Source organism: Microcaecilia unicolor, chromosome 5 (assembly GCF_901765095.1).
Source record: "Microcaecilia unicolor chromosome 5, aMicUni1.1, whole genome shotgun sequence".
Classification (NCBI taxonomy): Eukaryota; Metazoa; Chordata; class Amphibia; order Gymnophiona; family Siphonopidae; genus Microcaecilia; species Microcaecilia unicolor.
In genome coordinates this window covers 268,443,041-268,587,219 of record NC_044035.1, presented here as the reverse complement: position 1 = coordinate 268,587,219, position 144,179 = coordinate 268,443,041, and the positions used below count along the sequence as shown (strand labels likewise).

Here is a 144,179-nt window from a genome sequence, read left to right as displayed (position 1 = left end):
TGCTTTTCTCCATCTAGGTGAATGTCTGTGTGTATATTTGTGTACACGTTATACTTTCTGTGTGTCTTCTTCTACATGTGCATATCTTTGGGTGATTGTATAAGTACCTACTTGGGTATGTAAACTTATGTTATACAAGGTCAGGTCTCTTTGGAACGCCCACAAAACACCCATAAAAATGCCCCTTTTAAACTACGCACATTTATTTTGAACTGCGCGCTTTGCAATTTAGGCACAGTTCTTTATATAATATGCTTAGTGATTTCTGTGCATAAATTGTAATTATTGCCAATTAGTGCACATTATTGCTTGTTAAGTGCTGTTAAAAATGCTGATTACCTTGTTGCGCCAATTAAGTTACGCACATATCTCCACACGGAATATAGGCACCATATATAGAATCCGAGGGTAAGCGCTATTCTATAAAGGGCATGTGTACTTTATAGAATAGCACTTAGGGCATAACTTTAGGCACCGACAATTATGCCTGCTAAAAGCTGGCGTAAATGCTGGCATCTTAATTAGGCACAGTTTGGCCAAATTCTGTATTTATGTAATCATATGCGCCAAATTTCTAACATACTGTGCAGGCAAAAAGGGGCATGGTTATGGGCGGGTAAATGAGTGTTCTAAAATTTTTGCGCCTAGTTATAGAATATGGCCCAGTGCACCTAAGTCTACATGCCAAGATTTACGCCATGTTTTCATCAGTGTAAATGGATGTACATAGATTTAGACATTGAAATATCAACTAAGCGTATTCTATAACCAGCAAATAAATTTAGGCGCTGATTATAGAATACGCTTAGTCAGCACCAATTTTTTAGGCCCCCCCCCCCCCCCACCAGATTCTATATAGTGCACTTAGATTTAGATGCTGAAATCGGCATGGATTCTATAACTGCGCATAACTTAATTTGGCTTAACAAGCTAATGAGCATTGATAACAATTAACAAGCAATAATGAGCACTAATTGGCACTGATTACAATTTAGGAACACAAGTTGCTAAGCATATTTTGTAACAATGTGCGCTGAACTTCTAACACATGGAGGCAAAAAGGGGCATGGTTGTAGGCAGGGAATTGGGCATTTCATGAGTGTTCCAAAATGTAGGTGCCTAGTTATAGAATATGGCCCAGTGTGCCTAAAATTATGCACTGAGATTTACACCAGGTTTTTGTTGGTGTAAACGGATGCATGCAGATACCAGTGCTGAAATATCAACCGCATATTCTATAATCGGCGCCTAAATCTAGGTGCCGATTATAGAATATGCTTAGTTGGCACTGATTTCAGGGCCGATTTTTTAGACACCATATATAGAATCTCCCCCAAATGCAAAAAGTTATATTGACAACTTACCTGTATAATTTTGTTGATTTTATGTCATCCTGTGTATTCAACTGTGAAGCTGAAAATGCTGAGATAACTTTACATAGATCATTATTTTATATAAAGTTATTCCTGTGACATAATTTTTCCATATAAAGTTGTGCATTCACAGTTGAACACACAAGTTTATATGGATAGCGGCCAAATATTTTCATTATCTGCATGGCTTTTCACGCAGCCTCTGGCCTACCACAAATTCACTCCATTTTGGCCAGATGAATTTTAGACATATAGGAGTTCAATTTAGAAACATCTACCCATGTTAGTGGAGGGATTTACATATGCAGATTAGCTACTCATGCAAACAACTATTTCAGGAAGTTGTTATTTACACATGTGGATAGTTGGGATGCAGAGATTTCAAGGGGTCATGGTTTGGGTGAATGAAAACTTTATAGGGGCATTTTGCATTTCACAATGGGAATATACATATATGTAAAACATTTCTCCATTAGTTTTTGCAGCACCAGCAAGACACCCAGGGGTCCTTTTACTAAGCTGCTGTAAAAAGTGGCCTGTGGTAGAACGAGCTCATCTTTTGGGCACACGGTGGGCCAGTTTTTACCATGTCTGAGAAAAAGGGCTTTTTTTCAATGGGCCAGGAAAAAATTGAAACCAGTGTGCGCCTATTTACGGCCTGAGCCCTTAATGCCACCCATTTATCTAGTGGTAAGGGCTCATGCACTACATGCACTGTGACCGGTCAGCACACACCAACTGCTGATTAACACTAGAAACGCCATGTGTGGTAGGAAATAAAATTAATAATTTGTCCAGGTGTTTTGGGCATGCGCCAAATCCAAAATTACCACTAGGGGTGCATGCTAGCCTGGTGGTTGTCTCATTTTGGTGCGCCTACCACACCTTTGTAAAACAGCCCCACAAAAACGTAATAAAAGTGCTCATTTCAGCCAGGGTTTTAAATGAGGGATTCAGGAAATAGATTCCTTAATCCTCTGTTTCTTAATTTTGCCTCAAAGTAAAAATCTTTTTGTGACTTCCCTGCTTAATTGCCGCCATGTATACATAGGACCCGATATTTATCTGGTGGTGATCAGCTGCTGGCATTAAACCTAGAAATTCAGTGTTGGGCCATGACCGGGCACCAGCAGTGAATTTCTAGGTCTCTGGAGACAGCTAATGCATGACTGATTAAGTATGATATTCAGCACTTAACTGGCTATGCGTTGCCACATAAAGATAGGACTGACTTTTATGCAGTCCTATTTATGCAGTTAACCAGGCCAGTTAAGTGCCAATCCACCCCCGGAACCTCCCCCCCCCCCCCCCCCTCCCCGCCAAATAACCAGTTTTCAGTTTAGTGCTGTCCGGTTATTTTCAGTGGTACTAACCAGTTCAGTGCAGGGGCGTAGCTACGTGGTGCCACAGGGGCCTGGGCCCCCGCAAATTTCATCCGGGCCCCAGGTTTGGCTGTCGGGGGTCCCCAACCCTCACCAGCTGAAGCCTTCTTCAGTGCCGGTCTCTGGCGCAGCCACGTTCTCTGCCTGCCCCTGCTCTTCTTTCTTCTTGCTCCTCCTGTGCACGCTGACGCTGAGCGTCAGCGTGCACAGGAGGAGCAAGAAGAAAGAAGAGCAGGGGGCAGGCAGAGAACGCAGCTGCACTGAAGAAGGCTTCGGCTAGCGGGGGTTGGGGACCCCCACCAGCAAAGGTATTTGTTTGTGAGAGAGTGAAGCGAGGCGGTGGGTGGGAAAGGAGGTGAGGCATGGTGAGGCGGTGGGGAGGCGAGGGGGGGTGGCAGGGCAGCACTCAAAATGTGCCCCCAACCTCAGGTTCTGGCCCCCTTCCACCGTGAGGTCTGGCTAGGCCCCTGGTTCAATGCCATAAAAATTAGGGGTTAGCCCCAAATAGACAATTTAACTAGCCAGGAGCCATTTCTGGCTGGTTAAATTGCTTTGAATATTGACCTTATAGAGTTTTGTAAAATCAGACAACAATAATTTTAAGTGCCAGCACCTATATATGCAAGTAGTGAAATTACTACTTCCATTTATTTATTTGTTACATTTGTATCCCACATTTTCCCACCTATTTGCAGGCTCAATGTGGCTTACATAATACTGTAAGGCATTCGCCAAGTTCGGTAGGGGACAAGTATAAAAGATGTTATGGTGGGATAGGGAAGATAAGATTCAGTCACGTGGGGTTAAAGGTAGGAGGGTTTGGTAATGTCCAATATGATCTTTGATAGTGAGGTGTTGCAGGGTTGAGGCATTTAAGTTGGGTTACTCAGGTATGCCTTTCCGAATAGGTGAGTCTTTAATGATTTCCAGAATTTTAGGTGATCATAGGTTGTTTTCACAGCTTGGGGCAATGCGTTCCACAGACATGTGCTTATGTAAGAGAAGTTGGACACATGGGTTGTCTTCTATTTTAGACCTTTGCAATTAGGGTAGTGGAGATTCAGGTAAGTCCATGATGAACTGGTACTATTTCTGATTGGGAGATTAATCAGGTCAATCATGTAATCTGGGACTTCACCGTTTATAAGTGTTAGAGCACTCAGGGACCCTTTTACAAAGGCACTTAAGGGCCTACGCGTGTCCAGCACATGCCAAATCGGCATTACCACCCAGCTACCGCATGCCCCGAGCGGTAATTCTGAATTTGACGTGCACTGAAAACATGCGGTAGAAAATATTTTCTATTTTCTATCGCATGGGGCCCTTACCCGGCGGTAAACAGCAGTGGGTGTGTGCTATATGGCTACCGCCTGGGTAGCATGTGAGACTTTTCCGATAAGTCAGTGGGTGGTGGTAAGGTCTCAGGCCGAAAATGGTTTTTATTTTGCCGCACGTCCATTTTCCAGCCCCTTAAAAAAAGGCCCTTTTTCCAGGACATGGTAAAAACTGGCCCGGTGCACGCCCAAAAGATGCACTCGCACTGCCGCAGTCCACTTTTTGCCGTGGCTTAGTAAAAGGGCCCATTATTCATGAAAGCTGCTGTGTGATGCTGTTCTTTTTTCTTCACATGTAGTTTTCTGATGTAACTGCTCGTGATGGACATGCCAGTGAATAGATTTGTGTTTTTCAATGTCTCCATTCATATTATACAAAAGGCTCCATATTCAAACACATTTTGTAAAATACATTGCACATGTGAATGTCCTGACCTGAACGTCCCATTTCCCAAGTGGAGCCCTTTGGGAAAATGGGGCTTAAAGTGACTTATACAGCTAAAATGAATCTGTATATGCACTCACTGCTGACTCTCATACGTGTGTCTGAAATCACAATAAAAAAATTGTTGGTGAACAATGATCAATATCTCTTGTGTGAGTGCTGTTGAGACAAGCTTTTGGCTTTGAACTAGGAGTGTGCTGTGCAGCTTCTAGGATTAATTTTCCCTATTCTTTTGGGAATTCCTTTCTTCTTGTTCCTAATGCCTACTGCCTGCACTTAGGTAAATCAGTGAAGAAAACTATCTACTTTCTTGCAAGTAAACATCTGCAATGCTTTCTGTATGTCATCTTCATTTTCTAGAATACTCGCTTGCATTTTCTTTGCATTTTTGTATTAGCTTATTTCTCAAAAGAACTCTAGGTTAGCTTAATAAATACAAACTATGGAGCTCTTCTACTGTTTGTGCTCCACCAAGAATTTGCAAGATAGTGTGCAATATAAATAAATAAATAAAATAAAATAAAGCCCTTAGTGCATGGTTAGCACATGAGAACAATTAGTGATTTTTTAAAAATGTTGTGGGAGGCGCTGTGTAATCGCTGGCTAGCATGTTATGATTAGCATATGCTAACAGGAAAACACAGAGTTAACATGGGAGCAAGTAGCACTTCCTAAACCGGAGGCACTAGGTGCTTCCATGTTCATTTTTGCAGGTACTACGCACTAATGGGAACGTTAGCACTCGACCTGCAAATATTAATCTTTATCCCACCCCAAAACAGTGAACATAAGAATAGCCATACTGTGTCCGTCCCAAGGTCTATCTAGCCCAGTATTCTGTTTGCAACAGTGGCCAAGCCAGGTCACAAGTACCTGGCAGAAACCCAAATAGTAGGAACATTCCCTGTTATCAATCCTGGCACAAGAAGAAGCTTCCCCCAGGTCCATCTCAATAACAGACTATGGACCTTTCCTCCAGGAACTTGTCCAAACCGTTTTTAAACCCAGATACACTAACCGATGTTACTACATCCTCTGGCAATTAGTTCCAGAGTTTAACTATTCTTTGAGTGAAAAAATATTTCCTCCTATTTGTTGTAAAAGTATTTCCATGCAATTGCATTGAGTGTCCCCTGGTCTTTGTACTTTTTGAAAGAGTGAAAAATCGATTCACTTTATCTGTTCTATGCCACTCAGGATTTTATAGACCTCAATCATATCCCTCCTCAGCCATGTCTTTTCCAAGCTGAAGAGCTTTAACCTCTTAAACCTTTTCTCAAATGAGGAGAGTTCCATACCCTTTGTCATTTTGGTCACTCTTCTTTGAACCTTTTCTAATTCAACTATATCTTTTTTGAGATACGGTGACCAGAATTGAACACAATACTCAAGGTGAGATTGCACGATGGAGTAATACAGAGGCATTATTATTCTTGGTCTTATTTATCATCATTTTCCTATGAATTCCTAGCATCCTATTTGCTTTTTTGGCTGCCACCGCAAACTGGGCAGAACATTTCAGTGTACTATCTACAATGAAACCTAGATCTTTTCTTGGGAGCTGACTCCTAAGGTGGACCCTAGCATCAGGCAATATCATTCGGATTATTCTTCCCAATGTGCATCTCTTTGTGTTAAGGTCTCAGGCTCTAGGAAAACTGTCACAGACTCAGGAACAATGTGAGCTCTTGGGCTCCTGTCGACGAACGGCAGCAGCAGGCAAAACCCTCTAGCCAGGACTGGACTAAACAAGCAGGAATGGAGCAGACTAGAAGTGCAATAAGCACACATGCAGAAACAGATTAGAAGTGCACAGAGCACACAGGCTGTACTAAGATACAAACCAGGACTGGACTGAACAAGCAGGACTGGAGCAGACTAGAAGTGCAATGAGCACACAGGCAGAAACAGACCAGAAGTTCACAGAGCACACAGGCTGCACTGAGACATAAACCAGAACTGGACTAGGCAGGGAACACAGGGACAGAACTAAGTAAAGCCAGAAGAGAAAACACTCAAACAAGTTGGAAGGCCGACCTGGTACCAATGCACACAGAGCTCTCACATGCGGGCTGCAAGGCCAACGGGAACCCAAACACAACAGCAGAAGGAAGAAGAAACTAGGCAGAGCTCTATGCGAGGCAGACTAAGCAGAGCTCAAGGCTGGGCCACATGGTCACACAAACACACAACAGAAACAGGGCAGAAGTGCACACTGACCAACCTGGAGACCTTTGGCTTTGCAAAGGCCCTGAATAAATGTCCTCACCTTCCTTATGATGTTATGGTTGCATTTTCAATACTAGGGCCCATAAAAAGGAACAGGTTATTTTGAGTTAGTCTTCACTGGACCAAACTTGCTTTTCTTGTGCCATCACTTAAAAGGTGAAGAATAAAGGATTTTTTAAAAAAACATTTTTATCACACATTATCCCAAGCAAAGTCGGGTTCCATGTAGCTTACATTTGAAAAGACAGTGAGACAGAATAATAGAATTCAGTTATAACCTGGGAACAAATAGATGGGTATGTCTGAAACATTTAACAAAGTTGAGATTAGCATATATACCCAACTGGTCATTTAAAAGTTTGTCCTTTAATGATACCACATGTTAAGAAATTATAGCCATAAGTATAGGCAGTTATTCAAAGATTATCACATGCACACACCAGAACAGACATCCATCACATTGCAAAAGTAAACAAGAACTTCTACAGAGTACATCCAAAATTTAATTTTTATTTCTTTATTTCTATCTTCCAAAATTCCAGGCAGCAGATGTACAGATCAGCAGGTCCGGAAGCACACAAAACAAGTAAAGTCAGAAAAAAACACAGTTTATGCCTAATTGTTCAACCACTCTTAGGATTAATCTTTGAGTTTAAAAAGCAAACCATGTGTATGCAAGGTCTGGATAAACAAATTAAAACAAAGTTTAAAGCAAATGCCAATATGTAATATGTGGTAGCAATAATGAAATGATGGAATATTCACATAGCAGGCAGCCTGAGCCAACAAATTTATTTTCCACTGCACAGAAACAGATTCAAACTTGATCAGATCGTTCGGCAATGCCGCGCGGCCGAGAAGAGGACTTCGGCTGGCGGGGGTTGGGTTCCCTCGCCAGCAAAGGTAAGTGGTGGGAGAGAGTTGGCGGCAGAAAGGGGGGGTCGAGAGGGTGGCGGCGGCAGGGGGGGTGAAAGTTGGTGGCACCGGGGGGGGGAACTAAAATGTGCCCCCTCACCTCGGGCTCTGGACCTCCCTCCCGTCGAAGTCTGGCTACGCCCCTGCCGCAGAGTATGGTTCCAAACGTTTTTATTTTTCCTTTTGGTCGGGTGGGGGGGGGGGGTGAGAGATACGAGAAAGGAAGTGAACAGAGATCAAGGAGGTTTAATAGACAGGAGACAAAAGTGAGCCTTCTAGTCCAGTGTAAGAGCTGAAATCAGTAGGCAGAGCTTGCCGTGGTTTTAGTACACCCAAAACAATATCAAATGCTATTGAAAACAATAACAAAAGATTATAAGAGATAAGAGACTGCCTATGCATGGTCTATATCATGAAATAGCACTTGAACATCACTAAAACAGCTTCAAAAATTATTGTTGCTGGTAGAAACAGCAATTATGAATTCTGTGCTCATTTTTCTTCATTGTGCTTCTATACAATACAGATGACTAAATTTCAGTGAGGATATCCTATTTCCTCATGGGTTCATCTTAACTGTTGTTATGCCTTGGGCTTGGTGTTATAAAGATGATCGAATATATTGAAATGAAATGAAACCTGGCAGCATTTTCCTGTGCCTAGATCAAAAGAAAAAGATGGCATGTGGGAACTTGTTCCTTTTGTTTTGTGGTTCATAAAATTATCTACCTCAAAGCCCCGGGATACATGACAGACCTCATAGACCTACCAACCAGAAACACAACAAGATCAACACGCACGTACCTAAACCTCCACTACTCAAGCTGCAAAGGACTCAAATACAAATCAACATATGCATCCAGCTTCTCCTATATAAGCACGCAACTATGGAACGCACTACCAAACGCCATGAAAACAACGTTTGACCTATCAAACTTCCGGAAATCACTAAAAACTAACTTGTTCAAAAAGGCATACCCTAACGATCCAACCTAAATGCCTGAACCCTGCAACACAACAAAACTAATACTCAAACTGAACATAATTTAACTCTTTCTCCTTTCAATTCCCTAAAGTGTTTGTCACACATGAACTTTTCCTATGCCACAATCTCACTCTGTATTTGTCATAATGGAATTGGCGATCACCTTCACGGTACTATGTAAGCCACATTGAGCCTGCAAATAGGTGGGAAAATATGAGATACATATGCAACAAATAAATAAATAATGTAAAATTAAACTCTTCTTTCATTGGGGCACATGGAAACACATTTTTCATCTGTTTTTGCAGAAGTTAACCTTTTAGATACACAAATGAATTATTCTGTTTTGAACATGTTTCAGGAGCAAGTGGTTTTGTAATTCAAAATAAAAATAAATATTTTGTTTAAACATAACTAAATGGGCTATAAACCCCTAATGCAGTCCATTGGTTTTCATATATTTTGTTCTTGTGATGACTTATAGTGTGCCAAAACTGGAAATTCAATGAGACAGAATAATAGAATTCATTAACATCCAAAACTAGGGCCCTGTTGTAAGCCACGCTGTCGACGTGCTAACTTTTTAGCACATTATAAGTCATCACAAGAACAAAATATATGAAAACCAATGGGACCCATTGGAATTATAATGGGTGTCTACCATTAGCGTGTTCTAATTTTTAGCATGTGCTAAAATGTTAGTGTGCCTACAGTGCAGCTTAGTAAACAGGACCCTTAGTTTTTGCCTTTGGGTTTAACATACAATACCATGTGCATGTAAGGTCTACATAAACAAATTTAAACAATCTATGTTTAAGGCATATGCCCTAAATATGTAATACTTGGTATCAAGTGATGGACTATTCACATAGCAGGCAGCGAACAGATGTATTTTTTTATTTTTTTAACTTTGTATGAACTTGGCAGCTAATACTGTGCTGCTTGCTATTTTTGTATTTTGGCGGTGCCACCACCACAGTTTTTGAGGATTTGCAGACTATCACTGGAGAGCACATCGTGCTTCTTAAGGTCAGATATGACTGCAGTGAAGTGAGCTGCTTTCTTCTGTGACCGACATGTGGCCTGTAGCAGTAATTTAATTTTCTTACATGCTGAAGAAAGTTGTGTTTGTGCATGTTCAAGTGTTAGAAAAGTACATAAAAGGAAAAGAAGGGCACTTTGGTTTTCAAATGTAACAGCTGAAAAGGTAAGGGAAAAAAGGTTAGCCTTCAGAAATCACAATTCATCACAGAAAGAAGAAGGCAGGCAAAAATACTTAGAAAAGCTAAAAGATGCTGGAAAAGCTGTCAGGAAAGCAAGGATGCAAATGGAAGAAAAGATGGCCAATATAGTAAAACTGGAGCAGAAGACATTTTTTAAATATGTAAATGATAGGAGGAAGTATGCACCCTAGTTCATAAAATTATCCATGGAGATGCCCCAGCCTACATGTCAGACCTAATAGACCTGCCACCCAGGAATGCAAAAAAAATCCTCTCGAATATTCCTTAATCTTCATTTTCCCAACTGCAAAGGTCTGAAATACAAATTAATGCACGCCTCTACCTTCTCCTATTTGAGCACGCAACTCTGGAACGCGTTACCATGCAATCTGAAAGCGACCAACGAACTGGCCAACTTCCGTAAATTACTAAAGACTCATCTCTTTGAAAAGATATACCACAAAGATCAAAACCTGTAAAAATCTCCAAATATACCCAGAAACTTCGTAACGCATCTAATGTCTTATAATGTCTTCTGCTATACAACTATCTGTATTCCTAATGTATGTTAATGTGTTCTGTAATACCACTATCTAACATTTCATGACCATGTAACCCAAAATCCTCTGTAAAACCAAATGTATATCCTCTTCTCATTTCCAGTATCCATGATGTACTGTAAGTGACATTGAGCCTGCAAAGAGGTGGGAAAACGTGGGATACAAATGCAACAAATAAATAAATAAAGTACCAAAATGGCATTGTGAGGCTCAAGGGTGAAGAGGAGGAATATGGAGAAGCTGATGATAAAGCTGTAAAATCAGTGGTGGCAAGTCAGCATAAATTGTCACCTGATTCCTTTTTCCAGGTTCAGGTCATATCTTGTCCTGCACACACATACATTGAAGTACTGTGGCAAATTTGTCTGAGGAGCACTGCAGATTTTCTATCTTATCCAGCAGTTTCTGGTATTTTTGCTCTGTTTCTATAACTCTTTTACTCATATTCATAATTTGATCCTCATTTTCCTCCAGGTGCACCTCTGTCTTCTCTATACACAATGCCACAGAGTTGTTATTTGGTCATACAGTACCTCTAAGTGTGTCAGGATCTTCTGTTTGATGGCTCCAAATTCAGGTTTTTTTTTATTCAGAATTTTTGAAATTACAATTCCAAGTAAAAATAAAGACATTGGTAGGCAAAACAAAGCAAAAGAAATAAAGTCTTACCATATCATTCCAACAAATCCACATCAAGGGGAAAAGTGGTGAATCAAAAACCAAAGAAGTATAACTATACAGAAATCTTCATATTTCTGCTTCAAACAAAACTATCTTCCCATATTAATCAAGCAGGTGTCGCGTGCTTGAGGACCTTGGCATACTGTCAGGCTTCTTCCCCGGGAGCACTGGTTTCGTGAGTCCTTGGGCCACTACCGTGGAGCGGCAGTGGCAGGCAAGATCACCTTCAAGGTAGAGATGAGACAAGACTGGACCGGAACACCGGACTGGAGTTCTACACAGGAATACACGGAACTGGAACGCACCGGACGGGTGCGCACTGGAGTGGAGCCCGCTGGACTGGAACACACTGGAGTGGCCCCACTGGACTGGAACATACAGGAGTGAAACCCGCTGGACTGGAACACACTGGAGCAGAACCCACGGGACCGAAACCCGCTGGACTGGAACACACTGGACCTAGGCTTCACCTACGCTTAACCACCTTTCCCCGAGGGTTGAGCCCTCAGGTTCGGGCGGCCGGCAGGACTTACAGGAAAAACCGGAACTGGAACTTGCAAGCAGGAACAGCAGGAATGAGGATCCAGGAGTGCCCCCAGGCGAAGGCAAGGCAGACAGGCAGAGAATGTCCGGGTTCCGGCAGTAGGCAGGTTTAAAGCAATGGTCAGGTCAAGGAACAAGACTAAGGCTGGAGCTTCAGTATCAAGGAGTACTGGCAACAGACTGAACAAGGGCTGAAGCTCCAGAAGCAAAAGAAACACACAAGGAAAACCAGCAGGCTAAACACAAGAAGACTAGTAAACTGTACACAAGCTAATAGGAAAGCTATGCCCAAGCAAACCAGTCATACACAAGAAACATACTCTAAGCAAACACAGGAAAGCTGTACACAGGCTGACAAAGCAAAGCTGTGCCCAAGCTAACAAGTCATACACTAGGAACATACACAGAGCAATCTCAGGAGAACTAGTAAAGCTGTACCAGGCTAACAAGCAAAGCTGTGCCCAAGCTAACAAGTCATACACTGGAAACATACACAGAGCAAACTCAGGAGAACTAGTAAAGCTGTACACAAGCTAACAAACAAAGCTGTGCCCAAGCTAACAAGTCATACACTAGGAACATACACAGAGAACTAGCAAAGCTGTACACAAGCTAACAAGCAAAGCTGTGCCCAAGCTAGCTAGTCAAACATAGAAACTCACACAGAGCAAACACTGTAGCAGTGTACAGAGCACTCTACATACCAGGGCCCTTAGACGAAATGCAAAGGCAAGGGCTGCAGACTCTAAGTGATTAATAAAGCCTTTCAACACCAGAGGCACAGCTGCAGCAATCTCCTTGCCTCCAAACAGAGGCTTGACACACAGAGAAGTCAGCCCACAGGAAGGAACAGCGGGAGCCATCTTGGATACTGGCATAGAGGAGTCGGCAGCCATCTTGGAAGAGGCAGCATAGCCCACACAGGTGAGGTTCAGTAGGGCAATCAGCACACAGAGCCAGACAGAAACTAAGACAGAGACAGACACAGAGACAAGCAGAAGCCAGCACAGCCACTGACTCCCAGAAACAGGGTAAGAATGAGGGTGGTCACGGCCACAGACGTGACAGCAGGACACAAAGGGGGAAATTATCAAGAGGTGTTAGGGCAGTAACCCATACTGTTAGTACCTTAATGTGACTTAAAGGGCTCTAACACTGGGTTTCTTGCCCTAACACAGTGCTAAATGTTACCCTGTAGTATATAATAAATGAGGTGTAAAACATGCAAATGCATATAAAGCAGCTCATTACTATGCAAACTCTATAAACTGATTCTGTGAACACCAAATACATGCTGCAAGTTGCATCATGGCCCTTAAATGATGGCTGCATATTAAAGGGGCCACAGTGTGGTCCACCCCACTCCAATCACTACCCCCACTTTCCAAAGAACAGCTCTCCATCCCGAAGAACCTACTAGCCCTGTACCTGGTGGTTTAGTTGGTGCTAGGACAGAAGCGATCCCTAGTTGCTCCTATCTTGCTGATGCCAGCTTTCAAAATGGTGCCCTTCATAGTAGTCTTGTGCTACTACCACTAGAAGTCAGGTTTCTGTATAATGGGATAGACAGTTCCTGCTCTAGGACCCACTAGACTACTAGGTACAGGGCCGGAAGGTCCCCAGGGATGGAGGGGGGTCCTGTGGGGAGTGAAATCGGGGGATAGGTGGACGGCAGTTTAGCCCCTTTAAGGTAATGTCCAGGAGCATTGGGCCTCTGCTTTGAGGAACAATGCTATTGAGCTGCTGGAATAACAATGCTTGCAAGGTAGCTTGCAAGCAGAGTTATTCATTTACCACAGGAGTCAGCAACCTGCGGTATTAAGGTAAATCAAGGTACAGTAAAAGCTCTCCTTTTATAACCACACTTTGATAACTTCCTCCATTAACCATTATGATCTTTCAAAAATTTCTCCAGCTGCAAAGGATCCCCAAAGACATAAGTCACATTCTGAAATGCAAATAAAAATTTACATGGACATTTAAGAAAAAAGAGGACCCTGGAGCCAGCACTTGGGGCTTCAAAGAAAGAAAATGACTTCTAAGCTGTGTAGCCCTAGCTACATCCAGAAACATTATCTTTGCTCCTTTTCTAAAGTAACCTTTCAAAACTGTTAATTTATATTTTGCATAAAGAAAAGTAACCAGGAGGGTAGCTCTTGAAAAAAAACAACTGTATCCTGAAAATCCTCTAGAAACTTGAAGTGGAGCAGACTTTGATCCTGGAGAACTGGATTCAATTCCCACTGCAGTTCCTTGAGACTCTGAGCAAGTCACTTAACCCTCCATTGCTCCAGGTACAAATAAGTACCTGTATATACTATGTAAACAACTTTGAATGTAGTTGCAAAAAACAAAGAAAGACAGCATATCAATTCCCTTCCCATTCCCTGCTCGTCATCAATTAGTGCCAATTTCTTATTCTATAGAGAATAACAATTAGAAATAGGCAAAACATCTGCATTAGGCAATCCTGATACTTTAAAATATTTCCTTAATAGAATCTCTAGTATCAGTAAATATATGCAGAGAAAATTTAAGAAGTGCAGGCTCCTCATTCTACAAGAAATCTTCATAGCCTCCAATTTAAATGTAGAAAGTGAGGAAGCTTGGAGAGGAGGAACCTGTGCCTCTAAAGAAGATGAACAGTACATTGCACATTGTGCTTCTATACCACTTCTACCACCAGGTTCTAAGTGGTTTACATCTTGTCTTGTTACGATAAAATCTTATCTGAAGGACACGACTCATTTTTTTTACAGATACTGCAGACCCTGGACATTAGATCTTTGCCAGATTGCTTTCTGGTTACTCTGGATGTTTGCTTGTTTGCTCAAGAGAAGGCGCTAGAGGTCATTTTCAATGAAGCAGAACAGCGCCTCTGGCCACATTTAGTCCCGTCAGATTTTTTGTAGTGCTTCAGGGCCCCTTTTACCAAGCAGCAGCAAAAGGGGGCCTGCGCTGGTGTTGGTGCATGTTTTTCATGCGCTGAGGGTCCCTTTTACTGCAGCTGACAAAAGGGAAGTCTCACTTTCCTATAGGAAATGGCTGTGTGGCAAGTAAAGCACTTGCCGTGCGGCCATTTCAGTGGGAGCCTTCATTGCCACTCATTGAGGTGTCGGTAAGGGCTCCCACACTAACCCGGCGGTAACCGGGCAGCGCATGGCACTGCCCGATTACTGCCGGGTATACGCCAGTGCTACATAAATAAATTTTTGTAGCTCTGGAAATGACAACAGGCTAGGGGTGGGAAGTAACGTCGGGCTGCTATGGTAGCCCGGTGGTACTTCCTGTATAGTAAGCGGTAAGCCTGTGTTGGACTTACCACCGCTTAGTAAAAGGAGCTCTGAGTGAGGTAGCCATGAAATTTAATTTTTTCATTTTTGACATTATTATCTACAAATGTCTAGAGCAGCGATGGGGGCATCTTTTGCTCCTACTGTGGCAAATTTATTTATGGCAGCTTTTGAAGAGCATTGGGTACACACATCAGTCTATGCCCCATACATTCATTGTTGAGTATGTTTTATTGATGATATTTTTTACATATGGACAGCCTCTCTGGATGAGTTGCAACAATTTGTCACCCAACCATTAAGTTTGAAGCTTTGAGTGATAGAAACAAAATTGCCTTTTTGGATGTTCATGTGGAAAAATCATATGAGGGCTTTTCAACTACAATTTACTCAAAGCCTACTGACCGGAACTCTATGTTGCATTTTTCTAGCATGCACCCTCCTCATATGAAAAAGAATATTCCATTTGCTCAATTTGTTAGATACAGGCAGATCTGCTCTTCAGAAGTGGAGTTTGAAACTAAAACTCGGGATCTGAGGCAGAAGTTTATTCAGCGAGGCTACCCTAAAGAGTTAATAAGGAGGGCGGCTAAGAAAGCGCTGTATAATCTATGTGATGCTCTATTACAATACAAAGCAGTCCAACAGAAGGATGATATTATACCATTTGTTACAAAATTTAATGCTACTACTAAAATGTTGAATAGAGCAGTTAGGAAGCATTTTGAGCTGCTGAAGGTGCATGATATCTTTGACAGTGTGAGAATCTTGTTTTCCTACCAGCGTGGCTGTAATTTAGATGACTTGTTCAGTCCAAATGATGTCTGGACTCAAAAATGAGCCATTCAGCCAGGACAAGGTAAACATACCAAGTGTGATTATTGCTCAGTGTGCCACATTATGTTGGAGACAACAGAATTTGTACATTTAAGAACTGAAAGACAATGTATCTTGAGATCAACTACTAATTGTGAATCAGTGGCGGTAGTTTACTTGATATGATGCCCATGTGACTTTTTGTATATCAGACAAACTTCGAGGAGTTTAAAAATTAGGTTGATGGAGCACCGGTCATGTATGAAACTGTGTAAACATGTAAATGTGAAGCCCCACTGGTGGCACATTGTGAGCAAAAATGTCACAAATTTGATGAGCTACAATGTATTATATTAGAACTTGTTATGTTTGATAGTGAGCCCTTGGACCTAGGCCAAGGCCTAAGTCAGACTGAGCCCACACTAGCAAAGAGACTAAAAGGCTATGAGGCCCAGCATGCCCAGGGAAACTAGAGAGCATGACCAGGAAGGAAGGTAAAACACGGCTGCAAGGCCGAACTGGAACCCTCATGTAACAGAGTCCAAGCGCACGGACCACAAGGCCAAACTGGAACTCAAACAATCAAGAAGAGAGGAGAAAGGAACAGAACAAGGTCCCTTAAGAAAATTCTAGGCTGAGGGTAAACCCGCAGCAGCCAGGCAATGTATGCTGCGCTGACCACAGCCAGAAACGAAAGGACAAAAAGGCAAGTACATGTAGGCTTAAACAGCAACTGAAGGGTTAAAGGCAAATCCACACAGAGTGACAGCACACACTATGCCTGAAAGCACAGACAAACAGAAGAGCAAGTTCTCACAGACTCAAACAGCAGATTCAGTACATAAAGTGCTAAAGGCAAACTCACACAGATAGACAGCACACACTGTGCCTAAAAGCACAGACAAATGGAAGAGCAAGCTCTCACAGACTCAAACAGCAGATTCAGTAAATAAAGGGTTAAAAGCAAACCTACACAGAGACACAGCACACACTGTGCCTGAAAGCACAGACCAAAGGAAGATCAGTGAAGGCAAGCTGACAGCTAAAGGAATTGACGTCAGAGCATCCAATACAAGCAGGGGTAGGCTTAAATAGGGTCCGGCATCTGACATCATCGGCCTCAGGTGCCGGTCCAATCCCTGATATGGCCAATCAGGGCCGAGTCACTCTCGCTACCATGCTCGACCCAGTAAGATCATGACACAACTGCAGCGTTCTGCTCATAGGGGAGATTTTGGGTGTCTGTTATGCCAATCTGAGCAACGCTGGATTTTTTTCTTTAATTCTGTCGAACCTCATGGATTGAATGTGAGAGTTGAATGGTCCGCTGTTTTTTGAATAGGTCTGGAATGTGATTGGCTATCCTTTGATCAAGGAGGTGGAGCTCTATGATTTAAATAGCACTGGCATTTTCTGCCGGTTAAAGCCTGCTGGATCTTAGTGAACAGTGGTCATGACACAGGACATTTACCCCTGACGCAGCTTTAGCAAAACGGGGATTCCCTATTGAGGACTCAGTGGTTGCAGATAAGAAGATATTCAATATGAAGACAGCGTGAGATAAGTTGAAATTATTCACCTGCTTGGGATTAGTGACTGTGAATTCTTTTTCTTATCTGTGGATATACATGTGTTTTTTACTCTGTTTGGGAATTGAAGAGATTGGTGTACACTATAGTAAGTGGAGTTTTTTTTCTGACCTGTGATGGTGTGCTGGTGGCTTGAGTGGTAATGCTGAGGTCTATTTTTCTCCACTCTTTTGGTGTGTGCAGGTTAATTGGTTACCTTTCCAGAGTTAATCCACATGTTAATTGTTTAGCTTTTTGGTGTAGATTTAATTGTTAACATTTTTTTGCTCGTGTGAACTTGAGGTACTGTGAAGTAATACAAAACACCTACAAATGCCACTCAGGACCTACAGAGCAATTCTACCATACCATAATAGCAGTAATTTCCATGAGTCACACAACAAGGACCTACCTAGGAAAAGACAGCAGCACAAACACTGCAGTAGGCCCTAGAACATCAATAAACCTATTGGAGAACTAAACAAGCCAGATTAGTACAGATCGATCTTGCACAGTCAATACTAACAGAAAACCATGTCTCTTTCACACATGCATGCAGAACATAGATAGATCCTCACATAGTATAGATAAAGTAACCACAAATTAAAAATGGAAATATACAGACAAAAATTTAAAGTGAACCCCCAAGAGCCAACACCAGAGACAGAGAAAGTGATGCATGTCCCCTGTACTGTACAAAATAAAAATTTCAAAAACTGTCATAATCCAATCACTACATCACAAATTAACAAATACAAGTAAAACAACAAATGAAAAATATAACATTTATTGGACTAAATTCATTTTTCAATTAGCTTTCAGAGGCCAAATCCTCCTTCCTCAGATCAGGACATTATACTACTGTTATGGTATCCTGTTCTGACCTGAGTAAGAAGGGTTTTGGTCTTCAAACATTAGTCAAAAATGTATTAAAATTAGTCCAATAAAAATATATCACCTTATTTCAATGATCTGTGTATAGTTACTAACGTTTCTTAACACAGTTACACACTACTTTATCCTAAAGTAAAAAAAAAATTTGTTTTCCTACCTTTGTTGTCTTGTCATTTACTTTTTCTAATTGTATTGGTTCTGCTTTACTCATCTCTTAGGACCTCTTTTATCAAGCCATGCTAGTGCTTCCTGCGTGGCAATGATAAAAGAGGCCCTTCACTTTCTTGCCAGGATTTCCTGTCTTGTCATTTTTCTCTCTATTGTTTTGCCTTTCAGCTTTCTTCAATTTATTTTTCTGTATCCTCTTTCTTTCCCCTTTCATCCAGCTTCTGCTCTCTTTCTCCCCCTTCTATTCAACATCTACACTCTCCCCCTTCCATTCAGCATCTGCTCTCTGCCCTTTTTCTCTTCCCTTTCTGTCCAGCATCAGCTCTCTGCCCTCTTTCCCTCTTCCGTCCAGCATCAGCTCTCTGCCCTCTTTCCCCCTTCCATCCAGCATCAGCTCTCTGTCTTCTTTCCCTCTCCCTTCCATCCAGAATCTGCTGTCTGCCCTCTTTCCCTCTTCCATCCAGCATCAGTTCTTTGCCCTTTTCCCCCTTCCACCCAGCATCTTCTCTCGGCCTCTTTTTCCCCACCCTTTCCATCCAGCAAATGCTTTATTCTCTCTTTCTCCGCCCTTCCATCCAGCAAATGCTCTCTGCCCTCTTTCTCTCCCCCCTTCCATCTAGGGCCAGCTCAAGGTATGGACCAGGTGAAGCACTGACTCAGGGTGCCAAAAGTCTGCCTTATCTGCTCCCCTGCAGCAGCCAGATCTCCATTAGTGAATCTGGCAACCCCTCTCTCTCAGGCCACTATCCCTTTGGTCTACCTTTAAATGCAGTTGTTTCCTCCTGAGCACCGGCAGCATTCCATCTAATGCTACTTGTGCCAGTTCCAGCATCTTCCCTCTGGCGCGCCCTTGTGGAAACAGGAAGCTAGATCAAAGTGGAGCGGGATGCGACAGAAAGAAGACACTGGGGCTGGTGCAGAAAGCTTAAGGTAAGGGAAAGGAAGGGGGATGGGATTTGATATACCGCCTTTCTGTGGTTATAGTCAAAAGCAGTTTACATATTATATACAGGTACTAATTTTGTACGTAGGGCAATGGGGGGCTAAATGACTTGCCCAGAGTCACAAGGAGTACAATGCTGCCAGTGCTTGGGAGGGGACAACCACACGTAAAGGTAGACTGGGGGGAGGGTGGCCTGAGTGAGAGGGGAGAGGGTGCATGCTGATGGAGAGGGGGTGAGGGTGGAAATCAAACTAAACCAAACATTGGTCCATGGTGCCAAACTGAAAGTTGGCTCAGGGCGCCAGTCCCTTGAGCTGGCCCTGCTTCCATCTAGCATATGCTCTCTGCACTCTTTCTCTCTCCCTCTCCATCCAGCATCTGTCTTCTTTCTCTCCCCCTTTCCATCCAATGTCTCTCCTCTCTCTTTTCTTTTTCTATTACTATTTCCCTCCTGTCTGTCTCCTACCTTTCATACAACATTTTTCCCCTCTTTCTCCTCTTCTTCCCTTTCCAATTAGCAACTCCTCTTTCTCTCCCCTCCCCCATCAATATCTACCTTCCCTTATCTTCCTGCCCCCAACATCCCAGCCACCACTGCTGCTTCTACAAACCAGCATCAGCAAAAGAGCATAATCCATTTGCAGAGCCGCAGCCTCTATACGCATGCCTTCCAGTTCTACAACAGAAGAGGAAAGTGATGTTGGACGGGATGGAATCAGCAGCTTTGCACCTAACGTCTGTTGCCCCATGAGTGAATTATGCTCCCTGCCACTGCTGCTGCTAGTTGGAGAAGCAGCAGCAATGGCGGTAGTGACAGTGGGAGGGAGGTAGGGTAGGTTCTGCTGTATGGCAGCTTGAAAAGAGGTATGTGGTCATGCAGCTTAGTGGGAACAGTGGGCACAGTGATGGAGAACGGTGGCACATGTTCAGAAGGCCTTTCTAGGCTTTGAGCTTTAGGAGTACTAATCCCTCCATGGTGCTGTTGGATGACTTCACTCATGCATGACTGACTCAGCCTGCTTGTTGATGGAGAACAAAAGCATTTCAGATGGTGTCTAGAACACCATCAATCACTTTTGTTGTCTGTCAGCTCTTCTATAAGCCCCAACTGGCCTTGTGAATATCAATTAATGCCTTAATGGACTGTAGATCATTGGTTCTATAACCTTAATGCAAGTCGATAGAAATGAAATGATTCCCTTTTCATCTTTATGAAATGGAATAACCAAAGTCCTTTTCTAGCCATTGAGGTGTTTCCTTTGATGAATCATAAATTGTTGTTACATGAATGAGGATTAGTTCTCATTTTCTGCTGTTGCTGGTTCTATTGTCTGCATCACCTGATTTCAGTTTTTACATGTCCTTTCTTTTAATCTGTCAGAAATATTTTGACATTTTGTATTACTTGGGCAAGTTGTTTTATTGTGTCTTTTCTTCATTTAATATTCTACCTATCCTACAACATTAAAAGAAAATTCTGAAAATTATAGTACACATGTGAGGGACAGAATTTAAGAAACAGTGCATAATAGGATGAAAGGAGGAAAAAAAATAACTAAATGTTGAACACTGCAGTCCATAGGTGTGAAGTAAAGAATATTGGTTACTTAATAAGAATATAAAGCTTCCATTGAACAGTGCAATCCAGAGGAAAAGAAATGCCTAGCTAAGGGGATCGTTTATTAATGTGATCTCACGTTTTTAGCACGCGCTAATATTGGGCACACGCTAAACGTTAGAGATGCCCATAGGAATGCAAGGGCATCTCTAATGTTTAGAGCGTGCCAAAAAACGTGAGTGTGCCTTAGTAAAAGACCCCCTAAGTGACTTGGAAGCAGACTTAAGGGCCTTATGGGATGGGGAGGCTTTCCTGTGCTCTACAGTTTATGTTTCAACATTTTTTATTAAAGTTAATAGTGCAAACAACATATAACATGTATTAAGTACAAGCATGAATAAAAGACTGGTTTACACCAAGCGAATGCCTTTTAACAGAAGGCGTAAATTTTTGGGGTTTTTCCCTCCCCCCTCCCCACCCTCCTCCCACTACCCAGCCCACCCTTTGTTGTTGCTTACATGATAAGTGTTCCCGTGCCCTCCCCTCAGTCCTTCCCCCCATCCTTTACTAATATCGATGTTCAGAAGTGACTATACCTAGAGATGACATCAATAGCTCACTTACATATAAATGCAAAGATAAGCGAGTGCTCCGTGAGCCATTTATAGCCCTCTAGTCTCAACCTTTCGCAAATTCCTTCCCAGCTTCACCTCTTTGTACTCTTTCAATGTTTAATGAACAGGATAACACAGTCCAACATTGTAAATTGTACCTATAGAAGATGCAGGAGCAAGTATGAGGTCAGTGCACCTCTACTAAATACCTACCATCAACACGGTAATTATGACTTGTGTGTTGTTCCCACTCTCCAACTCCCCCCCCCCATCAGCCTACCTATTATCTATTCCCTTACTCCCCCCCCCCCCCCCCCCCCCATGCTCTACAGTTTAAATGATGGCTTAGCTTATTGCTCAGGCTGTGATTTATTTATTTATTTATTTATTGTGAAAGAAAGGTAACAGGTTTTCATATAGTAACATAGTAAATGCCGGCAGATAAAGACTTGCATGGTCCATATAGTCTGTCCAACAAGGTGGCCAGAGTTGTATCTGGTATTCTATACAGGCTACATTTCATGATTTAACACTGACATACTTAGAGATTCATTTTCAAAACAGAAAAATGGCTCTATGTGGCAGATGGATAGTTTAAAGTTTATTAAACTTGCTATACCGCCCAAACGGACTCACAGAACTGGGTGGTTTACATACAATGGATGCTTTTTGTCCAAAACATCCAAATTCCTATTTCCAAAACCCATTTTTAAGACATTTTCCTGTGTAGTTCATCTACAGCGCATCCAAATCACAAATGGATGTGTTAGGGGCGGGAGTTGGGCATTCCCAAAACTTGGACATTTTTCTGCCATTACAGAACAAAGCAAAAACTTCCAGGGCTAAGAAAGAAAATAGAATGTTAGGAATTATTAGGAAAGGAATGGAAAACAAAAATGAGAATGTTATAATGCCTTTGTATCGCTCTATGGTGTGACCACACCTTGAATACTGTGTGCAGTTCTGGCTTTCGCATCTCAAAAAAAGATATAGCAGAATTAGAAAAGGCATAGAGAAGGGCATCGAAAATGATAAAGCGAATGGGATGACTTCCCTATGAGGAAAGGCTAAAGCGACTAGGGCTCTTCAGCTTGGAGAAAAGACAGCTGAGGGGAGATATGGTCCATGAAATACTGAGTGGAGAGGAACAGGTACACATGAATTGCTTGTGTACTCTTTCCAAAAATACTAGGACTAAGGGGCAGGCAATGAAGCTACTATGTAGTAAATTTAAAACAAACGGGAGAAAATGTATCTGGTCTAGAGTGAATTGGGGAAGCAGTAGTCCCGGAAAAAACTCTGTCCTGACATCTTCTTGCTAGGGGCGCTGTGTATAAAGGACCTGATAATAAAGGACAAATTGCTCCATAATTTGACTTTCCTGTGTATACCATACTACCCATGGGCATCTTTAATGGAAGTCGCAATTTGTTTGTGCCTGGCTGGCTGTACTAGATTTGCCAACAATTTCCCAATCTTGCCCCCCCCCCCCAATCTGTACAACTTGTAACGTTGACATTAAAGATTTTGTTCAACTTTCTTATTCAATATAGCATCAATGGCTCTCTGTACCTCCGTTAACCTAACCTTATCCTGAGCACTAAGGTGAGCAACATGTCTGCGACATAAAACTGAGAGTACTTGGAACAGTCTCATTAAATCTTTTGCCATCTGTTTACGCTTCCTAGTCACATAAGCTATTATGTGTCCCCTCAGAACAGCCTTTCCCACCTCCCAAAATACTATAGGGGATATCCCATTAGTAGCATTATGTAGCTGGTAACTCACCCATTGGGCCTTCAAAAGTTTGTGGAAGTCCATATTTCTGTAAAGGCCCGGGGGAAGCTTCCATTCAAAGTCAACCTCGCATAGAGAGCAGCACTGGTACATGGTCTCATAATACTGGAGGTTTATGCCTCTGTGATTATGTTCCACTAATAAGTTAAACGATTAACTAGATTTCTTGAAAGGATTATATAGACTTAGGATGCATGACTAGGGACACAAACATACATTTATACAAATTCCTTTTAGGGTGGATAGTGTTCACAATGATCTCCTTTTATTATCGTCAAGATAGAGAAAAGAGTTTTCAATTTTGGCACAGTATAAGTCACCAGAAGAAGAAAATAAAAGAAAACCAATGGGCTGCATTAGGGGATTATAGCCCATTTATGTTTAAACAAGAGATCTGCCTGAAATATGTTCAAAACTGAATAATTAATTTGTGTATCTAAAAGGTAAACTTCTACAAAACAGATGAAGATAAGATGTGATTCCATGTGTACCAATGAAAGGAGAGTTTAATTCTACTTCCATTTAATTTCAATATATTCCATCATCTTTATAACACCAGGCTTCTGAAGGCAGATTACAAGAACAGTTAAGATGAACCCAGGAAACAGGATATCCTCACTGAAGAAAAATGAGCACAAACTACAGAGTTTATATAATTGCTATTTCTATCAGCAATAATAATTTTTGAAGCTGTTGTACTGATATTCAGCTGTTATTTCTTTTCTCCTCTACCTTTTAAGGCACTGCCTAGCCAATTGAAACAGCTTTAGACTTGTTACAAATGGACCAACAAAAAAGAACGACAACGTGGAAACATGATCATAGATTTGCTAGCTTTGAGTGTATGGCAATGACGCCTGCGCTGGGGAGTGGAAACAGAGATTAACCAAATTGGCTTCCCTGCTAATAGTGGACTAGATAGGCTCACTTCCACTCCCGTCTATTAAACCTCCTTGGTTTTACGAGATCATCTGGGCGGGCCAGCGGCGCGCACAACATATCATATACGCAAAGGCCTCACTTCTTTGAAAGGAGGAGCGTGATGGCATCAGAGACCGCAAGGTGGCCAGCCAATCAGAAGCCGGTATTGATCGCGAGCGATGTTTGAATTGTTGTGGGTCATGAATGATGTTGTGACTTGTGAGTGGCGGTAACTCGAGAAATGGCGGCCCACTTCACTGACCCGTTCCTGCAGTGCCTGGACAGGAATGAAGTGCTCTTTCGCAAGCGTATGGAGGCTATCTGCCGCAAGGTGAGTGTGGGAGAGGATGTGTAGTTAATTGCTTTCTCGCAGTATAATGAGCGGAGAATGGCGGCGTCATGAGAACTGATGAATGGTGGTTACTGTCAGTGGGGTCTTAGGTACTTGGATGACCCCCGTTGGCGTCTTGACAACTTGGTTTCTGCCTAAGTGCAGATTTTACGCTGCAAGCGGGGCTCGTAGTTTTAGCTGGGCTCTGTCTGTATAAAAAGACTGTTTGCTAAACAGCAACAAAACAGAGTCCTTGTATCTATTTTATCTCGGCATTATTTTAACACCCCCATCCCTTGCCCAGGACGGTCAGTGTGGGCAGCATCAAAACAGTGCACCCTTCTTACTTACTCAGTTCTATTTTCTTCCAAATCAGTTCCCTGGAAAAGCAGACTTAGAGTTTTGACTAAATTTGGTTCTTTTTGAATTCGGTGTTGTGGGATAATAAAATAGAAATGGGGAGGATTCTGAGAGGTGATAGATATCAACCGGTTACCATCAAAGATATTCAAGAAAACCATTGTACACACTTTGAAATGGACATGTGCCTCCACTGACAACCAGTGGTGGTCCAGCAGCAAAGGTGAAACTTTATCACTTTTTATGAGGTGAGAAAATCAAATGTGCTGCTGTATTTTGAATTGTTTACTCCTGCTGGAATTCTGCACTACTGCGCAGCGCAGAATTCCACAGCTGCGCAGATGAGCCAATGTTCAGAAGCAAACGCAGGCGCTAGAGGCTGTTAGTGCCATACTAGCGCCTGCGTTTGCTACCGCCCCATGATCAGAGCCCCTGAGCATGTGAAACAATGCGCTTGCGGGCTCTGAATGCAACTAGCATGCATATGTATGCAAAACAGGGCTCAGCGCAAGTAGCATGCAAATGCATGCTAAACCAATTCATCCCCAATGATCAGTGACGAGTGTTCCAAAGATTGGCTTGCTGACAGCAGCAAACCCTAGGCGTTAGGGTTTGCAGAAAATTGGGAAAGAATGTTGAGTCCTGTCCAGCATGCATTTGCATGCTAGCAGGCCCCCATTCCCTCCAATGCAGCAGCCGCCCCCGACCCCCTCCCAGCATCCCCTTGGATGTCTCTGGTGGCCCAGTGGGCGTGGGTCATTCCCCCCCCCCCCCCCCCCGGCAACCTGGTGGTCTAGCAGCCCTTCCCCACCCCCCCTACCTTCAGTTGGAGGAGGGAGGTGGCCTCCCTCCTCTTCCATCAGCGCTGCCTCGAAAGTGGTGGCGCCCTACCCAGTGCATGCTTCACACCATATTAGGGAGCACAAAAAAACAATACAGTTAATTCCTGCCCACTGCCGCCGCTTTTTCAAAATGACTGTGGAGATGTCAAGCGCTAATATCATGAAGCTGCCTCAGGAAGTCTCTGTGGCCATTTGGAAGAAGCAGCCAAGGAGGTTTAATAGACAGGAGACCAAGTGACCTCAAAATGTTGAAACCAATTAGGTGAGTCTGAGTTTCCCCTTCCACATACAGTCGTCATCCCCATACACTCAAAACAAAGCAAGTAAACATATGAGCTGCTGCATCCAAGTTGTTCTTTATTGCTGGTAGCATTTTTATTAATCTCACTATATTTTCAAACATGCCTGTTTGTACAGCATACGGATCGGTACATCTGTAGTCTGGAATTTTGGAAGATAGAAATTATTATTATTTGTTACATTTTCATCCCACATTTTCCCACCTTTTTGCAGGCTCAATGTGGCTTACATTTTACCATTAACGGCGTTAGCCGATTCCGGTCTGAACAAATACATGGTATGAATGAATGAATACAAAGTGATATTGTGGTAGAATGAGGTACATGTATGGTAGGTAATTGGGTGAACTTAGAGAGGGAGAGGAAGAGTCTGGTAATGTCTGTTACGGTCTTTGGTTATATTGTGTAACGAGTGTTCAGGTATTTTTATGTTGGGTCGTTGGGGTATGCTCTTCTGTGCTTTCCGGAAATTTACGTGGTCGAGCGTAGTTTTTACTGCTTTTGGCAGTTCGTTCCATAGTTGTACGCTTAAGTAGGAAAAGCTGGATGCATAGGTGGATTTGTATTTCAGTCCTTTGCTGCTTGGGTAGTGGAGGTTTAGGTATGATCGTGTAGATTCTGTGGTGTTTCTGGTTGGCAGGTTGATGAGGTCTGCCATGTATTCTGGTGCCTCGCTGTAAATAATTTTATGAACAATCGTGCAGATTTTGAAAGTGATCCGTTCTTTGATTGGTAACCAATGCAGTTTTTCTTGGAGTGGTTTGGCGGTCAAAACGCATTTTTCCAAATATAAGCCTGGCTGCTGTGTTTTGGACGGTCTGAAGTTTCTTTATGATTTGATCCTTGCATCCCACATAGATTCCATTGCAGTAGTCTGCGTGGCTTAGTACCGTTGACTGTACCAGGTTACGAAATATTTCCCTCGGGAAGAATGGTTTCAGGCGTTTGAGTTTCCACATTGAGAAAAACATCTTTATGGTGGATTTTGCTTGGCTCTCTAGTTATAGGCTACGGTCGATTGTTATTCCGAGAATTTTCAGGCTGTCTGAGATAGGGAGGGTGTATCCTGGGGTGTTAATGTTTGTAGGTTTATATGTATTGTATTGGGATGAGATGATGAGACAGTGTGTTTTACAAAATAAATTTTGGATGTAGTCTGTAGAAGTTTTTACTTTTACAATATAACATTGTAAAAGTAAAAACTTCTACAGACTACATCCAAAATGCCTGTTCTGGTATGTGCATGCGATAATCTTTGAATAACTACCTATATTAATGGATATGGATTTCTGAACATGTGGTGTCATTAAAGGACAAACGTTTAAATGCCCAGTTGGGTATATATGCTAATTTCAACTTTGTTAAATGTTTCAGACATATCCATCTGTTCATTCCCATGATATAACTGAATTCTATTATTTTGTCTCACTGTATTTTTAAATGTAAGCCACATTTATAAGTACATTAGTAATGCCACACTGGGAAAAGACCAAGGGTCCATCGAGGCCAGGATCCTGTCCACGACAGCGGCCTATCCAGGCCAAGAGCACCTGGCGAGCTTCCCAAACGTACAAACATTCTATACATGTTATTCCTGGAATTGTGGATTTTTCCCAAGTCCATTTAGTAGTTGTTTATGGACTTGTTCTTTAGGAAACCATCTAACCCCTTTTTAAACTCTGCTAAGCTAACCGCCTTCACCACGTTCTCCGGCAATGAATTCCAGAGTTTAATTATGCGGTGGGTGAAGAAACATTTTCTCCGATTTGTTTTAAATTTACTACACTGTAGTTTCATCGCATGCCCCCTAGTCCTAGTATTTTAGGAAAGCGTGAACAGATGCTTCACATCCACCTGTTCCACTCCACTCATTTTATATACCTCTATCATGTCTCCCCTCAGCCATCTCTTCTCCAAGCTGAAAAGCCCTAGCCTCCTTAGTCTTTCTTCATAGGGAAGTCGTCCCATCCCCGCTATCATTTTAGTCGCCCTTCGCTGCACCTTTTCCAATTCTACTATATCTTTCTTGAGATTTAACCTGACTTTGCTTGGGATAATGTGTGATAAAAATATATTTTTTTAAAAAATCCTTTAACCTCCACCTTTTAAGACTTCCTACCTGCTCGATAGTGATGGCACAAGGAAAGCAAATTTGGTCCAGTGAAGACTAACTCAAAATAACATGTTATTTAGCTAGGCCCTAGTATTACCATATTGAAAATGCGATCATACCATGCCTCTGTGGTTATGCTCCTCTAATAAATTAAAAGATTAACTGGATTTCTTGAAAGGATTATATAAACTTAGGATGCATGAGTAGGGACACAAACATACACTTATTTATTCAATATTGCAGTTCTTCATGTACAGCCACAAAACAACCTTTTAGGGTGGATAGTGTTCACAATGAGCTCCTTTTATTATCAACCAGCTAGAGATAGGAGTTTTCAGTTTTGGCACAGTATAAGTTATCACAAGAACAAAATTATAAGAAAACCAGTGGGCTGCATTAGGGGATTATAGCCTGTTTATGTTTAAACAAAAGAGATCTGCAGGAAACATAGTAACATAGTAGATGACGGCAGAAAAAGACCTGCACGGTCCATCCAGTCTGCCCAACAAGATAAACTCATATGTGCTACTTTTTGTGTATACCTTACCTTGATTTGTACCTGTCCTTTTCTGGGCACAGACTGTATAAGTCTGCCAGCACTATCCCCGCCTCCCAACCACCAGCCCCGCCACCCACCACCGGCTCTGGCACAGACCGTATAGTCTGCCTAGCACTATCCCCGCCTTCCAACCCCCAGTCCCGCCTCCCACCACTGGTTCTGGCACAGACCGTATAAGTCTGCCCAGGACCATCCCCGCCTCCCGTCACCGGCTCTGCCACCCAATCTCGTCTAAGCTCCTTAGGATCCATTCCTTCTGAACAGGATTCCTTTATGTTTATTCCAAGCATGTTTGAATTCTGTTACCGTTTTCATTTCAACCACCTCCCGCGGGAGGTCATTCCAAGCATCCACTACTCGCTCCGTGAAAAAATACTTCCTGACATTTTTCTTGAGTCTGCCCCCCTTCAATCTCATTTCATGCCCTCTCGTTCTATTGCCTTCGCATCTCCGGAAAAGGTTCGCTTGCGGATTAATACCTTTCTAAAGGCTGTCCCGAGATCGGCTTACCTTCCACGTGAAAATGATAAGCACTAATCGCACTAAGATGAACCCTTACTGAGTTGGTTTTAAGACCAGACTCTGACAAGTGCAGAAGGTATTCAAGCAGGGCTTGTGTAGGACAAGAATGAGGATCTAGGGCCTTGCCGTCACACCAGACGGCGAACCTCCTCCATTTAAAGAAATAACTCTTCTTAGTGGAATCTTTCCTGGAAGCAAGCAAGACCTGGCAGACACCCTCCGACAGACCCAAGAGGCGAAGTCTACGCCCTCAACATCCAGGCCGTGAGAGCCAGGGACTGGAGGTTGGGATGCCCAAGTTTCAGCAAAGTGAGAGGTACTGGAGGATACACATGTAGAAGACACTCCTCCCAATGTAGGAGAAAGGCATCTGATGCTAGCCTGTTCTGTGATCTGAGCCTGGAACAGAACTGGGGGACGGGAAAATTAGGTTCTTATCTTGGTAATTTTCTTTCCTTTAGTCATAGCAGATGAATCCATTACGAATGGGCCGCGTCCACCCACCAGCAGGGGGAGACAGAGAACACCGAAAACCACAGTGCCTCCCAGGACGGCCAGCTCCATCTGCCTCTCAGTATTCCGAAATCTCCAAAGCAGTGTTGCACCGCAAAGTAGAATAACGTGAACTTTCCTCACAGCGAACGAACGCCCCAGAACAGGAGCAATAACACAAAGGAGGGACAAACTCAACCTCCTGTAGTAGAACAGAAATCCTGAAGACTGTATTCCAACTTCTCCCAATGAAGGAACATGTCTGCAGGAAAAAAACTGAACACCAAACAGAAACAATCAGAATCAATCAGGGAGGGCTCATGGATTCATCTGCTATGACTGAAGGAAAGAAAAGTACCAAGGTAAGAACTTAATTTTCCCTTCCTTGTCATCAAGCAGATGAATCCATTACGAATGGGATGTATCAAAGCAATCCCTAGATAGGGTGGGAACAGGCCACACCACGCGCCAGCACTTGTGCACCAAAACGCGCATCCCTCCTGGCAGCCACATCCAGCCTGTAATGTCGGGCAAAGGAGAGCTTAGAAGCTCAAGTCGCTGCACTGCATATCCCTTGAGGAGAGAGTGCTCCAGTTTCAGCCCAAGAAGAGGAAATTGCTCTTATGGAATGTGCCTTAAAGGCTTCAGGCGGAGGCCGGCCAGACAGCAGATATGCTGAAAATATAGCTTCTTTGAGCCAACGAGCCAGTGTAGCTTTAGACGCTGGACACCCACTGCGAGAACCTGACAACAAAACAAAAAGGTGATCAGAGGTCCTGAAAGCATTTGACATGCGCAAATATTGCAACAGAGCCCTTCTCACATCCAGAAGCTGCAACTGCCCAAAGGATTCTGGAAACTCTTCCCTAGAGAAGGAGGGCAAGAAAATAGGCTGGTTTAGGTGAAACGCTGAAACCACCTTAGGCAGGAAGGAAGGCACAGTACGTACCATTACTCCGGACTCTGAGAATTGCAGAAATGGGTCTCGACAGGACAGCGCCTGGAGTTCAGACACCCGTCTCGCCAAAGTAATGGCCACAAAAAAGACGGTCTTAAGGGTCACATCCTTCTCCGAAGCTCGCCTAAGCGGCTCGAAGGGAGAACACTGAAGGGCCTTTAAAACTAACCCCAGGTTCCAGGCCAGACAAGGAGCCCGCACGGGAGGACGGAGCCGAAGCACCCCTCTAAGAAACCGTGCTACACCCGGATAAGCAGCCAGGGAGAGGCCAGCCACCTTCCCCCGAAAACATGCTAAGCCTGCCACTTGAACACGCAGGGAATTATAGGCTAAGCCTTTTTGTAAACCATCCTGCAAAAAGTCAAGTATCGGCAAGACAGAGGCCCGCATGGGTGAAATCGCTTTAGCAGCACACCAACCCTCAAACTGGCGCCAGATCCGAGCATAGGCAATGGAAGTGGAACGGGCTGAGGTGACCAGAGCGGCTCCGTTCCCCGCGACTCCTATGGCGGAGCCGGGAGGCCAGGTTGAGTTTTTCTCCCCGTAGTTTGTGTTGCTTTTTTATTTTTATTTTTTATTTTGCGGAGCTACTGTTAGTGATGTGCAATTTATCCTTAAAATCGAGCGTGGTACCGGAAGATTGGAGGGTAGCTAATGTAATGCCCATTTTTAAAAAAGGTTCCAGGGGAGATTCGGGAAATTATAGACTGGTGAGTCTGATGTCGGTGCCGGGGAAAATGGTAGAGGCTATTATCAAAAACAAAATTACAGATAACATCCAAGGACATGGATTACTGAGACCAAGCCAGCACAGATTTGTGTGGGGAAATCTTGCCTGACCAATTTACTTCAATTCTTTGAAGGAGTAAACAAACATGTGGACAAAGGAGAGCCGGTTGATATTGTGTATCTGGATTTTCAAAAGGCGTTTGACAAGGTACCTCATGAAAGGCTGCAGAGGAAATTGGAGGGTCATGGGCTAGGAGGAAATGTCCTATTGTGGATTAAAAACTGGTTGAAGGATAGGAAACAGAGAGTGGGGTTAAATGGGCAGTATTCACAATGGAGAAGGGTAGTTAGTGGGGTTCCTCAGGGGTCTGTGCTAGGACCGCTGCTTTTTAATATATTTATAAATGATTTAGAGATGGGAGTAACTAGCGAGGTAATTAAATTTGCTGATAACACAAAGTTATTCAAAGTCGTTAACTCGCGACAGAATTGTGAAAAATTATAGAAAGACCTTATGAGACTGGGTGGCTAAATGGCAGATGACGTTTAATGTGAGAGCAAGTGCAAGGTGATGCATGTCGGAAAAAAGAACCCGAATTATAGCTACGTCATGCAAGGTTCCACGTTAGGAGTTACGGACCAAGAAAGAGATCTGGGTGTCGTCGTCGATAATACACTGAAACCTTCTGCTCAGTGTGCTGCTGCGGCTAGGAAAGCGAATAGAATGTTGGGTATTATTAGGAAAGGTATGGAAAACAGGTGTGAGGATGTTATAATGCCGTTGTATCGCTCCATGGTGTGACTGCACCTTGAGTATTGTGTTCAATTCTGGTCGCCGCATCTCAAGAAAGATATAGTGGAATTGGAAAAGGTGCAGCGAAGGGCGATTAAAATGATAGCGGGGATGGGACGACTTCCCTATGAAGAAAGACTAAGGAGGCTAGGGCTTTTCAGCTTGGAGAAGAGATGGCTGAGAGGAGACATGATAGAGGTATATAAAATGAGTGGAGTGGAACAGGTGAATGTGAAGCGTCTGTTCATGCTTTCCAAAAATACTAGGACTAGGGGGCATGCGATGAAACAACAGTGTAGTAAATTTAAAACAAATCGGAGAAAATATTTCTTCACCCAACGCATAATTAAACTCTGGAATTCGTTGCCGGAGAATGTGGTGAAGGCGGTTAGCTTGGCAGAGTTTTAAAAGGGGTTGGACGGTTTCCTAAAGGACAAGTCCATAAACAACTACTAAATGGACTTGGGAAAAATCCACAATTCCAGGAATAATATGTATAGAATGTTTGTACGTTTGGGAAGCTTGCCAGGTGCCCTTGGCCTGAACTGGCCACTGTTGTGGACAGGATGCTGGGCTCGATGGACCCTTGGTCTTTTCCCAGTGTGGCATTACTTATCCTATATAATAATTTGCACCATGAACGTTCCATGAAGCTGCCTGGGCCCTCCATTCTGATTGGCTGTGTCTGGGACTGAAGCCTCGGATGACATCATCCAGAGCTGAGCCCAAGCAACAGCAGTGTGGGCCCAGGCAGCTTCATTGAACGTTAATGGAAAATAAAAGCTAAGAAAAAGAGGACAAAAACCAACCGAGACTGCCGCCCTACCAAACCGCCCTCCCGAACCTGCCGCGCTCACCGAACACCCTCCCGAACCACCCCTGCCACAACAGACAAGATAAGGGGGGGGGGGAACCCCACATGAAAGAAAGCAACAGAAGCAACTTAACTCCTGCTGCCATGACACAGGCGCCTGACAGGCAGCTCCGAACAGAAAAAGAAAAAGATGATTTGAATCCTACTCCGAAGCCTCTGATGCGCCCCCCCCTCCCCCCACCCGAAGCACATCAACACCCCCCTCCCCTGGGCTCATCAACCCCCCCTGGTAATGTTGTCCGGCCGCTGCTTCTCCTGTTGAGCAGCAGCGGCCGCTACAAAAAGGAAAAAAGCGATAAATGTTTTTAAACCCAGCCCAAAGCATTCGCAAATGTCCGAGTCTTAAAACGCAGTCTCTGCAGCCGCTCCTCCTCTCGCCTCCACGTAACTGCCCCTGGAGTAAGACCCTGGAGGAGCGCAGCGACGTGAGAGGAGGAGCGGCTGCAGAGACTGAGTTTTAAGACTCGGGCATTTGCGAATGCTTTGGGCTGGGTTTAAAAACATTTTTTTTTTTTTTTGTAGCGGCCGCTGCTGCTCAACAGGAGAAGCAGCAGCGGCCGGACATCGTTACCACTGGCAGCTGCAGGTGGCGAGGGGGTTTGATGCGCCGGGGAGGGTCGCTGGACATGGGTAGCTGGAGGGGGAGGGGAGGGTCGCTGGACATGGATGGCTGGAGGGGCGCAGGGGAGAGGGGTGGGATGGGGAGGGGGGCCCTGCAAGAGGGGGGGGTGGGGGCTCACACTCACTGTCTCTCACATACACTCTGACACACTCTCTCTGTCACACATACACAGTCACTCACACAGACACTCTGTCTCTCACACACAAACACACACACTCTCCTGCTTATAATCGAACGAGAAAAACGCCCAAGTTCCGACCTAAATCGGGAGATGGACGTTTATCTCACAAAAACGAATAATGCGGTATAATCGAAAGCCGAACTTGGACGTTTTCAACTGCACTCCATCGCGGAAGCGTACAAAGTTGAAGGGGGCGTGTCGGAGGCGTGGTGAAGGCGGGACTGGGGCATGGTTATCACCCGAACAGAGATGGGCGCCTTTCGCCGATTAATGGAAAAAAAGTATGCGTTTGTAGCTAGAATTTAGGGCACTTTTCCTGGACCCTGTTTTTTCACGAATAAGACCCCAAAAAGTGCCCTAAATGACCAGATTACCACCAGAGGGAATCGGGGATGACCTCCCCTGACTCCCCCAGTGGTCACTAACCCCCTCCCACCACAAAAAATGATGTTTCACAACTTTTTATTTTCACCCTCAAATGTCATACCCACCTCCCTGGCAGCAGTATGCAGGTCCCTGGAGCAGTTGTTAGGGGGTGCAGTGGACATCAGGCAGGTGGACCCAGGCCCATCCCCCCCTGCCTGTTACAATTGTGCTGCTTAATGCTTAGTCGTCCAACCCACTGTACCCACATGTAGGTGCCCCCCTTCACCCCTTAGGGCTATAGTAATGGTGTAGACTTGTGGGCAGTGGGTTTTCAGGGGGATTTGGGGGGCTCAACACACAAGTGAGGGGTGCTATGCACCTGGGAGCTCTCTTACCTTTTTTTTTGTTTTTGTAAAAGTGCCCCCTAGGGTGCCCGGTTGGTGTTCTGGCATGTGAGGGGGACCAGTGCACTACGAATCCTGGCCCCTTCCACGAACAAATGCCTTGGATTTATTCGTTTTTGAGCTGGGCGCTTTCATTTTCCATTATCGCTGAAAAGCAAAAACGCCCAGTTCACAAATTGTCGAATAAAACATGGATGTCTATTTTTTTCGAAAATACGGTTCAGTCCGCCCCTTCACGGACCCGTTCTCGGAGATAAACGCCCATGGAGATAGACGTTTTCGTTCGATTATGCCCCTCTCTGTCTCTCTCTCGTTCTCTGACACACACACTCCATCTCTCACACACACTCTCTCTCAAACATACACACTCACTAGTGTACTATAAAACCACTTGCCCCTGAAACATGTTCAAAACAGAATAATCCATTTGTATATCTAAAAGGTAAACTTCTACAAAACAGATGAAAATGTGATTCCATGTGCCCCAGTGAAAGGAGAGTTTAATTCTACTTCTGTTCAATTTCAATATATTCCATCATGTTTGAACACCAGGAGGCATATTTTCAAAGCACTTAGCCTTCCAAAGTCCCATAGGTTTCTATGGAACTTTGGAAGGCTAAGTGCTTTGAAAATATACCTCCAGGCTTTCCAAGGCAGATTACAACAACAATTAAGTTCCCATCAGGAAACAGGATATCCTCACTGAAATTTGGCCATTTGTATTGTATACAGTGTATTAATCTATTTAGTTTTTAGTGTAGAAAAATGAACACAAAATACAGAGTTTAAAATTGCTATTTCTACCAGCTATAATAATTTTTTAAGCTGTTTTAGTGATATTCAATTGTTTCATGATATTTATATCTATATTAGGGAAGCTTTCAAATTAAAAAGCTGTCCAATAAGTGTAAAAAAAATCTTTTGTCCACCTTTTAAGGCACTGCCTATCCAATTGAAACAGCTTTAGACTTGTTACAGATGGACCAACAATAAAGAACGACAACGTGGATGAAACAGCTCATAGGTTTGCTTGCTTTGTTTTGACTGTACTAGAGATGACGGCTGTGCGGGGGAGTGGAAACAGAGATTAACCAAATTGGCTTCCTTGCTTACAGTGGATTAGATAGGCGCACTTCCACTCCGGTCTATTGAACCTGCATGTGCACTTTTGATATGCAGCTATAAGCTGCATTGGAACCTGAGCAGAAGATGCCAATTCAAATGCTAAAGGGTAGACTAGACTTTTTCATTCCTGTCTATTCACTCTGAAAGCTTTTAAAGTTTTGTTTCTCTTTATTTAGTATGACCACCCTTTTGAAGATGACATAAACATCAACTTGGCAGATATGACATCTGATTTGCCTGGAGGTATGATATTTGAAATAGTTTTGAAAAACTCTACCTATTTGGTCATTCTTTCTATTAACAATCTAAGTAAGTCTGGGTTTTTCATTTTGCAACACATGGTAGAAAAGACCTCTATTCGATAAATATTTTTGCACGGTCTTCTCTTTACCAACTACTGTCCTCAGTGATAAATATCATGCCCTTTTCAAATTACTCATGGGTCAACATGAAAACAATGTGATTTCATAGCATTTTCTTTTCGTAATAGATGATGCATTTTGCCCTTCTGGTAATTCTTCATTATTTGAATCTTCTGTAAAGTCTGGATTGGTTGAAAAGGTAAGAATTAGTTCTTATTGAACAGGAATTTGAGTTGTCTAATCTCAGACAAAATACTGATGTTAAATTTTGGTTTTTGAGTGTTGATTTTAACATATGTGGTGGACTGTTCCAAGAAAAACATTTTATACTTTTCCTTATAGCCCATGCAAAATGAAGCCATGAAGTTAGAAAATGAGAGTACCATGGTAATGGGTAAGTGATGAACTCCCTGCTTAAGATAACCATTCCAGTAATTGTCTTAGATTTTGTTTTTTTTATGCCCAAAAAGAAACATTGCACCATGCATTCATGATCATGAAGGCTGTGATCTTACTGCAGATTAGGCATTTATACCTAAAATTACATGAGCTCTTACTATTGCTATCTGTGAAATGTGCACTAAATCCGTCCGACAAGTACAGAAGAACAAATAGCCTCCGCACAGGTCAAACAGCAAGCGAACACAGTGAAGAAGACAAGAAGGATGATGACCCAAAAAACCTCTAATGGATTCAGAGTTCACATCAAAAGTTTATTACTAAAAGTTGGACTCGACACGAATCGTGTTTCGGCTACTCAGTCCTTCCTCAGGAGTCCCTAAACAATGCAAAACAGTCCGTGTGAGTTTTTTTGGGTCATCTTCCTTCTTGTCTTCTTCACTGTGTTTGTTCACTAAATCCATCCACCAGTACGTATGTGGGGTTCATAATGATAGACTGACTTTTGTGCCTTATTAAAACTGCTTTTAAAGTTACTGGAACTAAAATGTTTTTCTCTAAATATCTGGTCCTAATGTATAACACTTAAACAAATATTTTATAGCCTGGATGGCTGGATTTTAGATTTAGCTCATGCCTTTCTCAGTAGTTTATAAGATCATAAGAATGGGTCAGACAAATGGTCCATCTAGCCCAGTATCCTGCTTCCAACAGTCGCCAATCCAGGTCAAGTGTACCACATCTAAAGAGTAGCAACAGGTCAAGCAGTGGCTTCCCCTGTCTTATCTCGATAGCAGACTATGGACTCTTCCTCCAGGAACTTGTCCAAACCTTTTATTTAAACCCAGATAGATAACCATTGTTACTACATCTTTTGGCAAGGAGTTCTAGAGCGTAACTATTCTTTGAGTGGAAAAAGAATTTCCTCCTATTTTAAAAGTATTTTCATGTAATTTCCTCTGATCTTTGTACTTTTTGAAAGCGTAAAAAATCAAATCACTCTTTCAAAAAGTACAAAGACCAGGGGAGTTCAAGGCAGTTAGATTTAGGTACCATAGATATTTCCCTGTCCCCAGAGGGCTTATAATCTGTTTGTCTGACAACAGAGGGTTAAGTGACTTGTCCAAGGTTACAGGAGGTGGCAGTGAGATTTGAACTAGGCTTGCCTGGTTCTCAGCCTGGCGCTCTAACCATTACTCTACTCCACTCCTGTTGATATTTAACATGACTGATCTGTGTAGCCCCAATCCTATGTAATGATGGGTTCCCTCTCTGTCAATAGAAGTCTGAGGGGAATTTTCCCTGGTGAGTATTAATAACAATGCACCTAGCCCTCTTTGCAAGTTAGCCAGTGAGCAAAGTCAGGTGAAACAAAATAAGTTCTAGAGCAGCCATTTGTAGAAGGCCTAGTGTGCAAAAGCCACACATAAGCACCATCATGCTTGCAGTCCTCTATGCATAAGTGCAGATATGCAGCTCACACAGCCAGGTAGGAGAATGCTACATACAAAATACCAGGTCTTTGTGCTGCGTGTACATATGGGCTATGAATCATTTAATGGGATTCATTACACTGCTAATGAATGTTGCAAATTGTTAAAACAATATGAACGTTTCACAGGGTTTAGATGCTGAAAGTTTGTGGCTGGTAAACTCATCCATGTGAAGGGTTTATTGTCTCATTTATTTTTTTCCTCTGTTCTTTGCATACTCTAGTCTTTCTCCTCCCCTTCATTTATTTGCTCCTACAAAATGCTGTGACACCAAACACCTTACTTTTAGACCAATTTAAACCAAATGAGGGAATACTTGCTCCTTAGGAAGCAGGATTGGGCCAGCTCATTTTAGGCTGTGGTGCTAGGTTGACTTTGTGGATTTTCCACAGTAGCTCAGCTCTCTAGTTTGGCGCACTGTCTCTGGCCACAACTATTTCATATTAGCTTTAGCCACAACCGTTTCAGCAGCGCCACTTGCTGTAGGTCGTATTCTCCGAGGACAAGCAGGCTGCTTGTTCTCACTGATGGGTGACGTCCACGGCAGCCCCTCCAATCGGAAACTTCACTAGCAAAGGCCTTTGCTAGTCCTCGCGCGCCCATGCGCATGCGCGGCCGTCTTCCCGCCCGAACCGTCTCGTGTTCGTCAGTCTTCTTTTGTCCGCGCTCGGTACGGTCGTGTTTGCGCCGTTCGCGCCCCTTAAGTTGACCCTCGCGCAACTTTTGACTTTTTCGCTCTTAAAAAAAAAAAAAAAAAAGGGATTTCGGAGAAGGGCCTTTCAGTCTTTTTCCCTTCCCCGTATTTCTAGTTTTTGGCCCCGATAAGTTTTCTTTCATTTTCGGGGTAGGCCCCTTTGAGGCCTCGGGTCGAGTTTTTTTCTCCCCCTCTTTTTGGTGCCTTACCGCAATTACGAGTTTTGATTTCGCCGGCGTGATTTTTCCGCCCATGTCATCGAAGTCTCCCAGCGGCTTCAAGAAGTGCACCCACTGCGCCCGGGTAATCTCGCTCACTGATAGGCACGCGTCGTGTCTTCAGTGTCTGGGGGCTGGGCACCGCCCGCAGGCCTGTAGTCTTTGTGCCCTTTTACAGAAAAGGACTCAGGTAGCGAGATTGGCCCAGTGGAACGTTTTGTTCTCGGGCTCTTCATCGGCACCGGGAGTATCGAGTATGTCGACATCGACAGCGTCAAGACCTCCACCCTCGGCTGCGACTGTATCGATTGCATCGAGGCATCGACCCTCTGCATCGTCGGGGCCGAGACATTGGAAGTCGGCGTCGGTGGTACCGGGACCTCTACTAGTGCTGATGTCGTCGGACGGTGGTGCTTCGTCTGGAGTGTAGGTGAGGGCTGTCCATTCCCCTGCTGGTGGCGGTGAGCCTTCGGGTGGGTCTCCCCCTACCCTGAGGGCTCCTGCGGTACAGCCCCCCCAAGACCGACCTTCTTCGGCCTCGGCCCCGAGGAAGCGACGGCTGGATTCTACGTCCTCCTCGTCGGTACCGGGAAGCTCCAGTGACATGCTTCGTTTGAAAAAGTCAAAGAAGCATCGACACCGGTCTCCTTCCCGCGTCGGTACCGTGAGCTCTGGGTCGCCGAGGGAGTCGGCACCCAGCAGGCATCGGCAACGGGAGGACAGCTCACCCTCTGTTCAGGAGGTGTCGATGCGCTCCACCTTGGACAGCCCGGAACAGCCTCCACGCCCGGAACAGACTGACTTCGACTCCTGCATCGGCTTCCATGTCTTTCTCCACAGCTGCCCTGCACGAGAGTCTCCGGGCCGTTCTCCCAGAGATCCTGGGAGAGCTGTTGCGCCCTTCCCCTCCGGTACCGGGGGTGCTTGCGCGCTCGCTCTCGTCAGCAGCGTGCGCCTCAGCAAGGCCCCTCGGCTCCCCAGCAAAAGCAAGGGACGAGCTTTTGACTGGCTCCAGCAGAGCATAGCCGACATCCAAGTGTCAGTGCCGGGCGATCTGCCGGTCGGAGGGAGGTTGAAAGTTTTTCACCAAAGGTGGCCTCTCATAACCTCCGATCAGTGGGTTCTTCAAATAGTCCGGCAAGGATACACCCTCAATTTGGCCTCCAAACCTCCAAATTGTCCACCGGGAGCTCAGTCTTACAGCTTCCAGCACAAGCAGATACTTGCAGAGGAACTCTCCGCCCTTCTCAGCGCCAATGCGGTCGAGCCCGTGCCATCCGGGCAAGAAGGACTGGGATTCTATTCCAGGTACTTCCTTGTGGAAAAGAAAACAGGGGGTATGCGTCCCATCCTAGACCTAAGGGCCCTGAACAAATATCTGGTCAAGGAAAAGTTCAGGATGCTTTCCCTGGGCACCCTTCTCCCCATGATTCAGGAAAACGATTGGCTATGCTCTCTGGACTTGAAGGACGCCTACACGCACATCCCGATACTGCCAGCTCACAGACAGTATCTGCGATTTCAGCTGGGCACACGTCACTTCCAGTACTGTGTGCTACCCTTTGGGCTCGCCTCTGCGCCCAGAGTGTTCACGAAGTGCTTGGCTGTAGTGGCAGCGGCACTTCGCAGGCTGGGGGTACACGTGTTCCCATATCTCGACGATTGGCTGGTGAAGAACACATCCGAGGCAGGAGCTCTACAGTCCATGCAGATGACTATTCGCCTCCTGGAGCTACTGGGGTTTGTGATAAATTATTCAAAGTCCCATCTTCTCCCAGTACAGAGACTCGAATTCATAGGAGCTCTGCTGGATTCTCGGACGGCTCGTGCCTATCTCCCAGAGTCGAGGGCCAACAACTTGTCCCTCGTCTCGCGGGTACGAGCGTCCCAGCAGATCACAGCTCGGCTGATGTTGAGATTGCTGGGCCACATGGCCTCCACAGTTCATGTGACTCCCATGACCCGCCTTCACATGAGATCTGCTCAATGGACCCTAGCTTCCCAGTGGTTTCAGGCTGCTGGGGATCTAGAAGACGTGATCCACCTGTCCACGAGTTTTCTCAAATCCCTGTATTGGTGGACGATTTGGTCCAATTTGACTCTGGGACGTCCTTTCCAAATTCCTCAGCCACAAAAAGTGCTGACTACGGATGTGTCTCTCCTGGGGTGGGGAGCTCATGTCGATGGGCTTCACACCCAGGGAAGCTGGTCCCTCCAGGAACGTGATCTGCAGATCAATCTTCTGGAGTTGCGAGCGGTCTGGAACGCTCTGAAGGCTTTCAGAGATCGGCTGTCCCACCAAATTATCCAAATTCAGACAGACAACCAGGTTGCCATGTATTACATCAACAAGCAGGGGGGCACCGGATCTCGCCCCCTGTATCAGGAAGCCGTCAGCATGTGGCTCTGGGCTCGCCGTCACGGCATGGTGCTCCAAGCCACATATCTGGCAGGCGTAAACAACAGTCTGGCCGACAGACTGAGCAGGATTATGCAACCTCACGAGTGGTCGCTCAATTCCCGAGTAGTGCGCCAGATCTTCCAGGTGTGGGGCACCCCCTTGGTAGATCTCTTTGCATCTCAAGCCAACCACAAAGTCCCTCAGTTCTGTTCCAGGCTTCAGGCCCATGGCAGACTGGCATCGGATGCCTTCCTCCTGGACTGGGGGGAGGGTCTGCTGTATGCTTATCCTCCTATACCTCTGGTGGGGAAGACTTTGTTGAAACTCAAGCAAGACCGAGGCACCATGATTCTGATTGCTCCTTTTTGGCCGCGTCAGATCTGGTTCCCTCTTCTTCTGGAGTTATCCTCCGAAGAACTGTGGAGATTGGAGTGTTTTCCGACCCTCATCACACAGGACGAAGGGGCGCTTCTGCATCCCAACCTCCAGTCTCTGGCTCTCACGGCCTGGATGTTGAGAGCGTAGACTTTGCCTCTTTGGGTCTGTCAGAGGGTGTCTCCCGCATCTTGCTTGCTTCCAGGAAAGATTCCACTAAGAGGAGTTACTTCTGTCTATGGAGGAGGTTTGCCGTCTGGTGTGACAGCAAGGCCCTAGATCCTCGCTCTTGTCCTACACAGACCCTGCTTGAATACCTTCTGCACTTGTCTGAGTCTGGTCTCAAGACCAACTCTGTAAGGGTTCACCTTAGTGCAATCAGTGCATACCATTACCGTGTGGAAGGTAAGCCGATCTCAGGACAGCCTTTAGTTGTTCGCTTCATGAGAGGTTTGCTTTTGTCAAAGCCCCCTGTCAAACCTCCTACAGTGTCATGGGATCTCAATGTCGTTCTCACCCAGCTGATGAAACCTCCTTTTGAGCCACTGAACTCCTGCCATCTGAAGTACTTGACCTGGAAAGTCGTTTTCTTGGTGGCAGTTACTTCAGCTCGTAGAGTCAGTGAGCTGCAGGCCCTGGTAGCCCAGGCCCCTTACACCAAATTTCATCAACAGAGTAGTCCTCCGCACTCACCCTAAGTTCTTGCCAAAGGTTGTGTCGGAGTTCCATCTGAACCAGTCAATTGTCTTGCCAACATTCTTTCCCCGTCCTCATTCCTGCCCTGCTGAACGTCAGCTGCACACATTGGACTGCAAGAGAGCATTGGCCTTCTATCTGGAGCGGACACAGCCCAACAGACAGTCCGCCCAATTGTTTGTTTCTTTTGATCCCAACAGGAGGGGAGTGGCTGTGGGGAAATGCACCATATCCAATTGGCTAGCAGATTGCATTTCCTTCACTTACGCCCAGGCTGGGCTGGCTCTTGAGGGTCATGTCACGGCTCATAATGTTAGAGCCATGGCAGCGTCGGTAGCCCACTTGAAGTCAGCCACTATTGAAGAGATTTGCAAAGCTGCGACGTGGTCATCTGTCCACACATTCACATCTCATTACTGCCTGCAGTAGGATACACGACAGTCGGTTCGGGCAGTCAGTGCTTCAGAATCTGTTTGGGGTTTAGAATCCAACTCCACCCCCCTAGGCTCATGTTTATTCTGTTCCAGGCTGCACTCTCAGTTAGTTGGATAAATTGTTAGGTCAATCTCAGTTATGTCCTCGCCGTTGCGAGGCCCAATTGACCATGGTTGTTGTTTTGAGTGAGCCTGGGGGCTAGGGATACCCCATCAGTGAGAACAAGCAGCCTGCTTCCTCGGAGAAAGTGAATGCTACATACCTGTAGAAGGTATTCTCCGAGGACAGCAGGCTGATTGTTCTCACAAACCCGCCCGCCTCCCCTTGGAGTTGTGTCTTCCCTTGTCTTTGTCTTGCTACATATGGGACTGACGAACACGAGCCGGTTCGGGCGGGAAGACGGCCGCGCATGGGCGTGCGAGGACTAGCAAAGGCCTTTGCTAGTGAAGTTTCCAATTGGAGGGGCTGCCGTGGACGTCACCCATCAGTGAGAACAATCAGCCTGCTGTCCTCGGAGAATACCTTCTAAAGGTATGTAGCATTCGCTGTATCTGAATTTGCTTCTATGGCACCTTTTCCTTTTATTTATATTGGACAGCTAGCGCTTACTGTGTAGCTTTGTTTATAGCAAGCAGCTGAGTTGAGATCCTGGATCCAGAGGTCATTGGTTCAGGATCCACGGCAGTTTGCCATGGAGGAGTAGCCTAGTGGTTAGCGCACCAGTCTTGCAATCCAGAGGTGGCCGGTTCAAATCCCACTGCTGCTCCTTGTGATCTTGGGCAAGTCACTTAACCCTCCATTGCCTCAGGTACAAATTTAGATTGTGAGCCCTCCTGGGACAGAGAAATATCCAGAGTACCTGCATGTAACTTTATTTTTTATTTTTGTTACATTTGTACCCCGCGCTGTCCCACTCATGGCAGGCTCAATGCGGCGGGCAATAGAGGGTTAAGTGACTTGCCCAGAGTCACAAGGAGCTGCCTGTGCCAGGAATCGAACTCAGTTCCTCAGTTCCCCAGGACCAAAGTCCACCACCCTAACCACTAGGCCACTCCTCCACATTGGACAGCTGTTGTGTGTTCTAATCACAAATTGTGTGTTCTAATCACATTTGGCATGCTATCCTTTAGAGGTAAGATTTGATTTGGAGGTCCTCTAGAGTAGTTGGTTTAAGACCTAAGGAACTCCAAGTCCGAGATTGCTGGAGGACAAGCCTCCAGATTCATCTCTGACTCGTCTTAAGATTTGTGTGGGGCAATCTAACTTTCTGGGCTCCCATTTCAACTTGAACAAGCTGACTTTCCTTCTCGCAGCCAGTATATGGGCTTCTCATCCAGGTCTACTAATACCTTCCACAAATCCCATGGATGAGGGCTCGGTTCACTTCTCGGCTTTCATAATAGTCAGCTCTTGGATCCATGAGGAATGGTTCAACATTGCCTCAGACCAATGTGTCCTGGGCATACTTGAGAAGACAGAAGAGTTTCAGCTGGAGTTCTCCCATTTCTCTGTAGATTTTCCTTGGAATCTTCTTATTCTAGCATAACTTTGTAAATGTCAAGCGGTTGCAGCCATGTTACACACGCCAAATCATTTAGGTACAGTAGAGTCTGTCCCCAGTTGGTTATGGGGGAATGGGAATTTTCTTTGTCGTTTCAAGAAGGGAGATTCCTTCCACCTAGGTTTGGACTGCAACATGTCCGCATTTCACAGTTCGAACATGACAGCATATAATGGTTCAGTCCAGCAAGGGTGTGTGTCTGCCTTCCTGCCTTCTTCAAGAAGGCAAGATTTCTTATCTTCTTCCCCCCCCCCCCCCCCCCTTTTCACCTTCCCATGGACATTTTCTGTGCTTTGCAATCCCTGTCTGCACATTATCAAGTTATGACCCTGGCATTCAGCCTTTCTGCTTTACCATGGTTATTTTTAAGGTCCGGGTAGTGGTGTCCATTTTCCTTTTGAGGGTGGATTGCAGGGTTTTCAATACCTCTTGATTGACTAATTTGCGAATCTTCCTATTGAAGAGTCTGCAAGGTTCCTCCAAGGTAACTGCCGTTTTACTGTCCTTTGGTTTGGTATTGGTTTCACCAGGAATCAGTTGTTTCCAACATAACTCTTGGAGTATCTGGAAGTGATATTTGCCATAGGCTTTGGGATGACCTTTCTTCTTGTTGTTCCTTCTCACAGATTCTCCTACTTCAGGGTCTAATTTCCCTACCAGGTCCTGGGGTCTGGGACTCTATCAGGCTCATTTTCCAAAGAGAAGGACGCCCATCTTTTGACACAAATCAGAAGATGGGCGTCCTCACAGGGTCGCCCAAATCGGCATAATCGAAAGCTGATTTTGGACGTCTCCAACTGCTTTCTGTTGTGAGGATGACCAAAGTTCACGGGGGCTTGGAGGTGTAGCGAAGGTGGGACTTGGGGGCGTGCCTAACACATGGACGTCCTCGTGCCGGGGTAGGGGGGTGGTGTTGTGCTCAATCCTGCTCTTTCTTCCTAGAGTAATTTTGGACTTGTTTCTTCTTGCTGACTTGACATTCAGCGTGCACTTCTATACTAGTTGGGAGTGACCAACAAATGTCATTACTCTGGTAATTGGTTCACTGCGTCCTCCAAAATCACGCTGGCTTGCTGGGCTTCGGAAGCTATTTCACCTAGGTTAGTACTAGCAGCTCTCCTGTTTTTGGCCGGATTCTGGGAGCCTTCTGCCTGGGCAGGCACATTTTCCTGGGCAAAGCCCATCTGTTTTCCATTGAGGAATCCTGTAGGATGGCAACTTGGTCTTCCTTGCTGTATTCTTTAGTCCCTACCGTTTTGTTGTCTATGCTCACTTGCGGGCCTCCTTTCAGTATATCGGTGTTTTCCGCGGGTTTCAGGTTCCCACACTCAAGTCTCTGGATTTATCTGCTGCTATGCTAAAAATACGAAAAATTACGCCTTACCTGATCGTTTTCTTTCATTAGTCGCAGCAGATGAATCCAGAGTTCCACCCTGTATTTTTGTTTTTGGCGGTTTCTTATTGGTCAGTTCTCTCGGTTGGTCCGGGATGCTTCAGGTTTTCATTTTAGATGGCATGGTGTAAGCGGTTTATGTGTTTGCGTTCTTGATTTATCACTTTTTCCTGCAGGGAAGGAGAAATGTTAATTCTGTTTTCTTCTGCTTTGTTATGGGAAATGCTGACTGACCATGGAACATTCCATCCTATAAGACACAGAGTTCTGAACTAGAGAGTTGCACGGGGACAGAAATCATACCCGTCCCCGCAAGAATTTAACCTGTCCCCGCTTAGTCCTGCAAGAATTTAATGGTACATTTAAAAAAATTCTGGTTGGCTCTTTGTCTCTCTCTGGGTTCGAGCCACAGCACTGCAGGCAAGGAAGGAACAGAAGTTGGAACTTGGAATACTCTGGTGTGCACATGTAAGACTTATCTCTGATTCACTGGCACTGTATGCTAAGAGGTCGTCACATGCAGGCGCCAGTAGGTCAGGTGATATCTGATGCTCGTGCCTGTGTCAGAGCTGAGGTGTGCGCATTAGCCCAGGAGCAGAGAGGATTAATAGTAACATAGCAAGTGACAGCAGATAAAAATCTGAATGGTGTATCCAGTCTGCCCAATAGTCACACTCATTATCAATTCATGATTAAATCAACAATGAATGTGATATTATGTATTTGATTATGGTCTTTCTTTGGTGTTTCTGGGACATAGACCATAGAAGCCCGCCTGGTCCTATCCCTATGTTCCAAGTGCTGGAGTTGCTGTCGAAGCCCACTCCAACCTATTTGTCTTCTCATCTGCAGGACACAGACCGTAAAAGTCTGTCCTCATGTTCCAGCCACCAAAAATGCTGTCTAAGCCTTTTCTAGCCTGTCCGCCATATATGAGAGACAGACTATACAAATCTTCCTATTACCAGCCCTAGTTCATCACAGCCGGAGTCACTATCTAATCATCACTTGACACATCGACACAAATGCAGCCATTTAAGATTAGTTTTCTATAACTTCCATTTTCTATTTAAAGATCCTCTGTGTTCATCTCACGCCTTTTTGAATTCCATCAGCATTTGTTTCTCTACCACCCCCTTAGTGGAGACTTTCTGCATCTGTGCTGTTCAAGTGAGAAGAAGGAGGAGACAGAACTCAAATAACTTGGTACTAGGTAGGTGAGAGGCTGGCACAAGTGCAGTGTACACTTCCACGGGAACCCCGCAGGAATTGCTTCCGTTCCCACAGGAACCCCGCAAACCCCATTCCTGTGCAGGTCTCTACTCTGAACTGCACTATTTCCACCTGCTGGTAAATGATCACAACCCACAAGTCTCTGGATTCATCTGCTGCGACTAAAGGAAAGAATTATCAGATAAGACATAATTTTGTGTTACAATTAAACTATAGCCTGAGTGATTGTCAGCCACTACTGCTGATCCCCATACTGTGAGCTATTTAGAAGCCCATACTGTCTACTCTTGGAAGAAATTGGGTTAAAAAGTGAATTTCTGGATTCATTGTTTGCCAGGTGTGCATGAGAGAACCTTTGTGCGCTGGAAGCCCTTACATTTGTTTTCTTTCATAGGACTGGATGTACTAAGGAGTGGAGGAGTAGCCTAATGGTTAGTGCAGTGGGCTGAGACCCTGGGGAACTGAGTTACTACTACTACTATTAATTATTTCTATAGCGCTACTAGACGTACGCAGCGCTGTACACATTATATACAGGTACTTTCTCTGTCCCTAGGGGGCTCACAATCTAAGTTTTTTTTGTACTTGGGGCAAAGGAAGGTTGAGTGACTTGCCCAAGGTCACAAGGAGCTGCAGTGGGAATTGAAACCAGGTTGCCAGGATCAAAGCCTGCTGCACTAACCATTAGGCTACTCCTCGTCTAGATTTTTTTCCTCTACTTGTTTATTTTTTTAAACACAGAACTTGAAGACATTTAAACAGTTCTATACAGTGGATTACAGTTGTGTGTCTTCAATAAGTTTTATGACCACTTTTACTGCACTAAAAACTTCCCTTCTCAGAGCTGCAGAAATACCAATGAACCAAAGTCCCCAAAATCTAGGTTCTTGCGAAAACAGGAAAATACCCATCAAGGAGCAGGTTTTGCAGAATTTTCCGGCAGCTCTAAAGAACTTTTAGTAAATTTTGTGTGATCGAATTTGATCCACCACAAATTAATGAGGACGCATGGAAACTGAGTTCACTAGACATGATTCGTGGAAAGTTGGTATACTACTACTACTACTTATCATTTCTATAGCACTACTAGACGTACGCAGCACTGTACACTTGAACATGAGGAGACAGTCCCTGCTCGACAGAGCTTACAATCTAATTAGGACAGACAAACAGGACAAACGAGATAAGGGAATATTAAAGTGAGGATGATAAAATAAGGGTTCTGAACAAGTGGATAAGGGTTAGGAGTTTTTTTTTTTTTTTACATTTGTACCCCGCACTTTCCCACTCATGGCAGGCTCAGTGCGGCAGGCAATGGAGGGTTAAGTGACTTGCCCAGAGTCATAAGGAGCTGCCTGTGCCGGGAATCGAACTCAGTTCCTCAGGACCAAAGTCCACCACCCTAACCACTAGGCCACTCCTCCAACATCAAAAAGGTGGGCTTTTAGCTTAGATTTGAAGACGGCCAGAGATGGAGCTTGACGTACCGGCTCAGGAAGTCTATTCCAGGCATATGGTGCAGCAAGATAAAAGAAACGGAGTCTGGAGTTAGCAGTGGAGGAAAAGGGTGCAGATAAGAGAGATTTGCCCAGTGAACGGAGTTCCCTGGGAGGAATGTAGGGAGAGATGAGTGGAGAGGTACTGAGGAGCTGCAGAGTGAATGCACTTATAGGTCAATAAGAGAAGTTTGAACTGTATGCGGAAATGTATAGGAAGCCTGTGAAGTGACTTGAGGAGATGGCTAATATGAGCATAACGACACTGGTGGTATATCAAATCCCATCCCATCATCTTACTGGGCTCAGTTCCCACGGCAGCTGTTTGTGAGCCTGGGCAAGTCACTGACCCCTCCATTCTCCCAGGTACAAAACAAGAGCCTGTTTGGGACAGAAAGTACCTGCATATAATGTGCACAGTGCTGCGTAGGTCTAGTACCACTATAGAAATAAGTAGCAGCAGTATTTTTCCCCATAGAGACAAAACAAGGAAAAAAACTTTAAAGCTCCTGGCCCACAGTGGTGAGATTGTTCAGGAAATTTCCAAAAGAGAATCCAACCTTATATAAATATGTATTTACTATGTTGGTCTAGTTTTAATTGTAGATTTGATGCAATCTTTGCAAGTTATTGTACTGTTCATTTTGAAGTAAATGTAGCAATTCTTTTTACAGACCATGAGACTTCAGATATTCCAGGTGATGACTCAAACAGTTCATTGGTATGTACATTTATTTTAGGATTATATTTTAACAGGTCTTCATTTCGATTCAAATTTTAACTGTGATTAATTGCGTGATTAAAGGTATGTTCATTTTTTAAAAAAATTTCCCCACTGCAGCTGCTTGTGACTCTGGGCAAGTCACTTAACTCTCCATTGCCCAGAGACAAGGAGCTGCAGTGGGGGGGAAAAAACAAAACATACCATTAATTGTGATTACAAATTTTAATTGAAATGCAGCCCTAAAATTTTAAAGAATAAAAAGTAATGATAAGAAATACAAATTAAAAAAGTTACAAATCAAAGAATCTAAAACAGCATGCAGAATAGCTTTAAGCAGACTTAGTTTTCATAGCCTACTTCAGAAAAGCAAGCCTATACAGTGGGGGAAATAAGTATTTGATCCCTTGCTGATTTTGTAAGTTTGCCCACTGACAAAGACATGAGCAGCCCATAATTGAAGGGTAGGTTATTGGTAACAGTGAGAGATAGCACATCACAAATTAAATCCGGAAAATCACATTGTGGAAAGTATATGAATTTATTTGCATTCTGCAGAGGGAAATAAGTATTTGATCCCCCACCAACCAGTAAGAGATCTGGCCCCTACAGACCAGGTAGATGCTCCAAATCAACTCGTTACCTGCATGACAGACAGCTGTCGGCAATGGTCACCTGTATGAAAGACACCTGTCCACAGACTCAGTGAATCAGTCAGACTCTAACCTCTACAAAATGGCCAAGAGCAAGGAGCTGTCTAAGGATGTCAGGGACAAGATCATACACCTGCACAAGGCTGGAATGGGCTACAAAACCATCAGTAAGACGCTGGGCGAGAAGGAGACAACTGTTGGTGCCATAGTAAGAAAATGGAAGAAGTACAAAATGACTGTCAATCGACAAAGATCTGGGGCTCCACGCAAAATCTCACCTCGTGGGGTATCCTTGATCATGAGGAAGGTTAGAAATCAGCCTACAACTACAAGGGGGGAACTTGTCAATGATCTCAAGGCAGCTGGGACCACTGTCACCACGAAAACCATTGGTAACACATTACGACATAACGGATTGCAATCCTGCAGTGCCCGCAAGGTCCCCCTGCTCCGGAAGGCACATGTGACGGCCCGTCTGAAGTTTGCCAGTGAACACCTGGATGATGCCGAGAGTGATTGGGAGAAGGTGCTGTGGTCAGATGAGACAAAAATTGAGCTCTTTGGCATGAACTCACTCGCCGTGTTTGGAGGAAGAGAAATGCTGCCTATGACCCAAAGAACACCGTCCCCACTGTCAAGCATGGAGGTGGAAATGTTATGTTTTGGGGGTGTTTCTCTGCTAAGGGCACAGGACTACTTCACCGCATCAATGGGAGAATGGATGGGGCCATGTACCGTACAATTCTGAGTGACAACCTCCTTCCCTCCGCCAGGGCCTTAAAAATGGGTCGTGGCTGGGTCTTCCAGCACGACAATGACCCAAAACATACAGCCAAGGCAACAAAGGAGTGGCTCAGGAAGAAGCACATTAGGGTCATGGAGTGGCCTAGCCAGTCACCAGACCTTAATCCCATTGAAAACTTATGGAGGGAGCTGAAGCTGCGAGTTGCCAAGCGACAGCCCAGAACTCTTAATGATTTAGAGATGATCTGCAAAGAGGAGTGGACCAAAATTCCTCCTGACATGTGTGCAAACCTCATCATCAACTACAGAAGACGTCTGACCGCTGTGCTTGCCAACAAGGGTTTTGCCACCAAGTATTAGGTCTTGTTTGCCAGAGGGATCAAATACTTATTTCCCTCTGCAGAATGCAAATAACTTCATATACTTTCCACAATGTGATTTTCCGGATTTAATTTGTGATGTGCTATCTCTCACTGTTACCAATAACCTACCCTTCAATTATGGGCTGCTCATGTCTTTGTCAGTGGGCAAACTTACAAAATCAGCAAGGGATCAAATACTTATTTCCCCCACTGTATTTTAGTATACTAATGTTCACAGCAAATTGGCCAGTACTTTAATTTTGTGCAGAAATATAGGCTTGCATGTGTTGGGGTAGAAAGTAAGCAAGAACTTTTGAAGGCAGCCATTGGGGCATGTTTCTCTTGCCTCTTTTCCTTCAGTACTATATCAAAGAGCCTCTGCCTTTGATACAGCAGCAGGGGATACCTAAACACAGCATGTCTTGGAGCGTGTTTGTGGAAATTTGGTATTTTTACTACAAGCAGTCATCCTAAAACTTCAGGGTACCATATGCCAAATCCATGTTACAAGGCTGGTATCTGATCTGAAAACATTATGCTGTCCCAGAAGGCCCCCAACTAATAGGAGGTTTGAACTGGAAAATGTTGTTCTTGTGCTACTGCAAAATTTAAATCTTGACATAAAATACATTCTTAAAATTTGGATCAGTTCTTCTATTGGGTAAGCAAAGCTTTGGTAGTACAGGAATATTAGAATTCATGCTTTGACTGACTTGTATAGCAGCAGATTCAGAGCTCTTGACTGTCTCTGAATAAAGACCTTATCTCTAGTCCATTCCATTTAGAGGGCAGAGGCCCTCTAAATGGAATGGACTACTGTATTATGAATTAATATTTAAACAACTTTGCCCACTTTGGGTAAAGTTGTTTAAATATTCATAATACAGTAGTCCATTCCATTTAGAGGGCCTCTGCCTTCTCTTTCCAGCATAAATTTGGTTGGATCTACAGAACTGGTTTTTGGCTCCTGCCCTGTTTCTACTGTGTTTGCTAATTCCAGTAGCATTCACCCTGCTACTGTAGAAATGGTGTTAGTAAGGACTGGAATAAATGCATACAGACAGACATATTAACAGTCTATTCCGTTACGTATCTTCCCACTATTCCAGAACCTGTGGGATAATTGTGGAGATAGACATTACTGAAGAACTGGACTGGATGCAGAGAGACAATTTTCAGCTCGGTTTTGAGTTCACTATCTTCAGTAGGTGGATGGACACACTTTTCATCTTCTGGTTCTGAGTGATTTGCTCCTGGTCCAGTTGGTCAACTGGTCCCCAGTTGAGCTTTGCAGGTGGCTTGAGTCTGCAGAGGCATATCTGGAGGTATTCAGATCCCTGTCTCTGGTTCCCCTCAAATTTACTTCTTCCCTCTAGTATCCTCCTCTCCACAGGAATTCTCCCCTGTTTCCTGAGGAGCTCTCCTTTTTCAGTACAACAATCTTTTTTTTTTTTTTTTTTAATATATAAAGGAAAGAGGTTTACTAGAGAGCATGGGACAGAGTATCAGTCCAGAGCTTTTCTCATCTGTGGTAAGACTTGTGAAGGTTATGAATTTGGGTAGAATCAGCCAGCTCGAAGGGCTGTAAGTTCTACTTGGTGCAGGGGAGGGATCCTGACTCATCTCTTGGGACACATTGTGCTGCGCTTGCAACTGTTGGGGTGAAGGACGACTCCCGCAGAGGCAGTTAAACAGTGTTCCCTCTGTGGGACCAGCTGGCATAGGGACATTGCAGTGCGTGCAAGACAGGAATCCCGTGGGATGTGGAGGAAATGGGCGGCTGCGGCAGCAGATCTTTGGACTTTGTATAGCATCTGAATATGCTGGGGTTTTCAGGCCAATGTGCAGTTTGATGCAGAAGAGCACTGGAATGGATGCCATTTTGTCTGTGCTGACTGGCAGTGAGGAGCAACCTTTGTCTGATCATGTGCAGAGCACAGCCGCCATTTTACAGCCTCACGGCCTGACAGAGCATTCAGCTGCATCAGGATCTTTGTTTCTCTGGAGTTTATATTGCTCTTATACCAGGCCTATTCATTGAAGCAGGGACAGTTGCTGCAAGGTGCTTCAGTTTCTTGCCCCGCTGCCCCTCTGGCTCCTAAGATCTCGTTTAGACTTTCAGGAGTGGGCAGATCTCTGCTTCTCTCTCCTTATGCGATGTGACCTGTATTAAGAGGAGCCATTGTTGAAGGAGCTGTTAGAGAAGGGAGAGCTCTCTCATGAGGAGGGGGATAATCCAAAAGTACTGAAGTTCCATAAAGAGGAGCTCGGCGCTCTTATTTCTGAGGCACTGGCAAGTTCCATCTTTGTTGATCATGAAGGGGCTTAGAGATCTTTCTAAGGCCTTCCCGATGCATCCAGACATTCAGGACCTAATTACAGCAGAATTGGTCTCCCTGGACACAGGGCTGAGTGGGAAGAGCCATGGCTCACCTCTACCTGTTAATTCTGGAAGAGAAAGATAAATTGCAGCTTCCCAGGATGTACTCCTGGTTATGATGATGACTAAGACGACCACCTTGCCGGTGGAAGGGAGCATTGCCCTAAAAGACCTACAGGATAGAAAGCTAGAAGGCTCACTGAAACAAGCCTTTGAAGTGGCCTCTTTGGGCCTTCAAGTAACAGTATGTAGCTTGTTCATGGCAAGAGCATGCCTGAAATGGCGCCCGTCTTGTTTAGCCAACTGCCGATGCTACAGTGCCCAACTGGAAGCAGGGTTGGTGTACTTGACAGATGCTATTTGACATGTTACTAGTTATGGCCTGCAGTATGTCTTTGGCTGTCATGGCACGTCGGCAACTCTGGTAGCCGTAGGATAAATCGAAAACCTCTTGTCATCCATCTTCAGGGGGCTCTCGATCTCTATTTCGAGACAGCAGGTAGTGCCGACCTGATCGTCAGCAATATGGTCAGAAGTCCTGCTTTAAGCCAATCTTCCTTTCTTGCGGACAGGAAGTCCTCTTCTGTCAGCTAGAGTTTCCAGTGCCTCCAGAGCTTCACAGTGATGTGAGGCTAGTCCACTCTTCTCTTCCACCGATGGGAGGAACATCTTCAGAAGTTTGAGGAGGCGTGGGTGAAAATCATGTCAGACCAGTGGGTTTTGGATATTCTTATAGAAGGTTACATGTTGGAATTCTCCAGCCCGGTCACTGCTCATCTGTCTTGCATTCTCCTTGTCAAAAGGGAACCGTGGATTCCTTGGTGCTCCAGGCCATTGTCACAGTTCCCCAGGCTGAGCAGAGACAAGACAGATACTCCATCTACTTCATGATCCCAAAGAAGGAAGGCAGCTTTCGTACGGTCTTAGATCTCAAAGGTCTAAACTGCTGCCTCAGTGTCCTCCTTTCACATGGAGACACTAAGAACAGTTATAGCCTCTGTTGAAGCGGAAGAATTTCTCACCACCCGCCATCTCAATGAGGCATACTTGCATATACCCATATGGTTGCTGCATCGGAAGTTTCTATGTTTTGCAGTGCTGAGCCGTCACTTCCAGTTCAGAGCTTTGCCCTTCGGTCTCACCACGGCTCCAAGAACGTTTACCAAGGTTATGGTGGTGGTGACATCGTTCAGTTCCAGGGAATCAGAGTTCACCCTTATCTCAACGACTGGCTCGTTTGTGCATCATCCTATTCGAACAGAGTGCCGGCAATGGAAAACGTCCGTCTTATGCAGTCAGAAAAGCTACAAGGATGGTATGGGAGTTGCGTTCCAAGACGTATGAAGAGAGACTTGCTGACCTGAACATGTATACTCTGGAGGAAAGGAGGAACAGGGGTGATATGATACAGACGTTCAAATATTTGAAAGGTATTAATCCGCAAACGAATCTTTTCCGGAGAGGGGAAGGCGGTAGTACGAGAGGACATGAAATGAGATTGAAGGGGGGCAGACTCAGGAAAGATGTCAGGAAGTATTTCTTCACGGAGAGGGTGGTGAACGCTTGGAATGCCCTCCCGCGGGAGGTGGTGGAGATGAAAACGGTAACGGAATTCAAGCATGCGTGGGACAGGCATAAAGGAATCCTGTGCAGAAGGAATGGATCCACAGAAGCTTAGCTGAAATTGGGTGGCGGGGGGAAGAGGGGTTGGCGGTTGAGAGGCTAGGATGGGGGAGGGCAGACTTATACGGGGTCTGTGCCGGAGCCGGTGATGGGAGGCGGGACTGGTGGTTGGGAGGCGGGAAATACTGCTGCACAGACTTATATGGTCTGTGCCCTGAAAAAGACAGGTACAAATCAAGGTAAGGTATACACATGAGTTTATCGTGGGCAGACTAGATGGACCGTGCAGGTCTTTTTCTGCCGTCATCTACTATGTTACTATGTTAATCGATTTCCAGAAGAGCAGACTAACTCCATCACGGATGCTGGAGTATCTGGGCATTCTGTTTGACACAGTGCGGGAGAGGGTCTTCCTCAGAGCACAGGTTCAACAGATTTGTCTTCTCGGTCAAGGCAGGCCCAGAATCTGGGACTATATCCAGGTTCTGTTGTCAGTGATGGTGGTGATGGAAGTGGTGCCATGGGCAAGAGCTCATATGCAGCTGCTGGTCTCTGTTGTTGCAGAAGTACGACCTTCATCTTCCTTGAATGCTGGTTGCCAGACAGAATATGCAATGGTGGCTGTCACTCAGGAATTTGACTGTCGGAACTCCCTCTCCAATAACACAGTGGTGACAATAGACGCCAGCAAATCGGGCTGGGGAGCTCTTACAAGTTCCATCTAGCACAGAGCACCTAGACAGAACAGGAGACTTGGTGGTCGATTAAATTGCTTGAAGTTCAGGGCAGTGTGAAATGCCTTATGCAACTTCGTTCCCTTTCTGGCAGGGGCCGTAGTCCTAGCTTTTCCAACAGTGCGACAGTGGTGGCTTGCATCAACAAGCAAGGTGGGACCTGCAGTCATCCGATTAGTGGTAGAAGCGGCCTTCCTCATGTGTTGAACAGAGAAAAATCTCTGCTTGTCGGCATCTGACGTCGTGGGGTCCTTGATTGTGGAGGTGGACTTCCTCAGCAGGAACTCTTTGGACCCGGGAGAATGGGAACTATCCATCCAGGGGTTTCAGCTGATAGTGGACCAATGGGGTTCTTTACTTCTCGACTTCATGGTAATGAAAAAGAATGCCAAAGTGCCCAAATTCTTCAGCCATTGGAAAGAACTGGGCTTGATGAGGGTCGATGCCCTACTGCAGCCCTGACCAGAAACGCTTCTACTCCTTGGCCTACAGTAAGTCGCATGTGAAAAGGATCGAATAATTCCCGTAGCCCTGGATTGGCCAAAGAGGCTGTGGTACATGGACCTGATTTGACTGCTGGATGGGCGTCCTCTCTGTCTTCCGCAGTTATGCATTCTACTGAAGTAAGGCCCGGTGCTCATGGAGGATTTGTGCCCCTTTAGTGTTACTGCTTGGCTGCTACTACTAATTATTTCTATGGATCTACTAGACGTATGCAGCTCTGTACACATTTTATGTAGGTACTTTGTCCTTAGAGGGCTCACAATCTAAGTCTTTGTACCTGGGGCAATGGAGGATTAAGTGATTTGCCCAAGGTCACAAGGAACTGCAGTGGGAATTGAACCCAGGTTGCCAGGATAGACTGCTGCACTATTAGGCCACTCCCCCACTCCTGTTGAAAGGGCTCGGTTGAGACAAAAAGATTATTCTGATTTGGTCATTGCTATCTTGGTTCAGGCTCAGAAATGCTCTATATCCATGATGTATGCGATAATATGGAAGTCGTTTGAGGGCTAGTGTTCTAAGCGCAGATTATCTCCCTTCTCTGTTCAGATCGCGCATATCCTAGCATTTCTCCAAGCAGGTTTTCAGAAAGGATTGGCGTTGGGTTCTCTAAAAACTCAGGTTGTGGCTTTGCCCCATTTCGAGGGTCAACTACAGAAGATGTCTCTTGTGGCTCACCCAAATAGTGTTCAGTTCCCACTTGCGGCCTCCTTTTCATACACCATTTCCAGAGTGGAAACCTTTAATCCTCCAGGCTCTTTAGAAGCCTACTTTTGAACCACTCCAGAAGGCCTCCTTGAAGGATTTTACACTAAATTCTGCGTTCTTAGTGGCTTTTGCATCAACATACATTTTGTGGCTTCAAGCTCTCTTGTTGGGATCCCTTTCTTTGCTTTTTGGAGGTAGGGGTCTCCCTGTACACCTTTTCTTCCAAAAGTGGTATCAGCATTTCATCTCAACCAATCTGGAGCTTTCGTCCTTTTGCACAGAGGATGAAGAGGCTCAGTATTCTTCCTTGTAGCTTCTCGAGATTCCTCATTAGATATCTAGAAATAATGAATGAGTTTCACAAATCGGACAGACTGTGCTTTTTGGTAAACAAAGGCTTGGCCTCATGGCTTTCAAGCCTACAATTGCTAGATGGCTGAAGGAGACTATTGTGTTAGCTTATTTGCTTGTGGGGAAGCAGGCTCCTCAGGCCTTGTGGGCTCATTCTATGAGATGTACAGTGACATCCTGCACTAAGAGTACTTTACTGTAGCAGATATTTGCAAGGCGGCGACGTGGGCTTGGAAGCCAGTTTTGGGGCTTTGGTCTTCAGGGTGGCAGCACCAGGATCCCACCAATTCTAGAGACTGCTTTTGAACATACCACAGGTTCTGTAATAGTGGGAAGCTACATAATGTAAGAAGAAATTACATCTTAAAAGATAACTTTCTTTCCATTAGTCCTTTCCACTATTTGAGAGAACTTCCCGAGTTTTCTGAGATGTTTAGTTGGTGCGAAGTAATGGGTCAGATAACTGTCACCTTGCATGGTGCTTCTTCCTGCATATCTTTTGTTCTCTACAAGTTGTCCAGAGATGAGAGAAGTCCACATGTTTGCTTGTCTGGTTAGTATTTAGTTAGCAATTGTTTAAGGTTGTGTTTTTATTCTGAGTTTCTTCTTAACTGCTTGTATACATAAATGCAGAGGAGCTGGACTGGATGCCAAGAGATGTCTTAGCTCAGTTTTTAGTTCTCTATTTCTACCTGCTGGTGGTTGGACACAACTATCCCACAGGGTCTGGAGTAGTGGGAAGAACTAATGGAAAGAAAATGATCAGGTAAGAGCTAATTTCTTCTTTCTAGTCACCAAAGGACTGTGGCTGAAGTGAACCTCAATGCCATCGTACTGTTTGGAGGCTGGGAGAGGGGAAAAATGGGAATAACATAATGCATGAATGTAATGCCAAAAACTGATTATAGCCAGTTTGTGTCAGCTCGGTTTTATTAGGTTTTTTTTTTTTTTTTTTTTCTGTTAAGAAGAACGGTTTTCAAACAATAGTAGTATACATGATGTCTTTGTACCTGGAACTGCCAGACTAAATGAATGGGAGTTAACATATTTGTCTTTAACACATGGATGTTTTGTATCTAAAGCTTGTGACGTACTTATGCAGGTTTCTGTTGATCTAACAACAACAACAAAAAATCATCATGAGTTGGTAAGAGTAAAGTTGAGATGAGACACTTCAATATAAATGTGTAGGTGTTCCTGGCAAGGTATAAATAGATATTTGCTTCTAGTTCCTACTCAAAGGCTCCAGTTCATCAGTTATGTCTGTAATGAAAACGTTGGGTGTCTGGGTGACATTAAAAGGAATGAAAAAGGTGGATTGCCTTTACCCTTTAGCTTGTTTTTCAGGTGAGCAATGAAGAAAGTATTTTGGATGTGGCCAATAAAACATACACCCTATTAGGTAAGGCAAATACATGAAACTTAAATTTGTTGGCTAGTAGCATGGATGTATATGGTTTTCAAGTAAAGCTCCTGCCCCCAAAATTTTCTGTCTGAAGATGAAGGCTAATAAAACCCAGACACCTTAAGGCCAGACTTGGTTCTTCCTGACTGAGGAGTGCTGGTGAGCATTGACAAAGATGGGTGCCTGATTACATTGCTCCTGACAGTACTACAAGAATCCTTGTGATTGCAGCATTCCTGTTACTATTCTCAGTCTGTGGCCATTGCTACTTCTTTCAGAAAGTGTGGCTAGTAAGAATGTAAAGTTGAAGGCTAGGTATTTGCCACAGCTGGCAACTAAGTGGCAAAAGGTATTTGCCACAGCTGGCAACTAAGTGGCAAAAACCTGATCCACAATATCCTAGACCATTTGTGTTAAAAATCTTTTGGCTATTTTTAACGAAGCGAGGATTAAAGCCCCTTTCAATGCATGACAGAATGAAAATAATGATCTTCCCCATCTGAACAAATTCACTGTGCAGCAGCAGAAAAGATTTTTATTTTATAGCAATGTCTCAACGCACTTGGTTCACAGTTCAAACTGTACTGCCCAGCTAGGATGCAGGTCACTATCCACAATACTACAAAAACCTTTGAAAACTAATTGCCTTTTAGACATATTCTTGCCCATCGCATGGTATACATTGTTCAGTTCATGCCTCATGTACCTCTTATTTTCTGGATACAGAGCTTCCAAATGTTGGTCCAGAAAAACATGAATTTGATATTTGACTTTTTGGTTTCTCCTTTTTGAAAAGGTGAATGCATTGGGGAGAGTAAGCAAAAGGAATTGGAAAAGAATGAGATAAGATACTGGCAGTTATGACAGGCTTATTTTCGAAAGAGAAGGGCGCCCATCTTTCGACACAAATCGCAAGACGGGTGTCCTTCTTACAAGGTCGCCCAAATCGGCATAATCGAAAGCCGATTTTGGGTGTCCTCAACTGCTTTCTGTCGTGGGGATGACCAAAGTTCACGGGGGAATGTTGGAGACGTAGCGAAGACAGGACTTGGGCGTGCCTAACACATGGGTGTCCTCGACCCATAATGGAAAAAAGAAGGGCGTCCCTGACAAGCACTTGGACGACTTTACCTGGTCCTGTTTATTACGACCAAGGCACAAAAAGGTGCCCGAAATGACCAGATGACCACCGGAGAGAATTGGGAATGACCTTCCCTTATTCCCCCAGTGGTCACTAACCCCCTCCCACCCTCAAAAAATATTTTTTTCAGCCTCTATGCCAGCCTCAAATGTCATACCCAGCTCTATGACAGCAGTAAACAAGTCCCTGGAGCAGTTTTAGTGGGTGCAGTGCACTTCAGGCAGGCGGACCCAGGCTCATCTCCCCCCCCCCCCCCCCCCCCCCCACCTGTTACACTTGTGGTAAATGTGAGCCCTTCAAAACCCACCAGAAACCCACTGTACCCACATGTAGGTTCCCCCCTTCACCCATAAGTGCTATGGTAGTGGTGTACAGTTGTGGGGAGTGGAGTTGGGGGGGCTCAGAACTCAAGGTAAGGGAGCTATGCACCTGGGAGCAATTTATGAAGTCCACTGCAGTGCCCCCTAGGGTGCCCAGTTGGTGTCCTGGCATGTCAGGGGGACCAGTGCACTACGAATGCTGGCTCCTCCCACGACCAAAGGGCATGGAGTTGGTCTTTTCTGAGATGGGTGGCCTCAGTTTCCATTATCGTCGAAAATCAGGGGCAGCCATCTCTAAGGTTGACCTAAATTTTGCGATTTGGGTGTCCACCACCGTATTATCAAGACAAAAACTGGACGCCCATCTTGTTTCGATAATACGGGTTTCCCCGACCCTTCGCCGGGACGTCCTCAGGAAAACTTGGGCGCCCCTTTTGATTATGCCCCTCCACATCATCAAAGTTCTGTTTTCAAGAATTGCATTGTGTGTATGTGGCCCTTAGTGACAGCACACCTACTTTGCTAGTGTCCAAGTGTGCAAATCTGATGATAAAGTTTGAAAGGTTTGAAAACTCCTGGCCCTTTTTTTCACAGTCTCACAAGCTACTATGGTCATGATGCATAAAAATATAAGCAGGCAAGAGAATTCAGGTGAGCAAGGTCTTCTGAAAATGTGCACTATATCATTAGTTTATTTGAATCTTAATTGCAATTCCAGATAATGAATGTGAAGATCTTTGGGTCTCTGGAATAAGCAATAGATCCTCAGTTGGTATGTCACAGGTAAATACTGTTGCTAAATATTTGTGTGTGTATAAATATATACTATGCCATACTTTGTATTGTTTGAATATTTTTACTGATGTAACTGTCTGTTGCTCATGTTTGATTTACCCTTACTGTACACTGCCTTGCGTGAATTCCTTCAAAAAGGCGGTAAATAAATCCTATAAAATGTTCTCATTTGCATATGTTTGCCTTTTTTTTTTTTCAACCGATTCTATCTGAGGAGCTATCTATACTGAATCAAATACTACATTTTCTTTTAAATAAAGTTTTTTTTATAGAGCATGAGAATGTATCTCAGATTAAGGCCTGAGACCTGGAAAAAGACTAGAGGAGATGAGTAAAATGTGTTCCTTTATCCTGCTAGACCAGTCCAGACCAATGGATTGATCCCTCTTTCCAGCAGATGGAGGTAGAAATACTTTTCTAGTGTCATCACAGTATAAGGGCTGGTGCAGCTTGCAGTAGATGGTGTAGGTTTGTCTTGTCTGGTGCAGTAGGACCCTTGTGTAGACCTGACTCCCTAAACGAAGTCCATGGCCTGTGGATCCACTAGGTTGAATTCTTGAGTCGGTGTTGCTCCTGGTGTTCAGACCACAGTCCTTACCCCATTTGAGGTTGGAGGAGTGGCCCTCTCCACAGCCCCAATTTCTAGTCCATGGGCTCCCACTTGGTGAGGCTTGCTGGCAGCAGTCTCTGTGAGGCCCTTGCCAGGTGGAGTGGCTAGATCGCCCACCCCCTCCCGTTTCTTGATTGGGTTCTCCTGCAGTTAAAACACTAAAAAATAAAAGTGGTCTTAGCTTTGTTCCCCTAGTTTTGTAAGGGAAATAAAATTGTACCAAAAAAGAGAGAGAGAAGGCCACATACTGTGGCAGGGGGGAGCAGAAGTTGGGGAGAGGAATGATCCTGGTTAGGATGAGGACCAGGTTTGGCCTCTGGGGGATTAAAAGTCTTGATTGGTATAAGGGCATCCTGAACAATTGCCTTTGCTAGAGGCGTACTGAAATTTAGTTTTGGACTGGGCACCAAAACTTCCAGAAATCTGGATGCAGGTTTTGGCTGAAAATCCCCCTCCCTTGGAAGAAGGCAGGCCCTGGTCTGGCCGGCCACCCAACTGTTCCACCCTCCCTCCTCCACTTGAAGGCATTCCCTGGACCTACCTTTGCTTTAAACGGTCTGATGATGTAGTGGCTTCTTCTGGGCAAGAGGCTAGTGGCTTTTTCTCCTGTAGGTTCCTCAGCCAAAATGGCTGCTGGGACTCCTGCTTATGCTGCTTCTAATCCCAAGATGACCCGTGGGATGTCCCAGCAGCCATTTTGGCTGAGGAACCTGCAGGGGGCAAGAGCCACTGTGGATTGCTCTTGTCCAGAATAAACCACTAGGCCACCAGGACATTTTAAAGCAAAAGTAGGCCATGGGAGGGGGTGGGTGGGCTGGCCCAGCAAGACCCGCAAGGCACTGTTTTCAGTTTCTGATCCGGTTCTAGCAGAAACCAAGCAGTGAATTTCAGCCAGAACCAAAATCACTGTTTTTGGTCAGCCTAAATATACAAGGACAGACAACAGCACCAACAATTGCTGGATCTTGAGCTACAAAAGAACCCATACCAACTGGAGCTTTAGGGACAGAGAGGCAAAATAATTTCTGCCTAATGTAGGAAGCTATAGGTGAGGCCTTCAACTTTGTTGCATCTCCTCTGCTACATGTGTTTTGCTCCCAAGAGGCATCCCATGACTCAACAAATACATTGAACACTTAATCTCTTCCATACGGCTTATACCTATTTATCTTCCTGCAGAAAGCTGGGTATCGGTAATATTTCCCTCCTTAAAACATGGGGCAAAAGACTACCTCCTTTTCTCCCTGAACCTTTGTACATTTAGCACCACTACATGCTGACAACATCCATAGTCTTCCACCGAGATTTCGTAAACACGCCAACTATCAATGAGACAACAAGGACAGCCAGCCACCTTTTATTGAACCACAAAAAGCAAGTTCTCTTATTTCTCTTACATGTGCTTGGGAGGGAGTGAGACCCGTTGACCATCCCTTTACATTCTGTGGACATTGTTGCTCATTCGAACTTCAGTGGAACAGTTCTCTACATTTGCCTGGATCTTCTTACTTGCTCTTGACAGACATCTAGCCTGAAGGATCATTAAGTCCATATAAAGAGCATCCTTCACACCTTCTCTGACTGCTCACCGAGTTAAGATACATCTCCCAGAGCATGCTCCCATAGCTTTGGGGCAGTGACGCAGTATTTGCTGGCCAGTGTCAGAAGTTCAAGCTGCATTGTGCACAGAGAGCTTCCTTCTTATGATGTGCCCCCTTTCTGTCAGTAAGTTGGAAGGTGATCCAAAATGGGGGGGGGGGGGGGGGAGAATTCAGTGTAATTCTCCTTTCCCCACACACACATTCCCAAGACCACCTTGCACCATCGTCATTGGACCTCAGCAGCAACTGTAAAAGAGTTGATCAGGAATGTTTCTTCACTTAATGTTTCCTCCTACAGTCCAAATCACAAGAAGTGCTTTATCTTCATGTATGGTACATTTATATGATTGTACCTAATAGTGCCCTTTCTTTGCTGTTAACACGTTTTATATTCTATATATATTTTATATACATTTTTTATGTTAAATATATTTTAATTCATTTTGATTATTATACAAATATATTTTATTTGTTTTAAATGTTCGCCTTTATTCATTTCTATAATTTGTAAGACTCTCAATGTTGATAACTCATGTCTATGTTTTACACATATATATTTTATAATTCATGTTTTGTTTATTTTTAATTGATCTCAAGATCATATATTTGTTTTTATGATCAGATTTTATAATTTGATATGTTTGTTTATTATAGCCCCTGATGCAGCCCTATGTTGGGTGAAACACGGCCTGTGTCGGGCAATTGTCTCATATACGGTATCTTCAATAAAATATTTTTTGTTACACTGATCTGCTGGCTCATTTTCCACTTGCTATATATGACTATATTTCCATCCTGACTAAACACTACATATCAAGGAGGAGGTGATCCACCAAGGTGGATGAACACTAACTCCCACGAGAAGTCAACAGATAAAAGGAAGTGGACCAACGACTCCAGGTAGACGGGATACTGGTGTACAAAGTACCACTTTATTCACAGACTCGACACAGTACCGTGTTTCGGCCACAGGCCTGCTTCAGGAGTCTTAAATGATTCTGATACTGGGAAACGATCTGGAGGTTAGGAAATAAGGATCAGTCAGAAGTTAGAATGGTCTTTAGAAAGACCCTTGGAGATTTAATACTTCACTCTGTAGTCTGTTTGGAAACGGAACAGCGCGTGAACTGCTGGTCAGTTGTAAACAAACAAAAAAATGTTCCGTGGTATGGTTCCCTGAGGAAGGATTGCGAAACGGTACCGTCGGAATCTACACGCAGAAACAGTCTGTGTCCCAGGCCATTAAGATAAAGATAAGTAACGCTATGGCTCTGGGCACTAGATATGAGTGATTTATATGCAATTTGAAAGGCCAGTTATGCACAGGTTTTAGTTGGATTAAGCACAGTAAAATTTAAAAAAAAAAATTTTTTCAGCGGAGGTTTTTCTGTCTATGATGACTTGTGCGTGCAAGCATATTTGAATGTCAATGAATTTCTTAGTTGCCGCACTAGTTGAGACTTCCCCCTTTTTTTCGATTTTTGAAATTTTGATGTTGTGTTGATCTGAATGTGATATTGTGATTGTCTTTTTACCTTGGCCTTTCTTTCCTTCACACAACTTCATCCTACTACAGCGGTTATAAAGGGTAAACCCACACTTGTCTGTGTAACACACCACAACCCTCCGCTTGGGAGTCACCAGTATGTGGCTAACTCCTCTTGCATGTCCATTGGGAAAGCAAGGTTACTTAACTGTAACGGGTTCTCCATGGGCAGCAGAGTAAGCCAGTCACACACACACCCTCCCACCTCCCCTCTCTGCTGAACCTGCCTATAGCTGAGGAGAGGAAATAAGTGGGCATGATGGCTAACTAAAACTAAACACTTGCAAAACAAAATTATTATATTTTAGTCATACTTTGTTGGACATTCCTAAAGCTATTATATTAAAGTCTAGAGAACTAACTTTTGGAAGAGTTTTAGGTGTTATATTGGGTACTTGGCTGACAGTAGGAAGATCTACTTTAAATTACGCCAGTTAAGAACAATTAGATCTTTGTTTTTTCTTGATCATTATCGTGTGTTAGTTCAAGCAATTTTTTTGACTCGGCCGGATTACTTCAATGTTTTATATGCAGGGATAAATAGGAATCTAGTAAAATGATTGCAGTTAATGCAGAATATGGGCTCTACATTGGCTACCAGTTGAAGTCCGCGTAGAATTTAAGGTTGCCTGTACAGTTTTTAAAATTATCCATGATTCCTGTCAGAGTACCCATTTACAATTGTCTATTCCGTCTTTTCATTTTTGTTCTACTTTTAATTTAGGTTATCCCATAGTTAAATGAGTTTTATTGAAAAATTTAATGAAAGCTGATTCTGCTATCAGTCTAGCAAGATGTACAATAACCTTCCAGTATCCATAAGAAGTAAACTTAATTATTTAGCATTTCGAAAATTGTTAAAGGCCCATTTATTCAATGAGTATTTAGATTGATTCCATTAGTTCTATGTTCTTTTTTTTAACTGACTATTTTAGTTGTAACCTGCTTTGATTCTCCTGTTGAAAAAAGCAGGATATAAATGCTGGTTTGGATTGGATAGGGTGTGACTGCACATGTTCAGGCCTTTTCCAGGATTTTATGAGCTCTAGCTGAACTAAACCATCCATTTTGCCATTGGGTTATATCACTGGTATGTGGATGACTTGTCCTTCTGTCCACAGAAAACCTCTGTTACTTTATCTTGCTATCTCTGATAGCAATGATGAGATTAGTTGAGCAGTTAGTATGAAATGGCAATCTGGATAAGTCTCATGGTCTTTTCTTTTTGATTTTTTTAATGCCATCATGTGCTATATTTCTAAGAGTGCACATTCGGATCCTAAAGTCTCATTTCATCTCTCTTGGTGCAGATCAGCATAATTTTGGTTCTTCTTTGGACCAGCTCTAGCTGCTCTTCTTTCTGAAATATGACCTCTGAAGGTGAACACAGTATTCTAAATGAAGACTTGCCAATGACTTTAATGGAAGGCATGATCATCTCTTTTGTTTCTGCTTCCATATTTAGATTTTGCTGGGGCTGGCAAATGTAAGCCCAACACTATTGTACAATATTTGGTTTGTAATAGGTAAATTACTAGATAATAGGTAAAAGTTATTCTCATTTCAAATTCCAGTTTAGTATTAGATATGAAAACCTGATGCACACTTTTAATAGTAGAACTTATCAGCAAAAATTAAAACTTTTCAAATAAGAGTATAGGGAAATTGAAAAAAAAATCACAGAATTCTACATTCAGATTGGCAGCAAATAGTGCTGTAGTTCTATGGAAGATTTGGGTTTAATTTTCCAGCCTTCTCATTCTCTAAAGAAGAACTAATGCTTTAATCAAAGTACCACCCCTTCCTCCTATGCCCCCCCCCCCAATGCACACACACATATACTTACTGAAATTGGAACATGTTTCTTTGCTATCCTGTGGCACAGGGGAGTCTCGTATCCATGCTTTTCTATAACGTACTTGCAAGTGTGTGCAAAATGTTTCCATTGCAAGACACAATGGGGCTCATTTTCAAAGTACTTAGCCTTACAAAGTTCCATAGTAACCTATGGAACTTTGTAAGGCTAAGAGCTTTGAAAATACGTCTCTAGGTATACTTATGTTCCATTTTTGCTTATCTGTAAAGTTCTAGAAGATTGATGATTATAGATATAGCAACAGCTAATGAAACTGTTTTCCTTGCACACCAAAAGGAACTTGTTCCACTTAAGCATATTCCTGAAACAGAAACTGGAAAAAAATATGTGACTGAAGTGGATTTCCTACTCACGTTGGATGAAAAAACTTCTGCTTCAACTTTTGAGGTAATATATCATTGTCTTGTGTAAATTTTGTATGCTAGTGGAACAAACTGTTAAGCACTTTGTTTGGATCCTTGCTCTCTGTGGAATCTGTGCCTCTGATAGAAGGCTACTAGAACCTTGTGATTTCCAAGTGGGGTTCTACTGTGTTTATAAATACTTTACTGGGGTGCAAAGAATTGTAACATGTGCAATCTTGAAGTGGCCTTGGTTAGCCAGCGGAGGACTCACTAAAGTCCATTGCTTGATGACATGGATATCACCAGTGAAGCTAGCTCACAATGCTACCAGCGCTCCAGCTGTACTCTATTCTGTTTGTTACATTGTTGCTACCTTCCTGCAAGATTGGGTTTTAAAAAACCAAACAAACAAGCCCTTGCACACCTTAGGCATAACTATCACCAAAGATTGCAAATTTCACTTGAAGCAAAAAAATCCTCTAATTACAATTCCCACATATGGATCTCATCATGCACATGAGTCTGAGCAGTGATTGATATTGCTGGCAAAGTTCTTTACACTAAAATCAACCTTCATACCCAAGCACGTTTAGTAACAATTCTGTTTTATTCTCAGTATTGCTCTTAAATCAGATTACTTAATCACACAATTTGTATTTTTGTAGATTAAGCCTACAGGAAAGGAAAATTTTCATGTTACCTATTCACCTTTGAAAAAGAGAAACATAGTTCAAGGTAAGATGATTTGGATTCAATATACCACCTTTCCACAAATGATATCTAGTGAACTCAGTTTCCATGGGCCCTCATTAATTTGGTGGATCAAATTCACTCACACAAAATTTACTAAAAGTTCTTAAAAGCTGCCAGAAAATTCTGCAAAACCTGCTCCTTGATGGGTATGCTTCTGTTATTTAGCAAGAACCTAGATTTTGGAGACTTTGGTTCATTTGTATTTCTGCAGCTCTGAGAAGGGAAGCTTTTAGTGCAGTAAAGGTGGTCATAAAACTTACTGAAGACAAACAACTGTAATCCACTGTATAGAACTGCTTAAATGTCTTCAAGTTTGATGTTTAAAAATACAAGCAAACAAGTAGGGGCAAAATTCCTAGAAGAATGGGGTAAGGGTATGTACATCTCCCCTTAAGTAGGTCTGCAGAACTTGCACTTAAACTAACTAGAATTTCTGTTGATCTGTTGGACATTTCATTGCTGCTTCTCAGCTATGACCTTTTATATGAGGCTGGAGCAGGAGGCATATCGGGGGAAAAAAAGTAATTTAGAGGCTCTTTTACTAAGCTGCAGTAAAATTTGCAGTTACCACTGTCTAAAATGGGACTTTGCCCCTATAGTTGCCATGTTAAAATTTGCAGCTACTGTGTGTTGTCAGAACTTGCTGTTTATAGGTGCTGCATTAAATTAGCAGATACCATGTGGTACTATGCTTGAAGTTAGCACAGAAGAACTTAAGTGCCCTCTATTTGGGAGATAAGTGGTCCTATTCTAACTGCAAAATATAGAACAGGAAAAGTTCTCTACGATGACGAATCACAGAAGGCAAAAGTAGAGACTAATAGACGATTCACCACTGGAGACGTGAGTCCAACAGTCTTTATTATATCAAAGTTAACGACCCGACACAGGCCGTGTTTCGATGCTAAAAAAGCGTCTGCATCAGGGGTCAATAAATACACCAAGTAGTGAATACAAAACGAGGAGTCCTACTTGTATGTGTGTTGTCAACTCACTAAACACATAGCACTAAACAGAAAATGCTGGACACAAACTGTCAGAGCAAAAGTGCCGATTCCATATCATCATGCTGATCAATCCATAGACTGGTGGATTGTGTCCATCTACCAGCAGGTGGAGATAGAGAGCAAAGCTTTTGCCTCCCTATATGTGGTCATGTGCTGCCGGAAACTCCTCAGTATGTTCTCTATCTCAGCAGGTGGTGGTCACACACAGCAGCAGCTCTGGCTAGGTCTCCAAGCCTAATCTTTAGGTTTTGTTGAGTACCTGGGGTTGAGGGCTCTTCTTGAGCAAGTGCAAACCTGGTGGCGCCAGGTCCCTCCTTTTCTCCCCCCTCCCGCTGGCTCCGTTAAAAAAAAAAAAATTTTGGACGTCCTTAAGGGCGTTTATTTCGACGTTTATTTAAACGTTTATTGCAGCTACTCACTGGGACACCAGGTCGTTACAGCTCGGAGCGAGAAGCAGGTAATTTTTACCTTTTTATAGCGGGCAGGGGGTTCCCCGATCGATCTCCACGTGGCCTATGGCGTCGGAGGGCGAGGGCGCGAAGAATTGCTCCCCGGACCGCGTGTGCGCTTCTAGCGGGGATGCGGGGGTTTTAAAGTCTGATTCGCCCTTGTTGGGTGTCAGTTTGGAGGCCGGTCAGTGTCCCGGGTCTTCCTCCGGTGCGGCGGTTTTTCCTGCCATAAACTCCCATCCCCCGCTGCTCGCCTCCGCCATCTTGGCCGGCCACTCTGCTCGGACGGCTTCTTCTTGGGCTGCCCTTGAGCTGGGAGATGTTCATGCCATGGCCGCCCTTGATTTGGGCGACGGCAAAAAAGCGGCTAAAGTTAAGCGCCGTTCTTCCCGCGCGGCTCCTTCGCGGAGTGTCGCGCCGGACGCCATCTTGGATGCGCAGCATGTTTCTCCCCCGCTCTTGCGAGCGCCGGTTGAGGGTGCGTCTAGGGCTGTGGCCCAGGCTGCTGAAATACACAGTCTGGGGGGTTTCTCCCCCGAGTTTATTTTGCTGCTGCATCAGGCCTTCCTTATGCAAAACGCTGCCCCTTCTCCCTTGTCCGACAAAGGGGTTGAGGCCCCCGGAAGTAAACGCCCTCGGGTGGATTCCCAGGGCTTAGAGGACTCTGTCTCCTCTGATGTAGATGAGGGCAGCGTATCTGAGTTCTCCCAACGGTCCTCTGGGGATTCCTTGGAGGAGACGGATTCCTGCTCGGATGGAGCGGATGACCCCTCTGCAGCGCGGATCTTTCGCTCAGAGGATTTGCCCAACCTGTTAGTGCAGGCCATGAGCATTTTGAAGATTTCCTCTCCAGAGGACGTCTCTCCCTCAGCCCCTGTTGGCTCCGCCATTATGCTGGGGACGAAGCGCCCGCCTAGAACCTTCCACGTGCATGATGCCATGCACACCTTAATTTCGGCTCAATGGGATGTCCCGGAAGCGAGCCTCAAAGTGGCTAGGGCTATGTCCCGCCTCTATCCTTTGCCTGAAAGTGAACGTGAGGCCTTTCTTTGGCCCACTGTGGATTCTTTAATCACTGCGGTGACTAAGAAAACGGCGTTGCCGGTGGAAGGTGGCACGGCCCTAAAAGACGCCCAAGACAGAAGATTGGAGGTGGCTTTAAGGTCGTCCTTCGAGGCGGCTGCCTTAAGTTTGCAGGCCTCAGTTTGCGGCTCCTATGTGGCCAGGGCGTGCCTGACGATTGTACAGCGGGCTTCCCCCTCGGATCCTTTCTTGAGGGCTGATTGGCCGGCCCTGGAATCGGGCTTGGCTTATTTGGCAGACTTACTGTATGATGTCTTGAGAGCCTCGGCTAAAGGTATGGCTCAGACAATCTCTGCGCGGCGCTGGCTTTGGCTGAAACATTGGTCTGCTGACCACGCCTCTAAGTCCCGCCTGGCTAAGTTGCCTTTTAAAGGCAAGCTGCTCTTTGGGGTCGAGCTGGACAAAATTGTGACCGATCTCGGCACGTCTAAGGGCAAGAGGTTACCAGAGGTCAGGGCTCGGGCCAGTGCTCGCCCCGGTAACTCCAGAGGACGGTTTCAGGAAGCCCGTCGGTACCGCCCGGGCAAGTCGGGCTTCTCTGCCCCCTCTTCCTTCAAGAGGAACTTCTCCCCCAAGCAGCATTCCTTTCGCAGAGACCGCCGTCCCGGAGGTGCGCCCTGCGGTCCTCCCCCAGGGTCTCGTACCCAATGACGGGGTCCTGGTCCATGGCCCAGTGCAGATTGGAGGACGCCTGTCCTCGTTTCTGGGCGAGTGGACCAGGGTAACTTCAGACGCTTGGGTGCTGGAAGTCATCAGAGACGGCTACAAGCTAGAGTTCTGCCGACCCTTAAGAGACGGGTTTGTACTCTCTCCCTGCAAGTCTCTCCGGTCAAAGCTGTGGCAGTGCAGCAGACCTTGGACAATCTGATCTGCCTGGGTGCGGTCGTTCCGGTGCCAGAAAATCAGCTTGGCAAGGGACGTTACTCCATTTACTTTGTGGTACCAAAGAAAGGAGGTTCTATACGGCCTATCCTCGATCTCAAAGGGGTCAATCGGGCCTTGAAAGTTCGGCACTTTCGCATGGAGACTCTCCGCTCTGTTATAGCGGCAGTGAAGGCAGGGGAGTTCCTGGCATCCTTGGACATCAAGGAAGCGTACTTGCATATTCCCATCTGGCCTCCTCATCGACGCTTTCTGCGTTTTGCAGTCCTGGGCCGACACTTCCAGTTCAGAGCCCTCTTGTTCGGGTTGGCTACTGCTCCGCGGACCTTCTCCAAAATAATGGTGGTCATCGCGGCCTTCCTGCGAAAGGAAGGAGTACAAGTCCATCCTTATCTGGACGACTGGTTGATCCGAGCCCCCTCTTATGCAGAGTGCGGCAAAGCTGTGGACCGGGTGATTGCTCTTTTGAGCTCCCTGGGGTGGATCATCAACTGGGAGAAAAGCCAGCTGCGCCCGACTCAGTCCCTGGAGTATCTGGGAATTCGATTCGACACCCAAGTGGGCAGAGTGTTCCTGCCGGACAATCGGATTGTCAAACTTCAGGCTCAGGTGGACCAGTTCCTAGTAGCCTCTCCGCTTCGGGCGTGGGACTATGTGCAGCTGTTGGGCTCTGACGGCCACGATGGAAGTAGTGCCCTGGGCCAGGGCTCATATGAGACCACTACAACACTCTCTGCTGCAGCGCTGGACTCCGGTGTCGGAGGATTATGCTGTGCGCCTTCCCTTGGACCCAGCAGTGCGCAAGGCGCTGAGCTGGTGGCTGAAGACAGACAAGTTGTCTGCAGGGATGCCTCTTGTGACCCCGGAGTGGATTGTCGTCACGACGGATGCCTCTTTGACGGGCTGGGGAGCCCACTGCATGGGAAGGACAGCGCAGGGGCTCTGGTCTCCTGCAGAGGCAAAGTGGTCTATCAACCTCCTGGAACTCGGAGCCATTCAGTTGGCGCTTTTGGAGTTCCTCCCGGTACTGGCGTTGAAGCCAGTACGGGTCCTGTCGGACAATGCCACGGCTGTGGCCTATGTCAACCGCCAGGGAGGTACCAAGAGCGCCCCTCTAGCCAAGGAAGCCATGAATCTATGCCAGTGGGCGGAAGCGAACCTGGAACAGCTGTCAGCGGCCCACATTGCCGGAGTCATGAATGTCAAGGCGGACTTTCTCAGTCGCCGTACCTTGGATCCCGGAGAGTGGCAGTTATCGGCTCAGGCGTTCTTGGACATCACGAAGCGCTGGGGCCAGCCGAGCCTAGATCTGATGGCGTCATCGGCCAATTGCCAAGTGCCGCGCTTTTTCAGCAGAGGACGGGACCCTCGATCTCTGGGAGTAGATGCTCTTCTCCAACAGTGGCCGACACAAGAGCTTCTCTATGTGTTCCCGCCCTGGCCCATGTTGGACAGGGTACTAGACCGGGTGGCAAAGCATCCAGGCCGGATAATCCTGGTGGGTCCGGACTGGCCCAGACGTCCCTGGTATGCGGACTTGATCAAGCTCTCAGTGGACGACCCTCTGCGGCTGCCAGTGGAGCAGGGCCTGTTGCATCAGGGTCCCGTGGTGATGGAGGATCCCTCCCCTTTTGGTCTTACGGCCTGGCTATTGAGCGGTAGCGTCTGAGGAAGAAGGGCTTCTCAGACAAGGTCATCGCCACTATGCTGAGAGCGAGGAAGCGCTCTACTTCTACTGCTTACGCCAGGGTTTGGCGTACCTTTGCAGCGTGGTGTGAAGCAGGCTCACTTTCTCCCTTCACTGCTCCAATTTCTTCAGTGTTGGCGTTCCTGCAAGAAGGTCTGGAGAAAGGCCTGTCGCTCAGTTCCCTTAAAGTCCAGGTAGCGGCTCTGGCTTGCTTCAGGGACCGCCTGAAGGGTGCTTCCCTGGCTTCGCAGCCAGATGTGGTGCGTTTTCTCAAGGGAGTTAATCACCTGCGCCCTCCTCTGCACTCAGTGGTGCCTGCGTGGAATCTCAACCTGGTGCTAAGAGCCTTGCAGAAGCCGCCTTTTGAACCCTTGTCGAGGGCATCTCTGAAAGACCTGACGTTGAAAGCAGTCTTTTTGGTGGCTATCACTTCAGCCAGAAGAGTTTCCGAGCTCCAGGCGCTCTCATGTCGAGAGCCTTTTCTGCAGTTCACTGAGGCAGGAGTGACTATTCGCACAGTGCCTTCCTTCCTGCCCAAGATTGTTTCTCGCTTCCAAGTGAATCAGCAGCTCTTCTCCCTTCCTTTCATAGGGAGGACTACCCAGAGGAATATTCTGCTCTCAAATATCTGGATGTGAGACGAGTCATCATCAGATACTTGGAAGTGACCAGTGATTTCCGGAAATCGGATCATCTGTTTGTCCTGTTTGCAGGTCCTCGTAAGGGTCTGCAGGCTGCTAAGCCTACAGTGGCAAGATGGGTCAAGGAAGCCATTGCAGAGGCTTATGTGGCCGCGGGGAAGGTGCCGCCTATTCAGCTGAAGGCTCACTCCACTAGAGCTCAGGCGGCCTCGATGGCAGAGGCCGGGTCCGTCTCCTTGGAAGAGATATGCAAGGTGGCAACTTGAGCATCGGCCCATACCTTCTCCAGGCATTACCGCTTGACTGTGGCTGCTCTGGCGGAGGCCCGGTTTGGAGCTTCAGTGTTGCGGTCAGGGATTTCAGTGTCCCGCCCTGGGTGAGTACTGCTTCGGTACATCCCACTAGTCTATGGATTGATCAGCATGATGATATGGAAGGTAAAATTATGTATCATACCTGATAATTTTCTTTCCATTAATCATAGCTGATCAATCCATAGCCCCTCCCAGATATCTGTACTGGTTATATTCTGGTTGCATTTCAGGTTCAGGTTTAGTCTTCAGTTCCTGTTCAGGAGGACTTCGTGTTCAAGTTTTTTCAATTGGATTCTTCAAGAGTTGAGACGAGTTTGTGTTACAGTGAGCTGCTGCATTCCTCTCCCCTCCGTTTTACGGGGCTGGATTGAGACATAAATTCTGCCGGCGCTCCCTCCCGCTTCGTGCGGCTGTAGGGCAGCTTTGTACCCCTCCCGCTTCGGCGGTGTTAGGGTCAGTCAGCTCCTCCCGCGGTTGCAGGATAAGCCAGATCCCCCCCGCATCGGCGGGGTGGTGTCCCTCCCCCGCTCCGCGGGGATGAGCTGGACGGATTCCCCTCCCCCACTTGTGTGGGGATGAGCTGGGTTAATTCCCCTCCCCCGTTTCGGCGGTGGTGAGCTGGGCAGAGTGTCCCTTTGTGGGTGTAATTCTCTAAGTGCTGAGTCCTGCGGATGGAGCTTTGATATCGACATACTGAGGAGTTTCCGGCAGCACATGACCCCATATAGGGAGGCAAAAGCTTTGCTCTCTATCTCCACCTGCTGGTAGATGGACACAACCCACCAGTCTATGGATTGATCAGCTATGATTAATGGAAAGAAAATTATCAGGTATGATACATAATTTTACCTTAATGAGCTTTAGTAAAAGGGCATAGCACTTCCAAAAAAAATAGATATAAACCCAGCTTCACCTCTATAAACTACATAAATACAGCGTAAGCCAGATGTGTGTGTAAACCACCTGCTTGATGTTAAAATTTCTCCGAGGACGACAAGCAGGCTGCTTGTTCTCACATGTGAGTCGAAATCCGCGTCGGCCCAGGAATCGGCATTTTGCAAGCAAAATAAAGTTTTGCCAGAGTCTTCTGGCACGCGTGCAGCGTGGATCGATTTCCACGCCTGTCGTGCAAACGCGTTCCTCATTTTTCTTTTCTCCATGTTGAGGTGTGGTAGAGTTTTTTTTTTGTTTTTGTTTTTTTCTGCGCTCCTCTCAGGCCCGGGAAAGAGTCTTCCTGGTTTTTTGGCTTTTTGCTTTATTTTACTTCATTTTATTTCAATTCTACAGTTAAAAAAAAAAAAAGTTACCTGTAGTTTATTTTTGCCCCTTTTAAAGTTTCCTTTGTTTTCGACGCGGCCGGCTTAGGCCGCGCAGTCAGGTTGTTCCCTTCATTTTGTGCCCTTTTTTCTTCTAACAGGCACAATCGCATCTTTTGATTTCGCCAAAGCCGTTTTTCCTTCCATGTCATTGAAGACACCCAGTGGTTTCAAATGTTGTACTCGGTGCAACCGGACCATCTCAAGTACCGATACCCACGCCTGGTGAATCCAGTGCCTTGGGCCCGACCATAGCCCAGCCGCTTGTAGTCTGTGTCTTCGTATGACGAAATGGACCCAAGCATCTCAAGAAGCCCAATGAGAAAAGCTTTTTGGGGCTTGGTCCAGTCCTTCATCGGTACCGAGGTCGGCGGCATCGACATCCAGGGACGCATCGACAGGAGCAAAGGTAATGGCTGTGGAACGACCAACTCGTGCTGGGAGCAGTGAGGCATCGAGTGGGTCTCCACCTGTCTTGAGGCCTCCTGTTATGCAGGAGACCCGGCCCCGAGGATTCCACATCCTCATTGGTACCGAGGAGTCTCGATGATGGGCGTCGAGTGAAGGCAAAGAAGCACCGTCATTGTTCTCCTTTGACACACGGTTGCCAGGAGCTCCAGGGCGTTGAGGGAATCGGCACCCGAGAAGCATCAGCGCTGAGAGGATCAGTCCCCCTCTATTCAGGAGGTGCCAATGCGTCGGTCTTCTGGCAGCCCGGTACCTGCTCCCGAGCCTTCAGATTCTGACACCGGCTCCTTTCCCGACCCCGCAGCCTTGTCTGACGGCGGCTCTCAACGAGCGTATCAGGGCCCTGCTTCCAGAGCTTATGGAAGGATTGCTGCACCAGTCTGCTTTGGTGTCGGGGGTGCTTGTGCCTTTCATACCATCTGCTGCAACGGCATCTGATCCTTCACCTGTGGTGAGGTCCATGACCTCGGTGCCGCCTGCCACCCAGGTTGGCTCCCCTTCGACGTTGGTGAAGGAAGCTTCGTTTGAGTCCAGGCGAGTGTTGACTTCTCGGCACCGCCATCGAGGACGTCGTTCCTCGGTGTCGAGGCAGGCTCAGTTTCGGACTGTTCTGAGGGATGTCTTGTCCGATACTGAAGATGAGCGTTTGTGGGAGGAAGAGGAGGATCCCAGGTACCTTTCTTCTGACGAGTCCTATGGGATTCCCTCTGAACCTTCCCCTTCACTAGAAAGGAGACTTTCTCCACCGGAGAGTCTATCCTTTACCTCCTTTGTCCGGGAATGGCTGCGGCTATTCCCTTCCCTATGGAGGTTGAGGATGAGCCCAGGGCTGAGATGCTTGAGGTCCTGGATTATCCTCCACCTAGAGAGGCTGCAACGGCTCCTTTTGCATAATGTACTAAAGGAAGTCCTTATGCGAAACTGGTCGTTTCCTCTGTCTAATCCCGTGATCCTGCAAAAAACTGAATCCCAATATCGGATCCACGGGAAACCTGGATTGATGAGGTCTCAGCTACCTCACAATTCCATGGTGGTGGACTCCGCTCTCAAAAGAGCCAAGAGCACTAGGGACTATGCCTCGGCGCCCCCAGGCAGAGAATCTAGAACCTTGGACTCTTTTGGGAGGAAGGCGTATTAGGCCACTATGGTCGCTGCCAAAATCCAAACATACCAGCTCTTCATGAGCATCTATTTGTGGAACTTGGTGAGGCAACTGTGTAGCTTGGTTGATGCACTCCCTCCGGAGTAGGCCGAGCTTTTTCGCCAGGTGGTCAGGCAGCAGAAGGCATGTCGAAAATTCCTAGCCAGTGGTACGTTCGACACTTTTGTTGTAGCATCCAGGATCGCTGTCCATGTTATAGTGATGCACAGACTCTCATGGCTGCGTGTCTCTGACTTGGATCATTCGGTCCAGCAGCAGATGGCGGATGTTCCTTGGGGGGGGGGGGGGGGGGGGAGAATAACCTTTTTGGTGAGAAAGTAGAGGATCTAGTTGACCAGCTCAAGAAGCACAGTGATACTATGGATTCTCTCTCCCGCCGGGCGTCTTCTGCTACTACCTCCTCATCTAGGAGGTTTTTTGGAGGGAAGAGGAGTGCTTCCTATTCCTATGCTAGGCGTAGGTACGCTCCTGCTTCTCGGCAGCCTGCCCAGGCTCAGTCCCAGCGCGCTCGTTCTCGTCAACAGCATGCGCCTAAGGCCACTGCGGCTCCCCAGCAAAAGCAAGGGACGAGTTTTTGACTGGCTCCAGTTCAGCATAGCCTCAGTAAACGTGTCCGTACCAGACGACTTGCCGGTTGGGGGGAGGTTATTGTTTTCTCACCAAAGGTGGCCTCTTATAACCTCCAACTGGTAGGTTCTTCAAATTGTCCGGTTAGGATACACCCTCAATGTGGACTCCAAGCCTCCAAATTGTCCACCGGGAGCTCAGTCCTACAGCTCACAGCACAAGCTGGTACTTGCAGTGGAACTCTCTGCCCTTCTACAGGCCCAAGCGGTCGAACCCATTCCACCAGGGGAAGAAGGGCTGGGATTCTATTCCAGCTACTTCCTTGTGCAAAAGAAAACGGGGGATGCGTCCTATCCTAGACCTAAGGGCCCTGAACAAATTCCTAGTCCGAGAAAAGTTCAGGATGGTTTCCCTGGGCATCCTTCTTCCCATGATTCAGGAAAACGATTGGCTATGCTCTCTGGACTTAAAGGATGCTTACACACACATCTCGATACTTCCAGCTCACAGGAAATATCTTTGATTTCGGCTGGGAACACAGCCCTTTCAGTACCATGTACTGCCTTTTGGCCTGGCGTCTGCACCCAGAGTGTTTACCAAATGCCTAGCTGTAGTCGCAGTGTCGCTACGCAGACTGGGAGTGCATGTGTTTCCTTATCGCGACGATTGGCTGGTGAAGAGCACCTCGAAGGAAGGCGACCATGCGAATGACTATTCAGATGCTGGAGCTACTGGGGTTCGTCATAAATTATCCCAAGTCCTATCTCACCCCAGTCCAAAAATTGGAGTTCATTGGAGCTCTGTTGAACACTTAGACAGCTCGAGCTTATCTTCCCGAGGCAAGGGCGGACAACCTTTTGTCCCTGGTGTCTGTGGTTCGAGTGTCTCAGCAGGTCACGGTTCGGCAGATGTTGAGACTTCTGGGGCACATGGCCTCCACAGTTCATGTAACGCCCATGGCACGTCTACATATGAGATCAGCTCAATGGACCCTAGCTTCTCAGTGGTTTCAAGCTATGGGGGATCTAGAGGATGTAATCCAACTGTCCACCAGCTTTCGGAATTCTCTTCAGTGGTGGACGATTCGATCCAGTTTGACCATGGGACGACCATTCCAAGTTCCTCAGCTACGAAAAGTGCTGATGACAGATGCATCTCTCCTGGGGTGGGGAGCTTATGTAGATGGGCTCCACACTCAGGGAGCCTGGTCCTTTCAGGAAAGAGGTCTGCAGATTGGAGGGATTGGAGAATGGCAGATGTGGTCCCTCTTCACAAAAGTGGCGATAGAGAAGAAGCTGGAAACTACAGGCCGGTAAGCCTCACCTCAGTTACTGGAAAAGTAATGGAAGCGATGCTGAAGGAAAGGATAGTGAATTTTCTGGAAACCAATAAGTTGCAAGATCCGAGACAACATAGTTTTACCAAAAGGAAATCGTGCCAAACGAATCTCATTGAGTTCTTTGATTGGGTGACCGGAGAACTGAATCAGGGACGAGCTATAGACATAATCTACTTAGATTTCAGCAAAGCTTTTGACACGGTTCCCCACAGGAGGCTCTTAAATAAACTGGACAGGCTGAAGCTAGGACCCGAAGTGGTGAACTGGATTAGGAACTGGTTGACGGACAGACGCCAGAGGTTGGTGGTTAATGGAATTCGCTCGGAGGAGGGAAAGGTGAGTAGTGGAGTGCCTCAGGGATCGGTGCTGGGGCCGATTCTGTTCAATATATTTGTGAGTGACATCGCCGAAGGGTTAGAAGGTAAAGTTTGCCTATTTGCGGATGATACTAAGATCTGTAACAGAGTGGACACCCGGGAGGGAGTGGAAAACGTGAAAAAGGATATGAGGAAGCTAGCAGAATGGTCTAAGGTTTGGCAATTAAAATTCAATGTGAAGAAATGCAAAGTGATGCACTTAGGGAGTAGAAATCCACGGGAGACGTATGTATTAGGCGGTGAGAGTCTGATAGGTACCGATGGGGAGAGGGATCTTGGGGTGATAGTATCTGAGGATCTGAAGGCAATGAAACAGTGTGACAAGGCGGTGGCCGTAACTAGAAGGTTGCTAGGCTGTATAGAGAGAGGTGTGACCAGCAGAAGAAAAGAGGTTTTAATGCCCCTGTACAAGTCGTTGGTGAGGCCCCACCTGGAGTATTGTGTTCAGTTTTGGAGGCCGTATCTTGCTAAGGATGTAAAAAGAATTGAAGCGGTGCAAAGAAAAGCTACGAGAATGGTATGGGATTTGCGCTACAAGACATATGAGGAGAGACTTACTGTCCTGAACATGTATACCCTGGAGGAAAGGAGAAATGGGTGATATGATACAGACGTTCAAATATTTGAAAGGTATTAATCCGCAAACGAACCTTTTCCGGAGATGGGAAGGCGGTGGAACTAGAGGACATGAAATGAGATTGAAGGGGGGGCAGACTCAAGAAAAATGTCAGGAAGTATTTTTTCATGGACAGAGAGGTGGATGCTTGGAATGCCCTCCCGTGGGAGGTGGTGGAGATGAAAACGGTAACGGAATTCAAACATGCATGGGATAAACATAAAGGAATCCTGTTCGGAAAGAAGGGATCCTCAGGAGCTTAGCGGAGATTGGATGGCAGAGGTGGGGCTGGTGGTTGGGAGGCGGGGCTAGTGCTGGGCAGACTTATACGGTCTGTGCCCTGAAAAAGACAGATACAAGTCAAGGTAAGGTATACACAAAAAGTAGCACATATGAGTTATCTTGTTGGGCAGACTAGATGGACCGTACAGGTCTTTTTCTGCCATCATCTACTATGTTACTATGATCAACCTCCTGGAATTAAAAGCAATCTGGAACGCTCTAAAGGCTTTTAGAGATTGGCTGTCCAACCAAGTAATCTTAATTCAGACAGACAATGAGGTTGCCATGTTTTACACCAACAAGCAGGGGGGCATCGGATCTCGCTCTCTGTGTGTGAGGAAGCCGTCCAGATGTGGTTTGGGGCTCGCCGTCACAGCATGTTTCTCCAAGCCACTTACCTGGCAGGCGTAAACAGTCTGGCCGACAGGTTGAGCAGAATAATGCAACCTCACGAGTGGTCACTGAACATGGGCGTAGTCCGCAAGATGTTCCAAGCATGGGGCACCCCCTCGGTGGATCTTTTTGCCACTCAGATCAATCACAAGGTCCCTCAGTTCTGTTCCAGACTTCAGGCCCACGACAGACTAGCGTCAGATGCCTTTCTCCTACATTGGGGGACAGGCCTTCTGTATGCGAATCCTCCCATACCTCTAGTAGGGAATACTTTGCTGAAACTCAAGCAAGACTGCGGAACCATGATCCTGATTGCACCTTTCTAGCCGCGTCAGATTTGGTTCCCTCTTCTTCTGGAGTTGTCCTCCAAAGAACCGCGGAGATTGGATTGTTTTTCCAACACTCAGAACGAGGGGTCGCTTCTACATTCCAACCTCCAGTCTCTGGCTCTCACGGCCTGGATGTTGAGAGCTTAGAATTTGCCTCCTTGTGTCTTTCAGAGGGTGTCTCCCGAGTCTTGCTTGCTTCCAGAAAAGATTCCACGAAGAAGTGTTATTTTTTCAAATGGAGGAGATTTGCCGTCTGGTGTGACAGCAAGGCCCTAGATCCTCTTTCTTGTCCTACACAGACCCTGCTTGAATACCTTCTACACTTATCAGAGTCTGGCCTCAAAACCAACTCAGTAAGGGTTCATCTTAGTGCGATTAGTGCCTATCATCGCCATGTAGAGGGTAAACCTATCTCTGGACAGCCTTTAGTTGTTTGCTTTTGTCAAAGCCCCCTGTCAAACTTCCACCAGTGTCATGGGATATCAGCGTTGTTCTCACTCAGCTGATGAATGCTCCTTTTGAACCACTGAATTCCTGCTATCTGAAGTACTTGACCTGGAAGGTCGTTTTCTTGGTGGCTGTTACTTTAGCTCGTAGGGTCAGTGAGCTTCAGGCCTTAGTAGTACATGCACCTTATATCAAATTTCATCACAACAGAGTACTCCTCTGCACGCACCCTAAGTTCCTGCCAAAGGTGGTGTCTAAGTTCCATCTGAACCAGTCAATTGTCTTGCCAACATTCTTTCCCCGTCCTTATACCCGCCCTGGCGAAAGCAGTTTGCATACCTTGGACTGCAAAAGAGCATTGGCCTTTTACGTGGAGCGTACAAAGCCCTTTAGACTGTCCGCCCAGTTGTTTTTCTGTTGATCCCAACAGGAGGGGAGTCGCCATCGGAAAACGCACAATCTCCAATTGGCTAGCAGATTGCATTTCCTTCACTTACACCCAAGCTGTGCTGACTGGAGGGCCATGTCACGGCTCACAATATTAGAGCCATGGCTGCGTCAGTGGCTCACTTAAAGTCAGCCTCCATTGAGATTTGCAAGGCTGCAACGTGGTCATCAGTCCACACATTCACATCTCACTACTGCCTTCAGCAGGATACCCAACGCGACAGTCGGTTTGGCCAGTTGGTGCTGCAGAATCTGTTCGGTGTTTAGAATCCAATTCCATCTCCTCTTAGACCAATTTTTGTTCTGTTCCAGGCTGCACTCAGTTGTTTATAGTTTCAGGTCAATCTATGTTATGTCATCGCCGTTGTGAGGCCCAATTGACCAATGTTCATTGTTTTGAATGAGCCTGGTTGCTAGGGATACCCCACATATGAGAACAAGCAGCCTGCTTGTCCTCGGAGAAAACGAAGATACATACCTGTAGCAGGTATTCTCCGAGGACAGCAGGCTGATTGTTCTCACAAACCCACCTACCTCCCCTTTGGAGTTGATTTGTTTCTTTTTATGCTTTTGATTTAACTGAGGAACGCGTTTGCGCAACGGGCGAGATATCGGGCCACACGTGCGGTGCACGCGTGCCAGAAGACTATGGCAAAACTTTTTTTATATTTTGCTTGCAAAATGCCGATTCCTGGGCCGATGTGGACGTTGACCCACATGTGAGAACAATCAGCCTGCTGTCCTCGGAGAATACCTTCTACAGGTGTGTATCTTCGCTATACTGGAGGAAAAGACCTCAGATATACCCTGTTATCAAATGCTGCAAGCTTGAAATGGGGTTGTATAAACCTCCAAAATTTTTATAATTTATTTTTTTATCACCTAAGCAAACACTTTCAATATATGTACATGTGCCCAACACTTATCTTTTAGTGAAGAAAAAACCCAGTGTGGCCATCATTTCACTCCAACTTCATCAGGGGTTATGGTTATGTTATAATGCCACTGGCACTTAAAACTTTTCTTAGCTGCGTTTTGTGACGTAAATCATATGTAAACCACTGCTGGTTATATCCCACCCAACAATACCCTTCTTTAATACCCAAAACCCAAATTAAAACCCATTCAGAGAAAGCACATTAACCACAATGCCAGCTGTTCATCCATTAACGTCTCTGCTAATGGCTCCAGTTTACTTCTGTTAAACCACCCCAAAAAGTTTTGTTTTCAAATTTTTATGGAACTTCATACAGTTCTTCTCCACCCTTATTCTGTGAATACTAGATGAAGGAATTGGTGTTTATTCTTTTGTAATACAAGTTGCATGTTGATTCATTTTTAGTGTATTCAGTCTCAGGTAGAAATGCAGGGTGTTCATTCCTGATCTTTCTGTTCTTGGCTAAGGTGGGGCAGTTGTGGACTGAGGTCTTGAATGTACAATAAAAACAAGTACTATAATTTCTGTCTTCTTTTTGATTCATAGGCAACAGAACAGATTCCTCAAGGAAATATTTGCACAATTGGCTTCATGACGCTCCACTTTCTCCATCTAATGCTGAGATGATCAATAAAATGAGAAGCTTTATTGGCAGGCACAAAAGATCATTGGAGCCACAAACTTATATGTCATCTGATGGCAGGTTTCACCACTCCAAAGATGAGCTATATGGAATGCCTGATAGAACCAGAAATCTATGTGAAGTCCAAACCTATGATGGCACTTTTGGAAAAACCTCTTTGGAAAAGGCCTCTGATTCATTAGAAATGAATGATGTCACACTTGTTGATTTGTACCCAGGCATGATACAATCATTGAGTAGGTTGATGGACTTTGCTCGTAAGAAACGGGCTGCTGATGACATAGTTAAACATTATAAGCGCAGTATTTGGAATGTTAACAAGATGAAGTTAAATATCACCAAGGAGAGGTTAACAGATTTCCATCCTGTGAAATCAAGGTGGAGAAAGACCTACATATCTCCCGATACGTCAAAAAGCAAAGAAATTTCATTCTGTTTGAATGAAAGCACCAGAACTTCACCTGAAGGTCAAAATCTGAAACAAAGTTGGCTTGATTCTGGGGCATCATATAGTGTAACACTTAATGCTTTGGATAATGGACTAGAACATTCAGAAAGTCAGCAAATTAATGCATGTCTTCAACCATCCCCAGTGAAAAAGGATTCAGGTGCTGCTTGCTACAGAGCCACTAATGCTTTTGGAAAAAGAATAGAAAGCTGGAAGAGTCCACAAGATACTGCACGCTTTCTTTCTGTCAGGCAGAATGCATCTCCAAAAACTACATCTGTTCTGATGGAAGAAACCTATATAATACAGAGCCCTCTTCAAACATTTGAATCATGGGGACTTCCAGAAAGAGACAGAAGTAAGAAACAATTTGATTCGCCCTCTCAGCAACAGTCATCTTTAACACGTACCATAGGATCGAGTTCAAGGCCTTTTATTTTGGAAAAAGGTGAAGAGAAAATACAAACTTGCAGTCCATTAAAACCTTTGACTGAAAAGAATATGAATCATAGATTTGGCTTTGCTCACCCTTCAGTCAATCTTACTTCAACATTTCTAAGTAATTTGGTTGAGGACTATAACTCTTTCAAAAGTGTTCCTTTACAGCGCAGGCATTCCTGTTCTGCATTACCCATAAAGCAAAGTCCAGTCAAAGCTCCTCTGAGTATTGAGGATACATTTGGAGAGCTGTATAGGAAGCTGGTTTTAAAACAGCATATATCTCCTCTCGATAAAAGAAGAATTTTGAGCTCAAGAAGACTTGAAGCCATACACAGCTCTAAAATTGTAGATGCTCTTGTCAATTCCCCTTTGCAGAAAAGGGTTAAAAGGAGAGCTGATTTTTACAGTGATGATGATTCTTCTATGTCTGGTTTGAAGAGACCAAGGAATGTCCTAGAACATTTCACATCTAATACCATGCACCACCAACCTTCCATTAGAACAAATATTTATGATAAGCAATATGGCGTAACATCCTCACAGAGCATTACTAAAAACTTAGCAGATATATATGACTGGAAGTTCCAAAGAATGATGCCAGAATATGCTGTAAGGAAATATTTGTTTGTTTTTTTTTTCTTCTGGTTGGTTTAAGTTGAGGCTGGGAACTGGTCCTGAGCAGTTGAATTGGGTTAGGCTCTGAGGACAAGCAGGATATCATAATCTCACATGCGAGTGGTGTCATATGATAGAGTCCTTGGCAGAAACCGCTCTTCAGCTTGTTTACATAAAGCTTTTGAGAGTGCGCACCTTCCCACCTCCGCTGTCACACAGAACCTAGCCAGTTGCCATTTTTCTGCTGAGCATAACACTTTCAGCTCATGTGTGTTTTGTTGCTTTCATACAGGGTCTTTTTTTCCCCAATAGCGGCTTTAGTCAGGTTTTTCACTAAACTAAAAAGTATTTATATTCCGCAGTGACCTTGTGGGTTCTAAGTAGTTTACAAATAAGAGACCAATATATCTGGAGAATTACAATTAATAAGCACAATTATTAAAATGAACTATCATACACTCTAGAAATTAATACAGGAACTTTTCAAATAACCATGTTTTAAGGAACTTTCTAAAATGCATAATATTGTCAAATGCAGGGAGATAATTCCAAAATTTAACACCTATAAAGGAGAATGAGGATTGATACAGCCTTTTATATCTAACTGCTTTAAAAGAAGACAGGTGCAGAACTAATCTATTTCTCAATTTTATAACATGTGCATGAGATGAAAAAGATAACAATGATAGCATATACCTTGTGGCAAGGCCATAAAATTTCTTAAATACCAAAGTACAGGCTTGAATCGGGAGCTGGTGTGAGGGCATTTCATAGATCCTAATAAATTTTCTAAGTTTCCTTTCTGTTTTTCTATTGGTAGGTCTTGGGCATTTTTCATCATCAAGTCATTTGATTTTGCTGCAGATATTTTTCTGGACAAGTCTTGGAAAAAGTCCCCAGTGGCTTTATAAAATGTTTCCAGTATAGCAGGACCGTATCTATAATCGGCTACCCATTCCTGGTGCTTGCAGTGCTTGGGACCCAATCATCATCCCTCTCATTATGTTCTGTATTCACAGATGTCAAAGAGGAATTTGTGGTCATGGAAACGGTGCAAATAAATTGACACTGAGCATTGAAAAAGGCCATCAGGATTTGTCATTATCCAGTCCCCTCCCGAGAAAGATGAATGACATCTTCATCGGTGTTGAGGGGCAAAGATGTTAGACATCAGGCAAAGGCCAGGGCGCACTAATATATGACCCTTTCGGAGCATGGTCTCAAGAGCACCAATGTCACCAGTGTCCTCTAAGTTCCTCTAATGTGAGGACCACACATCCTCTGTAGCATTGGAGGAAGTGTAACAGCCTTCAAGGAGCTGAGACTTATCTCGTGATATACCTCAAGTAACTCAAGAGGACATGGTTACAGGATGCCTCTACCTTTGTCAATGGTAGGTTTTGAGGAGTAGCTCATGAGGGAGTTAAGGAGTACGTGACATACTACTTTGTTCGGCATGAAGATGTGGCTTTGAAAGCATCAATGTTGAGTTAGAGGTGATTCAGCTAATCCTTGAACCTCATATGCTTCAGGAGATGCATCAATGCCAAGGCTTTGAAGGGCTTTAGAGTCAAGTGCTGCCTGCACTATTGTCTATCTCCAGTCTTATCAGGAGAGGATGGTGCCCTGGATATCCTTGGTGCCTCGATGCCCTAGTCCCCGACCTGACCAAGAAGTCAATCGGAAGTAGGGAAGCAGGCAAACTCGGACCCCCTACAGAGTACTTTTGAGTCTGAATTAGAGTGCTTCCGGGCATCTGAGGAGGATCTAGAAGCCTTCAAATAGGAGGGGTTCATCTGATCTTCCATTAAATTCCTTCCTACCATATGAGAGATGATCTCTCCCAGAAGAGATCTCAATCACCAAGTTTATCAGGGCAGAAGTATTGGACAGCCTCCAATTGCTGGCCGTTCACCCCAGGAAGCTGGGATGGTGCCCATTCACAGAAACCTGAAGGATGTAAGATGAGAATTTTGGGAGCTCTCCCCCCCCCCCCCCCCAATACTTCCTGTTAAAAAGATCATCTCTGCAGTTCAAGAAGCTGCAGCTTCCTCCCCATTCCATGGTGTTCAAATCCATTCTCAAAAGGACCAAGAGTATGAAAATTCACTCCTGTGGTGAGGACCTTGCTTTTTCGCTTACCTATCACTGTACATTTCAGGTAACGTGGTGAAGCTGTTTCAGTTTCTCTCCCTCTTTCTTGCAGTGTACCCTAATGTTCTGTTATCCCATTTTATTTAGTATTTTTTGGCTGTCTTGGCCATTATGATTCAAGATTAGGATATTACTCTTTTTATATACACAGATGATATTCAGTTTTTAGTCGCCCATGAGTCTTGGGCTGTTCTATCCAAAACAAGTTTAAATGATAGCCTGTCATAAATTTCTCAGTGGCTAACACAACACAGATTAGTGGTGTTGGGAAAAAAATCTTTCAAAATACTATGCTCACCTCCCACATAATTCGTAATTCATTTTTATTTGATATACCTTCTATAAAGTTGCTTTTCTAAGTGGTGTGCGATAAAATAATAGGGGGAATTATAAACAGGGATTCACATTAGGAGGCCTAGGTATAATAATAATAATCTTCTAAACATGTAGAGAGGATGATTTACCTAAGACACAAAAGGAGGGAGGTAGTAGGACTGCCAAATAAAACAACAACTTAAGGATAAGGGGAAGAGGGAAATGCAGCAAGGTCAACAACAAACACGGCAAGCTGGAATTATGCAGATTATGGCAAGCTGTTAGGTAAAATTGCATAGATAAGCAGTCAGATACAAAGGCAATAGTAATTCTTCAGAGTTTTATTTTTTTTTTTTAATTTCTAGAGAAGTTTCAGGGCACATATCAATTGGTAAACTGTTCCCACAAAATGGAAGTTACAGCACTAAAACATGACTGTCATGTACAGTCTAAACCTCTGTTTAAGTGGGACCAACAGATTGAGCTGAGAAGATCTAAGAGAATGGAGGGGCTTGTACAGAAGTAAGAAGCTATAAAGAAAAAGGGGCAAGCCATTATAATTTCAAGTTATCGAGTGGGTTTTCTCTTATCACGCCATACTTCAGGTAATGTGGTGAAGCTGTTTCATTTTCTCGCCCTCTTTTTTGCAGTGTACCCCAAGGTTCTGTTTTAGCTACCATGTTGTTTAGTATTTTGTTGGCTTTCTTGGCCCATCACGAGTCAAGATTTGGATATTACTCTTTTAAGATGATATTCCGTTTTTAGTCGCCCATGAGTCTTGGGATGTTCTATCCAAAACAGATTTAAATGATAGTATTTCACAAATTTCTCAGTGGTTGTTGGCTTTCTTGGCCCATCACGAGTCAAGATTTGGATATTACTCTTTTAAGATGATATTCCGTTTTTAGTCGCCCATGAGTCTTGGGATGTTCTATCCAAAACAGATTTAAATGATAGTATTTCACAAATTTCTCAGTAGTTGTTGGCTTTCTTGGCCCATCACGAGTCAAGATTTGGATATTACTCTTTTAAGATGATATTCCGTTTTTAGTCGCCCATGAGTCTTGGGATGTTCTATCCAAAACAGATTTAAATGATAGTATTTCACAAATTTCTCAGTGGTTAACACAACACAGATTAATTCTTAGCCCTTCTAAATCTGAAGTGCTTTGTATCACAGACCACTATTTCTCTGTACTATTTCAGTACCCTAATACTCAACTTCTATATAGCTTAAGGATATGATTTTATATAGTTCTTAGCTGTATTTTGTACAAGTTGAAGATGAATTCAAAGATCACAGAAATATTTTTGTATTACTGATGATATGTGAGGACCAAAGCTGTTAATTTAAGGGGCACAAAAGTTTGTTCATGTAGCACCTCTTCTTTCTGCTTAGCACTGGCTCCCAATAAATAGTAGGCTTCAATATAAGATCTTTCATTAATTCACAAAGCCTTCTACATCGAAGAACCCTCTCACTAATCCTGACACCATATACTCTCGTCGCTCACTCCGTTCATCCTCTACTAATCTTCTAGTTGTAACATCTTTCTCAGTGATTCATCTAGATTATTCTTGTACTATGGATTTCCTCTGCCTGGCTCCTTTTCTGTGGAACCAGATGCCAGTTACTCTCTGTCTGGAACCGTCCCACCAAAAATTTTGAAAACCTGTTTTTTGTTTTCCAAACCATTCCTTTAAGTCAGCAAGTAGTATTATACTCATGAGAAATATTCCTTTTGTGTTCAGTTTGGTGGTTATAAGAACATAAGAATAATCATACTGGGTCAGACCAATGGTCCATCTAGCCCATCCTGCTTCCAACAGTGGCCAATCCAAGTCGCAAGTACCTGGCAGAAACCCAAATAGTAGCAACATTCCATGCTACCAAGGCAAGCAGTGGCTTCCTATCGCAATAACAGACTATGGACTTTTCTTCCAGGAACATATCCAAACCTTTTTTAAACCCAGATAAGCTAACCGCTGTTGCCAACAAGTTCTGTAGCTTAACTATTCTTTGAGTGAAAAATTTGTTTTAAAATTATTTCCATTCAGTTTCATTGAGTGTCCTCTGGTCCTTGTACTCTTTTAAATTCATTCACTTTTACCCATTCTACACCACTCAGGATTTTGTAGACCTCAATCATATCACCCCTGAGCTGTCTCTTTTCAAGAGCTCTATCCTCTTTAGCCTTTCCTTATATGAGAGGAGTTCAATCCCCTTTATCATTTGGTCGCTTTTCTTTGAACCTTTTCTAATTTTGCTATATCTTTTTTGAGATATGGTGATCAGAATTCAACACAATACTGAAGGTGAGGTTGCACTATGGAGGTGTACAGAGGTGTTATGATATTCTTGGTCTTATTTAGCATCCCTTTCCTAATAATTCCTATCATCCTGTTTGCTTTTTGGCCACCACTGCACACTGGACAGAAGATTTCAGCTTATTGTCTACAATAACACCTAGATCTTTTTCTTGGGTGCTGACTCCTAAGATGGAATGTAGCGTTGAGTAACTATGATTCATGTTATTCATACCAATGTGCATCACTTTGCATTTGTCCACATTAAGTTTCATCTGCTATTTGGATACACAGTCTTCCAGTTTTCTAACATTTTCCAGCAATTTTTCAGTCCACATGTGTTTGACGACTTTGAATAGTTTAGTGTCGTCTGCAAATTTTAATCACCTCACATTCTGATTTCCAGATCATTTATAAATACATTAAATAGCATCAGTCCCAGTACAGATCCCTGCGGCACTCCACTATTCACCTTCCTCCATTGAGAAGAATGGCAATTTAACCCTACCCTCTGTTTTCTGTCCAACCAATTCCTAAGCCACTGAAGGACATTGCCTCCTATCCCATGACTCTTTAATTTTCTCAGGAGTTTTTCATGAGGAACTTTGTCAAAAGCTTTCTGAAAATCTAGATACACTACATCAACCAGTTTACTTTTATCGACATGTTTATTCATGCCTTCAAAGAAATGAAGCAAACTGGTGAGGCAAGACTTCCCTTGGTTGAATCCATGCTGACTCTCTTCCATTAAACCACATTTGTCTATGTGTTCTGTAATTTTATTCTTTATAATAGTTTCCACTATTTTGCCCAGTGCTGAAATCAGGCTTACTAGTCTGTAATTTCCCGAATCACCCCTGGAACCCTATTTAAAAATCAGCATTAAATTGGCCATCCTCCAATCTTCAGGTACTACAAATGATTTTAACGACAGGTTACAGATCGCTAATAATAGATCAACAATTTCATGTTTGAGTTCATTCAGCACCCTTGGGTGTATACCATCCGGTGCAGGTTATTTATCACTTTTTAACTTGTCGATTCAGATTCACAGAGATTTCTTCCAGTTCCTCCGCATCTTCACACTTGAAAACCATTTCACTGTCTTGGGCTCTTTATTATTGTGCTATTCAAACCGTTCCTTTTGTTTCCCTATATTTGTTTTTCTGTACACTGCCATGAAGCTACTTTGCGAATGGCTGTTTAACAAATGTGGCAAATTAAATAAATAGACCTGGTGAGCTGTGATGAGAGTCTTGAAAAGGATGCAGTAAGAGATTAGCAGCCAGTGTGCAGAGAGTAATAATGGAGTAACTCTGTGTGAAATTCCTTAGCACCAAGAAGTAGGTTTACTGATGTAGTCTGAAGCCACCTGAATTGAAAATTTTAATCCATGAAACAGATTTACAGTAATCGAGTCCAGATAAAACAAGTGAACATTGAAACAGACATAAAGCATTTTGATCCAAATGGGGTTTACAGCACACAACTATCTTTGGGTTCTAATATATTGATTGAATTTTTAATATTACAACATATAAACTAATCAAATAAGCAGCACACCACAGGGGAGCTAATTATTTCAGCTAGCCATATTAGCAATAAACATAGACCATTTATTTCACAAAATAAGGTGATTATTCATTTTAGCAGCAATTTTTTTTCATATTTATGTTGGGCATATTAAAGACCCCTAGTGATCAAAAGTTACCCATGAATTGTTTTTCCAATAAAACAGAATCAACTTCACTATCATTGTGAGAAGTGATAAAATATAGGCTTCTGTTGGGGACAACTGGGTGTCAGCTCCCAAGGATTTACAATTTATTAATTTGTCAGTGGTTCTACTAAAATACAAAATATCACTGATATGAATCCAAACTTGGGACAAATATCTTTCTAAACCAGAACAATGAAAAAGTGTGCTGCAGTCAGGTCTAATATGCAATTGTCTTAATGTAAAAAGATTTTTTTTTTCACAGTGAAAGAGATGTAATTCAAAATTTTTTTCAACATTGAAGGTAATACCAAGAATTATAACAGAAGTACTGAGTGGAATAGATGTCCCCTAGATCTTAGATAGCAATGGGCTAGGGAAATAAGATGATAGTTGTTTTTTTCAAGGATTCGGTTTCAAGTCATTGTCCTTGATACACCTTGCAGTGATGCCTAGTTTTCCTGAAATATCCATCATAAAGATGGAAGAACAAATCTAGTGGAGCCAACAACTGAACATCTGTGTACATGGGTTTAAGAATGTTAAACCCAGAGAAAGAATGAATTAAGAGGGTTGAAGGTGAAAGGAAAATATTAAAAAGTATAGGTCCCAGGATGGAGGCCTGAGATAAACCAGAGTGGAGGGAGATGATAACATCATGCCAGTAAACTCTGAATGAATATCAAGATAGGACTAGACCCAAGTGAGGGCAAGACCAAACAGTGGGCAGCCTTCGGTAGAAGAGAGGCTGAAATGTTTGCAGCAAGATGGCCCCTTACAACCTCGGAGCGGTGAGTTCTAAAAATTGGTAGATTTACTGTCTGCAATTAAACATTCTTCCAAGTTGCCTACTGAGAGGTTGAAATTCCATGTATAAAAGGGAAAAGGACGGTGATAGGAGTGCACTACCGTCCACCTCGCCAAGATGAGCAGGTAGACGCAGAAATGGTAAAAGAAATCAGAGACGCAAACAAAATAGGCAATGTGATAATAATGGGTGACTTCATTTATCCAAATATAGACTGGGTAAATGTAACATCGAGACACGCTAGAGAGGTACAATTCCTTGATGAAATCAAGGACAGCTTTATGGAGCAGCCGGTGCAGGAGCCAACGAGAGAAGGAAAAATTCTAGACTTGGTCCTTAGTGGAGCGCATGATCTGGTGAGGGACATTATGGTACTGGGGCCGCTTGATAACAGTGATCATAATATGATCAGTTTTGATATCAACCTTGAAGTAACTATACACAGGAAGTCAAATACGTTAGCGTTTAACTTTAAAAAAGGAGACTATCATAAAATGAGAAGAACGGTGGAAAAAAAACTTAGGGGGACACATGAGAGGGTAAAAACTGTACAGCAGGCATGGACGCTGTTCAAAAATACCATCCTGGAGGCCCAGGCCAAACATATTCCACTAATTAGAAAAGAAAGATGGAACTCCAAAAGACAGCCGGCCTGGTTGAAAGGTGAGGTGAAGAAAGCTATTAGGGCTAAAAGAAATGCCTTCAGAAAATGGAAGAAGGAACCGTCTGAAAATAACAAGAAGCAGCATAAGGAGTGTCAAAGCAAATGCAAGGTGCAGATAAAGAAGGCCAAGAGGGATTACGAAAAAAAAATAGCATTAGAGGCAAAAAAGCAAAGTAAAAAATGTTTTCGTTATATTAAAAGCAGAAAGCTGGCAAAAGAATCGGTTGGGCCGCTGGATGACCAAGGGGTAAAAGGGGCGATCAAGGAAGACAAAGGTGTAGCGGAGAGATTGAATGAATTCTTTGCTTCGGGCTTCACCGAGGAAGATTTGGGTGGGATACCGGTGTCGGAAATGATATTTCAAGCGGACGAGTCGGAGAAACTTACTGATTTCACGGTAAACCTGGAGGATGTAATGGGGCAGTTCAGCAAACTGAAGAGTAGCAAATCTCCTGGACAGGATGGTATTCATCCTAGAGTACTACTACTACTATTTAGCATTTCTATAGCGCTACAAGGCATACGCAGCGCTGCACAAACATAGAAGAAAGACAGTCCCTGCTCAAAGAGCTTACAATCTAATAGACAAAAAAGAAAGTAAGCAAATCAAATCAATTAATGTGTACAGGAAGGAAGAGAGGAGGGTAGGTGGAGGCAAGTGGTTACAAGTGGTTACGAGTCAAAAGCAGTGTTAAAGAGGTGGGCTTTCAGTCTAGATTTAAAGGTGGCCAAGGATGGGGCAAGACGTAGGGGCTCAGGAAGTTTATTCCAGGCGTAGGGTGCAGCGAGACAGAAGGCGCGAAGTCTGGAGTTGGCAGTAGTGGAGAAAGGAACAGATAAGAAGGATTTATCCATGGAGTGGAGTGCACGGGAAGGGGTGTAGGGAAGGACGAGTGTGGAGAGATACTGGGGAGAAGCAGAGTGAGTACATTTATAGGTTAGTAGAAGAAGTTTGAACAGGATACGAAAACGGATAAGGAGCCAGTGAAGCGACTTGAGGAGAGGGGTAGTATGAGTAAAGCGACCCTGGCGGAAGACGAGACGGGCAGCAGAGTTTTGAACCAACTGGAGAGGGGAGAGGTGACTAAGTGGGAGGCCAGCAAGAAGCAGATTGCAGTAGTCTAAACGAGAGGTGACAAGGGTGTGGATGAGGGTTTTGGTATAGTGCTCGGAAAGAAAGGGGCGGATTTTACAGATGTTGTCAAGAAAGAAACGACAGGTCTTGGCGATCTCCTGGATATGAGGGGAGAAGGAGAGAGAAGAGTCAAAGATGACCCCAAGGTTTCGAGCTCGAGCTGAGGAGACAAGGAGAATGAGAGAGCCATCAACAGAAATAGAAAATGGGGGGAGTGGGGAGGTGGGTTTGGGGGGAAAAATGAGAAGCTTGGTTTTGGTCATGTTTAATTTCAGGTGGCGTTGAGACATCCAGACAGCAATGTCAGACAAGCATGTTGAAACTTTGGTTTGGATGCAAGGTGAAGATATCAGGGGTAGAGAGGTAGATTTGGGAGTCATTGGCTTAGAGATGGTAGAAAAAGCCATGGGATGAGATTAATGAACCAAAGGAAGAAGTGTAGATAGAAAAGAGGATGGGACCAAGAACAGAACCCTGAGGTATGCTGACAGGCAGAGGGATAGAAGTAGAAGAGGATCCACCAGAGTGAACACTGAAGGTGCGGAGGGAGAGGTAGGAAGAGAACCAGGAAAGGACAGAGCCCTGGAATCCAAGTGAGGACAGGGTATCGAAGAGTATGCTGTGATCGACAGTGTCAAAAGCAGCGGAAAGATCAAGAAGAATGAGGATGGAATAGAGACCTCTGGATTTAGCCAGTAATAGGTCATTGGAGACTTTAGTAAGTGCAGTTTCGGTTGAGTGGAGAGGGCGAAAACCAGGTTGTAGTGGGTCAAGAATAGCACGTGAGGAGAGAAAATCAAGGCAGCGGTGGTGAACAGCACGCTCAAGTAATTTGGAGAGAAAAGGGCGGAGGGAGATGGGTCGGTAATTAGAGGGACAAGTAGGGTCGAGTGAAGGCTTCTTAAGGAGAGGTGTGACCACAGCATGTTTAAAGGCAGTAGGGACAGTTGCAGTGGAAAGTGAGAGGTTGAGAATGTGACAGATAAAAGGAATAAGAGCAGGTGAGATGGCATTAAGAAGGTGGGTGGGAATGGGATCAGAGGAACAGGTGGTACATTTTGAGGAAGAAAGGAGAAGTGTAGTTTCCTGTATAGTAACTTCAGGAGAGGAGGAAAAGGAATGAGGGGAAGGAGAGAGAGGGGAACGGACTAGTGGAGGGAGAGGTGGCGAGGTAGAGAATTCAAGGTTTATCTTTTGAACCTTGTCGTGAAAGAATTTAGCAAGGGTCTGAGGAGATAATGAAGGGGGAGTTGGGGGAGGGGGCACCTTGAGGAGAGAGTTCAATGTGGTGACGAGAAGTCGAGGGTTAGAGCTAAGAGAGTTGGTCAGTTGGATATAATAATCCTGTTTGGCGCGTAAAAGAGCAGATTGGAAGGAGGTCAGCATGAACTTAAAGTGTAAGAAATCAGCAAGGGCCCGAGATTTCCGCCAGAGGCGTTCGGCAGAGCAGTTACAAGAACTTAGGTAGCGGATATTAGAAGTCAGCCAAGGTTGGGGTTTTGTACGCCTTATAGGGCAGGTCATCAAAGGTGCAAGAGTGGCTAAGGCAGAGGATAGAGTATTGTAAGAAGAAACAGCCTCGTTGACAGACGTGGATGGTGCCACAGTAGAGAGGAGATTTGAAACATGGGAGGATAGAGGTGAAGGGTCAATATCGTGAAGATTCCTAGATAAATTAGATAAGATAGGACGGGACTGGGAGGGAGGAGATTTAAGTGTGAAAGTTATAAGATGGTGATCAGAGGAGGGAAGATCAGAGGCAAGTAAACTAGAGGTTGAACAGTTGGAGGAGAAGATGAGATGAAGACAGTGACCATTTTGATGAGTGGGGGAGGTGGAGCATAGTTGGAGATTAAAGGAGGATGTTAAAGCGAGTAACTTGGAAATATAAGAGTTGGAAGGATCATTAGCAGGAATATTAGTCACCAAGGATGAGAGAGGGGGAGGAAGGATCATGGAAGAAGGCAAGCCAGGCATCAAAGTCACTGAGAAAGGATGAAAGGGACTTATCAGGGGGACGATAAATGACCGCTGTTCGAAGAGGCAGAGGAGAGAAAAGGCGGATAGAGTGGACTTCAAAGGAGGAAAAATAGTGAGATTGAGGTGGAAGAAGGGGTTGAAATCTGGAGGAGGGAGAGAGAAGTAGTCCAACACCGCCCCCGCGACCAGCAGGGCGAGGAGTATGTGAAAAAAGATAACTGCCATGGCAGAGGGCTGCGACTGAAGCAGAGTCATCAGGGCAGAGTCAGGTTTCTGTTATGGCGAGCAGATGGAGGTGACGCGAGATAAAGAGGTCCTGGATATAGGGGAGTTTGTTACAGATAGAGTGGGCATTCCATAGGGCGCAAGAGAAGGGCAGAGAAGAGGAGGGGAGTAGAGGAATAGAGATGAGGTTAGAGAGGTCGCGGTGAGATCTGTAGAGTTGGGATAATAGTTGGTGAGGAGGGCCAGGATTGGGATTGATGTCACTGGCTGAGAGTAAGAGAAGGAGTAAAAGAGAGCGGAGGAGAGTAGGAGAGGTGTGGCTACGAAGGCGAGAGGTATATAGGTGGAATGGGGAAGGCAAAATGGAGGGAAGAAAGAGACGGAGATTAAAAGCCAAGAGGGAGGAAGAAGGTAGGAGAGAAGGTGAGGTGATGAAGTCGATGGATGGGCAGTGAGTTCATGTAGCAGAGAGAGGTAGGGGGTGAGGGAAAAGATTAGGAAGGGACAGGGCTAGGAAGAGAATGTGAATAGGGGCCATAAACGACTGAGGTACTTTAGCAACTGGGAAGAAGATTAGATGTGAAGAGAAAAATGCCCCGTGCACCGTTAGGCGCGCGGCACCTAGAGCGGAGGCCCTGAGTGGATCAGAGTGGACCTGGGTGTCACCCCGGAGAAGGCTGTAAGGATATGCAGATGAGCTGCAAGTCCTCCACAGCACCTGAAAGGCAGCCGGTGGTAGAGCTGGGCACCTCTCAGCTGAGGAAAGGCTTACCAGGGGTTAGGCCGAAGCCAGCATTCCTCCCTCTGAGGGTCGCCTGAGTACTGATAGAACTGAAAAATGAGCTTGTGGAGCTACTGCTAGTGATATGCAATTTATCCTTAAAATTGAGCGTGGTACCGGAAGATTGGAGGGTGGCCAATGTAACGCCCATTTTTAAAAAAGGTTCCAGGGGAGATCGGGAAATTCTAGACCGGTGAGTCTGACGTCAGTGCTGGGGAAAATGGTAGAGGCTACAGTGGGGGAAATAAGTATTTGATCCCTTGCTGATTTTGTAAGTTTGCCCACTGACAAAGACATGAGCAGCCCATAATTGAAGGGTAGGTTATTGGTAACAGTGAGAGATAGCACATCACAAATTAAATCCGGAAAATCACATTGTGGAAAGTATATGAATTTATTTGCATTCTGCAGAGGGAAATAAGTATTTGATCCCCCACCAACCAGTAAGAGATCTGGCCCCTACAGACCAGGTAGATGCTCCAAATCAACTCGTTACCTGCATGACAGACAGCTGTCGGCAATGGTCACCTGTATGAAAGACACCTGTCCACAGACTCAGTGAATCAGTCAGACTCTAACCTCTACAAAATGGCCAAGAGCAAGGAGCTGTCTAAGGATGTCAGGGACAAGATCATACACCTGCACAAGGCTGGAATGGGCTACAAAACCATCAGTAAGATGCTGGGCGAGAAGGAGACAACTGTTGGTGCCATAGTAAGAAAATGGAAGAAGTACAAAATGACTGTCAATCGACAAAGATCTGGGGCTCCACGCAAAATCTCACCTCGTGGGGTATCCTTGATCATGAGGAAGGTTAGAAATCAGCCTACAACTACAAGGGGGGAACTTGTCAATGATCTCAAGGCAGCTGGGACCACTGTCACCACGAAAACCATTGGTAACACATTACGACATAACGGATTGCAATCCTGCAGTGCCCGCAAGGTCCCCCTGCTCCGGAAGGCACATGTGACGGCCCGTCTGAAGTTTGCCAGTGAACACCTGGATGATGCCGAGAGTGATTGGGAGAAGGTGCTGTGGTCAGATGAGACAAAAATTGAGCTCTTTGGCATGAACTCAACTCGCCGTGTTTGGAGGAAGAGAAATGCTGCCTATGACCCAAAGAACACCGTCCCCACTGTCAAGCATGGAGGTGGAAATGTTATGTTTTGGGGGTGTTTCTCTGCTAAGGGCACAGGACTACTTCACCGCATCAATGGGAGAATGGATGGGGCCATGTACCGTACAATTCTGAGTGACAACCTCCTTCCCTCCGCCAGGGCCTTAAAAATGGGTCGTGGCTGGGTCTTCCAGCACGACAATGACCCAAAACATACAGCCAAGGCAACAAAGGAGTGGCTCAGGAAGAAGCACATTAGGGTCATGGAGTGGCCTAGCCAGTCACCAGACCTTAATCCCATTGAAAACTTATGGAGGGAGCTGAAGCTGCGAGTTGCCAAGCGACAGCCCAGAACTCTTAATGATTTAGAGATGATCTGCAAAGAGGAGTGGACCAAAATTCCTCCTGACATGTGTGCAAACCTCATCATCAACTACAGAAGACGTCTGACCGCTGTGCTTGCCAACAAGGGTTTTGCCACCAAGTATTAGGTCTTGTTTGCCAGAGGGATTAAATACTTATTTCCCTCTGCAGAATGCAAATAAATTCATATACTTTCCACAATGTGATTTTCCGGATTTAATTTGTGATGTGCTATCTCTCACTGTTACCAATAACCTACCCTTCAATTATGGGCTGCTCATGTCTTTGTCAGTGGGCAAACTTACAAAATCAGCAAGGGATCAAATACTTATTTCCCCCACTGTATTATTAAAACCAAAATTACAGAGCACATCAGAGGACATGGATTACTGAGGATTTTGTGTGGGGAAATCTTGCCTGACCAATTAACTTCAGTTCTTTGAAGGAGTAAACAAACATGGACAAAGGGGAGCCGGTTGATATTGTGTATCTGGATTTTCAAAAGGCATTTGACAAGGTACCTCATGAAAGGCTACAGAGGAAATTGGAGGGTCATGGGATAGGAGGAAAAGTCCTATTGTGGATTAAAAACTGGTTGAAGGATAGGAAACAGAGAGTGGGGTTAAATGGGCAGTATTCACAATGGAGAAGGGTAGTTAGTGGGATTCCTCAGGGGTCTGTGCTAGGACCGCTGCTTTTTAATATATATATATTTTTTTTAACAATTTTTATTGGTGACACACAAAAAAAAACCCCATTACAGCGGTCAACATATAAACATACATAATATAAGCTTCGTGTTAAACATCACACAATGAGCATAGTCGGTTTTTCATTTTATTTCCACTCCCCCCCCCTTATCCTCCCCTCCCTCTACCCTCCCCTACTGTACCTATTAACAGTTCAAAATCCTGCTTCTCCCAACTGGCGTAAGAGTGTCCCAGAACGGGGACCATGTTTTGCAAAATTGGTCTCCCCTCTTTGAAGCCAGGTCTCCCACTCTCTTCTTTTCCAACATGCAATATTGCATCATAGCTCCTCTCCATTGTGGGACTCCAGGCGGCTCTGGCTGTAACCATAATTGTGTGATTGTTCGTTTGCCCATCAGGGTCGCCCTTTTCAAAAAAGCTTTCAGCCCCTCGGGTGGCTTTCCTCGAATGTTATAAACCTCAAAGAGTTGACTTGGTGACGGGTGCCACTGTACCTTCCACATCTGGGACACATGACGTCCCAGTGTTATCCAGAATTGAAATACCATTGTGCAGAACCAAAACATATGGCCCAAAGAGGCTCCCACATGGCCGCACTTTGGGCAATCATCCGTGGTTCTGATAGTCGCTTTAAAAGCCCTGTGTGGTGAGATATAGAGTCGCAAAACAAATTTATATTGCATTTCCTGCCATGCCACGTTCTCTGTCACCTGGTGCACGCCCGTCAGACACAGTTTTATTTGCTCAGAGTTGAGCTTCCACCTCAGTTCTTGGTGCCACTGCTGTGATACTCCTGTGTAATCTAAAGTCCCCTGCAGGTCTCGAAGGTGGCGATGGAAGTAGCGAAGTGGCACTTTTAATTGGGCTTCCAGGGCTAGTAAATCATTCATAGAGTCCCATATTTGCTGTGTAAGGTCTGTTGCAGGTAGTGATCCAACATAGTGTTTAAGCTGTATATATTGAAAATAGTCTTTCTGTCCCAGCCCAAGTTCTTCACACAGGGCTCTGAAGGGTTTAATAGTCCCCGTCTCAGTCACTACCTGAAACAAATATTTGATACCACAAATCTCCCATTTCTTAAACAAAGCGGACCCTCCCCCCTCTGGGAATGCCAAATTATTTTTAATAGGGAGCAGTGGAGTTATTGCTTTATTCCATTTGTATATCCTACCCAGCCATTTCCATGCTTTACGCAAAGGATTTAGAATATACCCATACTGTCCCAATGTTGGTAGTTCCCTTGCTGGGGCATGGAGCCAGTAGGCAAATTCCATTGGGGCCATTAGTGTGCTTTACACTCCTGTGCAAGAAAAGAACTCTTTTGATCGAAACCAATCTGATAAGTGCCGCAGGCCACATGCTATCGCTATAAGTTTTAAATCAAGCAGTCCCAATCCCCCCCCCCCCCCCCCCCCCGAACAGGGCCTCATGAGGTTTTTGAAGCCTGTGCGTGCCCGTTTACTCCGCCATAAGAAAACAGTAAGGGTTTTGTAGAGCCACCTCTCCGTATCTCAGTATGGCAGGGATCATCTGAAAGATGTACGTCCACCTCGGGAAGATGAACATATTATACATTGCAATTCTCCCTTTTAAGTAATAAGGGCAAACTCTGCCAACCGTGCAAAATTTCCTTTGTTCGGGTCTTCAAGGGACCTATGTTCTCTTTATACAAGTTCGCTAAATCTTTTGGGATGTATACCCCTAAATACTTAAGGTTACCTGTGGCCCACTGAAAGGGGGAATGAGTCTTCCCACCCCACCTTCACCTCCTCCTGAATCGGAAGGGCCAATGATTTATGCAGGTTTAATTGCAGACCCGAAAAAAACCCAAATTCATCTATAACTTCAAGTAGACGTGAAACTGAGGTTTTCGGTTGGATAAGTGTAAGAAACATATCATCCGCGAAAGCTAGCACTTTTATCAAATGCCCATGGAGTGGACTCCCCGTATGTCTGGGTCTAGCAGAATCGTTCGTAAGAGGGGCTCCAGATAGAGAAGAAACAGTATAGGGGATAGTGGACATCCCTGCCTTGTGCCCCGTTCTACCCGGAAGGGCATAGATCTAGTACCATTAATCAGTATTTGTGCAGAGGTGTTATTATAGAGCGTCTGAATTGCTTTTAGAAACCAGCCACTCAGTGCAATATACTCGAGTACTTGAAACAGGTATTCTCCATTAACTTTATCAAAGGCTTTAGCCGTGTCTACGCTAACTAGTAATAAGGGGTCGCCCGTAACTTGTCCATAGGCCACTGTGAGTAGAGCTTTCCGAACCTGCCTTACCGCCTGTCGGCCTTTAACAAACCCCACTTGGTGTTCTCCTATTAAGTATGGAATGTGGGCCATCAGTCTGTTTGCCAGCACTCTGGATAGGATCTTAACATCTACATTGATGAGGGAGATGGGTCTATAGGACTCCACTTGGTCCTTTTTTTTTTTTTTTTGTTACATTTGTACCCTGCGCTTTCAGGCTCAATGCAGCTTACATGGGGCAATGGAGAGTTAAGTGACTTGCCCAGAGTCACAAGGAGCTGCCTGTGCCTGAAGTGGGAATCAAACTCAGTTCCTCAGGACCAAAGTCCACCACCCTAACCACTAGGCCACTCCTCCACTCCTTGGTTTACCCGGTTTGGGGATTAATGTTATCAGGGCTTCATTCTCCCTTGGTGGAAAAAATCCCCTAGTCAGCACTGCCTCAAAGTAATCTACCAGGGCTCCACACAACTGAGGGGTCAACATCTTATAGTACTCATTGGAGAAACCATCGAGCCCTGGGGCTGAGCCCGGCTGTAAAGCTTTTATTACTTTGAGAACCTCTTGCGCTTCAAGCGGTGCTAGCAGCGCTTGGCGGGCTATTTCTGTTAATTGGGGCATTTTTGCATCTTCTAGGTAGTCCCGAGTCAGGGGGCCCTGAACCCTATCTTTGGCACTATACGTTTCCTTAAAGTATTCCCGGAATATATTAACTATGTCTTGTAACTTAGTTAGCCTGTCCCCCTTAGGGTTCGTTATCACTGGGATAAATCTTTGGGAAGTTTGTGTTTTGGCCACCGTAGCTAGTAATTTACCTGATTTATTCCCAAAGCGTTGGAAGTTCAACCGCCGGGCCACTAAGTGTTTCATAGCTTGCTCATGAATAAGAGAGTTAAGCGCTACCAGGGCTGCTGACATGGAGTCCCTGTTATCTGGGGTGGGGTGTGTTATATATTTTCTCTTTGCTTTCCTATAATCTGCTTCTAGTCGCAAAATGCCCGCCGCTAGTCATTTTTTCCTAGCACTTTGAAACGTTATCACTTCCCCTCTCATTACCGCCTTGGAGGCTTCCCAGAACAATACAGGTGAGTCACATGAAGGTTGATTCGTGTCCTCATATAGTTTCCATTTTTCCAATAGGTGGTCTAAAAATTGTTTGTCTCTATAAAGGTAAGCAGGGAATCTCCAGTGGTTAGTTACCCTCCCTCCCCTCCTTAAGTCAAGCTCTACCCATATCATACTATGGTCTGAGATTTCCATAGGACCAATAATGGCCTGCTGGACAAGACTGTGATATGAGGATATAGTCAATTCTAGACCAAGATTGGTGAGCCTTGGACTGATGGGTATAGTCTTTTGTGGTAGGGTGGAGAGAACACCACGGATCAATTAAATGCAGGTGTTTACAGAGTGCAGAAATCCCCCTCTCCTTACTCACCCCTGGAATAGCTGTGGGCGATGACCTATCCAAGGTCGGGTCATACACTTGATTGAAATCTCCCGCCCACACCCAGGGGGCATCAGTGTATTGCAGCCCTAGCGCTATTAAAGACTGAAAGAAACCTGGGCTGTAAGAATTTGGAGCGTATATAGCGCACAAATAGAAGCTCTGACCTTGGTAGTTAACACCTATTAACACTTTCTCCGAGGACAAGCAGGCTGCTTGTTCTCACGACTGGGTTGACGTCCACAGCAGCCCCCACCAACCGGAACATAAACTTTGCGGGCGGTCCCGCACGCAGGGCACGCCCACCGTGCATGCGCGGCCGTCTTCCTGCCCGTGTGCGACCATTCCCGCTCAGTCTTTTCTTTTCCGCGCTGGAGAGAGCCATGTTCGTCTCTCTCTGTCAGTCCCGGAAACCAGACCGCGTTAGACGCGAGTTTTTTTCTTCGTTGTTTTTCTTTGATTTCTTTTGTTCTGTTAAAAAAAAAAAAGAAAACTTAGTTTTCCCCTCGTACTTTTAGCGGGGGCGCCTCGTTGCGGCCTTGTGGCCGCGCGGTCGGTTTATTTTTCGAGGTGTGATTTTTACCGCCACCATCGACGACTTTGACTTCGCCGACGCGATTTTTCCGTCGATGTCCTCGAAGGTCCCGAGTGGATTTAAGAAGTGTGGTCGGTGCGGCCGGCATATCTCGCAGACCGACACTCACGCTTGGTGCCTCCAGTGCCTCGGGCCGGAGCACGATACCAAGACGTGCTCCTTGTGTCTCGGTTTACGGAAACGGACACAGGTGGCGAGGCAAGTTCTTCGGGACCGTCTTCGGAACTTGCGCCGGCAGTGGCTGGCTGATGTCCCTTGCCGGGGGGATAATGTTTTTGGTGAGAAGGTCGAGCAGTTGGTGGACCAACTACACCAGCGGGAAACCGCCCTCGACAAGCTCTCGCACCGTGCGCCTTCAGCATCCACCTCAGCAGCAGGTGGACGTTTTTCCCGGGCGAGGCAGGCTGCGCCCTACGCCTACAACAAGCGTAGGTACACCCAGCTGGCCCGAAGGCCTCATCAGGCACAGGGACAGTCCCAGCGCGCTCGTTCCCGTCAACAGCGTGCGCCTAAGCAGCCCCCGGCGCCTCCACAACAAAAACCGGGGGCGGGTTTTTGACTGGATCCATGGGAACATAGCCGCCATCAAAGTGTCCGTACCGGACGATCTGCCAGTCGGGGGGAGGTTAAAACTTTTTCACCAAAGGTGGCCTCTAATAACCTCCGACCAGTGGGTTCTCCAAATAGTGCGGTGCGGATACGCCCTGAATTTGGCCTCCCCTCCACCAAATTGCCCTCCGGGAGCCCAATCCTTCAGCTCCCATCACAAGCAGGTACTTGCAGAGGAACTCTCCGCTCTTCTCAGCGCCAGTGCGGTCGAGCCCGTGCCACCCGGGCAGGAAGGGCAGGGATTCTATTCCAGGTACTTCCTTGTGGAAAAGAAAACAGGGGGGGATGCGCCCCATCCTAGACCTGAGAGGCCTGAACAAATACCTGGTCAAAGAGAAGTTCAGGATGCTTTTCTTGGGCACCCTTCTACCAATGATTCAGAAAAACGATTGGCTATGTTCCCTGGATTTAAAGGACGCATACACTCACATCCCGATACTGCCAGCTCACAGACAGTCTCTCCGATACCGCCTGGGGACACGGCACTTTCAGTATTGTGTGCTGCCCTTTGGGCTCGCCTCTGCCCCACGGGTGTTCACGAAGTGCCTCGTGGTGGTCGCGGCGTATCTACGCAAGCTGGGGTGCACGTGTTCCCATATCTCGACGATTGGCTGGTCAAGAACACCTCGGAGGCAGGAGCTCTCCGGTCCATGCAGTGCACTATTCACCTCCTGGAGCTGCTGGGGTTTGTGATAAATTACCCAAAGTCCCATCTCCAGCCAGTCCAATCTCTGGAATTCATAGGAGCTCTGCTGAATTCACAGACGGCTCAGGCCTTTCTTCCCGAAGTGAGGGCCCACAACCTCCTGTCCCTCGTTTCCCAGACCAGAGCGTCTCAGCAGATCACAGCTCGGCAGATGTTGAGACTCCTAGGTCATATGGCCTCCACAGTTCATGTGACTCCCATGGCTCGTCTTCACATGAGATCTGCTCAATGGACCCTAGCTTCCCAGTGGTGCCAGGCCACCGTGAATCTAGAAGATGTCATCCGCCTGTCCCTCAGTTGCCGCAATTCGCTGCACTGGTGGACACTTCGGACCAATTTGACCCTGGGACGTCCATTCCAAATTCCGCAGCCCACGAAAGTGCTGACGACGGATGCATCTCGCCTGGGGTGGGGAGCTCATGTCGATGGGCTTCACACCCAGGGACTGTGGCCCCTCCAGGAACAAGATCTTCAGATCAACCTCCTGGAGCTCCGAGCGGTCTGGAACACACTGAAGGCCTTCAGAGATCGGCTGTCCTATCAAATTATCCAAATTCGGACAGACAATCAGGTTGCAATGTATTACATCAACAAGCAGGGGGGCACCGGATCTCGCCCCCTGTGTCAGGAAGCCGTCGGGATGTGGCGTTGGGCCTGCCAGTTCGGAATGCTTCTTCAAGCCACATACCTGGCAGGTGTAAACAACAGTCTGGCCGACAGACTGAGCAGAGTCATGCAACCGCACGAGTGGTCGCTCCATTCCAGAGTGGTACGCAAGATCTTCCGAGAGTGGGGCACTCCCTCGGTGGACCTTTTCGCCTCTCAGAACAACCACAAGCTGCCTCTGTTCTGTTCCAGACTACAGGCACACGGCAGACTAGCGTCGGATGCCTTTCTCCTCCATTGGGGGACCAGCCTCCTGTATGCTTATCCTCCCATACCTTTGGTGGGGAAGACCTTACTGAAGCTCAAGCGAGACCACGGCACCATGATTCTGATAGCGCCTTTTTGGCCTCGCCAGATCTGGTTCCCTCTTCTTCTGGAGTTGTCCTCCGAAGAACCGTGGAGATTGGAGTGTTTTCCGACTCTCATTTCGCAGAACGACGGAGCGCTTCTGCACCCCAACCTTCAATCTCTGGCTCTCACGGCCTGGATGTTGAGGGCGTAGACTTTGCTTCGTTGGGTCTGTCTGAGGGTGTCTCCCGAGTCTTGCTTGCCTCTAGAAAGGATTCCACTAAAAAGAGTTACTTTTTCAAGTGGAGGAGGTTTGTCGTTTGGTATGAGAGCAAGGCCCTAGAACCTCGTTCTTGTCCTGCACAGAGCCTGCTTGAATACCTTCTGCACTTATCAGAGTCTGGCCTCAAGACAAACTCAGTAAGGAATCACCTTAGTGCGATTAGTGCTTACCATCATCGTGTAGAGGGTAAAGCCATCTCTGGAAAGCCTTTAGTCGTTCGATTCATGAGAGGCTTGCTTTTGTCAAGGCCCCCTGTCAAGCCTCCTGCAGTGTCATGGGATCTCAACGTCGTCCTCACCCAGCTGATGAAACCTCCTTTTGAGCCACTGAATTCCTGCCATCTGAAGTACTTGATCTGGAAGGTCATTTTCTTGGTGGCAGTTACTTCAGCTCGTAGAGTCAGTGAGCTGCAAGCCCTGGTAGCTCATGCTCCATATACTAAATTTCATCATAACAGAGTAGTGCTCCGCACTCACCCTAAGTTCCTGCCAAAGGTGGTGTCGGAGTTCCATCTTAACCAGTCAGTTGTCTTGCCAACAATCTTTCCCAGACCGCATACCCGCCCTGCTGAACGTCAGTTGCACACATTGGACTGCAAGCGAGCTTTGGCCTTCTATCTAGAGCGGACACAGCCCCACAGACAGTCCGCCCAATTGTTTATTTCTTTCGACCCCAATAGAAAAGGGGTCGCTGTCGGGGAAACGCACCATCTCCAATTGGCTAGCAGATTGCATTTCCTTCACTTACGCCCAGGCTGGGCTGACTCTTGAGGGTCATGTCACGGCTCATAGTATCAGAGCCATGGCAGCGTCGGTGGCCCACTTGAAGTCAGCCACTATTGAAGGGATTTGCAAAGCTGCGACGTGGTCATCTGTTCACACATTCACATCTCATTACTGCCTCCAGCAGGATACCCGACGCGACAGTCGGTTTGGGCAGTCGGTGCTGCAGAATCTGTTTGGGGTTTAAATCCAACTCCACCGTCCAGGACCCGAATTTATTCTGGTCAGGCTGCACTCTCAGTTAGTTGTTCTTCGTAGGTCAATTTCTGTTATACCCTCGCCGTTGCGAGGTTCAATTGACCTGGGTTCTTGTTTTGAGTGAGCCTGAGAGCTATGGATATCCCAGTCGTGAGAACAAGCAGCCTGCTTGTCCTCGGAGAAAGCGAATGATACATACCTGTAGCAGGTGTTCTCCGAGGACAGCAGGCTGATTGTTCTCACCTACCCTCCCTCCTCCCCTTTGGAGTTGCGTTTTACTCATTTCTTTGCTTGTCATTCAACTGAGCGGGAACGGTCGTGCACGGGCAGGAAGACGGCCACGCATGCGCGGTGGGCGTGCCCTGCGTGCGGTACCGCCCGCAAAGTTTTTGTTCCGGTTGGTGGGGGCTGCCGTGGACGTCAACCCAGTTGTGAGAACAATCAGCCTGCTGTCCTCGGAGAACACCTGCTACAGGTATGTATCATTCGCTATACGTACCTCTGTATCTTTATATATTAGGGCGGTGGTGCAAGGTAACCCTTTGCGCACAAGAATTGCAACCCCGCTCTTTCTATTGCCCGAGGAGAAGTTGCTCTCACCCACCCACTGCTGACAGAGTTTCCCATGCTCAGTGTCTGATAGTTTTGTTTCTTGTAAACATGCAAAATCTATGTTACGTCTCCGTATCTGGGATAGGATCTTATATCGCTTCACTGGTGATGTGATGCCAGAAACATTCCACGACAAGACCCTTATTCCAGAGCAGCTAATGTCTCTTCAATTTTGCAGATACTATCAATAATATTTCCTGACTTACTCCCGGGGACCCAGCCTCTCCCCAGGAGCGTACATGTTGTATTAGGAGACCAAGATTCGATCTAACTCTCATGTAATTGTAGGTACCAGTAATATCCCCCCCCCCCCCCCCCTTGCCCCTCTAAATGTACTCTCAACTACTCCCTTCAACTTGCCCTATCCCTCCCCCTATCCTCAGATCTACCCGTTTCTTCCCTTCCCCTTCTCCCAAGAAATACCTTGAAAGGGCATTCCCCATCAAGGCCGAGTCACGATGCGCTGAGTGCCCCACTTCCCCCCGGACCCATCATTATTTCATTTAATCTCTGGCAATTGCCATCTTTGAATTTGAGACCTTGAGAGTGTTATCAGACCTGGTAAAATGGTCGTATCAAGTATAAAGTCTGCTCACCACAGTTCTTTTGATGGAACTTCACGTTGGCGTTGCAGGTCCGTGTAGCTCCTGATTGATAAATTGGGTCGCTGATTGTTCTGAAGTAAAGGATATCCATTTTCCATCTTTCATGATGTTCAGCTTCGCTGGGTACAGGAGCATAAACCGAGTGTTTTTGTCAATGAGTGAGGAGCAAATCGGATGGAATTTTCGTCTCCTCTCCTGCACACTAGCTGAGTAATCCTGGAATATTCTGATTTGGTTGTCTGCATATCTTAAGGTGTCTCTTTTCTGTCGGTATCCTTGTAAAATCTCTTCTTTATGGAGATAGTTGAGAACTTTTATTATGACCACTCTGGGTCTGGATCCAAGCTGACTCGGTCTCCCTAGTCTGTGGGCCCGTTCAATACAAAGGTGGCCTCTGCTGTCTGATATGGCGAATTCTTTGGAGAGCCATGCTTCCAGCACTGTGCCCAGGTTTTTATCCGGTATGGTTTCAGGCAGGCCCACCAGTCTGAGATTGCAGCGCCTGGCCCTGTTCTCCAGTTCATCTAGCTTCTCTGCTTGGGCTGTTAGCCGTTGCTTTAAGCTAGTTATATCCGGTTCACATTGCTGCCACGCATCCTCCAGGTCTGATACTTGTTTTTCGACCTCTGCTGTTCTGCTTGTTATGTCCGCCAATGTGCCATCTATTTTCTCCAATCGGCCCTCTAATGCGAATATATTTATAAATGATTTAGAGATGGGAGTAACTAGCGAGGTAATTAAATTTGCTGATGACACAAAGTTATTCAAAGTCGTTAACTCGCGACAGGATTGTGAAACATTACAGAAGGACCTTATGAGACTGGGAGACTGGGCGGCTAAATGGCAGATGACGTTTAATGTGAGCAAGTGCAAGGTGATGCATGTGGGGAAAAAAGAACCCAAATTATAGCTACGTTATGCAAGGTTCCACGTTAGGAGTTACGGACCAAGAAAGGGATCTGGGTATCGTCGTCGATAATACACTGAAACCTTCTGCTCAGTGTGCTGCTGCGGCTCGGAAAGCAAATAGAATGTTGGGTATTATTAGGAAAGGTATGGAAAACAGGTGTGAGGATGTTATAATGCCGGTATATCGCTCCATGGTGCGACCGCACTTTGAGTATTGTGTTCAATTCTGGTCGCCGCATCTCAAGAAAGATATAGTGGAATTGGAAAAGGTGCAGCGAAGGGCGACTAAAATGATAACGGGGATGGGACGACTTCCCTATGAAGAAAGACTAAGGAGGCTAGGGCTTTTCAGCTTGGAGAAGAGACGGCTGAGGGGAGACATGATAGAGGTATATAAAATAATGAGTGGAGTGGAACAGGTGGATGTGAAGCGTCTTCACGCTTTTCAAAAATACTAGGACTAGGGGGCTTGCGATGAACTACAGTGTATTAAATTTAAAACAAATCGGAGAAAATGTTTCTTCACCCAACGTGTAATTAAACTCTGGAATTCGTTGCAGGAGAACGTGGTGAAGGCAGTTAGCTTGGCAGAGTTTAAAAGGGGGTTAGATGGTTTCCTAAAGGACAAGTCCATAAACCGCTACTAAATGGACTTGGGAAAAATCCACAATTCCAGGAATAACATGTATAGAATGTTTGTACGTTTGGGAAGCTTGCCAGGTGCCCTTGGCCTGAATTGGCCGCTGTCGTGGACAGGATGCTGGGCTCGATGGACCCTTGGTCTTTTCCCAGTGTGGCATTACTTATGTACAAATAGACGTGTGCTTGAAACATCCAAATCCCGATTTTTCAAAGGTAGGGATGTCTAGCACTGCAGTACATCCAAAAAAACAAGGGTGTGTGTTTTGGTGGGACTAGGGAGGACCCAAAATCAGGACATCCAACATGATTACCAAACTGGAAGAAACGTCCAATCCTAAAAAGGATGTCCTAAGTTAGACCTGTTTCAGTCATGTCCAGGATACAAAAAGGTTCTCCTTTTTGAGCAACTGACCACTGGAAAGCATAACTCATCCTTAATCCCATAGTGGTTGCTGTCCCCCTCCCTCTTCCCTGAAAATGAAACTAAAAGGGGATATCAGGCTGTATAACAACTTCAGGTATTATGGGCCTTGGAAAAGCAAGAAGCAAGTCTGAGGAGTAGCCTAGTGTAGTGCACTTTAAACCAAGGGATCCAGGTTCAAATCCCCTTTAAAAAGTATTTTTTTATTATGAACCCTCCAGAAACAGAAAAATAACTTACTGTACCTATTGAAGTGGCATATGTTCAGATACAGTAGGTATTTTTTTCTGTTCCTGGGGGATTCTATTACAAAATAAGAGTTGAAATGGGATTTGAGCCTGGGTTCCTCAGTTTAAAGTCCACTTCACTAATTACTAGGCTGCCCCTCTAATCTGTAGGAATGTCTGTGTAGCCATTCTTCAAAGAATGCTGCCAGAGAGACATCTTCATATCTGCTTTTTAGCTGTTCACACTGGACCTTCTCGGCGCACAGGCGAAAATGTCTGTCTGTATTCTGCTCTCCTTAGAGAACATGTGCTACAGGTAAGTAACTTTGTTTTGAGTCTATCAGCAACCCACAAAGATAATTGGATTGTATTTTTAAAAAATCTGTGTTGTGTCCATACAGGCTTCTGAAAATAACCCAATTTCATTTGCATGTAACCTGAATAGCAGAGGTGATGAGCACTTTGATTATTTTAAGAGAATTGCTTCTACAGAAACCAAGTCAAGAGAGGCCCAGAACCGTTAGCTCAATGAAATATCAACTTTTTTTAAATGGGTGACAGAGTAAATATGTTTTCATCACTCATGTAGATTACTGTACCTGTTGAGCTTTTTTTTGCTTATCCTTAGAATGCATAAAATTGTATATGGTGAACAAAAGAAAAATCAGAGTGAATTCAGTTTCTTTTGTAGTTCAGTTGGTTGCCGGTAATATGTGAAGGTCCTCAGAATAGTCTTCTGATTTTTTTTCTCTACTTTGTCAAAGCTTTGCAAAACTAGTTTCTGCATAATAAAGAATATATTTGTTTAGCAAATCAAACCGTTTCCATTATACACTCCCCTTCCTAGATAATGTCAAAAAGGTAATGACCAGTCTTTAAAAATAAGAAGCTGTATTTGCCAATAGAAGTGTTGAGAGGGGAAAAGGTGAGCGAAGAGAAGATGTCCAAAGACAAATATTTTCAAAGGTGAATCTTTAATAGATGAAATACTCAGATCTAGTTAAACCAGACAATCTTTGTAATGTCATGTCTGGATCTGTAAGCCTAGATATTCTATGGAAGTAGAGTCCTCTTGTTTCCTCCCCTGAGTCAGCTGTTCCACCTGCCAGGCACCTAGTATAGATACAAGAGCTCAGAACAGATACGATTGAAAGCAAAATATATAAAAAAAACTTACTGAAGTGATACTTTTAAAGGTTGTACAATATTCTATAGTGATGTGCTATTAGAAATAAACTTTTCAGCCAGATAACGGCTTATGAGGTTGTGGGTTTTTCCCCCAAAAAGAAGTCTCAAAACGTTTTTAATTTGTGTGCATAAAGGTTCCTCATTGATTGTAACTATTTATTATTACATTTTAATGGAACTTTTTTTTTTTAATAGAATGGATTTTATTCTAATCGAAGACATGAACTTTTGCTTGGTGTGAGCTCTCCTCCTGGTGAGTGCCATAATATGCATACTTCTGTGTTGAGAATCTGTAGGGTTCTGTAGAGCACCTTTTTTAGCAGTTGTATTTTTCCCCAGTCAGTTTCATTCTGCTTTGATCTTCCAAATAACTAAAAGCAGCCTTTTCAGGGGATACAATGCCATGAGCCAGTCTTAGCAACTATGCTGTAGTTTTAGAAACCTTAACACTTTTTTTTTATTATTTTTTTTTTACTCTTCCTTAATCTAACCCTTCCATCATAGCACTAAAAGTTGGCCAGACACTACAGACACTTGCTTCTAGTCCTCCAAAGCAGTTGTGTATGCACTTTTACCTTGGGCAAAAGGTGTAGCTGTTGAATAATACTTGGGATTCCCTCCTAAGTAGGATGTGAACTATGAATGTTGGCCTCAAAACATCCTCAGCCCATTTCGGGTTGAAGTGGGGTTCAGGCTCAGGAATCATGTCTGTCATGTGCATGCTTAATGCTCCCAAAATATTGTATCTGGGTGCCCTGTTTGTTAACAGAAGTGACTCATTCATCCAGCACAATTAATCTCTAGCAGAGAAAAGTGATCTATTTTATTTTTCATGTAATACATATTTCTCCGAGGACAAGCAGGCTTGCTTATTCTCACAAGTGGGTAGATGCTGATCACGTTGCCCGATCCAGCAAACATGCCATAGAGTGCCTTCCTGCCCACTGCGCGAACACAACTACCTCAGTTTCACTTTTTCTGTGTGAGGAGCAGCTGCTTTTCGTGGCTAACCTCACACACCCAGTTAGAACATTTTTATCTGCTTTTTGGTGGTTTTCTATCCCGCTTTGTTTTTTCTTTGTAACACCCCCCCCTCCCCCCCCCCCCCCCCCCCCCAAAAAAAAAAAAGAAACTCAGTAGTTTGCTCCGCGTCTTAAGTTTCCTTTCTTTTTCAACACAGGCCATTTTCAGGCCTGCCTGGTCAGGTTTCTTCTTTTTGTGCCTTTCCCTTTTTTAAGGCACCATCGTGTTTTTTGATTTGTCTGTTGTGGTTTTTCCTTCCATGTCCATGAAGACTCCCAGTGACTTCAAGCGTTGTACCCGGTACAACCGGACCACCTCGGGGGAAAAGTACCCATTCTTGGTGTTTTCAGTTCCTTGGGCCCGACCATAGCCCTGCCAACTGTGTCCTCTGCCTTCGTATGAAGAAGAGGACTCAGGTTTCCCGGGAGGCTCAACGCGAGAAAATTTTGGGAGCCGGATCCGGTTTCTCAGCGTCAGCATTGAGGTCAGAAGCAGCATCGATGTTGAGCGTCACATCAGGAGTCATGGTAGGCATGGCTGCGTCAAGACACCGGACACTGGGAGCAGTGAGGCATCGAGTGGGTCTCCACCTGTCTCAAGGCCTTCTGCTATGCAGGTCCCCTGGCACCGTCCACCATAGGACCCGACCCCGAGGCAATGGGAGGATTCAACGTCAGCACTGAGGAGCATGGGTAACGTGCATCAGGCGAAAGCCAAGAAGCGCCATCACCGATTTCCCTCGATCCATGGTTCTGGGAGCTCCGGGGCACCGAGGGATTCGGCACCCGAGAAGCATTGATGCTGGGAGGACCGCTCCCCCTCCATCCAGGAGGTGCCAATGCATACATAGTAACATAGTAGATGACGGCAGAAAAAGACCTGCAAGGTCCATCCAGTCTGCCCAACAAGATAAACATATGTGTAAACCTTACCTTGATTTGTACCTGCCTTATTCAGGGCACAGACCGTACAAGTCTGCGCAGCAGTACTTCCCGCCTCCCAACCACCTGTCCCGCCTCCCATCACCGGCTCTGGCACAGACCGTATAAGTCTGCCCTCCACTATCCTCGCCTCCCAACCACCAACCCCTCTTCCCCCCACCTGCTTCAAGCAGCCGAGATCCTGCTCCCGCTTCAGCCCCAGCAATTCTGCAACCTGTGCCTCAGCCAATGCCACAGTCTTTCTCGATGGTGGCCCTCGATGAGCACATCAGGGCCTTGCTCCCAGAACTGGATGGCCTCATGCAGTTATGTGCATTGGTATTGGGAAGGTGCTTGTACCTGTCATACCTGCCACTACAGCCCCGCCTGGCCCTCAGCCTGCGGTGCGGCCCTGGTGTTGACTGCCATCCAGGCCAGTACCCCCTCGATGTCGGTGGAGGAAGCTTCGCCGGAGTAAAGACTGCAATTAGTCTCTCGACACTTCTCTCAAGGACATGGGTGCTTGAGGCAAGCTCGGTCTCGCACATCCCTTAGGGAGGTGTTATCCGACACCAAGGAGGAGTGCTCATGGGAATCAGAAGAGGATTCCAGGTACTTTTCCTCCGATGAGCCCTATGGGATTCCTTCTGAGCCCTCCTCTCCACCTGAGTGGAGACTGTCTCCACTTGAAAGCCTCTCTTTTACGTCTTTGTACGGGCATTGGCAAATGCCATTCCATTCTCCGTAGAAGTGGAGGATGAGCTCAGGTCCAAGATGGCTCAAGGTCCTGGACTATATTTCCCCTCCTAAGGAGGCAGTGATGGCTTCTCTCCATGAGATACTTAAGGCAGTCCTCGTACGGAACTGGACTTCCCCTCTGCCCCTGTGGTCCCCAAAAAGATTGACACCCAGTATCGGATCCATGGTGAACCTGGATTTGTAAGGTCCCAGTTACCTCATGATTCCATGGTGGCGGACTCTGCTCTCAAAAGAGCCAGAAGTACTAGGGACTATGCCTCGGCGCCCCCAGGCAGAGAATCTAGGACCCTGGATTCTTTTGGGAGGAAGATGTATCAGACCACTATGCTCATCTCCCATATCCAGTCATACCTGCTCTTCACGAGTGTGTACTTGTGGAACTCGGTGAGGCAGCTGTCGGACTTGGTCGATGAGCTCTCTCCGGAGCAGTCCAAGCCTTTTCGCCAGTTGGTCAAGCAGCAGAAGGCGTGTTGCAAGTTCTTGGCCGGGGACACTTATGACACTTTTGACATGGCATCCAGGATCTCTGCCCGAGGAATAGCAATGTGCAGACTCTTATGACTGCGTGTTTCTGACTTGGAACATTCTGTTCAGCAGAGGTTAGCGGATGCCCCTTGCCAGGGGGATAACCTTTTTAGAGAGAAGGTTGAGGAGGTCTCTGATCAGATCAAGAAGCGTATGGATACCATATCTTTCTCTCTTCCGCTGTTCGTCTTCTGCAACTGCCGCCTCATCTAGGAGCTATTTTGGTGATCACGGAGTGCTCCTTACTACTACTCAAGGCATAGGAACACTCCTACAGCCCGCCAAACTGCTCAGGCTTAGCACGCTCGTTCACGTCAGCAGCGTGTTCCCAAGGCCTCTGCTGCTCCCCAGCAAAAGCAAGGGACGAGCTTTTGACTGGCTCCAGCAGAGCATAGCAGCAGTCAAAGTGTCTGTCCCGGACGATTTGCCAATCAGAGGGAGGTTAAAATTTTTAACCAAAGGTGGCCTCTCATAACCTCCAACCAGTGGGTTCTTCAAATAGTCCGTCTTGGACACGACCTGAATTTTATTTTCAGACCTCCAAATTGCCCACCAAGAGCTCATTCTTTAAGCTCTCAACACAGGCAAGTACTTGCAGAGGATTTCTCCACCCTTCTGAAGGCCCATGCGGTCGAACCTGTTCCACCAGGGGAAGAAGGACAGGGATTCTATTCCACGTACTTCCTTGTGCAAAAGAAGATGGGGGGGGGGGGGGGGGGGAGATGTGTCCCATTCTAGATCTAAAGACCCTGAACAAATTCCTAGTCCGAGATAAGTTCTGGATGATTTCCCTGGGCATCCTTCTTCCCATGATTCAGGAAAACGATTGGCTATGCTCTCTGGACTTAAAGGATGCATATACATACGTCCCGATACTTCCAGCCCACCAGAAGTACCTTCGATTTTTGGCTGGGAACGTATCACTTTCTGTACTGCATGTTGCCTTTTGGCCTCGCATCAGCTCCCAGGATTTTTATCAAGTGTCTAGCGGTAGTCGTAGCGTTTCTAAGTAGACTGGGAGTCCATGTGTTCCCATATCTTGACGATTGGCTGGTGAAGAGCACCTCTGAGGACAGTGCTTGGGAGTCCATGCGAATGACTATTCGTGTGCTAGAGCTACTAGGGTTCATTATGAACTACCCCAAGTCCCATCTCCGCCCTGTTCAACAATTGGAGTTCATAGGAACCCAGCTTGACACCCGGACGGCTTGAGCCTATCTCCTGGAGAAACCAGCGGACAATCTTTTTTTTCCCTAGTGTCCAAGGTTTGAACTTTGCAGCAGGTCACAGCTCTGCAGATGTTGAGATTCTTGGGCCACATGGTTTCCACAGTATATGTTACACTCATGGCACGTCTGCATATGAGGTCAGCTCAATGGACCCTAGCTTCTGAGTGGTACCAAGCTTCAGGAGGTCTAGAAGATGTCATCCAAGTGTCCCGGAGCTTGTACGCTCTCTTCAATGGTGAACAATTTGGTCGAATTTGACCTTGGGACCTCCATTCCAAATTCCTCGGCCGCAAAAAGTGCTGACGACGGATGCATCTCTCCTGGGATGGGGAGCTCATGTAAATGGGCTTCACACTGAAGGAGCTTGGTCCCTCCAGGAAATGAATCTTCAGCCCAATCTCCTGGAGCTTTGGGCAATCTGGAACGCTCTAAGGCTTTCAGAGATTGGCTGTCTTGTCAAATTATTCTAATTCAAACAATCATGTTGCAATGTATTACACCAACAAGCAGGGGGGGCACTGGATTTCACCCTTTGTATCAGGAAGCCATCCAGATGTGGCATTGGGCTTGCCAGTACAGCATTTTTTCTCCAAGCCACATATCTGGTGGGTGTAAACGATGACCTGGCTGACAGGCTGAGCAGGATAATGCAGGAGTGGTCTCTAAATATGGGCGTAGCCCTTAAGATCTTCTGAGCGTGGGGCACCCCTTGGTGGATCTTTTTGCCACTCAAACCAATCACAAGGTTCCTCAGTTCTGTTCCAGGCTTCAGGCCCATGACAGGCTAGCATCAGATGCCTTCCTTCACGATTGGAGGCCTTCTGTATGCGTATCCTCCAATACCTCTAGTGGGAAAGACTTTGTTGAATCTCAAGCAAGACCACAGAACCATGATTCTGATCTCACTGTGCTGACCGTGGCAGATATGGTTCCCTCTTCTGGAATTGTCCTCTGAAGAACCGTGGAGATTGGAGTGTTTTCTGACCCTCATCACTCAGAACAAGGAGTCACTTCTACATCCCAACCTCAAATCTCTGACTCTCACAGCTTGGCTGTTGAGAGCTTAGAATTTGCTTCCTTGGGTCTTTTGAAGGGAGTCTTGCTGGCTTCCAGGAAAGATTCCACCAAGAGGTGTCATTCTTTCTTGTAAATGGAGGAGGTTTGCCGTCTGGTGTGACAGCAAGGCCATAGATCCCCTTTCTTGTCCTACACAGACCCTGCTTGAATACCTTCTACACATCAGAGTCTGGTCTCAAGACGAACTCTGTAAGGGTTCACCTTAATGCAAATAGTGCTTATCATCAACGTATAGAAGGTAATCCTATCTCTGGACAGCCTTTAGTTGTTCGCTTCATGAGAGGTTTGCTTTTGTCAAAGCCCCCTGTCAAACCTTCACCAGTGTCATGGGATCTCAACATCGTTCTCGCCCAGCTAATGAAACCTCCCTTTGAGCCACTGAATTCTTGCCATCTGAAGTACTTGACCTTGAAGGTCGTTTTCTTGGTGGCTGTTACTTCAGCTTGTAGGGTCAGTGAGCTTCAGGCCTTGGTAGTGGGTGCACCTTATACTAAGTTTCATCACAACAGAATAGTCCTCCGCATGCACCCTAAGTTCCTGCCGAAGGTGGTGTCGGAGTTCCATCCGAACCAGTCAATTGTCTTGCCAACATTCTTTCCCCGACCTCATACCCATCTTGGCGAAAGCAGTTTGCACATCTTGGACTGCAAGAGAGCATTGGCCTTTTACGTGGAGCGGACAAAGCCCCACAGATAGTCCACCTATCTTTTTGTTTCTTTTGATCCCAAAAGGATGGGGGTTGCCATTGGGAAATGCACCATATCCAGTTGGCTGGCAGATTGCATTTCCTTCATTCTCAGGCTGGGCTGACCTTGGAGGGTCATGTCACGGCTCATAATGTCAGAGCCATGGCTGCGTCGGTAGCCCACTTGAAATCAGCCTCCATTGAAGAGATTTGCAAGGCTGTGATGTGGTCTTCAATTCATACATTCACATCTCGCTACTGCCTTGAGCAGGATACCTGGCGGGACACTCTGGGCAGTCAGTGTTGCAGAATCTGTTTGGGGTTTAGAATCCAACTCCACCCTCCTAGGCCCATTTCTGTTTTGTTCCAGGCTCCACTCTCACTTAGCTGTGTTTCTTTTCAGGTCAATCTGAGTTATGTCCTCGCTGTTGTGAGGCCCAATTGACCAATGTTTATTGTTTTGAGTGAGCCTGGGGACTAGGGATACCCCACATGTGAGAATAAGCAGCCTGCTTGTTCTCGGAGAAAATGAAAAATTACAGAAGGACCTTACGAGACTAGGAGACTGGGCGGCTAAATGACAGATGACGTTTAATGTGAGCAAGTGCAAGTTGATGCATGTGGGGAAAAAAGAACCCGAATTATAGCTACGTCATGCAAGGTTCCATGTTAGGAGTTACGGACCAAGAAAGGGATGTGGGTATCGTCGTCGATAATACACTGAAACCTTCTACTCAGTGTGCTGCTGCGGCTCGGAAATCGAATAGAATGTTGGGTATTATTAGGAAAGGTATGGAAAACAGGTGTGAGGATGTTATAATGCCGTTATATCGCTCCATGGTGCGACCGCACCGTGAGTATTGTGTTCAATTCTGGTCGCCGCAACTCAAGAAAGATATAGTGGAATTGGAAAAGGTGCAGCGAAGGGTGACTAAAATGATAACGGGGATGGGACGACTTCCCTATGAAGAAAGACTAAGGAGGCTAGGGCTTTTCAGCTTGGAGAAGAGACGGCTGAGGGGAGGCATGATAGAGGTATATAAAATAATGAGTGGAGTGGAACAGGTGGATGTGAAGCGTCTGTTCACGCTTTCCAAAAATACTAGGACTAGGGGGCATGCGATGAAACTACAGTGTAGTAAATTTAAAACAAATCGGAGAAAATCTTTCTTCACCCAACGTGTAATTAAACTCTGGAATTCGTTGCCGGAGAACGTGGTGAATGCGGTTAGCTTGGCAGAGTTTAAAAAGGGGGTTAGACGGTTTCTTAAAGGATAAGTCCATAAACCGCTACTAAATGGACTTGGGAAAAATCCACAATTCCGGGAATAATATGTATAGAATGTTTGTACGTTTGGGAAGCTTGCCAGGTGCCCTTGGCCTGGATTGGCCGCTGTCGTGGACAGGATGCTGGGCTCGATGAACCCTTGGTCTTTTCCCAGTGTGGCATTACTTATGTACTTATGTACCTGTAGCAGGTATTCTCCGAGAACAGCAGGCTCAATATTCTTACAACCCTCCCTCCTCCCCGTTGGAGTTGTTTTTATTTATATTATGTTTTTTATTAAACTGAGAGCTGCATGTTCGCGTTGCGGGCGGGAAGCCGCCCACGCATGCGCGGTGGGTCGGCCTGCGCGATGGAACGTTCCGGAAGATTCCTAATCTTTGAAGACTTTTCCGGTCTCCTGGGGTTGTCACAGATGACAACCCACATGTCAGAATATTGAGCTTGCTTTTCTCGGAGAATACCTGCTACAGGTATGTATCTTCATTTTATTTTCATACTGACTAGCTCTCAAGTTGGTGATGTCACTGTACGGTCTTGTTTCTCTCTACCTTCATCTGCTGGCCGGGGGATAGACTTGTCTAGCAGGACTCAAGGAAAGGAAATTAACTGCTAAGAATAAATTTTGGAAACTGTACAAAGCAGATCGTAGATAAACCAAAAAATATTTTATTAATAGCATAGAAATAAAATATGCATACAATAGATAGCCCGACACAGGCCGTGTTTCGCCCAAATGGGCTGCTTCAGGGGCTAGAAAAGATAATAGATAAATAATAAGGAACAGATCTAAACATCTGTATAAAAACATATAACAATAATATAATAAAACAATAATCATGAAAAGTATATAGATTTAAAAGAAACAACATTAAAAATACAGCCAAATGTGAGCTTGTACCATTAACAGCTAAATGAGATAGAATTAAAATATATAATATCAAATAATATAATATCAAAATCCCACAGACTCGTAGTTATAATTTGTACACAACATATATAAACAAATATATGATATAGAAATCTTACAAAAGATTTTCAGACATCCAAAGAAGGCACATGCAAAGTACATGAAAGCTTACTAGACATCAGACAGCCATCTTTGATAATATACTTTAAATATAATTTAAAAGGCACCCACCTATATAGTAGTTCTCTACTTTCAAAACAGAAATGTGCTGGTAAATACTACAAAAATAAAATAAAAATGAATAATGTGAATGTGACAAAATATGGAGATAACATTAAAAAAATATTAAATTGAAAAAATAAAAATAAATGAATAAAAAATAAATAAACAAAGGTATGGAGATAACATAAAGACAGTATGAAAAGAAAACTCACGTATATGGTCAGTATCTTGAAAAAAACGGTGAAACGGATTATTCCGTATTCTTATGATCATATATGCTCATTAGACATCCATCTTAATAATGTATATATTTTTTATTCTTTTTCATGGCACCCCCTTTGGAATTTTACTGAGCTCTTTTATTGATCCACTTAGATATTCTCAACACTTTAAATACATATCGACTGCCACCTTTGGTGCAGATTATATAGTTCTCCGAGGACAAGCAGACTGCTTGTTCTCACGACTGGGTGACGTCCGCGGCAGCCCCCACCAACCGGAAAAAAGCTTCGCGGGACGGTCGGCACGCAGGGCACGCCCACCGTGCATGCGCGGCCGTCTTCCCGCCCGTGCGCGACCGCTCCCGCCAGTTCCTTTTTTTCCGCGTCTGGAGAGAGTCGTGCCTTGCCGCTCTCTCTGATTCAGCCGCCGGATTTCGATCGCGTTTACGCGGATCGTGCTTTTTCTTTGTTTAACTTCGTTTAGTTACCGTCCGGTTTCTTTTAAAAAAAAAAAAAAGAAACCCTGCGCGTGTGGAGCACGCGCTCCCTTTTTCCCTCGCTTCCAGCGGGAACGCCGCGTTGCGGCCTAGTGGCCGCACGGTCGTTTTCCTTTTCGTGGTGTGATTCCAGCCACCATTGACGACTTTGACTTCGCCGACGCGATTTTTCCGTCGATGTCCTCAAGGGTCCCGAGTGGATTTAAAAAGTGTGGTCGCTGCGGCCGGCCGATCTCGCAGACCGACACCCACGCTTGGTGCCTCGGGCCGGAGCACAATATCAAGTCGTGTTCCCTGTGTCTCGGTCTCCGGAAACGGACTCAGGTTGCGAGGCAAGTTCTGCAGGACCGTCTTTTTGGAACTTGCGCCGGCCCCTCGACGTCGACCTCGACGGCATCGGTTTCGACGCCCGGTCCTTCGGTACCGGTATCGATTCGAGACATCGGCACCGATGGCATCGACCCCAGGAGAACAGGTCCCGTCGGCCCGCCGGTCCGCCGGCGAGGGTAGAGGTGAGCGGCCGCGTGGGCAGTCGGCCCCGGTCACTCCCTCAGCCCGTGGCCCTCGGGACCGAACCCTGTCTGACCCGGGACCGAGGGGGATCGTCCTCCTCCTCCTCCATACCTCCCGGCACCGGTGACGCGCATCGGAAGAAAGACAAGAAGCGTCGTCACCGGTCGCCCTCGGTGCATCCGGACATCGGAGAGGAGGCGGCGCCGAAGCGTCATCGTCGAGAGGAGAGGTCCCCGTCGGTCGTGGAGGTACCGACGCGTCAGGGTTCCGGCACCTCGGTGCCGTCTCCTGGCCCCCATCAGCTTCTGGCACCGACACCCCTACCGGCCCCACCGCCTTTCCCGGCAGCGGGCCTGGACGAGTGCCTCAGAGCCATCCTTCCGGGGATCCTGGAAGGGCTGATGCGCCAGGCTGTGCCGGCGCCGGGGGTGCTTGCGCCCTCGGCGCCGATGTCTGTGGCGCCGGTGAGCTCTAGCCCGGCGCCGGGGCCATCGACACCGCCGCCGCTTGCGGCGCCGGTCTCGACCGCCACACAGGTGGAGTCCCCGTCGACGTCGATGGAGGGAGCTCCGTCCCCGCCGGCGCGGGAGTCCACCGCTCGACGACACCGAGACCTCGGTGCCTCGACGTCGAGCCGGGCCCGGTTCAGGACTCAGCTACATGAGCTTATGTCCGATACCGAGGATGAGGACTCGTGGGGGGAAGAGGAGGACCCTAGATATTTCTCCTCAGAGGAGTCTACGGGCCTTCCCTCGGACCCCACGCCTTCACCGGAGAGGAAGCTCTCACCCCCCGAGAGCCTCTCCTTTGCCTCCTTTGTGCGGGATATGTCTATCAGCATTCCCTTCCCCGTGGTCTCTGTGGAAGAGCCGAGGGCCGAGATGCTCGAGGTCCTCGACTATCCATCGCCACCTAGAGAGTCCTCCACGGTGCCGCTGCACAATGTCCTCAAGGAGACACTGCTTCGGAACTGGGTGCGACCGTTAACTAACCCCACCATTCCCAAGAAAGCAGAGTCCCAGTACAGGATCCACTCCGACCCAGAGTTAATGCGGCCCCAATTGCCCCATGACTCGGCGGTCGTGGATTCTGCTCTCAAGAGGGCACGGAGTTCGAGGGATACCGCCTCGGCGCCCCCGGGGCGGGAGTCTCGCACTCTGGACTCGTTTGGGAGGAAGGCCTACCAATCCTCCATGCTCGTGACCCGCATCCAGTCATACCTGCTCTATATGAGCATTCACATGCGGACCTATGTGCAACAACTGGCGGACCTGGTCGAGAAGCTCCCGCCGGAGCAGTCCAGGCCTTATCAGGAGGTGGTCAGGCAGCTGAAGGCGTGCAGAAAGTTCCTGTCCAGGGTTATCTATGACACCTGTGACGTGGCATCTCGTGCTGCGGCCCAAGGTATAGTGATGCGCAGGCTCTCATGGCTGCGTGCCTCTGACCTGGACAACCGCACCCAGCAGAGTCTGGCCGACGTCCCTTGCCGGGGGGATAACATTTTTGGTGAGAAGGTCGAGCAGATGGTGGACCAACTGCATCAGCGGGAAACCGCTCTCGACAAGCTCTCCCACCGGGCGCCTTCAGCATCCACCTCAGCAGGTGGACGTTTTTCCCGGGCCCGGCAGGCTGCACCCTATTCTTTTGCAAAGCGTAGGTACAACCAGCCAGCCCGAAGGCCTCGTCAGGCACAGGGACAGCCCCAGCGCGCTCGTTCCCGTCAACAGCGTGCGCCTAAGCAGCCCCCTGCGCCTCCACAGCAAAAGCCAGGGACGGGCTTTTGACTGGATCCACGGGAACATAGCCGCCCTCAAAGTGTCCGTACCGGACGATCTGCCGGTCGGGGGGAGGTTAAAATTTTTTCACCAAAGGTGGCCTCTCATAACCTCCGACCAGTGGGTTCTCCAAATAGTGCGGTGCGGATACGCCCTGAATTTGGCCTCCCTGCCTCCAAATTGTCCTCCGGGAGCTCAATCCTTCAGCTCCCATCACAAGCAGGTACTTGCAGAGGAACTCTCCGCCCTTCTCAGCGCCAATGCGGTCGAGCCCGTACCACCCGGGCAGGAAGGGCAGGGATTCTATTCCAGGTACTTCCTTGTGGAAAAGAAAACAGGGGGGATGCGTCCCATCCTAGACCTGAGAGGCCTGAACAAATTCCTGGTCAAAGAAAAGTTCAGGATGCTTTCCTTGGGCACCCTTCTGCCAATGATTCAGAAAAACGATTGGCTATGTTCCCTGGATTTAAAGGATGCATATACTCACATCCCGATACTGCCAGCTCACAGACAGTATCTCAGATTCCGCCTGGGCGCACGGCACTTTCAGTAGTGTGTGCTGCCCTTTGGGCTCGCCTCCGCCCCACGAGTGTTTACAAAGTGCCTCGTGGTGGTGGCGGCGTACCTACGCAGGCTGGGAGTGCACGTGTTCCCATATCTCGACGATTGGCTGGTCAAGAACACCTCGGAGGCAGGAGCCCTCCGGTCCATGCAGTGCACTATTCAACTCCTGGAGCTGCTGGGGTTTGTGATAAATTACCCAAAGTCCCATCTCCAGCCAACCCAGTCTCTGGAATTCATAGGAGCTCTGCTGAATACCCAGACGGCTCAGGCCTTCCTTCCCGAAGCGAGGGCCAACAACCTCCTGTCCCTCGCTTCGCAGACCAGAGCGTCTCAGCAGGTCACAGCTCGGCAGATGTTGAGACTTCTGGGTCATATGGCCTCCACAGTTCATGTGACTCCCATGGCTCGTCTTCACATGAGATCTGCTCAATGGACCCTAGCTTCCCAGTGGTTCCAAGCCACCGGGAATCTAGAAGATGTCATCCGCCTCTCCACCAGTTGCCGCACTTCACTGCTCTGGTGGACCATCCGGACCAATTTGACCCTGGGACGTCCATTCCAAATTCCGCAGCCCACGAAGGTGCTGACGACGGATGCATCTCGCCTGGGTTGGGGAGCTCATGTCGATGGGCTTCACACCCAGGGTCTGTGGTCCCTCCAGGAAAAGGATCTGCAGATCAACCTCCTGGAGCTCCGAGCGATCTGGAACGCGCTGAAGGCTTTCAGAGATCGGCTGTCCTGCCAAATTATCCAAATTCGGACAGACAATCAGGTTGCAATGTATTACATCAACAAGCAGGGGGGCACCGGATCTCGCCCCCTGTGTCAGGAAGCCGTCGGGCTGTGGCGCTGGGCGTGCCAGTTTGGCATGCTCCTCCAAGCCACATACCTGGCAGGCGTAAACAACAGTCTGGCCGACAGACTGAGCAGAGTCATGCAACCGCACGAGTGGTCGCTCCATTCCAGAGTGGTACGCAAGATCTTCCGAGAGTGGGGCACCCCCTCGGTGGACCTTTTCGCCTCTCAGACCAACCACAAGCTGCCTCTGTTCTGTTCCAGACTTCAGACACACGGCAGGCTAGCGTCGGACGCCTTTCTCCTCCATTGGGGGACCGGCCTCCTGTATGCTTATCCTCCCATACCTTTGGTGGGGAAGACCTTACTGAAGCTCAAGCACGACCGTGGCACCATGATTCTGATAGCGCCCTTTTGGCCCCGTCAGATCTGGTTCCCTCTTCTTCTGGAGTTGTCCTCAGAAGAACCGTGGAGATTGGAGTGTTTTCCGACTCTCATTTCGCAGAACGACGGAGCGTTGCTGCACCCCAACCTTCAGTCTCTGGCTCTCACGGCCTGGATGTTGAGGGCGTAGACTTCGCTGCGTTGGGTCTGTCGGAGGGTGTCTCCCGGGTCCTGCTTGCCTCCAGGAAGGATTCCACTAAAAAGAGTTACTTTTTCAAGTGGAGGAGGTTTGTCGTTTGGTGTGAGAGCAAGGCCCTAGAACCTCGTTCTTGCCCTGCACAGAACCTGCTTGAATACCTTCTACACTTATCAGAGTCTGGCCTCAAGACCAACTCAGTAAGGAATCACCTTAGTGCGATTAGTGCTTACCATTATCGTGTGGAAGGTAAAGCCATCTCTGGAGAGCCTTTAGTCGTTCGATTCATGAGAGGCTTGCTTTTGTCAAAGCCCCCTATCAAGCCTCCTACAGTGTCATGGGATCTCAACGTCGTCCTCACCCAGCTGATGAAACCTCCTTTTGAGCCACTGAATACCTGCCATCTGAAGTACTTGACCTGGAAGGTCATTTTCTTGGTGGCAGTTACTTCAGCTCGTAGGGTCAGTGAGCTTCAAGCCCTAGTAGCTCATGCTCCATATACCAAATTTCATCACAACAGAGTAGTGCTCCGCACCCACCCTAAGTTCCTGCCGAAGGTGGTGTCGGAGTTCCATCTTAACCAGTCAATTGTCTTGCCAACATTCTTCCCCAGGCCGCATACCCGCCCTGCTGAACGTCAGTTGCACACATTGGACTGCAAGAGAGCATTGGCCTTCTACTTGGAGCGGACACAGCCCCACAGACAGTCCGCCCAATTGTTTGTTTCTTTCGACCCTAACAGGCTAGGGGTCGCTGTCGGGAAACGCACCATCTCCAATTGGCTAGCAGATTGCATTTCCTTCACTTACGCCCAGGCTGGGCTGACTCTTGAGGGTCATGTCACGGCTCATAGTGTTAGAGCCATGGCAGCGTCAGTGGCCCACTTGAAGTCAGCCACTATTGAAGAGATTTGCAAGGCTGCGACGTGGTCATCTGTCCACACATTCACATCACATTACTGCCTCCAGCAGGATACCCGATGCGACAGTCTGTTCGGGCAGTCGGTGCTGCAGAATCTGTTTGGGGTGTAAATCCAACTCCACCCTCCAGGACCCGAATTTATTCTGGTCAGGCTGCACTCTCAGTTAGTTGTTCTTCGTAGGTCAATTTCTGTTGTACCCTCGCCGTTGCAAGGTTCAATTGACCTGGGTTCTTGTTTTGAGTGAGCCTGAAAGCTAGGGATACCCCAGTCGTGAGAACAAGCAGCCTGCTTGTCCTCGGAGAAAGTGAATGATACATACCTGTAGCAGGTGTTCTCCGAGGACAGCAGGCTGATTGTTCTCACCTACCCTCCCTCCTCCCCTTTGGAGTTGTGTGTTTCATCTTTTGCTAGTCATTCAACTGGCGGGAGCGGTCGCGCACGGGCGGGAAGACGGCCGCGCATGCGCGGTGGGCGTGCCCTGCGTGCCGACCGTCCCGCGAAGCTTTTTTCCGGTTGGTGGGGGCTGCCGCGGACGTCACCCAGTCGTGAGAACAATCAGCCTGCTGTCCTCGGAGAACACCTGCTACAGGTATGTATCATTCACTGTCCATCTCAATAATATACTAATAATAACAATATATACCTTTTTATTCTTTGCCATTATAGACTATGGCACCCCTTCTAGAGTCTCATGGTTTTCCCCCTTTTTCCTTTTTCCCTAACATTTTCTTTTTGTTATAGGGTTTTTTCAGCTCTTGATTAAATATACATTTACTGTAATCACTTGTGCAGTTACAAGGTTTTCATTATACATCCACACAGTGGTGTGACCCCTTCCTGTTTCCACACTCCTCACATTGTTTTTGGTTGCAGTAAGTATGTTTGTTTGACCTTTGACCTTTTATCTCCGTTTTTATTTTTTATTTTTACATTCATTTTTATCCTTCCTAATCATCGTTCTCTATTTGGTTTTTATTCTTCAAGATTCCGATTTTAGTTTTGAGATATACTTTTTCTCCTTGCTTACATACTTATTTTTTATATTTTTTTGCCATTCCATCGCTCACCCTGATTGGCTACCATACGGCAATATACGTACGTTTTTATAAAACATAATCAGTTTTTACTCTTTATTGACCATTATCTATTATATGTACTTGAATTAATATATATCTCTTTTTATACCCGATTATTATTATTTTATTATTTTTATGCAAGGCCATTCTGACCTTTGATCCTTGTCTTCCTTTTATTAACTTCCGGTTTTCGCTACAGCGTTTTTTCGGCGCATTTGGAGATATGAGGCTGTCTATATGACCTCAGGTGAGGCACGGACGAAACTGCTTTAATGATGTATTTTTTACGTTTCGTTTATTAAGACACCATGATTACTACATACTTTTTTCGATGTACTACGTCTGCCTCCCAACATTGTATGGCATCTATATTTTTCGATATTAACGCTGCGGTAGTACCATAGAGGACTATGGCTCAAGATGTACATCTGTCATTTTTTAACTCTAGCTCGTTCTTATTAAGGCAGGCAGAGTAACGTTTGAATATATAGCCTTGCAAGGAGTTGTGAGTAGCTTGTTCTCATTAAGGCAGGCAGAGTAACGTTTGAATATATAGCCTTGCAAGGAGTTGTGTTTAGCTTGTTCTTATTAAGGCAGGCAGAGTAACGTCTGAACATATAGCCTTGCAATGAGTTGTGTTTTGCTTCTACTAGCCTTGCTTACTTATAATATAAAATAATTCTATACAGGTCCTTAACCATTTGTTTCTACTTTTCTGGATGAGCCGTTTTTTTCAAGATACTGACCATATACGTGAGTTTTCTTTTCATACTGTCTTTATGTTATCTCCATACCTTTGTTTATTTATTTTTTATTCATTTATTTTTATTTTTTCAATTTAATATTTTTTTAATGTTATCTCCATATTTTGTCACATTCACATTATTCATTTTTATTTTATTTTTGTAGTATTTACCAGCACATTTCTGTTTTGAAAGTAGAGAACTACTATATAGGTGGGTGCCTTTTAAATTATATTTAAAGTATATTATCAAAGATGGCTGTCTGATGTCTAGTAAGCTTTCATGTACTTTGCATGTGCCTTCTTTGGATGTCTGAAAATCTTTTGTAAGATTTCTATATCATATATTTGTTTATATATGTTGTGTACAAATTATAACTACGAGTCTGTGGGATTTTGATATTATATTATTTGATATTATATATTTTAATTCTATCTCATTTAGCTGTTAATGGTACAAGCTCACATTTGGCTGTATTTTTAATGTTGTTTCTTTTAAATCTATATACTTTTCATGATTATTGTTTTACTATATTATTGTTATATGTTTTTATACAGATGTTTAGATCTGTTCCTTATTATTTATCTATTATCTTTTCTAGCCCCTGAAGCAGCCCATTTGGGCGAAACACGGCCTGTGTCGGGCTATCTATTGTATGCATATTTTATTTCTATGCTATTAATAAAATATTTTTTGGTTTATCTACGATCTGCTTTGTACAGTTTCCACTTTGGAGTTTGCAGATCGTCTGCCCCTTTGTTTTCTAAGAATAAATTTTGCCATTTGTCTCTTAGTGTTCACTGATACTTCTAGCAACAAATATGTATCTCCCAGAAGAATTCATGATATCAATATAAGGTAAGTGATATGCAAATCTTCCTTTTTTTTTTTTTTAAATACTAAACATGAGGAAATGATTTAGGAAAATCCTGTAGAGTAGCTGTCAGGAATATGAACATGCCTAATGAGTCAACGCTTATTTGTTTTCAAGTTCCTATTGTAACATTTTAAAGTGAAAGATAATGATTTGCCAGGCTTCATCGCATCCATCTGATTTTTCTCGTAGAACCTCAGTGGATCTGTCTTCCATTTATGTGTAAGTTGGCCATAGATAAAAGGAAGATTGAAGGTGCAGACTTGTTACAGTTACAAGCAGTACTATTGGAAGGGGTGAACAAAAAAAGGCAATTTCCCTGGGCACCAAGCATAGGGGATGCCACTTCATCTTTTAAGTTAACTTGAGACTACAATCGAGAACTCCTTGCCCTGGCCACCATTTTTGTTAAGTGATTGTAACGCTCATTTTCAAAAGAGAAAAACGTTTAAAAAGTGGCATAAAGTATCATTTGGACGTTTATTTTGCCAAAACATCCAAATTGGTATTTTTGAAACCCATTTTCCAGAATGCTTTCTATGCCGTTTGTCTGCAGTGCATCTCAAGGGGGGCATGTTAAGGGCGTTCTAGGACTTGGAAGTTGTTAGCAAGGGGAAAAGGCACAAAAGCTGAGTGGAGGATACAAGACCAGCTAAGGGAGGGGTGAGAGAACTAGGGCAAGGTTTGTTTGGGTTTTTTTTTTTTTTTAAACAGTATTTATCCAATAAACACCTATTTATATTTTTGCATCAGGGGTGCTTTGTGTTTCAGTAAAAACACAAAATCAGCACCCCAAGATAGACAATTAAGGTAATGCACCTTATTCCTGTGAATAACTGTGAAACATTTTGTGACTTTTTGTTAAATTGTATCGTTATACGTGAAGCTGAGAAGTATGAGTGAAAATAACTTCAGTACAGTCTCGATTATCCGACCTTCGCTGATTGATCATTCAGCATATCCGACAGACCCCGGTGATATCACGTGGCTTCTCTTTCCGTTTTCTGAACCTGGGACCTTTTACCATCGTTGTTAGCTGGGACCCTGCTTTTACTGTCTTTGTTTTTGCATTGTTTGAGGGGTTACCATTGCATTAGATTGTAAGCTCTGTCTTTCTTCTATGTTTGTGCAGCGCTGCGTACACCTTGTAGCGCTATAGAAATGCTAAATAGTAGTAGTAGTGTTCTGTATTACCCAACTTTTCATTTTTTGATAGCGGGGCGGTCATGTTTAATTCTGATAATCGAGACTCTACTATAATTTTGTTTTCTCTCATTTTGAGTGGTTTGTGATCTAAATTTTACAATTGTATTCTCTCTCAGAGTATCAAGAAAACTAAGCTACACTGGCAAGCAGAATCCTGGATCTTCTACTTATATGGATGGTTTCCAAGTATAACCAGAAGTTGGCAGAAGAGGGGGGGGGGTGTACAATGAATCTGTAAACATGTTTCTATAGCATAGACATCATTTCCCACAATTATGTTGCTTTGAATTTTAACATGGACTTTACAACACTGAGATGCATAAAAGTGCACCCAGGAGCCCAAACTTTGAAAGAAATTCTTGAGTGACTTTTTATTGGAGATGTTTGCTTTATATCAGCAAATTGGCTTGTGCCTATTAGAGCACTGCAGACAATAGGTAGTCAAACAGTATTAACCAACCTTTTTATATAGCTGGTTACCACTTATGCCAGTGATTCCCAAACGTTTTACTATGACAGGACCCCTAAAATATTTTGTAAGACACTTAGTGTGGAACCCAGTTTGGGAATCACTGTCTTATGCTTTTAAAAATAGATTGCCCTTGACTCTATATATAAAGAGAGACAGTACAGGGGATATTTTAAGACTCCCCCTACATAGCAGAACAGATCGCTCCAGCTTTTATTTTGAGCTTAATTGAACATACCACTATTTTCCACCTCACCTTTTCAGATGTGGCTAGTAGAAGCTGGGATGGCTCCAAGTGTTCTGTAGTAAGCGCTTTAATATCACCCTAGTGTAGACCATAACTACAAGACCTATATAACTTGGACAATACATTTTAGCACTTTTAAGTATATGAGAAATGGAAATACCTGAGAGAGGCCAAGATTTGTGTTATGATGTACTTGTGTGTGATATTTGTGTACTGATTAAGTACCTCATATTTGGAGTAAACTTTGTATGCAAACTCAAAATTTTATAATGTGAGCAACACAATCCTGAGTAATTTTTGTATACATATAAGTTGACTAAATAGTATTTTATATTTATTCTACTTTTAAACAAATTATATTATCACACGTACATACCTTAAGTAAAGTACATTCATATAAATATTTCATAGCAAATACTCCCAGGAGCATCTGCTTCTATCTGTTTAATCCCCTATGCTATCATGCTCTGTACAGCAACTCCTGCCTCCTAATATTGGTAATACATGCTGAGCTCATTTATGCTTTTAATATTCTAGTCTTATTGTGAGCCCATGCAAGCAGTTGTATTGCTTTAGGATTCTCCTTCATGTACAGTTCAAGAGAATTTACAATGTTTTATTTGAAGAGCAGCATTGTATTCTCAATACACAGTTTTATGAGGCATATGATAATTTTAATACGTTATGTCCTAATGTGTTATAAATTTTGTATCTTTTTAAATTAAATTTAGTTTTTCTTTACAGTTAATCTTTTAATAATCCTACAACTTTAATGTCAGAATGGTGCTTCTGTACAATTGAACTGTGCATCTTTGGTCTCTTAATTTTTAGTTTAGAACTGGGGTGGAAAAACTGAAAGCGGGATAAAGTATCCTAAACTGGAAATCGGTTGAAAGTAGTCATCTAGCAAATCGGTGAAACACTAGTTTGAGCTTCCTTTGTGGAAGTGCCCTCGAGTCCACTGAACTCTTTGAGGTCACAATGTTCAGCTTCAAGAAATGGTCACGTTATAAAAGAGATTTAAGCACTTGAGTCAGAAAGAAGACTGAGATGTAGGCGGATGTTCTCCTGTTAAGAAAAATGCCCAAGAATTAGTTTGGACACAGGTGTGAAGCTTTAAATATATTCATTTGCAGGGTTATAGCTATTTTTTTTAATTCAGCTGATAGAGCATGTCTGTGGGATTTCCTGGGATTATAGTTCTGGTCCTGCCACTGGTGATTATACTGATTTTTAACGAGTTTGTGTAGAAGCCTCTGGTGGTGTCTGAAAATTAGCTTGAGTGTCATTTGCTATACCATTGATGGCAGCTGAGATGTTCATCCAGTGATGAAGGATTATCTTCACATCCGTACTGCTCTTAGCCTCTTATTACCCAGAAGGAGTATCCCACTCGAAGTTACATGGAAATACTTTTAAAACAAATAGGAGGAAATATTTGTTCACTTAACAAATAGTGAAGCTCTGGAACACTTTGCCGGAGGATGTGGTATCAGTGGTTAAGCATATCTGGGTTTAAAAAAAGGTTTGGACAAATTCCTGGAGGAAAAGTCCATAGTCTGCTATTGAGACAGACATAGGGAAGCAACTGCTTGCCCTGGGATTGGTAGCATGGAATGCTGCTGCTATTTTGGTTTCTGCCCGATACTTGTGGCCTGGCTTGGCCAGTGTTTGGAAAACAGGATACTGGGCTAGATGGACCATTGGTCTGACCCAGTATTGCTACTCTTATGCTCTAAGTTACACAATGCACGTTTGGTATGCTTGTAGAGCATAAATGAAACTTTTCTAATGGAAGCATTCTTAAAATGTTTGGATAGTCTTTAAACTGGGTTTCATGGATTTTTTTCTATCATTGCTGTGTGTAATTGTGTTGCTTAAACAGAGAGCCTGAATTAAGCTTGACTCAATTCTGAACTTCCACAACTTTAAACTACTAACAGAAAATGGAAATAGACAAAGTACTCTGATGAAATGGAATCAAGATTAAATCTCAGCATCTTCAGTTAGCAGGAGTTGTCCTAAGAGACTAAGGGGCAGGCCCCAATGCCAGGGAGTCAGTGTGGATGCAATTTCCTAAACAGGACAACAGGTGGCAGCATACAATATAAACTAATTATACACAAAAGCAGTATATCACAATTACTGTTAAGACAGGCTTGCTTTTGTATGCACGGTCTCCATTCAGTCTGTAATGTAGTCTGTTTTCACTTCTCCCTAAAAATCATATGTAACTCTCCAGATCATACTGCTATTGATACTTCCCTGCTTCAGATTATATATTTTGTTTTTGTTAAGGCAGTGGTTCCCAAACCTGATCCTAGAGGCACCCCAGTGGACCATTTTTGTGTGTTCTACCCCCATAACTCAAATGAGCTGAACTACACCATTTTCAAATCATTTGCGCATTCATATCTAGCTTTTCATAATCTTGTTTGAAATGTCACTGTTTTTAGTCATTTGGGAGACTAGCTTTAGATAATGTAACTTGGTCATAATGTTCTCTTAATTCTCTGCTGCTGTTGCTCTGTACTTGTCCAGCAAATTGTGGCAGATACTTTCAGTGGTGAAGGGGAGTGGCCAAAGCTCATGTAAATTTGCACTCTCAAAGTAAAGTAGTGGAGTTGCTCTGTTTATTGAATTAAATACAAGTTTTCATAAATTGACACTGCACTCTTCATTGGGAGGAAGTAAGCAGTATAGAGTGATTGTACAATTTTATCTATGTGATATATGAGTTGGAATTATCTGTACATTTACATTCTACTTTGAAACAAAATTTATCTGGCAAATTTGTCAGTTTATAGTAACACTGGTATACTTCATTACAATCTCTCATTTTTTGTTTCGTTTTTGTCACTGGATATGTGTTGATTTTTCAGCAACATGCATTCACAGAGAATGATATAATAATTTCTTATATATCATCAAAACCATATGTTCTAGATGTCTTACAACAAATCACCTGTGCCTTTTAAGCTGAAGTAAAATGCAATATGTACATTTTTCCATACACATGTATTTCCTTTTGTAAAATGGGAAATAACATGTGTAGATTTTATTCCTGTACAAACCATGCCTACTTCAAATTTTGTGTGGTGTGGTTCTCCACATGTAAATAGCAGCTTTCTTAAACTTGTATTTACATGTGGCTATGCTTCTAAACTAATGGCCATAGTCACTTAGGCTTTCACTTAATGAAAAGATTTGAGCTGATGAGAAGATTTAGACCATGAAAAGAAATAGCCATAACATTGTCCATGATCCACTTCTACCAGCCATGTTGGAAATGAATACGTCCATAAGAACAAAGTGTTGCCATACTGGGATAGACTGAAGGTCCGTCAAGCTCAGTATCCTGTTTCCCCACAGTGGCCCATCCAGGTCACAAGTACCTAGCAAGATTCTAAAAAAGTAAAATAGATTTTGTGCTACTTAACCTAGAAATAAGCAGTGGAATTTTTCCAAGTCTATCTTAATAATGGTTTATTGACTTTTGGGAAATTATTCAAACCTTTATAAAAACCCTTCTAAGTTAACTGTTTTTACTACATTCTCTGGCAATGAATTCCAGAGTTTAAGTACACATTGTCTAAAGAAATTTTTTTTTCTGATTTGTCTATGTATTAGCTTCATTGCTTGCCCCCTAGTCCTTACAGTGGCGTCCCGGCATCTGCATTCCGGTCTCTGAACCCCTTCCCTCCCCAGTGTCGGTACAGGTGTCCTCGGTGCCTGCAGCGATTCATTCTTGCTGCTTGCGCTGGCCCCGCAGGCTTCCATCTGCTGCATTCTACCAGACAGGAAATGGGCAATGATGCCAGCGAGGGCAGGACATATGGAAGCCTGCGGGGCCAGCACAAGCAGCAAAAATGAATTGCTGCAGGTGCCGAGGACGTCTGTACTGACATCAGGGAGGAACGGAGGTCAGTGACAGGAGCTCAGATGCTGGAATGCCACAGTGGAGAGGGAGATGTGGTGTAGGTGGAAAAAAAATTGTTGGAGGGGGAGGGGGCACATGCGCATAGAGGGGTTCATCCAATTTACCTCTGCGCCCTTCAAAATACTGAGTCTGGCTATGCCTCTGCGTCCTTATATTTTTTTAAAAGAAGACGCAGCAGTGGGAGTTGAGCCCCGGCTTCCCTGGTTCTGAGCTTCCGTTCTCTAACCATCAGTCTACTCCGCCACAGACACAGAAGATGCTCTACATAGGCAAACACATGCATATCCTGCCCCTACATGTGTTGTAACCAGCACCTGCATGGAAATAAATCTAGGGTTCCAGCAGTGGCATCAAATGTGCAGCGCTATGGATGAAATTTGGCACAAAAAAAAGTGATAAGCGCTATTCCACAAACAGCACACCAGGTGATACCTGATGTAAATCCCCATGCCCAAATTGGGTGTGGATTTGCCATATTCTGCAACACTACATGCAAACTCCCGGAATGCCTATGGCCACATCCCACCTTAGGATCAACTTACAAGAATTTACGCACGCATCTTTACAGAATAGTGCCTAGAAAGATGTGTGCGTAAATTCTAATTTTTGCCAATTGATGCTGATCGATAGCAACTAATCAAATTGCATGCGCAAATTGGGTGTGTGCCCAAATCCACAGGCACAATCTCTTACACTATATACAGAATCTGGGAGCTTATGTATAGTGGCACCAAACATGCAGTGCCATCCTTAACAGTGCCATTCGTTCAGCACTACACTAAACAGACAGTGCTACACATATAGTAGCAAACATTCAATATTGAACTGAACAGGCAGTGCCATAAGTATAGCGCTATCCATACAGGCTCCAGCTGCAGCAGTAATAATAGACACCCTCCTGGCAATGAGCAGGACAGCTATGTACCTGTGGACCAAGTTGTATCCCAGCCCTAAAGTGATTTCTGGAGGTCTGGGACCCATTTCTAAATATTTTAACATGACTTTACAGTGTTCTTGTCAATGTAATAAAGCCTAATTAGGGTGGATTGGGAAGAAAGGGGGTGTAGGGTATTATGATAGGTGGGGAGTGGGATCTTATCAAAAACCAAAAATGACAATAACACAGTTGCTGTTTGTGATTAAAGAGTAGTTACTTACCTGTAACAGGTGTTCTCCGAAGACAGCAGGCTGCATATTCTCACAAGTGGGTGACGCCACGTCTGCCCCGGAGGATTTTAAAGCAAAATCTAAAAATCTCTTCTACGGCGTTCCGTCGCGCGAGCGATCGCACTGCGCATAAGTACATAAGTACATAAGTAGTGCCATACTGGGAAAGACCAAAGGTCCATCTAGCCCAGCATCCTGTCACCGACAGTGGCCAATCCAGGTCAAGGGCACCTGGCACGCTCCCCAAATGTAAAAACATTCCAGACAAGTTATACCTAAAAATGCGGAATTTTTCCAAGTCCATTTAATAGTGGTCTATGGACTTGTCCTTTAGGAATCTATCTAACCCCTTTTTAAACTCCGTCAAGCTAACCGCCCGTACCACGTTCTCCGGCCATGAATTCCAGAGTCTAATTACACGTTGGGTGAAGAAAAATTTTCTCCGATTCGTTTTAAATTTACCACACTGTAGCTTCAACTCATGCCCTCTAGTCCTAGTATTTTTGGATAGCGTGAACAGTCGCTTCACATCCACCCGATCCATTCCACTCATTATTTTATACACTTCTATCATATCTCCCCTCAGCCGTCTCTTCTCCAAGCTGAAAAGCCCTAGCCTTCTCAGCCTCTCTTCATAGGAAAGTCGTCCCATCCCCACTATCATTTTCGTCGCCCTTCGCTGTACCTTTTCCAATTCTACTATATCTTTTTTGAGATACGGAGACCAGTACTGAACACAATACTCCAGGTGCGGTCGCACCATGGAGCGATACAACGGCATTATAACATCCGCACACCTGGACTCCATACCCTTCCTAATAACACCCAACATTCTATTCGCGTATCATCGACGACGACACCCAGATCCCTTTCTTGATCCGTAACTCCTAACGCGGAACCTCTTCCCGCTCGCCGTGCGGACATGCCCCTCAGTTAAATCCAAAAGATGGAGGAGACAACTCCAAAAGGGGAAGGTGGGAGGGTTTGTGAGAATATGCAGCCTGCTGTCTTTGGAGAACACCTGTTACAGGTAAGTAACTACTCTTTCTCCAAAGACAAGCAGGCTGATATTCTCACAAGTGGGGTATCCCTAGCTTCCAGGCTTACACAACACAACAAACAGTGGTCAATTGAGTCTCGCAACGGCGAGGCCAGAATAAAATTGACCTGAAAAGAAGAAACATCTAAATGAGTGTAGCCTGGAACAGAACAAAAATGGGCTTAGGAGGGTTGGAGTTGGATTCTAAACCCCAAAGAAGTTCTGCAGCCCCGACTGCCCAAACCGACTGACGAGTCGGCTATTGCTGAAGGCAGTAGTAAGATGTGAATGTGTGGACTGATGACCACGCCGCAGCTTTGCAGATCTCTTCAATAGTGACTGATCTTAGATGAGCCACCGACTCAGCCATGGCTCTAATTTTGTGAGCCGTGACATGGCCCTCTAGAGTCAGTCCAGCTTGGACAAAAATGAAGGAGATGCAATCTGCTAGCCAAGAAGAAATTATGCGGTTTCCGACAGCAACTGGCATTAAAAGAAATAAACAACTGGGCGGACCGTCCGAGGGAGCTCGTCTGCTCCACGCAAAAAGTGCGGAGCTTGCTTTCGCCAGGGCTTGTAAGATGAGGGAGAAAGAATGTTGGCAAGACAACTGACTGGATCAGCTGGTACTCTGATACCAGCGCCAGTAAGAACTTTGTCTGCATGCAGAGAACTACTCTGTTAAGATGAGAAGTAAGGTAAGGCGCTTGAGCTACTAGAGACCGAAGCTCACCGACCTTACGAGTTGAAGGAACAGCCACTAAGGAAAACGACCTTCCAGGTCCAATACTTCAGATGGCAGGAATCCAGTGGCCCGAATTGAGCTGGCAGCAGCTGGATGAAAACGACATTGGGACCCCAAGGTACTGGATAAGGAGTGATAGGAACTCTGACCGAAGCATAAGAGCCAACTGTCAAAATTATTGTGGGTGCTAAGCCCAACAGAAATAATCTCCCCTAGACACATACAAGGAATTCTCTCAATATTGGGGGAGAAATAAACCTCTCGTGAAGTGGACAGCTAAAGGCTGACCTTTCACACGTTGATGATAAGCTCTATTGCACGAAGATGAATACCGACAGAGTTGGTCTTGAGACCAGACTCAGACAGGTGTAGAAAGAACTCAAGCAAGGTCTGTATAAGACAAGATGCAGGATCTAGGGCCTTGCTGTCACACCAGACGGCAAACCTCTTCCATGAAAAAGAATAACACCTCTTTGTGAAATCTTTTATGAAAGCAAGCAAGAGTCGGGAGACACTCTGGAAAACTCAACGAAACCCCACTCTCAACATCCAGACCGTGTGAGCCAGAGATTGGAGGTTGGGATGTAGAAGTGCCCCCTTGTTCTGCGTAATGAGAGCTGGAAAACATTCCAACTCCAGAAGAAGAGGGAATCCTATCTAACGCGGCTAGAAAAGAGCAATCAGAATCATGGCTCCACAATCTTGCTTGAGAAACAGCAAAGTCTTTTCCACCAGATGTATGGGAGGATACGCATACAGAAAACCTGTCTCCCAAAGAAGGAGAAAGGCATCCGATGGTAGCCTGCCGTGAACCTGCAGCCTGGAACAGAACTGAGGGACTTTGCGATTGGACTAAGTAGCAAAAAGATCCACTGAGGGGTCTTTCGAACTATAGGCATGCTCAACTGTAGCATTATCCTGCTCAGCCTGTCGGCCAGACTGCTGTTTACGCCAATTAGATAAGTGGCTTGGAGAAAACATGCCGCGTTGCGGGCCCACCGCTACATCTGCATGGCATCCTGACTCAGAGGGCAAGATCCAGTACTCCTTTGTTATCGAGTACATCACAACCCGATTGTTTGTTGAATTAAAATAATTTGGTTGGATAGCCAGGAGGGATGCAACCTTCGTCAGCAGCTTTTGACTGAGTAAGGTGCCTCAGAATCAAAATAGAGAGAATTAACCACCTCTGAGGGGAATTCCGAAGACTGGCGAACAGTTGGGTTACATCCTCTAGATACCCTAAACTTGATACCACTGGGAAGCTAGGATGCACTGAGCGGATGTCATGTGCAAAAGTGCCATGGGAGTTACATGAACTGTGGAAGCCATGTGTCTAGAAGTCTCAATATGTACTGTGCTGTAATCTGTTGAGACGGGCAATCATCGTGTTAAGGGAACACATGCACTCCCAGTCCATGAAGATACGCTGCAACAACAGCCAGGCACTAGGAAAAAAACATACTCTGGATGCAAAGAGAGTATAAGTATCCTGTAAATACAGAGAGCATAACCAATCGTTTTCCTGAAGTATGGGAAGAAGGATGCCCAGGGAAAGCATCCTGAACCAAATCTGTTTAGGCCCCTTATGTCTATGATGGGACGCAACCCACAAGAAAAGAGCTGGAATAGAATCTCAACCCTTCTTGCCCTGGTGGAACGGGCTCGACTGCATTGGCGCTGAGAAAAGCAGAGAATTCCTCTGCAAGTACTCACTTTTGATGGAAGCTAAAGGATTAAGCTTCCAATGAACAATGTGGAGGGTTTGATTCCAGATTGAGAATGTATCCTAACCGGACTAGTTGAAAAAACCCACCGGTTGGAGGATAAAAGAAGTCACCTTTGGTGGAGAAAATTTAAACTTCCCCCCCGACAGGCAGATTGGCCGGTACGGACATTTTTTTTTTTTTTTTTAGTGGCTATACTGAATTGGAGCCAGTCAAAAACCCCTCTGGTTCCTGGGGAATAGCTGCAGGGGCCTGATTAGGTGCACGCCGCTGACTAGAACGAGCGTGCTGAGGCATAGCCCGAACCGGCTGTCGAGAAGTAGGAGTATAGGTACGACCCCTTAATCTAAAGAACTTCCAAGATGAGGAAGTGTATGCACAGCATAGCTACAGTTTCCTGCTGAGTCTCCTCCTCCAGGAGAGAGGCACACAGTCATGAGAGTCTGCGCATCACTGTACCTAGAGCAGAAATCTAGGTGTTACATTACAAGTGTCGAAAATGCCCTTGGACAGGAACCTGCGACACACCGTGTGCTACCTGACCACTTGGTGAAAAGGTTTAGCTTACTCCGGTGGGAATGCTCGTAAAGATCTGACAAGACTTGATTTTGGATGCGATCATGCCAGCCTGGTACGCCATTCTCCAAAAGAGGCTAAGGATGTATGCTCTGGCCCCGGGGGCGCCGAAGTAAGTTCTTAGAACTCCTATCTGTTCTGAGTGCAGAAGACTCAGGTGAAGATAGTAGTCCAGGACCTCTAGCATCTGGGCATTGGGATTCACAACCACTGTAATGTCAGATGACCATCATTGAACTGAACTAACTACTCAAACAGAGCAGCTCAGATCCAAACGCGTCCGATATGGATGCTACTACGGGTCGAGAAGTTGCCCCAGTAGGGTGCGAACACCCATACCAGAGGCAGCATCGGTGAAGGAGACCAGGTGAAAAGCTAGATGCCGCAGGAGGCGGTAGCACCCATGGCATCCAATGGTACCCATGGTCCCGAAGCCAAGGACAAAGTCTGGAAATGCAAGGGAATCGAAACCAGACTGCTAGACCATGGCACCGACGGTACCGATGATACACATGGTACCGATGGCCCCCGGTACCAATGGTACCCATGGTACTTGGTACCGATGATAGTCATGATATCTGGTATCGATGGTACCCATGATACCTGGTACTGATGGTAGCCATGACATGTGGTACCGATGGTACCCATGATATCCGGCACCAACAGCACCGACGGTACCGATGGTACACATGGCACCGACGGTGCTCATGACACCTGGTACCAATGGCACCCATGGCACTGATGGTACCTGGTCATGATATCTGGTATCGATGGTACTCATGTGCCGACGGCATCCATGATACCTGATACCCATGTATCCATGGTACCGACGATACCTGATACTATGGTACCGATGGCACTCATGATACTCGGTACCGATGGGCGATGATACCTGGTACCGATAGTCGATGGTGCCCATGATACCTGGTGCCGATGGTGCCCATGATACCCGGAACCGATGGCACTCGGCATCGACGGCACCCATGGTACCGATGATACCCGGTGCCGACGGGACCCATGGTACCGATGATACCCGGTACCGACGGGACCCACGACACCGACCATGGTACCAATGTTCCTGGTATCGATACTCCTCGGTACCGACGCACCGATGATATTTGGTACCGACAGTACCCATGGCACCGATGATACTCGGTACCGACGGCACCCATGGCACCGATGATACCCGGTACCGACAGCACCCATGGCACCGATGACACTCGGCATCGACGGCACCCATGGTACCGATGATACCCGGTGCCGACGGGACCCATGGTACCGATGATACCCGGTACCGACGGGACCCGTGACACCGACCATGGTACCAATGTTCCTGGTACCGGTGCATCGACGTCCAATGCCAGGATACCTCCATAACAGAGGGAGCAACGCTCTCGGCACCGACTGATGTCTGAAGCCCGGATACCTCCATAACCGAGGGAGCAAAGCTCTGGGCATCTCCTTTGGGCATCCCTGGCAGAGTAGAATACGTCTCGTCTTTGAGACACTACTTGCGCTTCACAGGGAGATGATCCGGCCCAAGACACATCCGCCGATGCGCCCGAATGACCTGCCAAGCAGGAGGCGCCGAGGCAGGTGGAGACCTATTCGATGCATAACTATACCCAGCGTGCATCGGTCTCTGTCGGACTCCAGAATGATTTCCTTTGGGCATCCCTGGCAGAGTAGAATACGTCTCGTCTTTGAGACACTACTTGCGCTTCACAGGGAGATGATCCGGCCCAAGACACATCCTCCGATGCGCCCGAATGACCTGCATAGCAGGAGGCGCCGAGGCGGGTGGAGACTCACTTCAAAGGTTACACCACTGATATTGTGTCACCAGGTTGCCCATTCAGTGGCTGACCAGGGATGCACCTGCTTAGGTTCCTGGTTTTTCCTGTGACATACACCTTCACCACTTGTGGGGCTTAAAGACAGTGGTGTGCTGGAGCAGGCTCTCACAGCTCTGGAGAGCCATTTGTAAAGTTTTAATAAATGGATCCTAAAAATGTGGGCTTGTTTAGTTTGCTGGCGAGAGAGAGCCCACAGATAACAATATGCCAGCACTTTTATAAGAAAAAAGAAAAAGAGAAGCTTATATGCTTTGTTTTCCTTTCAGGCACAGCCCCTTGTGACTCTGGCAACTACTTAACTTTTCCTTGCCCCAGGTACAAAAAAGTACCTGTATATATAAGCCACAATGAGCCTGCCATGAAAGGATCAAATGAAAAAATAAAGAACACCCAAAAAGGGTAAAATAAAAAAAGAGATTTTACTCCGAGGACCTGAAGAAAACACGAAGCACTAACGAACTCCGTGTCTCCTCAGACGCGGAAAAAGAAAAACTGAGGGGCGTGTCCGCACGGCGAGCGGGAAGAGGTGTGCGCACATGCGCAGTGCGATCGCTCGCACGACGGAACGCCGTAGAAGAGATTTTTAGATTTTGCTTTAAAATCCTCCGGGGCCGACGTGGCGTCACCCACTTGTGAGAATATCAGCCTGCTTGTCTTTGGAGAATGCTTGTTCTGTTTTGGTTATGTTTCTCCAATTCTTTAGTTCTATATGATATGAAGCATGCAGTAGAGTTTTGCATTGACCTTGTGTTAAATGCAAAAATTAATGTATGGCAAGTGCAAAAGCTGTATGCTGTTGGAGATGTATTTGCAATTAGCATGGACATAATTTCTGCCTCTTAAATAATGAACATGAGCCAACTACACAAGTGGTATATCCAATTACTAAAAAAAACCTTCATAATCCCTTAATATGTGAAGTATTCATAGAAATCCACTGTGATTATGCACAAGTATATGAAAAAGAACACTATTGTATCGCCCACATAGCCTCAGAACTCTACTTGAACAAAAGTTAAGTTTCCTTGTCATACCAGACCAATCCAGACTAATGGATTATGTCCATCAATCAGTGGAAGGAAACAGAGAAAAATAGTTCTTGTGATTTGCCCCTTGGTATTGTGCATCCCGGAATATTCAGTATTTTTCTCTGTCTCTAAGCGGTTGGTTGATGGACAATGCAGCTCCTCTGTGGTGCTTTTCAGCCAACGTCTACCCCAGGTTTCCTGGGTGTTAGTTGAGCAGGGGGGTTCCTCTTGGAGGATGTTTGCTTCTTTTCTCTCAAAAACTATGATTGGAAATAGGTGTCGCGTGGTGGTGTGCCAGGTCCTTCCTCCATTGCTATTCAGCGGTTGTTGTGGAGGCTACAGACTGATAATGATTCCGTCTGCTGCGAGCAGGATTACCTCCAGATAAGTTCTTATTATTTCAACAGGTTTTTCTTCTCTTCTGTTAAGTAATTTTGCCATGCGAGTTCCAACAAAGCCTCATATATTTTTTTTTCTGTCTGCCTCTCCTTCCCTTCAGTTCTAGTCGCTGTATCTCAAAAATGATTTAGTGGAATTAGAAAAGGCTCAAAGAAGAGTGACCAAAATGATAAAGGTCATGGAACTCATATGAAAGACTAAAGAGGTTAGGGCTCTTCAGCTTGGCAAAGAGGATGAGAGGAGATATGATTAAGGTCTACAAAAACCTGAGTGGTGTAAAATGAGTAGAAGTAAATAAAAAAAAAATTTTTTAATTCATTCCAAAAGTACAAAGACATTCAAGGAAGTTACATGGAAATAATTTTAAAACAAATAGGAGGAAATATTTTTTGTGGCTTGGCCACTGTTGGAAACAGGATACTGGGCTAGATGGACCATTGGTCTAACCCATTATGACTACTCTTATGTTCTTATGTATGTTATGATCCTGTACTTCTCTTCATTCTCTTTTTAATATGTGCGAACTGGTGTTCTTATTCTCCAGGGGTCCTTCCCTTTCAAGTTATTTCTGTCAGTAATGCACTGATATGAGCTCGGCCTTGGTTTTACAATTTCTCTGTTTCTACATATTCAGCATGTTTCCGCCTTTAGATGAAGGACATAGCTGTATCCCTGGGCATAGAGCAGTTCCATCTCTGTCTATGTGCACCTTTGCTCCACCTATATCTGAGGAGCACAGCTCTGTATCTAAATGTCTCTGTCGGTGGAACTCAGATCAGTCTTAACACATTCTACACGTTTCCATCTTGGGGTGTAGGGTATATCCCCCCTCCCTTTTTTTGGATGAAGAATACATCTGCCTTGGTTTGATAGGTACAGCTCCATCACTGCCTGTATGGCAGGGCTTCGTTTCATTGGTCGTAATGTCTGCCTCTCCACTTGGGGAATGCAGCCTGATATTCATTGTGAGCCATAGCTCTGACTCTATGTTGCAGTTCTCCTTTTTTGCCTACAGAGAGTAGTTCTTTCTTATTTGTACAGTTTCCTGTCAGATGGAAATGCATTTCTCCTTATCTATTGCGATGGTCTTCGATATCTATATTTCCTAGCCTATCGCTGTGGGTGAGTTATGTTTCCAGAAGCTATGCTGGTGAGGCACTGTTTTCCTTCTGGAAGAGAGTACCTGGTACTGGCAGCCAGCTTATCCATTCTTGGCAATAGTGGTTTATAATCCATTTTGGGATT

General features: G+C 45.4%; 1 protein-coding gene across 2 annotated transcripts; it reads left to right on the top strand.

Moving 5' to 3' along the window:
* Positions 1–24,417: 24,417 nt before the first annotated feature.
* LOC115471410 lies at positions 24,418–131,115 on the top strand. 2 transcript variants are annotated; one of them, XM_030205115.1, is made up of 13 exons: positions 24,418–24,573; positions 35,989–36,055; positions 36,303–36,373; positions 36,517–36,568; positions 49,243–49,289; positions 58,696–58,750; positions 60,933–60,997; positions 66,919–67,029; positions 67,652–67,721; positions 83,029–84,623; positions 111,536–111,593; positions 128,456–128,519; positions 129,858–131,115. In XM_030205115.1, the coding sequence occupies exons 1-13, from the start codon at positions 24,484–24,486 to the stop codon at positions 129,931–129,933; spliced, it is 2,421 nt and encodes an 806-aa protein (XP_030060975.1). In that variant the 5' UTR covers positions 24,418–24,483; the 3' UTR covers positions 129,934–131,115. The 2 variants fall into 2 exon arrangements, with proteins under 2 accessions (XP_030060975.1, XP_030060976.1); XM_030205116.1 differs by lacking the exon at positions 24,418–24,573 and adding an exon at positions 25,110–25,181.
* Positions 131,116–144,179: the final 13,064 nt, after the last annotated feature.

Coding starts and splice junctions, on each gene's coding strand:
- LOC115471410 (XM_030205115.1), top strand. CDS start 24,484: ATGGCGGCCCACTTCACTGACCCGTTCCTGCAGTGCCTGGACAGGAAT. Junction 67,722..83,028: donor AAAGAGAAACATAGTTCAAG/GTAAGATGATTT, acceptor TTTGATTCATAG/GCAACAGAACAGATTCCTCA. Junction 84,624..111,535: donor GAATGATGCCAGAATATGCT/GTAAGGAAATAT, acceptor TTTTTTTAATAG/AATGGATTTTATTCTAATCG.